Raw genomic sequence first — 144,179 nt, 5'->3', positions numbered from 1 at the left:
TTACAATGCCGTTTGTTCTTTTGTGAATTCTTATAATGAAAAAGGATATGCCTGTGTTTCACAGGAAAGCACAGGGGAGACCGCTTGCGGGATCGCTGGCAATTGAGCGCGCTGATCAGTCAGGTCGCTGGCTCACTACTGGATCAGGCCGGCTGCTGGCTCGCTGCTGTTACGCTGTAGGCTCCACTTCAGTCGGTGAGAAGGCGTAGGCTTTGATGTTGAGAGGATCAGCAAGGTCCAAAGATCGTCGCTGAAGGAGATTATATCTGAATCCATGGCAATTTGAGCTTCTTAGGTGGATTCCCCCTGGAATTTCCCTGGGGATTCCACTGCTCAGTTGGTTCGCGCAGTTACGCCGCTCTGCCGTTGGTTCGTGAAGTTCCCACTGACCAGCCAATAGCGTGCGATTTTTTTTTTTTTCTGTCGAAATGAAATGAAAATTGGGTTTTAGATTTAGCATCATAGCAGGTGTATGATGCATATACTGTATGATATATTACGATGTTATGATTACCTTTGTGAGTTATTCAAGTCGTTTTTAAGGATACTGAGCGGTCAGACTCTGAGATGGCGAACGGGAACATGGTTTGTGTAACATTAGCAACACACTATTAGTTGTTTGATAACATAGTTAAGCAAAAGGCCAATCATATAAATTACTGTTATGTGTCCGATGCAAAAAAAAAAAAAAAAACGATAGGCTACCAGTGTTTACCACAGTGTTACCTCAGTTGGCCTAGTGAATAGGCTTGTTTGAGATTCGCCTTGCCTCGCCTGAAATGTATGCGAGAGTAGGCGGCTGCAGTGAGGGGAGGAGTGAAAAAAGCACAGGCAAGCCGTACAGTTTTCTCTTCTCGTAGTGAATCAGACACCTGCATATCAAAGATGGATATCGCGGGATTCACGCTGGTACACAGAGATGCTAAAAACTGGATGTAATTTAAATTCTGTTGCTTTTATATGAAAATAAATATAATGAAAAAGACACCCAAAGTACTTCTTATTTAATCTCATTTAAAATAATAATTCAATATTTTTTTCCTTTAATATAGACGTGTTTTTATATATATTTTTTTTTATAAAAATTACATCACATATAAGATCACACTGTCAGAGAGTTTGGGAATATTCACACATAATTTATACACATAAAACATGATATCAGAGTTTTAAAATCAAACATTTTAAAAGAGAACAATACATCACGGTCATTTAAACCAATGAGCATTAAGCTGTGTTGTCAGCAAGTCGTTTCCCATCATGTTTTTGATCGGCACAGTCGGTGGAGAGCAAATGCGCGCGACTGCAGAATCTGACAAGTCCGCCTTGCGTTCGCGAGAGTTCTCTTACGAGAGGTCTCTCGTATTGCGTAAGGTTAGCTTACGCATCGGGAAAGTCTTCTTTCTTCGAGATCTGAAGCCAAAAAATTATCCTTAATTTTGTATTCATTGTCAACGCAGTGCAGCAGCCGACAGACCTAGGCAGGCTGTATAAGCGTGCTCATTGGCTGCTCGGTGGCAACTGCTTAAGCCTATCGGTGAGCGCTCTGAACGCGGCAACCAATGAGGTCGCAGCGCCGCTCGCAGCGACCACCAGAGACTGTTGTGACTGAGGAGCTCGCCGGAACCTCTCCCTCGAGCTCTCTCTCGCCCTCTCCCTCCCGGCCGCTCAACCGCCGGCTCTCGCCCGCGCCGCCGCCGCGTCAGGAGATGAGGCGAATGTGATAGATACCCGTACTCTCCCTCTGTTCGAGCCGTGCAACTACGCCGCTCACAAGGGATGGCAGAAGCGGACGGTCTCGGAGCGAGTTTCCTCTCCCTCTGTTCGAGCCGCGCAAACTGAGCCGCTCACAAGGGATGGCAGGAGCGGACGGTCTCGGAGCGAGTTTCCTCTCCCTCTGTTCGAGCCGCGCAAACTGCGCCGCTCACAAGGGATGGCAGGAGCGGACGGTCTTGGAGCTCTCTTTACGTTACAAGAAAGCTACTCCGTCCTCGCGCGTCACTCACCGGTGAAAGGGGAACAGAGTGTTTTCGTCCCGCCGTGGCCTGGACTATAACCTCCATTTCTCACACATTTCTCAGTCCCCTCTTAAGTTCAGGCGACTGGAATTGTTACTATTGCAGTATACGAGCCTGTTATAAATACACGCTCGCCTGCAAGCAAACGCTGTCACAAGACATGATGACGCTAACCGAGTACTAATGTATTCGCCCCTGTGGCTCAGTGGCAGAATCCTAGACTGTCAAGCTAGAGACCCGGGTTCAGTCCCCGCTCTCGCGGCAGATAAAAATTTATGCTGTTCGCTTCTCCGAGCTTGCGGCCAGTTTTTCTTACATACAGAAAGCAAGCCCGCTCTCTCCCTCGTTGGGCCGCGCAGATTGCGCCGTTCAAGGGATGACGAAGCAGACGGTCACAAGCAGCGTTCAGCGTGCGCGCCTCACTCACCGGCAATAAGATAAGAGAGTGTGTTAGTCTCACTACGGCTGGACAACCGCCAATTCTCACACATTTCTCAGTCCCCTCTTAAGTTCAGGCGACTGAAAATATTACTATTGCAGTAAACGAGCCTGTTTTAAACACACGCACGCCTGCAAACAAACGCCGACGCAACACATGAGGTCACTTTTTATATGCTCGCGCTAACCGAAAGCTAATGTGTTTTCCCCTGTGGCTCAGTGGCAGAATCATACGCTTTCGTGCGGGAGATCCGCGTTCGATCCCAGCTCTCGGGGCAGATAAATTTATGCTGCTTGCTTCTCCGAGCTCGCGGCCAGTCTTTCTTACTTACAGAAAGCGAACCCGCCTCTCGCACCACACCTACTCAGGGTGCTCGAGTATTTATGAGCGTCTAAACACGAGAGAAGAAAAGACGGTTAGCCCCGCAGCTCTGCGGCTGGACCACCGTCGAAGCTTCACGCACTGTCAGTCCCCGTTGCCACGGCTACTGCAGCTGTTTACCTCGCAGTCAACGAGCCGGTATATCTACCCGCTCGCCTGCGTGCATCCCAGAGAAATTTCAAAAGAGCAAAATGTCTGGTCGCACAGCTGACGCCGTATGTGTTTCTAGTACAGTGAATGTGCCCACGTTTCTGTGCTCACCCCTGTACACAAGTACTATACATCCCGTGTCTCTCACAGAGCCCACTCTCATGAAGCAGGCAAAAGCCGCTTTAGTGTTAGAAGTAGGTCACGTGTCCACTTCTCCGTGCCCACACCTACTCACTGCCTGCTCTGTCACACGGCCTCGCACGACCGGTCATGTTTTGAATGTAAGTCCTGTGCCCGCCCTCGAGCGCTCACACATACTAACTAACATTTTCGCCCCGACGCCGACATCGCGCGTCGCGCCTCACACTATATGTTTCCCGTCCAAAGCCACCGGGACACTGTGTGTAAAACGGCCAGCTATCGCTGCGTGCGATACGCCTTATCTAAGCACCAAGAGCGCGTGCGCCGCGGCCGCCCCTGAATGTAAGTCCTGTGCCCGCCCTCGAGCGCTCACACATACTAACGAACATTTTCGCCCCCGACGCCGCCATCGCGCGTCGCGCCTCACACTATATGTTCCCCGTCTAAAGCCACCGGGACACTGTGTGTAAAACGGCCAGCTATCGCTGCGTGCGATCCGCCGTATCTAAGCACCAAGAGCGCGCGCGCCGCGCCCGCCCCTTCGTTTCGAGCTCTCGAGCCCGCGATGCGCGGCGATCGGAGCCCGGAGGCCATTCTGCCCCTGGCTGCACACGCAAAAGCGTGGGAAGCTATTCCAGGCGCATCAGAACGGGTGCTAAGCACAGTAAAACAGGGCTATACTCTGCAGTTCGCTCGCCGCCCTCCGCGCTTTCAAGCGTGTATCGAGACCAGAGTGAATGTGGAAGTAGCACATCTACTTCGAGCAGAAATAGCTACACTTCTGTGCAAAAGGGCTATAGAACCGGTTTCCCCTTCCATGAGCGAGTCGGGCTTTTACAGCCGTTATTTCCTCGTTCCCAAGAAGGACGGAGCTCTCAGACCAATTTTGGATCTGAGACGTTTGAACAAGGCTCTTATGAGAAGACCGTTCAAAATGCTCACAACCAGACAAATTCTCGCGCAAGTTCGCCCGAGGGACTGGTTTATATCTATCGATCTAAAAGACGCGTACTTTCAGATCCAGATAATACCCCGTCACAGGCCATTCTTGAGATTCGCCTTCGACGGTCAGGTATATCAGTACACGGCCCGCCTGTCGACACAGCGTGCGCGCTGCATTCGACGCCTGGCCGCGTCCCTCCGGCCGGGCAGCACCGTACCTCTCAAAACATTTCAGAGGTTACTGGGTTGTATGGCCTCAGCCGCAGCAGTGCTTCGGCTGGGTCTTTTACGAATGCGCCCGCTACAACGCTGGCTGAATGCCCGAGTGCCTCACAGAGCATGGGCGGTGTTCACATCAGAGTGTCTCAGAGCTGCGTTTCAGCTCTGAAGCCCTGGTTAGCGGCCGACTGGTACCAGCGGGGAGTGACAATGGGAGCTATCTCACACCGCAAAGTTATCTCGACGGACGCTTCCACCTCAGGCTGGGGCGCTCTGTTCGAGGGCAAACCGGCTTTTGGCCTATGGTCAGACCGGGAAAAATGCCTCCACATAAACTGTTTGGAGATGATGGCGGTCGAGAACGCGCTCAGGCGCTTCCTCCCATTCATACGGGATCACCATGTGCTAGTCCGCTCGGACAACACGTCCGTGGTATCCTATGTGAACCGACAGGGCGGTGTCAGATCCAGGAATCTGTGCAGGCTGACAGAACGCCTTCTCGTGTGGGCTTACCGCTCGCTGCGCTCGCTGAGAGCCGCGCACGTGCCGGGCCACCTGAATGTCGGTCCAGACAGACTGTCCAGGGACAACATTCCCCCGGGAGAATGGTCTCTGAACCCCCAGACAGTCCAGTTTCTCTGGCGCCTATTCGGCATTCACGAGTTCACACTTACAAATAAGTCAGATAGAATAAATGCGTATTTGGCGTGCTGTCCGAGGAGAGGGCTCCGGGCTCGGTATTCGGCCCGAACCCAGAGTACTCCCCCCGTATTCCTGGCTGTGAAAGAACAAGCCAAGAGTGAGGAGTCGGGGTGGTGGAGGGATGCTGAAAACTGTCAAGGAAGTTAGATGAGTTGACAGAGTGAATATATATGCTTCCTCTCATGCTGATAGGGTAGACATGGTAATTGTTTGATGAGTTGATTGATTACTTGATTCTTTGAACGTGCTCCTCCCGAACTTTGTTAATAAAACATCATGAGCGGAAATCGACCTCTTTGCGTCGAAAGACAATGCTCAATGCCCGAAGTTTTATTCGAAGAGCGAGGACGCGCTGTCCCAGACATGGCCCAGCCTCCCGCTGTATGCTTTTCCTCCGATCTCCCTGTTGCCACAGGTCATTTCGAGGATCAGAGAAACGCACCACTCAGTGCTGCTTATAGCCCCGCGATGGGAAAACCAAACTTGGTACCCAGAGCTAGTGAGGCTGTCGCACTCACCCCCATGGCCGATCCCAGTGAGAAAGGATCTCCTCTCCCAAGCCGGTGGATCGATCTGGCATCCCCATCCAGAGCGCTGGTCGCTGCATGCATGGGTGATCAACGGATACCCGTTGACCTGTCAGAAAGGGTCGTGAACACGATCACACAGTCGAGAGCCCCCTCCACGAGACGGCTCTACGCGTCTAAATGGTCGGTGTTTTCTAAATGGTGCGCTACTAAAAACTTGGATCCGCGCGCATGCGGGGTCCCGCGGGTGCTCTCCTTCTTACAAGAGCTGTTGGAAAAGGGCAGATCCCCTTCCACGCTCAAAGTATATGTGGCCGCTATTGCAGCGTTCGCTGAGACGACGCGCGGCCGGGCAATGGGAAGGAATGAGCTCATTATCCGCTTCCTCAGAGGAGCTAGACGGATGAATCCCCCGCGGCCCCCCTCGGTTCCCTCGTGGGATCTGTCCTTGGTCCTAGCGGCCCTAAAGGCTTTTCCCTTTGAACCGCTTGAATCCGCGGATCTAAAGTATCTGTCGCTTAAAAACCGTTTTTCTGATAGCTCTGTCTTCAGTCAAACGAGTGGGTGATTTGCACGCGCTATCTGTTAGCCCTGCATGTCTTGAGTTCGGGCCGAATGACTCGAAAGTCATTCTCAGACCGAGACACAGTTACATCCCCAAAGCGATTGGAACCCCGTTTAGGGCACAAGTCATTTCCCTCTCGGCTCTGCCAGCATCCGATAGTGGGGACAGTGATAACCTCCTATGCCCTGTCCGGGCGCTGAGAGTTTACATCACGCGCTCCGCCGCTTTCAGGCGTTCAGAGCAGCTCTTTGTTTCCTTCGACGGACCCACCAAGGGTCTTGCCGCCTCGAAGCAGAGCTTGTCCAGGTGGATAGTGGACGCGATAGCAGCAGCTTATGCCTCCAGACACCTGCAGTGCCCTCTGGGCATCAGAGCCCACTCCACTAGAGGCATGGCCTCGTCATGGGCCTGGTCCAGCGGAATTTCTATTCACGATATTGGTATGGCGGCGGGCTGGGCCTCCCCGTCAACATTCGTGAGGTTTTATAACCTGGAAGTTCCTGCCCTACAGGCAAAAATACTGTCAGTATAAGTGACATGTATGCTCTGCCCATTTCTCGTGTGCAGACTACGTTCATATGCTGGCGCTATTCTGGTACTATACTCAGGGTGAAGTGTTTGACTCAGACCGGCTGATCCGCTCTGTTTCCTATTTCCCGTTACGCGCTGTTGTCAGTGCTGGCCCGCGCTGCTGGCCGCCCGTATTATTCTCTGTCGTGCGGGAATTTTTTCTCTTCATGTGAGACCGACTATGTCGTTTTTCTCCTACCCTTATGAGTGCTTATGTACTGTATGGGCTCGCTCTGCCGGCCCTACTGTTTGTACTGTTATATGTTTATAGACCGGCCGCGCCGCTCTATTTCATATGCTGCATGAAGTGCCTGTACTGCGCTGGCCCGTCTCTCCGACCAGCCACATTTCTCAGAAGAGTTTTTTCCCCGGTTTCCCTGGGATTCATGGGCTGGATGCTCGGCGCACACGGCGTTGACAAAGGGTTCCCGATGCGTAAGCTAACCTTACGCAATACGAGAGACCTCTCGTAAGAGAACGTATTCGGTTACTAATGTAACCTCGGTTCTCTCTACAAGAGGGAACGAGTATTGCGTAACCTGCCGTGTCGCGCCACGAGCTTTTGCGCTTCAGACTGCGAAAACCAGAATTTTAGCCTGTGAGCGCTGAATATATACACACTGGCCACACCCATTCTGACGGTTAGAAGGGTGTGGAGGGCGCAAAGCGCCCTCATTGGTTGCCGCGTTCAGAGCGCTCACCGATAGGCTTAAGCAGTTGCCACCGAGCAGCCAATGAGCACGCTTATACAGCCTGCCTAGGTCTGTCGGCTGCTGCACTGCGTTGACAATGAATACAAAATTAAGGATAATTTTTTGGCTTCAGATCTCGAAGAAAGAAGACTTTCCCGATGCGTAAGCTAACCTTACGCAATACTCGTTCCCTCTTCTAGAGAGAACCGAGGTTACATTAGTAACCTGCCGTGTCGCGCCACGAGCTTTTGCGCTTCAGACTGCGAAAACCAGAATTTTAGCCTGTGAGCGCTGAATATATACACGCTGGCCACACCCATTCTGACGGTTAGAAGGGTGTGGAGGGCGCAAAGCGCCCTCATTGGTTGCCGCGTTCAGAGCGCTCACCGATAGGCTTAAGCAGTTGCCACCGAGCAGCCAATGAGCACGCTTATACAGCCTGCCTAGGTCTGTCGGCTGCTGCACTGCGTTGACAATGAATACAAAATTAAGGATAATTTTTTGGCTTCAGATCTCAAAGAAAGAAGACTTTCCCGATGCGTAAGCTAACCTTACGCAATACTCGTTCCCTCTTCTAGAGAGAACCGAGGTTACATTAGTAACCGAGTACGTTTTTTGACATACGTCAGCATGACTTCAGAGCAAGGCATACATCTCCCGGTGATCACCGGTGATCGGTTCTGCGCAGATTTTGCTCATCTCAAACAAGCCAACCTACTGTGGTGTAACATACGTCACCTCCATTCATGAGGGCGTCTCCAAATTTAAAGCTGCACATCCAGCAAGGCAGGATCTCAGTCACTGGAACAACATCTACCTTTATGGGTGTTAAAGATTTCGTCTGGAGAATGCGAGGTTTGGCGTTTGAACTGTAAGTTATTTTCATTTTATTACATTATAAATACTTTGAGAGAATACGTGTTTTAACGTGAAATATCTGTTGCTTTTAGAGTATAAGTTGATTTCGCTTAGAATAAGCATCCAACAAATATGAGGGAACATAAAATGTCTGTATCACTACAAAAAATCTTGTCTATTTTGTAAGAGCTTATTTAGGCTTATAAAATAAAATTGAAAACATCAACATACAAAAATAGCACAATTCATATAAACAATTTTGGTTTCACAATTGTAACAAGGGTGTGTTGGTAGATTTTTGCATTAAACCTGTTCAACAGGCTGTGAGGCAGTTCAAAGCTGGAAGAAAGCCATTGGCATTAATCCAGTAGTAAACACACTAATTGCACAGCAGTCTTTAAATTAGTTTTTTAAGGTAATTGTATGCTATAATAATAATAATGGTAAAGGCTACACTTTACAATAAGGTACAATTTGTTAACATTAGTTAATGTATTTACATGAACTAACGATGAGCAATACATTTGTTACAGTATTTAGTAATTTTTGTTAATGTTAGTTAATAAAAATACAGCTGTTCATTGTTCATGTTAGTTTGCATTAACTCGTGTTAACAAATACAACATTTGATTTCGATAATGTATTAGTAAATGTTGAAATTAACATTAACTAAGATGAATAAATGCTGAAAAAGTATTGTTCATTCTTAGTTCATGTTAACTAATAAATTGTAAAGTGTTACCATAATAATATATTTGTGTGTGTGTGTGTGTGTGTGTGTGTGTGTGTGTGTGTGTGTGTGTGTGTGTGTGTGTGTGTGTGTGTGTGTGTGTGTGTGTGTGTGTAAGAGAGAGAGAGAGAGAGAGAGAGAGAGAGAGAGAGAGAGAGAGAGAGACTAAATTTGAATATGCTTGCAGAATATAAACCTATAGCCTATCATTGCTGCATCCAAGTCCATGTCTTTTTTATTCGCTTTGCTTTAATTGCACTACATGGTCCTTGTTTTTCCTCATAATTTATCTCATAATTCATCTGTATTTAGATACATGTTTATATATCAAATTATTTTAATATGGATTTAAAATTAGATATTTTATCGATGTATTTTGAATTACTGCTGTATATAAAATATTTGTCTAGTTAATACTTTTCTAATTAAAACTCTTAATAGTTCGGTAACCCAGTAAGAGTGGATGAGATTTACAGAACCAAGGAGTAAACAGCAATGGATCCTCCACTACAAAGTGTAACTCCTACACTCAAGTAAGCATACAAATTCAAGAAAAACTTTTACATTTGTTAATCATTAGTTTATTCTGAACAGATAATTGTTGTTGTTGTTGTTTTTATTGTTGTAAATTAAGTCAAATTTGCACTGTTACAGGCAAAAAACATCAGACTCACATGTGCCCAGCTGTGTGTCCCTGATGAGTAATGCATCAAAGCAACACGATATGGATTTTAAAGGTGGCCGCACTTCTGAAGACAGGTACATTTATAGATGGGGACGATCATTTTGTGTCACTGATTAAAGTTACACATAAATTTGCACAATCTTTGCAATATTTCTCTCAGAAAATCAAATGGCCTCTGTTTTCCCAAATGCTGTCTCGTTTTCTATCATTTCCTGTCTCTCTATAAACTGTCCTGTCAAATTAATATAAAAAATTTCATTTAACTCAAGTTTTGTGGAGACAAACATATAAATATCTAAAGTAATTAGGACTGTGAATCAATCATTTTTTGTGATTAATCACAATAAACTGTGTTAGATGCAATTGATCACGCATAATAAAATGTATAATAATAAATATATTTATGGTGATGCTCTATACCATTTTATTTTATAAACTCCTTTGCAAATCTTAGAACGCATTCAATCGAAGATTTGAATTGACGTGGTGCGATGTGTAAATCATCTAAATTTGTATTAAGCTTACAATGCAAGTGATGTGTAATTTTACTTACAGTATTTTTACTGTCATTCTTAGCAGACCATTTTTATTATTTACTGTTATAGTATAATCTGCTCTCTGTTACAGGCAGAAGAGATCAGACACAGTCAGTAGTGACACGTCTAAAGATCTGCCATTTTCACATTTTAAAATTGACAGCCAATATAGATAGTCAATGATCAAAATTACACATCATAACATTTGCAAATATTTCTGTCAGAAAATCAAATGGCTGCTATAAGTTATTCTGCAAATGGACATTTTTCTTAAATGTTCCTAAAAGTTGTTGTTGTTGTTGTTGTTGTTGTTGTTGTTGTTGTTGTTGTTGTTGTTGTTGTTTTATTGCATATGAAGTAAAATATGCATTGTTACAGACATAAAATATCACCAGATGACAGCTGTGTGTTAATGAATGGTGGCGCTTCAACGCATGATGGATTCAAAGGTGACAGCACTTCTGAAGACAGGTAAATTTATGGATTGGACAGTCATTTTGTGTCACTCGTCAAAAGAAAACCCTTTTTATTATAATCAATATTATAATCTCTCATTGTCCTATCCAGTCAAAATAAAGGCAAAAATATCCTAAAAACTAGATATATATTTAACGCAAGTTTTGTGGACACACTTGTCCAAATAGATCAAGTAATTAGGGCGGTGTGAATCAATTGATTAACAAATGAATTGTTTTCTGTAATTAATCATATTTTGTATTAGTGTTTATTACACCTAATATTAGAATTTGTAATCATAAAAATGTTTTTTTTATTTTTTTTATGGTGATCATTTATTTATTACTGTTTTTAGACATTAAATTACTTATGTAACTTTATTAAAAGCATCTGAATCTCTATTAAAGGGTTAGTTTTCCCAATTTTTTTTTTTTTACTTTTTGTCATCATTTATTCACCTTCATGTTTGGGGAACATAAGATATTTTGTTACTTTTAATTATCATAAAAATCAACGATAATAGCCAATGATCAAAATCACAAAAACGTTGCCAAATCTATTTTGTATTTCTGTAAGGAATTAAAATCTCTGCTAAGGACTGCACCAGCTGAACCCCCCAATAACCAAAATAGCAAGTACAACCCAATATTATATATATACCAGCCTATACAAATATACAATATTAGTGCCATGGTAATGGAAACATATTTAGAATCAGGCTATTAAAGGGGTCATGACATGAGAAACCAAATTTGCCTTGATCTTTTGGTATATAAGAGGTCTTTGTACCATTAAAACGTCCTGCAAGTTTCAAAGCTTAAGACGTCCTCCCCATTATAAATGAATAATTTATTTAATCAAGCTCTAAATATAGCTCGTCCTGGATCCATGGTATGAAGTGACGTCACGGTACGAAGTGACGTAGCAGTCGTTTGCATATGACCGCCTCCAGCGTAGACAACTACGCTTCAAGCGCAAGATAACTAGCCTCATTTCATCATCGCATCTGTCACGCGCTTCACATGTGTTCAGTCACGTGCAGCGAGTGGATATGTTTACAAAAAGATTGCGATGTCAGACACGCAGATGTGCTGTTCCTGGCTGTGGACAAACAACATGTTTGAATAATATACGCTGCTGAAAGATCCAGACGTCAGGGGAAGATGGATGCAGTTTATTTTTTATTATTCATTTATTATTCACGGCAGTGTTGATGAGTGACAGTTGAGAACAATCGCAGTTTGATGCTGGCTTTGCCAGAAAACTTTTGTATAAGATAAGGCCGTGTGGACTATTCTGGGCTCAACAACGACGACGCAAACCTTAAGTAATGTAGGCTATTTAAAACTTTTTTAAAACGTTAGTTGCAGTTTAATTCATTATGAATAATCACAGTGTTTTTACTTAGTTTAGCCTACTTATTGTTTTAATGACCGTCATGTTCATGCCCCGTAGGTTATTAAAAGATGTAGGCTGTCAAACTGACAAAATAGTTTCACACTTACTTACTATGTGGACGGGCTGATGCATTCTTAGTTGTGTTGATGGTTCATTTCCTCTGATTCCGACTCAAACATCATTGCAATCGCCATCGCCTCGCACGCATCACCCGTTACTATGGTAACGGTAAACACAGCTCCGAAAAATCCGCAAGTTTTGAAAAGGGGGTGTTAACAATTGATGTATAGGCACTGACGTTATCCAATCATAACAGTGGATGTTAACACTGAACTCTTAAAGGGGAAACACCCCCCAAACAGACTGTTTGAATCAGAGGATGAGAAACAGGGTGGGAAAAGGTCATAAATCACTCAATTTTAAACGTTTTTTGTCCAAAAAACTATAGTAATACTATAATTGCACCTAAGGGAACATAATAAAAGAAAAGAAAAAAACATGTCATGACCCCTTTAATGAATATCGAAATGTGTAAGTGGCTATTTTTCATAACAAATGCTATAGATCAGGGGTGCCCAACTCCTTATCTCCAACCCTAATCAAACACACCTGAAGCAACCAATTAGCATCTTCAGGATCGCTTGAAAATTAAAGGCAGGTGTGTTTGATTAGGGTTGGAGATGAACTGTGCAGGACAGTCGATTGGCAGGAGCAGGGTTGGGCACCCCTGCTATAGATCAATAAGAAAAAGAAAAAAAGATTCCTAAACATAGTAACAAGGAGCCATCAATGGTCTTACCTATAAGGTAACAAATGCCTTGTTGTAACAAATGCTTAAACAAATTGTAACAAATGCTTAAACAAATTGTAACAAATGCTTAAATTGTAACAAATGCTTAAACAAATACATGAACTATGTACATTTTTATAAGGCCAAGTACAAGTTAGAATCAAGAGCCATTTGGAAAATGTGTTCTAAGAATGACTGATAGGAAAAACCTGGTCAACTTTGCCACAAAAGACCATTTTTGCACACACAAACAAACACAAAAAAACCCCACTGTCCTGGGACCCCACTAAAACAATTCACACTTCAAACCCATGTTTTAACTTAAACCCCTTTAAGTTGCATTAAAGTAATATCTGAATCTGTTTAAAGCTATGTGAACATTTACCAGTGATATGTGTAACTATTTCTTAATTCTACAGGCTTAAACTTAAAACAAAGCTGCGGAAGAAGTTTCAACATCTGCATGAGGGAATAACAAAGCAGGGAAACCCACAACTATTGAATCAAATCTACACTGAGCTCTACATCACAGAAGGAAGAGAGTTTAATGATGAATATGAGATCAGACAGATTGAAACGGCAGCTAAGAGAGCAGCTACAGCTGACACCCCAATCAACCGCAATGACATCTTCAAACCCTTACCAGGACAAAACCAACCCATCAGAACTGTGCTGACTAAAGGATTTGCTGGCATTGGAAAAACAGTTTCTGTGCAGAAGTTCGTTCTAGACTGGGCTGAAGGGAAAGCGAATCAGGACATCTTCCTCATATTTCCACTTCCTTTCAGAGAGCTCAATTTGACAAAGGACAAACTCAGTCTTTCAGATCTTCTCCATGTTTTTTTCCATGAAACTATGGAAATTGACATTTTCAGTGATAAATATAAAGTGTTGTTTATCTTTGATGGTTTGGATGAGTGCCGTCTGTCTCTGGATTTTCAGAACAATGTGAGGTTGTGTGATGTGACTGAATCAGCTTCAGTGGACGTGCTGCTGACGAACCTCATTTTGAGGAATCTGCTTCCCTCTGCTCTCATCTGGATCACCTCCAGACCAGCAGCATCTGATCTCATCCCCTCTGAGTGTGTTCATCGAGTGACAGAGGTACGAGGCTTCAATGACCCACAGAAGGAGGAATACTTCAGGAAGAGAATCACTGATCAGAGTCTGGCCAATGAAATCATCTCACACCTGAAGTCATCGAGGAGCCTCTATATCATGTGCCACATCCCAGTGTTCTGCTGGATCTCAGCCACTGTTCTGGAGAAGATGCTGAGTGGAGCAGAGAGTGGAGAGATTCCCAAGACTCTCACTCAAATGTACACACACTTCCTGATCCTTCAAACCAACATCAAACACGAGAAGGACTATGAGAAGAAATTGACAGATGAAGACATGATCCTAAAACTGGGGCAACTGGCTTTTCAACAGCTTATAAAACACAATGTGATCTTCTATGAAGAAGATCTGAGAGAGTGTGGCATTGACGTGACAGAAGCATCAGTGTTCTCAGGATTGTGCACTCAGATCTTCAGAGAGGAGTTTGGTCTGTGTCAGAAGAAAGTCTACTGCTTTGTTCACCTCAGCATTCAGGAACATCTTGCTGCGCTGTTTGGCCATCACACCTTCATCACCCGGAACATCAATGTGTTTGTCCAAATGACTGAATCAGCACATAAACAGGGCCCAATATTTGACCTGCATCAGAGAGCTGTCGATGAGACCTTAGAAAGTCAAAATGGACACCTGGGCCTATTTCTTCGCTTCCTTCTGGGCTTTTCCCTTGAGTCCAATCATAAGCTCTTAAAAGTTCTTCTGGCACAGACAGAAAGCAGGAACCACAATTTGCAGGAAACAGTCAAATACATCAAGAAGAAGATAGAGGAACATCCAACTCCAGAGAAATTTATCAATCTGTTCCACTGCCTCAGTGATCTGGGTGACAGTGCACTAGTGGAACAAATCCAGCGCTATCTCAACTGTAGAGCTCTTACCACAGTCAAAATTACCCCCTTACAATGGTCAGCTGTGGTGTTTGTTCTTCTGACTTCAGAGAACTTGGATGTGTTTGAGTTGAAGAAATATAGCTGGAAAACCAACTGTCCACAAATGGAGCAAGTTCTTCAGCATCTTGTAAAGCGTCCAAATCAGTTTCGTATGTTATAATAACAATACATTTAAATTGTCATGTTTCAAATTGTCTTTTTTTTTTAATCAATTAGGATTTATTGTTAAATAAAATCTTCTGTCAATGTTAATACTTTTCACAGGGTTGCTCATTGTGAACTGAAAACAAAGTGCTGCTCTCCTCTGGCCATAGCTCTCGCCTCTGAGTATTCATGTATAAAGGAATTGAATCTGAATGGAAATGAACTACAGGATGCAGGACTGAAACTGCTCTCTGAAGGACTGGGAAGTTCTCATTGCACACTAGAGATACTGAGGTAATGGTTTGTGTTATTACTATGATGCTTATGCCTAAAATATTTGTATAATACTATCTATATAATATATATGTAGGGGTCTCCAACCATGTTCAAGGATAGCTACAATCCTGCAGTTCAGCTCCAAGCCCAATCAAACACACCTGAACCATAAAATCTATTGGAGCAGGGTTGGAAACGAAGTCCACAATAAATAAAGCTCTCCAGGAGCATGGGTTGGAGAGCAGGGCTTGACATTATTTCAACAGTGGCTTGTAATGCATTCACTCATATAGCCACTTGTGGGTGGAAATTTTATATATAATAAATACATATTTCAATTGTAGTCTTTTAAAAAGGCATCTGAAATAATAAACTAAGAGAAATATTGTTAAAAATATAGATTTTTCGATACTGAAATATCTGAAACACTTCCAATACTCATTTTCTGCAGAATAGACACACGATACAAGCTGCACTTTCTCACTCTCATCTCTCCGACAGTGAGTTGACACACAAGCCCACGTCCACTCACTCACTCACTCACTCACTCACTCACTCACTTGTTTCATTTGATCTGGATGAATATTGTTGGTGTTACAGAGCTTGAATTTCGGCATAAGATAATTTTAATTTTAAAATTCATAATTTTATTAATTCCAGCAATTCCCACTTTGGGAATTAAGCCACCTCTCAGGACTAAATTGTTATTTTTCGCTACTTACAATGCTTAAACAGTCAAATACACACAAAATAATGCCAGAATTCTGGTATTGGCGAGAATTCACATTTTAACGCATATGTAACAGTATAATGGATACGTGTGTCAGGTCTTAAAATGACAGATGCCTGCAGCCAAATTATGAGATAATAGAAATTTCTGTATAGTAGTTTTTCCCATTGGTATTAATGTCAAAATTGTGGCTATTGAAAATGCTGAATGGCTAGTAACTTTGGAAAACCACTAGCCACAGAGGCTGGTAAGAACAAAAGTTAATGTCAAGTCCTGTTTGAGATCCCTGCTATATTGTATCTAAAATGATTGTCATCTACATTGTTTACTGGCCTGTTTTTAGGGTAGGGTGAGGTTAAGGACTCAAAAATATCTTTATAATAGTCAGTCTAACTGTACAAATATATTTACAATATGTGACCCTGGATCACAAAACCAGTCACAAGTAGCACGGGTATATTTGTGGCAATAGCCAACAATACATTGTACGGTCAAAATTATCGATTTGTCTTTTATGCCAAAAATCATTAGGATACTAAGTAAAGATCATGTTCCATGAAGATATTTTGTAAATTTCCTACCGAAAATATATCACAAATTTATTTTTGTGAGTGGTAGCAGCAAAATCACGAACACAAATGGACAACTTTAAAGGCGATTTTCTCAATGTTTCAATTTTTTGCACCCTCAGATTCCAGATTTTCAAATAGTTCTCGGCCAAATACTATCCTATCCTAACAAACCACACATCAATGGAAAGCTTATTTATAAATCTCAATTTAAAAAAAATTACCCATGTGACTGGTTTTGTGGTCCAGGCTCACATATAATTATGATATAAACCAATTGTAAATAGTGGTGTCCAGACTGAAATAAGTCGTTTAGACCAAAATCATCATCTAAGTCTTAGCCCCAACCTAATCACAGACAGACCGGCCTTCATGTGTCATTCACATTAAATATATCAAAGCAAATATTTAAATGTAGGTAGGTTGTGATTACCTATTCATGAAGAAGCCTTTGCTCTGGTGTGTTAACCGAGACAGAATTATTCATTGTTCTCTCTACAGGCTGAATGACTGTCGTGTCACAGATGAAGGTTGTGCTTCTCTGGCCTCAGCTCTGAGATCAAGCCCCTCACAACTGAAACATCTGGATTTGTCATTTAATAAACTAGGAGATAGAGGAGTGAAGTGTCTTTCTGATTCTCTCTGTACAATACAGAAACTGAAGTATGCTTTGGTTGTGCATTAGCATGTGGAATACTTAAGTCTATTCTCAATACACCTATATACAAATAAGTGTCATTGTGCTGTCTGCAGGCTGAGGAATTGTGGTATCACAGAAGAAGGTTGTGCTGCTCTGGCTTCAGCTCTGGCATCAAACCCCTCACACCTGAGAGAGCTGGATCTGACTAGAAATAGTGTACGGGATCTGGGAGTGAAGCTTCTGTATGCCACTCTAAAGAATCCTGAGTGTCAGCTGAAGGTTCTGAAGTAGGATCTCATCTTGTCTGCTAAGGTTGTTACTGCTGAACCAATCGGTGTATTGTGAATGAAACGAGTGAAGGATGTGTCATTGTTCTCTCTGTAGGCTGAAGGAGTGTGGTCTCACAGATGAAGGTTGTGCAGCTCTGGTTTCAGCTCTGAGATCAAACCCCTCACACATGAAAGAGCTGGATCTGTCAGAGAATAAACTGGGAGATTCTGGAATTAAGTTTCTTGCTAATGGACCAAATTGTCCTCCTTTCGGACTTGAAGAACTGTGGTAAGAAGACGTTCCTGAGTCATACATTGAATATTTTATTTAATATTGTATTTAATTGTTATATTATTATTAGATGGGAATACAAACAAAAATTAGGTTACATTTTCTTTTAAGGTGTCTATTTTACAATTATACATATTGAGTAATATTAATTAACTACATTTGTGCTTACTATAGGTTTAGAATTAGGATTTGTTTTAGGGTTAGTTACATGTAATTTTGCATAATTTATAGTTATTACTATAGTAACTACATGTAAAGTTTAACAAGGACAGTGTTACCAAAAATGCATATATTAAGTTGGGATTTTAAACCAGGTCCCCATGTACACAAAATGAAAATAAATCATACTACTAAACTTACAGAGGACTGTCACTGGTGCCCCCTCAACAATAGTACATGATGTGTATTTTCTACACTGATTAAGTGTTGTTTTTCTCTGTGCAGGGTGACTGGTTGTGGTATCACTCATGAAGGCTGTGCTGCTTTGGCTTCGGCTCTGACATCAAACCTCTCACAGCTGAAAGAGCTGAATATGTCTAGCAACGTCATAGGAGATTCAGGGGTGAAGCTGCTGTCTACTGCACTGGAGAATCCCCACTGTAAACTACAGACACTAGGGTAGAGTCACAGTGATTAAATTACTTTGCAAGTCAAACTCAGGAATCACAATTCTGTCAATGAATTGTGTATCCTGAACAGAGAATATGTTTCTTTGTTGCCTCTGCAGGTTGAATGATTGTGGTGTCAGAGATGAAGGTTGTGCTGCTCTGATTTCTGCTCTGACGACAAACCCCTCACACTTGAGTAAGCTGCATCTATCTGGGAATGAAATAGGAACGTCAACAAAGAAGCAGCTGTCAGCTCTTCAGGCTCTTCCAAATAATAAACTGAATAAAGTCAAGTGAGTTTCTTTTACTCAACCTCATGTAATTCAAAACATTTTTAGTGGATGGTGAGTCATATTTTCAAGCTCAAAAACATAAAAAAGTACCCTACTAGTCCATACAACCAAGTCTTTTCTTAAGACATAGTACGTTAGCCTCATAGCATAATTGCTTATAAAAAGTTATATTTTAAAAAAAAATGACTTAGGCAATTATGCTATGAGGCTGAAATTAAAGTAGTTATTTGCAAAAAATCTATTGACCTGTACACTCAATATTAATTTTATATATATTGTAGAGATGTAATTTATTTGTCACTTTGTCACACGTCTTTCTTTTCTTTCAGTTTATCCATTGGGAGATCTGTATCTTTCACAGAAAACAATAATGATCCTTACACTTCTCAGGAGCAACAATGATCCTGCTGCACATTTATACAGAAACTAATACTTGTATATCTGACACAAGTTGAGAAAGATTCACATTGGTCAGAAGAATCAGCACTGAGAAGAAACAGCATTCTTCTCTTCATTTTTCAGCATTCATTATTTTCCATTATGAAGTAGCCCTTTTTAAATATTTACATTCATAAAAGAGAGACAAAAGTGACATGATAGATTTGAGCTCCTCTAGCAATACATAATAAATTAAATAGCTTTCAATTAGCACAATTTACAAATGCATATGTTAACGAATGAATATACTGAAGGGCATACGTGAAGATTAATGTATTACAAGGGCAATGTTTTTGAGTTATAGAAATTTGTTTTTTTGTGTTTTTTTTCCTGTGGTTACAGTTACTTGTTTTGGTTTCAACATTTTAATATTGTCCTATAAACTAAAATTCTAATGTCATATTTTGCTGTTACGTATAGTGAATAAATTCACATCTTTATTAATTTAGGTGAAGGCCTAAATGTGCGTTATGCCCTCAACGCAATAAGGGTGAGATTCAAATATAAAGTCAATATGTTTTTATACAGCCCAGGCTCACTGGAAAAACATACCCGTGGCAACATTTTTGCAAAATACGTTGCATCGTGCACGTTTCAAGACAGTTTCAAAGTGAAATGTCCAGTGAGTGGTGCTAAAAAAAGCGTTTGGCTACACATTTATGGCCATTTTACCCACATATTGCATAAACTAAAATGGTACATCAAGTCATTGTTTATATTTGATAACATAGTTGAGAATCATCTTTATAAAATATTTTTTGGTTAAAAAAAAAAAAATCTTCTGAAAAAAAAAGTCCTGAAACCTAAAAATGTATTGATAAATAAAAACCCATTGTTTTGCCTATACTGTACATCATCTTTAACAACTTTTTTTTTTTTTTTTTTTTTAAAGCTGTTATGTGTGAGGCAAGGAATTTTTTTTTTTTTTTTTTAAAGAGCATTGCAACAATAAGGGTTTACGTCACGATAGTTTCTGGCAAAACATGGCAATGCAAAAGTGTTTCTTGGTACCAAATACAAACTTCAATCAAGCCAAAAAAAAAATAATGTATTTGGTGATAAACGGAAAACACCACATATGAACCAAGCACTGAATTGATCTGTAAAAGAACTCTAGTATGAGTTACGCAAAATCAATCTTGTGATGACTGACATTGGCCATAACTGATACAGCGATCACCACTAATGCAGTACTAGTGCACTGCACGGTTCGGCTTCAGGTTTCGGTGGATCGACTGCAGGCTTCGGTGGGGCTTCAGGTTCGACTGTAATAGATACAGATAGTCAGCTTTAGGATTCAATCTCAGATGTACATCTACTCAAATCATGTATAGTAAGTGTTCCTTAGCATAAATTGTAATGCATGTATTTATCATTTTTATTTTATTTTGTAAAGGTATTCTGTGCTTGAAACAGCTATGGGCTGAATTATGGTACTTTTGTCAGAGTATGATTTGATAATTATAAAAGATAAAGTAAAAAAAAAATTAAAAAAAAAAAATTTTTTACCTGTATATGGATCCATACACTGATGTATAGATCCATTGCTGCAGCATTTCTCATTGTTCAAACAGTCACTGTCATAGACACACAACTGGGCACACTCTCCTGCTTCTGGTTGTACACTTGGACACTCTCCTGGCTTTGCTGTTATACAGACATGTCAGTGAAAACATCACTGAATGCTAAAAGGTCTCATTTACCGTTCAAAGAAATGTGTGTCCTGTCAAAATTAGTGTGAACGTTAGTTCATGTCATTAATCAATTGACAGCACATATATAGGCTACAGAAGTTGTCAGATCAGAGTAGGTTTTATAGAAAATAAAGTCAGAGTAGAAAATACTAGTTCAGTCTTTCTACTTAATTTCATGTTTAGTTCTAGGAGTTACTTGGGATTTTTTTTTTTTTTTTTTTTTTTTTTTATTTGTTTAGTTTACTAGCAATTTGAGTGAAAAATTGTTAGGATACACAAAAAAAAAAAAAAAAAAAATTCATTGTTTCCTTTGGAAGACCTCTAGCATACATCATTAATTGAAACTCACTGAAAACAGGCGGCACACACACGTGCCCAAAGGGAAATTGACAGCAAATGTTTCCTCCAGAGCAGTCTCCATCACAAGAACATTCTCGACCGGGCGGCACAACCTTCAGCTTCGCCGGACACTGACCGGACACTACAGAAGAGGATTCAAGAGGATTGTTAGGGGACCCTCAGGCGTGCTGTATTAGTTTGTTTCAGCATTTGTACATCAGGGGTCTTGCAATATGCATCAAAAACTTGAAAATATTCATATTGATCTGCTTCAAATCAAGTAAAATACCATTTATCACTAAACTGCCAATTAGTTTCAAAGCCACTATAGTAGGGCATGTAACAGAGGTAGGCCTACACGCTCATATTAGACAGTTCAAAGGTTTTCCATAAATTTACTAACTAAAGTTAGGCCTACCTAAAACAGAAGTCGTATTTTGAAAGGCATCTTCTTCTGGCTGTATGAAGCCAAAAGATCCAGCGTCTGTTGTGCTCAAACATGCAGACAGACACAATAAAACAGCACTCAACGAGCAGTACACCCGAGCTGTCATCGTCTCAACCTGCGATCTCAATGAACTCGTGAATTAGTGAGTCAGGAAAGAGGAACATCAACAAACACACAAAACTTCACTAAAAACAAGCTACTGAATCCCGCAACATAAATCGCTATAAAGGATATTTGAAAAACGGGTTTTTAAAGATCCAGCGAGGTCTGGGTAAATAACTCCTGATCAAACTCACCTGCCTGTAGCTTTAGCCTAACCTTGAAGACCTTGATTAGCTTGTTCAGGTGTGTTTGATTAAGTTTGGAGGAGCAGAGCGATGCGTTCACGCAGTTGTCGTAATAATTCCCGTAATTAGGAGATGACTTAGCGTAGTTAATCCGCGTGACTTGCCTGTGGATAGAAGAAATTGCAGAATATTCTCAGCATGTGATTTGTTTTTAATTCCTCATGAATCTAAGATGTGAACTTGAAGTAGTGCTCCTTATTGTCTGCTGTATGGCAGAAGTAATGCCAGCAGTGAGATTTTTATGAAAAGGAAAATAGAAATGTGCATTATTCAAAATGATTTAAAATAGAAATATTTACTAACATTATAAGTCTTTAATGTCTTTTTTATTATTATTTAATGGCACATTTTTCACATTTACAATGCAAGACAGGGAGCATAAATATCATATGGCACACCCCACATCCAAAAAAGCAAGACTTCAATGGTAAATATTTTGACATAAGTATAGTCTATAGATTTCCACTTAGTTTTTTAAAGTATTTTAAACTTTGAAATATTCTCACTATATCATAAGGAAATAAAGTAAAGGAGAGTTTCTTCCATAAAATTGACATGGTGTGACAAGCTCACCACAAGCTCAGAAAACTGGAAATTCAATCCATATGGGGACTCAACAGATTTTATTCTAAATCTAAGGGAAACATATTTTTTCACGGAAAGCCATTTAAAACAATAATCACCCAAAATTTAGAGGTAAAATCACAGTAGTAAAAACTTATTTCACTACTTTCTTTTTTTTACAGGAAAGGAAGTACAAACTGTTCGATTTCGAAACTCGACAAAAAAAGCGTCAAGCTTCATCATTCCTCTGTCATTCATCGAGTTGGGAAGAAGACGTGTAAGGAATAAGCCTCGGATTTACCTCAGAAGAAGAAGAACGCGATTGATCCAGCAAAGGTAAGTAATTTATACTTACTTACATTAGTTAAAGGTGCTGTATGAAACTTTTTCACTCTATAAAGCATAAAAATACGTTTGCATATATTGAGGAAACATGCTAAGTTCACACACTCGTTTCTTTGAAAAACACTTCTACAGCCAGTTATTTTTCTTTGAAATGTGCGTTTCCGGGCTGGAATGTTTGTTTTTGTTTTGGTCTGTGATACTGCACATTGCCAATTTGCCAATTTTCATTGTCCATTGCGCTTGTTCCTGTTGCGTGTGCTCAAACTGGCAACCCGTGTGAGCGCTGCCCAGTCTGAGGAGCAGGCGGCGGGAGAAACAACGATCTCTGCTATTTTGAATTGGACTGCAGTACCTATTTCATTCTTACAGACTGCACCTTTAACGTCACGTGTTATTGTTACATAAACTTGTATACATTTTACTAGTTGAACCATTGCCAGACTAAAATGTGTAAAATCGATAGAAACATGTTGAAATATTATGAAATATAGGCAGGTAGGCAACCACGGTGTAAAAAGGACAAGGAAACCGTCATCGTTTGTGGTTTCTCTTACATATACTCTTTGTGGAAAACCCATGCCATGTGGGCTATAAACACACACATGCATGTATGGCCTGTGTGTGTTTATAACTTGGATGTTCCTTGCAACGCATTTTGTCCGTGCAGGAATCAAGCTAACTAATCTATGCTCAGCATTTGTCTTAAGCTGTTGCAGCCACCAAGCTGGCGTGTTCGACTAAGTCATGTAAATGACTGACTACGTGATTGGCACCAGTGTAACAGCTGCCTTCGTGTTTCATCTGCACTGTGTTAACCACGCTTGTATTGTGTTCATGACAACACCGGCATTGCCGTTACAGTGGACATTAGTGCTAGGTGTTGGCACGACCTCAGCCAATGACTGCACAACACAGCCAGGCTTGCCTTCATTTGCAACATAATGCAAGTAATTATGACTGAAAACATCCAGCAACTAGGGAATACACAGTCATGGATATATTTATATATAGGGCCATACAGCCATCTACTGGTTACACCAGAGTATTACAGATGATAAATGGTGCATGACTTAAGAGGTAAATGTTTAGTACTGTAAAATCCCCTTAATAATAATAATAATAATAATAATAATAGTAATAATAAAATGTTATGTAAAATGTTCTTATTAGTCTATGCTGATCTTGGATTAGCATACCAACAGCATATGTGTTACAAGTGAGAATCCCACACCGCCTCCTTCGCACCACCAGAGGGAGCCATCACCCGAATATTGACTGTTTCTCATTTGGACTTCATTTCCCATAGGCCCTCATTCTTGGGACTGATTGCACTCTCACCTGTATTTCATCACACACGGTGCGAAGTCTTGATTTGCCTCGGTGATCTTTTCTGAGCATTTATTCATTGTGGATTGTTATAGGCTACCCTTGTTTGATTTGGACTGTTACTCATATTTGATTCTTTGCCGCCTGCCTTGACCCTTGCCTGCCATTTTGCTACCTGCCCTGAACTCTGCTTGCCTTTGGACTCCATACGTTTGCTGCCTGCCCAGACTACTGCCCTTTTCAGTTTATGCTGTTGTCTCGTCCTCGCTGCTGTCGTTGATGTAGACTGTACCTTTATTGCATAACTCTGGGTTTTCAATAAAACTGCAGATAGATCTTCATCCTGTAGACCTGCCATATGAATGTTAAGGGGATAGTTCACCCAAAAATAAAAAAATCACATAATTTATTCACCCTCATGCTGTCCCAGATGCATATTATTAGGCCTATTTTATTTCTACAAATAAACACAAATTGATTATTTTAGGAAAAGAATCCATCTCTGCCAGGCACGGATTCAGAAAGCAGAGGCCCCTGGGCACAAAATCTTGGAGGCTTCATAGGCTCGTGGCCCAAACTAACACAGCATCTTAATATTTAGAAACAGTAAAAGGAAGCTGTGGGTTTTTCTTTATTTTAAAACCAAACCACTTTCTCCAGCTCCATTTCTTGGAATGTTAACTGTGACAGAAAAGGAGATCTATAAATGCACTGTTCGACATTTTATCGTATTTTTGCAGTAACTTACTGGCAGCACTATTGCCAGTAAGTTACTGTAAGTTCCCCTTTACATTAGCTTACCTGCAAATGTGTTTTACGGTATGATGCCCTTACTGCAATTTAATTGTACAGTATGATGGCCTTACTGCAATTTAATTTTACAGCAAGATGCCCTTACCGCATTTTAATTTTACAGTATGATGCCCTTACTGCAATTTAATTTTACAGTGAGATGCCCATACTGCAATTTCATTTTACAGTATTATGCCCTTACTGCGACTTATTTTTACAGTATAAAACAGTACTATTTTATTATTTATATTTTACATGAATGCTATTGAATTTAATAAATTCCAAAAAAGTGACTTGAGTCCATGTACATCAGCATATTCTTTATTCACTGTCACAATCAATTACATCCATTTAATTTTTTTTATTGTGATGCAACATTAGGCAAGGCAGTTTTATTCATATACTGTAGCACGTCATACACGTTGGCAATTAAAAGTGCTTTACACAGTAAGGAATTAAAATAATCACAAAATAAAAGCCAGGAAAATTAAAGTGTCCCTATTATGGATTTTTGAAAATGACCTTTCATGTAGTGTGTAATAGCTCTAAGGCCTCGTTTACACTGTAAGTGAAATGTAACCCAATTCCGATTTTTTTGCTCATGTGACAGATTCAGTGTTTTATGACAGTATAAACAGGAAAAAAAAGGCAGCAATTCGAATATTTCGAGATCGGTTTCAGGCCTCATTCATATGTGGAAATAAATCAGATATAAATTAGATACGTGCCAATGCGACTGTCATATAAACAGGCAGATCGGATTTTCTGAGGCATTAGGCAACGTCTCGCAGTTTAATGATGAGAGCAACCCCGACGCGCGTCTGCAAAGGGACGGATGGACCTCGTTTACACTGCAGGTCTTGATGCCCAATTCTGATTTGTTGCCTATATCTGAATTTTTGACCCTCCGTTTACATGTTCTTTCAATTGTGACCCATATCCGATTCATGTATTTACACTTGACATACTATCTGAAATGCTGCACATGATTAAAGGGGGTTCTTGTACGGATGGACAAACGCGAAATATGCTCAAGACCTGCAGTATAAATGAGGCCTAAGTGAATGAAAACATTCTGCAAAGTTTTAAATCTGAAAGTGCACAGTATATAGTTATTTTCTTTCATAAGTAAGAGTCGACAATGAAATGAATCGTTTTTCAAACGAGTCATAAGCCATTTCGTTGTGACGTCAAGACGAAACATTAGCATATTGCCAACACCAGGGAAAACTTGAAACCCTTCAAACACTACAGCTGATCCCTGTGGATGCTGGATAGCATCATGTTGAGAAGACGCTGTGCTCTACAATGTGACGGTAAAGCCAGTTTTATTTTCACTGCCCAAGAATGAATTTGTGAAGAATCAGTGTTTAAAGTTCATCTTTACCACAATATCATAGCAGTATAATCCTAAACTGTGTTCCCTTTATTTTACTGACGACTGCTTCTCAAAACTCAAAGTTCAATGCAGGATTCGCAAACCGCTTGCTCTTGGAAGATGGAGTTCAAAATACTTAGTTTTGAGTTTTATTTTGTGTAGGTCTCCTGCTTACTGGCTAACTCACATTATCACTGTCTTACTTAAATACCTAATCAGTTGTGGGCCACTATTACCTATAACTGTGTCTATTAATGCAGATTGTCTGTCTGTCAGCACTTGTTAATGCTGATGATCTCATAATATACCTCAAACTGAGTGTATCACTGAGAAACGTCCTGCTCAAGTCGTCCTTGCGATGGAGGTTCGGGTTGAATAACTAATTTTTCCAGTGTTTCATTATTGGACTCACGTTCGGATTGATGTGGTAAAATCGACGTCATCGTTCGTTTCTGTGTTTAGTTTGTGGTGTAGGAAGCCTCAGGACACAGCCAAAAAACTGATCTGATCATGATACTTTTTTGTGTGCAAATAGATTATTGTTAACACACATACACACAAACACACACACACTCATTAATGCATTTTATTTTAATTTAATAAATAAATAAATAAAAGAAAGAAAAAAAAGAAAAAAGGATGAGGTCACACAGTTAGTGGGGTCTTGGAGGCCCCCTAGAGGTCGGAGGCCCCCGGGCACCGGCCCAATCGGCCCGGTGGTAAATCCGGCCTTGATCTCTGCGAGTCCTAAAGACGCTTTAAAAATCACACACAGCGCATAATAATCCATGCGACCCCAGTGGATGAATCAATGTCTTCATAAGTAAAACATTAGAAAAATACTAATAATAGTACTAATAGCTTAGTTCAAACAGTAGAGCGTTGGCACTTGCAACGCCAAGGTCATGGGTTCTATTCCTTGGGAAATCAAGAACTGATAAGAATGTAAATGTGTATACCTTGACATGCAATGTAAGTCTCTTTGGATAAAAGCGTCTGCCAAATGCATAAACGTAAATGTAATAATTCAAACTTGTTTTAACTATTAACAATCGCTTCCGACCAACTGTCATGGATGGGTTACAGTCCACTTGTATTATGGACTCACAGAGATAAATTATTTTCTTAAAAATCTTTGTTTGTGTTTACATGATTTATACATTCATATTTTGATATGCTGCCAGAAACTGGAGAAGACTATGCTTCAGTGCGGTGAGAAAGCCATGCCTGAATATGGAACGTAGACCATTTTTTCAGACAGTCAAGACAACTTGAAGACGAAACATTGGATGCGTATCACACTAGATTGAGACAGATGGTAACAAAATGTAAGTTCACAAATGTGGACAAAGAAATCAAGTCACAAATAATTGTAAGCTGTAGTTCATCACGTCTATGCAAGATGGGACTACGAGACATTCAGTCTTATACATCTGGGATGGCATGAATGTGAAAATGATGAGAGACTAAAAAAAAATTGTGGCTGGACTATCCCTGTAAAGACAGATATTGCACTCCATTACCACATATTGTACCCACTCACTTTTCTTGCTTGTACTGCAACATGAATTGTTTAAAGAATCATTGCATTTAAAATATATTCATTTTAAACATGTATTCTGTATATGTACTTGTGTATTTTGTATAGAAATGTATATCATTCGAATACTGTGCATCACATGTATTGTATGCAGTTAGTGTTTTGTGGATTCTGGTCTTTCCTGTCACAACATAATTGCATCCAAGAGTTTCACTTTGATACTTGTATATGGTGCTGTAATGACAATAAAGAAAGTAACTTTATTTGAATTCATATTTTCAATTACATTAATTCAACTGGTTTTATAAAAGAAACGGCTGATGAATGTTACAAATATATTTCCAATTTTAAATGTTAGGTGACAATGTTTCTAAATAAAACAGAATCTCACCGCATGAACAAAGGCTTTGGCTCAAAATGGTTCTTTAAAGTGTCCCACAATGTCTTTGCTAGATTTATCCTTTGGCTTCTCTGGTAGTACCAAGTTCCTCAGTAAACCATAGGTAGTTGCTCCCATTACACTCAACAGGGTCACAACCTGTTTCTCCTGTTATGTCGTTTGCCTTGAAGAACTGCTCCAGCCGACCAAGACTTTGCTTTCGGAACAAACTCGCTTATACTTCCAATAAACGCCATAATATGAACAAAACTTTCACCTTGTGTATCCAAAACGGTGTCTTTTAGCCACAAATGCGCAAACGTGCACCCTCAAATATTTCTCAACATTCCCAGCACTATAGCTACGGAATCTCTATCGTCTCAAATTCAAAAATTGTAAGCATTCAATACATCACTGTTTTGAAGCAAAAATTCTAGGCTAAAAGATCCAGTTCTCAAGTATTGTGAACAAATATTCAGAATGGGTTTTATGCAGTGGTGTAGTCTAGTTTCTTTGTAGTGAGTATACTGTGATGTTCTCCTCCCAGCCTCATACTTACCAGTCCCAGAGCGACACCCCATAAGGACCACTATACTCATTAATGCATACAGTATGTGTCTACATGTAATTAAGAAAATTATTGCAACTACAATTAACAATAATGGAAAGCTGAGGCTTATCAGTAGCAGTATTAACAATGAACATTTGTGCAGTACTGTTACCAACACTCATTCATTACAGAATATTATGAACTGAATTATGAGGACACAAAAAGTTGTCTACATCTTCTCAAGCACACTTATCTTCCAAAACAGTTGTCAAACTTAAGCAATGTAATGTGTCAGCTTAAATGCATGAGAAAGCATCCAGGAACTGCTGCAAGACAAATAAGCATCAAATAAGAAAAATATATCTACGTAACTTTCTGTCCCTCCACTCTAACCAAGGATGCCTGTTTTTAAATCCCCTAGCCTGACTTTCAGTTCACAAGGCTGGCCAGGAGTTCTCATCTCTCTCATCATATGAAACAAGGAGATATAAACATTGTATTATGTTTACTACTGTACACACACACACACAGTATCCAAGCTATTTCTCCCTTTCTCCCGCATTCATTGATCGTAAAGTCCATCAACAATATTTACGCATTGTTTCGATGATTACCTTCACTGGCACTCCACTTGTGACTGAGGTTGTAGCGAATTTTGAACTGTTTGTATGACAGTACAAAGCTCGTTGACGCTTCAAGGGTGTGTTTTGGATGCTTGTCGCAATTGTTGCATGTCATGCTTTCAAACATAGTTTTTTTTTTTAAATGTTTCTGCTTGTCTCTGTTCAAAGTTTTCTTGCATTCATCGCTTCTATGCCAGCTGCTTGTTTATCTGCTGTTTCTTGAGCTCTTCCTGCATCTAGAATTTGTTGAAGCGTCCCTGTGTCCCTGTGTCCCAAAGCGTCTCATAGTCCCATCTTGCAGAGACGCGATGAACTACAGCTTAGAATTGTGACTTGATTTCTTTGTCCACATTTGTGAACTCACATTTTGCTGCCATGATACGCATCCAATGTTTCGTCTTCAAGTTGTCTTGTCTGTCTTAATAAATACGTTCCATATTCTGGAATGGCTTTTGGACAGAAATAGGCGTCTAGCTTTCTCACCGCTGAAGAGTAGTCTTCTCCAGTTTCTGGCAAGTGTAGTAAGAGTGCTCTTTTTTGCTTGTCCTGTTGAATGCTCGTAGGAAGATTTTGAATTTTCCATCACGAGCCGAATGAGCTGGGTTTGGAGTGAAAATCGAACATAGAAAATCGAATAAACGTGGGAGAGTCGTCATCTCGTGATCCGTGCGATCCAACCAGCCTTTCTTTCTTTCATTTTTTTCATGGTGGACTCACATGTGTGGTTGTTTTAATCCGTTCATCGCCAAGTTGTAGCAGCTTTCTTGTCAAATTAAAGAAAGATTGCGTAGACAGGAAGAGTTGATCTCAAACGTGTAGTTTAATTTTCATTTTGCACTCACAGTACCACATGACAATCACACACGCTTTTCCTTTCCCGTGTGGTTTACATCACAGTCAGATGTTGCACAGAAAACATAGAACAGGAGTTACATACGAACACTACAGACAGTTTCTCTCATTTTGCTGCTTTTAGAAATTCAGTCATTTAGTGTTTTGATACCCCTACTAAAGTCACTTGGAAACCATTAAAACATCTGAATCTGAAGACTGACCGTTCTAAAGACACAATGGACTCATGTAAATCATGTGAAGGCTGACATACTGTATGTTTAATGAAGACACACACTTATTAAGTAACTGATTTGAGAGTCATCTGAGCAGTTCTAATCAAATCTTCAAATGAGTGGATCATGTTAAAATAGTGATTGTGGCTCATTGTGGAGCTATTCACCTTATTTTTAATTTAAGAGCGGGCGCATCCATTCGAACTTGATTGAGTCAAGGTTACTGGTCTCATCCCCTTCCATTTATTTTAGCTGTACAAAAACTGTCTGTTATGCTGCTTGATATTGCAAACTGTTACTTATTATCATATTTTGATTAATTTTCGTAATCATAAAAAATATTTTACCATTTGCAGCATTTTGCTATTCTTGTTGTTATCTTATACCGGCAAATAATCAGAAGTCTCCGCACATTCACAGAAAACAGCTTCCCTGTTGAAAAATAAGGTGAATAAATAATCTTTTTTTTTTTTTATTACCAGTTGTTGATTACATGTTGTATTTTGCATATTAGTAGGCTACCTTTGTTATGCATATGTTCTTTTGCAATCGACACACCTGACTGTTCTTTGCCCATCGTATAAAATAGCCTACATGGCTCAATAAAACAGCACCAATAAGGGAGCAAAGTTCTTCTGTTCTCTGTAACAAGTTGTGCAACGCACACCATGTCTCAGCTTGCAGTATTAACTGTATATAACTGCAGTTAATGCACTTTTTTAAAGGACTGGAGCTAATATTTACCTGTTAATAAAGAAGTTTGGGAACCGAGAAGAGGAATTTGAGTGTCGTCATGAATCGAAGCAGTTCACGTAGCTCCTCAGGTGAGTGTGATAAATATTGATTATTGCACAGTTTGATCTAACCGTTTTAGTCACATTTAATTAATCAAACTTTAGAAAATATGGTTGTCCGCTTATAATCGATTAGTGCCTTTGATATTGTAATTATGATTAATCATTTTGATTAATTTGTTTAAATACTTTTTTATAGGGTACACATCCAAAACAAGCTGAGAACTGTTTAGTTTATTGCTGTTTTATGTCTCTGCAAATCAAGACAGTGAACGAAGTCAACTTAGCAACAAGAAAAAACTAAACTACAGTATTATTCAAACTGAATTGATTATACAGAAAGCTACCCATTACCCTTCAAATGGCGCAAAATAGAAAATGCGAATTGAAAATACGCCCAATGGAAACATGCCAATTTCGCAAAAACTTGGTATGTTTGGACAGAAAACGAGACAGAGTTCTTTATTAAATTCATAAAAGACAAAAGAATTACAGGAATACTGGATTCTAAGTGCCATCTGAAATTTTCTTAAAAATGATCATTTTTATCAAGCTTGTATATTTAAATTCAGTAATTTCACTTAAATGGCAATGAAAATTACCTATTCATTGTCATTTAAGTGAAATTACTGTACTTAAATATACGAGCTTGATAAAAATGATTTTAGATTTTAGAAAAATGACTTTCATTCTAGAAGAAAATTTCAGATGGCACTTAGAGGCTTTTGCATCTGAACTCTTCATACTGTATATAGCCTACTGTATATATATTTATGAGCAATAGAAGCAGTGCGATAGGCTATGGCTGTATAAACTACGAGTACTGCATCTGATATAGGCTAGCATTCATTCTTCAGGTTGAAGTCCATAATATTATATCCAAAAAAATCAGTTTGAATGTCCGCTGAGGAAAGCAATATGTTTGTCTTTGTCCTTCCCATGACAGCGCTAAAACAACTTCCTTGTTCTGACCCACTCATAAAGACTTTTGTCACCATCTAATGGTGTAATAATGTAACTTTCGTTGAAGTCCATATCACTATCCTTTCTCAATACCAAATACGGTATGTTATATAAAATAATATTTATTGAACAACAACTTTTAAATTAACAACAATAGCCATTATAAAAGACCATAGTAAATAGAGTTCTCAACGGGCCTGAAAATTACAACCCGACCCGACCCGGCCCGTGGCTTTTAAAGCCCGGACCCGATGTAACCCGACACATAAACATGAATTATCTGCCCGAACCCGACCCGCGGCCCGACGGCGCGTCGTTTTTTTTTTTTTTTTCTCTCATACACGTATTATCATGACCAGCAGACGGGAATTCAAATCAACCTTTAATGTTCACGCCTTTTAACAATACAAACAATACACACAACTGAAACAATACACTTTAAATATATAATTAGGCTGTAGTAGCGAGGGTGAATTCACCTGCGGCAAGTTTACTTCTCACCAACTCCATCTTCTTCTCCAGGCTAAAGGCGTGCACGCAGCGGCGTCAAGTCTGCCCCCGCCCCTCTCCATGATGCACGTTACACGCAGCAGCCAGACTTTCTTTATGGTGACCAGCAGCGATGATTAATAAATGTTTTTTTTTTTTTACTGAGCGGAAAAGATTAAGCTCGAGGTCCGACCCGACCCGAGTCATTTGATTATATTTTCGACCCGAACCCGGCCCGAACCCGCGGGTCCCGTCGGGTTTGTCGGGCCGACCCGACCCGTTGAGAACTCTAATAGGAAATAAACAAGCAAACAATTTAGTCAAACGTACAAAGCAGCACTCTAGAACAGGATTTAAGTGAAATGGAACAAGTAAAAGATTAATAAGACTAAAGATTGCCTGTTTGATATACCCCAAATTAATTATATCTTACGTTTAACTACTATCTACTTATGGGAAATTCCCGAAGGACTGGCCGAGATAACGCTGTTCTCTGCAGGTACATGAGTGCTGAATGGCCGCTTCTGAACAGATTGTAAAATAGGCACTATGATTATATATCACTCACATATTTGAGGTCTAAATAACTACATTCTCGCCTAAATAAACTCTTAAAACTATATACACTTCGTGACACAAAAGTAGTATTTTTTTTTATTATTATTTTTTTAAATATGGTGGATTTGCTCGACCACCATGACAAAAGAACTGTTGTGTGTATATATATACATGTTCACATGCTCTGCTCTGATTTTCTCTTAACAGAGCTGAGGATTGTCCTTTTTGGTCCAAAAAATGCTGAGAAATGTTCAGCAGGAAACACTATCCTGGGCAAAAAGGAGTTTGACTTGAAGAAGACTTTGCACAGTATGAAAATATGCAGTGAAATAGCTGGTACAAAGATCACTGTTGTTGATACTCCAGGCTGGTGGGGAAATTTACCCTTTGAAGAAAATCCTGAACTGTACAAACAGGAAATTGTCCTGAGTGTGACTAAATGTCCTCCAGGACCTCATGTCCTGCTCCTGGTCTTAAATGTGGACACAACCTTTAAACAAAATGAAAAAGACATTCTGTGTGATAATATTAAATGTTTTGGTGAGGAAGTATGGAGGCACACAATAGTGTTGTTCACCTGTACAGATCAACCTGGAGGTATAACAACACAACAGTTCATTGAGAATGAAGGTGAAACCCTTCAGTGGCTCATTGAGAAATGTGGGAACAGATATCATGAACTGAATACTGAAAACTGGGGTGATGGATCTCAGGTGACAGAACTGCTTAAGAAAATACAGGAGATGGTGGAAGGAAACAGAGGCGGCCATTATGAAATAGACAGAGAGACTTTGCAACATGTGAAGGAGAAGAGGAGAGAACAGGAAAAGAAAGCAGAGGAAAGAAGGATAAAGAATCAGACAAGACACAAGACAGGAACAAGCGGTGAGCTTTTTCTATGTATATTACTTTTGGGTTTAACCAGAGACAGTTTAACGGGGGAAAGAGCTTGGCCCCTTATATAATGACTGAGCAAGAGTAATTGCAACACTCAAAATGGTACAGTACCTCTAAAAAATAAAGTGCCAATTTACAGTTAAAGGACCAATCAAAACCTCTTTCTGATAAAGTTCACTCTAGAGCACTCAGACACATTAACACATTAAGTTTTTAGCATGATTTGTACTAAAGAAACCATTTGTTTTACCATTGTTCTAGGTATGTGCTCATTTGAAATAGTATTGTTCAAGCAGATAGCAGCTTTACTATTTAGTTAAAGCTGTTATCTGCTTAAACAATAAAATTGTATTTTCTTCAGGCTGCCTGAAAACATGGCAATCTACTGACTTGAAGTCAAGGGACTTTGATCTCTTTAATGTTTGTTTTTTTATAGCCTGCTCAATTTATGACACGATGTTCCTTCTCGACAGAGATGTCTTCATATTAACTGAGGTCATAAAAACTGAGAAACAGATTGCTGACCTACCATAATAAAATATTTGTGTCTGCCAACAGGAAATGAACATCCCCTCTCAGAGCTGAGGATGGTGCTACTGGGTTATAATGGATCTGGGAAGAGTTCATCAGGAAACACCATCCTGGGCAAATCTGTGTTTGATTGCAAAAGATCACTTACATCTGTGATTCGAGAAGGAGATGTTGCAGGAAGACGCATCACTATGGTGGATACTCCAGGTCGAAGAAGAAATTACCACTCTAAATACACCCCTAGACTCTATAAAGATGAGGTTGTGTTGAGTTCATCTCACTGTCCTCCAGGACCTCATGTCTTTCTCCTGGTTATACGAGTGGACGTTTCTTTCACTGAAGTGTACAAAAAGGCAGTAGAGCAACATGTTGCCTATCTTGGTCTAAATGTCTGGGATCACATGATTGTTCTCTTTACCTTTGGCGACTGGTTGAGAGACACAAGCATTGAACTGTTCATTGAGAGTGAAGGAGAAGCTCTTCAGTCGATAATAGACAAATGTGGGAACCGGTATCATGTCTTCAACAACAGGAACACAGATGATGGTAATCAAGTGAATGAGCTGTTTGAAAAGATAGAAGAAATGGTCACAGGAAAAAAAGAATGCTGTTTTGAGATAATAAATCAAAATTTGCAAGAGGTAAAAAACAGAAGGCTAAATGTTGTGGAAAGAGCAAAACAAATGAAGGCTGGAGTGCAAAAAAGAAATGAACAGAGACATTCAGCATCAGGTGAGTAAACATTGGAAAGATGGTTTCAATGGTGAAGTAATTGAGAATATTTATGGTCTGTGCTCTTGTCTTCTCTGTCTTTTTAAGGAGATGCTGAACTTTTTGAAATGAGGTTGGTGTTGCTTGGACCACACTGTTCTGCCAAGAGTTCAACAGGGAACACAATTTTGGGAAGGAAAGCGTTTGACAGAATAATAGAAGAGAATTTAAAAGAAAATGGGGAAGTTGCAGGAAGGAATCTCACTGTGGCTTATACACCAGGTTTTGAGAAAGATTACCTTACTGCAAAGAGACTTGAGGACATTAAACTCAACATCTTGAGAACTGTAGCAGATTGGTCCTCAGGAACACATGCTTTCATTGTAGTCCTATGTGTTGAGTCTTCCTTTGCAGAGGAAGAGAAGAGCGCATTAGAGAAAATCATGGAGCCTCTCGGTGAAAGAGTCTGGAATCACACGCTGGTTGTGTTCGCTGTTGGAGATGAAATAGGAGACACTCCCATAGAGTTATTCATTGCAAGTGAAGGTGACGCTCTCCAGTTGCTCATTGAGCAATGTGGGAACAGGTATCATGTTCTCAATACGAAAACCTGGGGTGATGGATCTCAGGTCACAGAACTGCTGGAGAAGATCGAGGAGATGGTGGCAGGAAACAGAGGGCGTCTTTATGAAATAGACAGAGCGACTTTAGAGAGAGCTGAAAGGACAGTTGCTGTACCCATTAAAAGAGCATCGAGCATGGATGATCCAGTAAATCGTAAGTTGTACTTTATTTATTTGCATGTCGTGCAATATGTAAAGGGATTGTCTGATACATTATTTGTTTTTGTTGCAGTTGCCGAAGGATGCAGTCCTTCCTCTGGGATCAGTTCAGCATATGTGTCCCAGAGATCGTGGGAAGCACCTGAAGAGAGGCATTTCAAGTCAAGTTCAAAAAGGAGCTCTGGAGTGGAGTCTCTTGGCTCTATTCCTGAGTTTGATTAGCTGCTTTTCCACAGTCGAGCCACTGCGAGTCAGGGTCAAATCAAGTTGCGTTTCCACTGTTGGACCAGTAGCCCAGCAGTGCTACCCTACAACCCAATAGATCTCTGAATGTGCAGTGAACATAAGGATGCACACAATTTTAATGATTATTCAGTACTGAAGATAGTGTAATTTCAGTGCATGTACATTTTGTCTGTTTAATTGTAGCATGCTTCTCACCTTCTAAGGAGTTGGCTAATTGCTTGGAAATTTAGTTTTGACACCATGCTGGGGGTTGGGATTTATTTTTATTTTATTTTTTGCATTTTTAAAATGTTTATATGTTATTTGTTTTATATGTTAATATGTACACAATTTTTCAGTAAAATGTCATTTTAAATCTTAAAATTATAAATCTCATTTTTTGAATATCAATTTAATTTGGTATCGGGCATATTGATCCATTTGTGTCTAGGAATCTATTCTATCTAAATCAACACATGGTTTTTGATTGTTGAAAGCTGAATAAATAAGCTTTCCATTGATGTATGGTTTGTTATGATATGACTATATTTGGCCGAGATACAACTTTTTGAAAATCTGGAATCTGAGGGGTGCAAATTAAATCGAAACACTGAGAAAATCACCCAAAAGTCGTCCATCTATGTCGATTGTGCTGCATCTACTCACAAAAATAAATGTTTTATATATTTACAGGAGGACATTTACAAAATATCTTCCTGGAACATGATCTTTACTTAATATCCTAATGATTTTTGGCATAAAAGAAAAAACAATAATTTTGACATTTTACATAGCCTACAATGTATTGTTGGCTATTGCCACAAATATACCAGTGCTACTTATGACTGGTTTTGTGATCCAGGGTCACATATAACAAAGAGTAATACACTCAAAATATAAAAAATATATACATGCTCAACTTTAATGCATAAATATTGTTCTTTTAATTCAGCCAAGAGGTCAGGGCATGATGTATAGAAATTCTACTGGTCACTCGTCTTCATGTGATGTGAATTCGCAGCTCAGAGTTCACCAAACTTGAACTTTGGAACCCAACGAAATGCAAAACTTTTCGCATAGGCATGCGTTTGCAGTTTGAGGCATTCGCATGTGTAGAATGGAAGTCCATGGAAAATGTGTAGTGTGACTGCCCCTTTATAGGCAATGGCTGCTTACGAAATTGCATACTCTCGAGTAGTTACTCATTTTATTTATTAGTTACTCAAAGGTATGTTCTATATAGTGTTTGTAGTAGCCTAATGTAATCTGGACGTACTACTTTGGCCATGTTGTTATTATCATGTGACATACCAGTGTCAATTAAGTTGCTTCACTGCCATTCATAAGTCCTCTACCGTGGGATAGTAAAGTGTCCATCATATGCACACTTCAGAATCTGACCAGAAGAAGTAGGTCATCCGGGTACTTTTTGCCTACTCTTCGAGGTCTGTGAATTTGGTATACTTCTTTTGTCACATACTGTTTTTTGCCTATAGTAGGGAAATAGCCTATGTGACTTCGGATGAAGCCAATGACACTGCTGGCAGCATTTGCGCATGAAGGCACCTCACGATTTCGGAGGCAGTGTAACAGTTTAATGATCCACAGCAAAACCAAAGCTTTGGTGAGAACTAAACAAATATTTCATTACTTCAGTAGAAATTAGGGATGGAGAAATGAAGCCTCTTAAATCTTCAAAGCATCAAGAGTGTCAAAAACAGTGCCGTCTTGTGGCAGGTCAAATTTATAGTGGCTATAAACCGTGGCCGAGAGAGCTCAACGCGCTGCAGCTCAAGAAAACACATGCAAATAGAAAAACACCCGCAAATTATGAAAACATCTTCATCATTTTTACAACACGTGTGCTCCAAATACAACACAACCAAATGCAGAAACGCGCTGCAAAAGTTCACAACACAACCAAACCGGCTGGGACATGCGTTGTGTTGTGAACTTTTGCAGCGCGTTTCTGTATCTGGTTGTGTTGTGAACTTTTGCAGTGCATTTCTGTATTTGGTTGTGTTGTGAGTATTTGTTTGATGCAATTAAATGGTGTTCTAATTATTTGATAGTTTTAATGCTTTTTATGTGGCAGAATATATAATAATTATATATAGGCTTATACATTTTTTTTTTGTAAATGGACTTGAACTTCCATAAACTCTTTTAGAGTAGTGGTCTGGCTTCAAACATTCCAACACCTAAAATTAAGCACAAAATTGAACAATATGCACTCCGGCACGGAGCTTCATGAGTATTTGCAAAGTACATGCTTTGAAGCTTGTAACATCACTAGTAGAAATTTCTGTAGAAATGACATCAGAAGTGTAAAACATAGGTCAAAATGTGCATATACAAACTGACCACCAACCGCAACTTTCAGACCCCATCTTTCTTCGAATGGAACGCATAGGATTGTGGGATATCAAAGGCAGCGAAAGATCTACACTGCCTTCAAAAATGATCAGATGTGAAAATAACATTGGACTCAGATGTGCCTTGCCTCCCTACCTTGAAATGCATCCTCCGAATGCAGCATTTAAGTTTTCAGATGCAACCAAGATAATGTTTATGATTGCATCAGGAAGCTCTTTACAGCCGTCACTTTTGAGCTACAGAACTAGGCAAAGCAAATAAAAATGATTGCACCTCGAAACTAGTGATTTGATTGGAGAAAGAAAGAAAAAATCCACATACAAAGAGGCTTGACATTTGATGGCAGTGTATAGGATACACTAGAGCAGGGGTATTCAATTAAAGTTCCAAAAGGTCCGGTCTCTATATTTCCTTTTCAGTGGAGGTTCGGACAATGCTTTTTTGGAACAGGTATACATTTCCATGTTCTTTATATGCTAAATGTATGAAAAACGTCTAAAGATGCCACACATTAAATTAGCTTGGTATGCAGTAGATGTGGTAAAACAGTAAACCGGTATGCAGTTTTCAACAAAAACAAGTATCACCACTTAGTAGGATATGACAACAATTATAAAAGACAAAAAAACAACAACAACAAAAAAAAGAAAGAAAACCAATCCAAACACTATAACCTATAATAAAAATACCTGTATATGGATCCATACACTGATGTTCACACCCATTGCTGCAGCATTTCTCATTGTTCAGACAGTCACTGTCATGACACACAACTGGGCACACTCTCCTGCTTCTGGTTGTGCATTTGGACACTCTCCTGGCTTTGCTGTTATAAAGACAGTGTGTTCAGAAATGACATCTGGATTGGACTCTCATGAGTCTAATGGAGATGCTCTATTGTCATTGTCAAAATTGTCATTGTCAAAATTGTCATTGTCAAAACTTGGAATTTTTTTTATTCTTTTTTTTTTTTTTTTCAGTCAACACTTCTGAACAATTTTTGCTCTGTGTGATTTCCATTAATTTAATAACCTTAAATGTCTTTAATAAGCTGTTTAGATCTGTACATATAGAACAGAGAGGTAGCTTTGTTTACTCATGTATTCAATAACTTGGGTAAAAAAGTTTGCATATAGATTGCATTTTCTCTTTTTAGTAATAGTTGTATTGCAGGAACAATTTCGAAACAAATATTAACAATAAAATCTTATAATATTCTACAAAAGCTATATCAAAAGCTATAATAAACATGATTGTTTAAGGATTTGTCAAATAGAGACAATGATTTTAATGTTTTGATATTTTATTAAATGTTTCTTTGTTTCTAATTGTTAAAGGTTGTCTAAGCGATCCCGGGAGACGTTTCTTCTTGTTGACATTCGAATTATTGTCAAACAAAACGGAGGCTGGCTAGACCCTCCCTCCTCCTCATCCCGTCTCCTCCCTCCTCCCCTCCCTTCCGGCATAAAGGAAAGTCAAAATAGTCACTACAAAGTTAAGTTTTACTGATACTTCATTCAATGTGTAATGTCGCCAAGTTAGATAAATGCTTTTATATATTGCAGAACAGAATGCAGAAAAAGAGAAAAATGATCTTAAAATCGTTTTGCCACCTGAGGTTTTAAATAGCTCCCATACAAGGACGCAATGATAGCAAGATAACGTTTAGCTTCGCGTTTCCCAGTGAGCATAAACAACGGCGGCGTTGTAAACCAATTTAGTCAAAGTTGTCAATAGCCTATAAATGAACATTCAAATTCACGACAAACCGTGGGTGAAAACAACCCTTAACTTACACAAATTGTCGCCGTACTGTGAATTTGCTTGATCATTTACAATAGAGATTGATCGCTGCTAGAAACATACATGTTGTATTCACCAAAGTTAACGCTGACTGCATAAATCTAGCTAATTACATCCTTGTGTTGGTTTGGCGAACATGACCGTCAGTTTAGAAAGAAAAGTGGATTTACCTGTTCTGCAAAAACAGAGCAACTGAATGTCGGATAGTAGCTGCTAGCTAATCCCTTCTGCCGGCGGAGGTCTCGCCACATTTCAAAGGTTTTTCCGATGTAAATTCGGGACTTCGCGCGTTCCTTATCCTTGTCCCTCTTGCAAGTTGTTCTGTTCATCGGAACGTCGTCTATTTGGTCGTGTGTCGGCCATAATTCAAACTTCCCTCTTCATCTCTCTCCTCCACACACCCACCTCATGTGCACGCGCACTAACCCCGCAAACGCGCAAACCCCACCCTTCAACACTTCTTGTCGGTTATTGGCTGGAGCTCTGTTTGTTATGTTTCGGGGTGCGGGTGAGCACAGTTTGTTTTTGTTGCCGTTTGTGGAGCCTGTGGTGTCTACAGAGACCGCGTTTTTTTACAGTGTGTTCAGGGGACAGGCAGCTAGCGGATAGTGAGGAGATGTTTGCTGTAGGTGACAAAAAATGTTTTGGCCTGACATCGCTTAGACAACCTTTAATATGATAACTTTTACAAGATACTATTTTCTCATTCCATGTGCCCTGTAGCTGCTCGACTGTGTTTATAATATAGTTACTGCACAATTAAGTTGAAATTACAATATGTTATAGTGATTTTTGTTTCTCGTGCCAGCTACTGCTGTACTGATTTGCAGTTTACTGTGTTATTTGTACTGGTTGTGCATTTACCACCATAGATATCTATGTTTACCACACCCTATTTGTACTATTTTAAGCTTGTTGGTCTGTGAATGCTGTTATTATTTATTTTCAAAGTAAGACCTATACTATTTTCCTTTCGGATTCTTTATGTTCTTCTTAACTTAGCAAACCTCACATTATGCGTATTATTGTAACTTTCACTTTGAAGGTTAGCGATAGCCTAGGGCTGGCGAACCGGTGAAGTCATGATTACGTCACTTATCTGCAATCCAGTGCGCAGGTACATTCCCTCAGTCTTGGATTTGGGATAGTGAGAGTCTCGTTGTCTCCCTCATCAATTTTGGATTACTTTTGACGAATGGACATGTTTCCTGATGTTGTTTCACCACAACTAAACATTGTAACCTAACCTGAACTGTAGGCTACTGACGCCGGTGTGCTGGATCGACAAACAACCGAGACGGAGCGAGATCCACCTGACACAGGTGAGTGAGCAACTGTCACGCAACCCCCGCTTGTTGGAGCTTCCCGCGATAGCGCCGATAGATGATGATCATAGACGCGATACGCTGACACGCCGTTAGACAATTCCAAAGATGATGATCATCAGCTATCAACCTTTACAAGAGGATTTTAATTTCCAATTAATAAATTAAATTGTTATGATTACTACTAGGCTACTATTTTTATTATTAAATTAATAATACGATTAATTTATAAATAGACCTAGTTCTCCTCATTTCAAAAACAACTTCCTTAACATTAAATACTTATCTTCTTATTTTTTCACTGCTTATGGGAAACGAGAAATATTAAGAAAATAATTAGACAGTTATAGGCTAAATAGTTATCAGCTCGTTGAAGTAGATCCAGCGTCAGATGTTTACTTTCACTTTCTGCAGTGAATAACTGACATAAGAGCAAAGTTTGTCCACCTCATTCACAACATTTAGGAACAGTGTTGGTTTTAGGTTACAGAAGGTTACCCAGGTGATTGCTTCCCCAACAGAGGTGTATATTACACTGGCAAGGCTCCTATTGTAAAACTTTGAGGAATAATATGGTAGGCCTATGTTGTTGTAACATTTTTTTATTAAAATTTGCCAGTGCCTACTTTGTTACAAGTGCTTGTTTATTTTGCCAGTAGGCTAAGTCTTCCGGTGGTGACTTGTATATTTTTCAATGTAACCTGTAACGCTTCATTAGGTAGGCCTACTACACTCTTTTATTAGATAACCTATAGGCCATAAGTGTTTACTCTAATTGTTACTAGTATATTTCTTATCTCACCAGTTACAACTGCTATTTTTGTTTTTATGTAATGTCAAAATGGCTACTGTAACTGCATCAGTTTACTGCACAGTGGTGCTATTAAAACATGATGTGATTTTAAGTAATTCAATGCAGTTCTGTTTACTAAAAGTGGCACAGATCTATCTACTAATAAATACAAAAAAGCTAAATATATAGTCATACATGGTATGACTTCCTGTAAAGCTGCTTTGAATCAATGTTAAGAGTAACAGTATACAAATAAACTTGTCTTACAATCTTACTACTAACAAATAGACACTTGTTTTTCATTCAAGTAATATTAATTAATAGATGTTAGTTATTTTTGTTCAATCATCATAATATCATTATAGACTAAGTAAGTCTTGAACACAAGTCAATATTAAGATGAAATGTACTTGCAGTATTAACCTTGATATAAAGATTGCCAAGATTAAGTTTGAAAGGAACATTTTACATGCAAAGTGCCTTATTGGTTTGGTTACAGATCAATGGAGCCAAAGAGACCAGGTTCACCAAACCCAAGCTGTGGGTCGCTAAAGAAGTCCCGGTCAAACAAACGTGACACATGCTTTTGCAGGTACAAAAGAAATGCTTTAGAAAATCTGTAAATGTAAAGGCAGATGAGGTCAGTTTTGAGATGGAAGCACTTTTGAACATTGCTTATTTATCTGAATAAAGCAACATTTCATGATAAAATCAGTTCTGAACAAAATGCTCATTCATTTATTTTGTTAAAGTTCAATGCAGGTTGAGAAACCAGACTCACCAGCTCCCAGCTGTCTGTCCATGAAGAGTGACCAGTCAATAGAGCTTCCAGTGTTCTTTAGGGATAGAGACACCTCTGCACACGGGTATGTTTAAAAATGAAGATGTAAAACATTTGAGGCATTTATAAAATGTAAACCCCTGTGTTATAATTACTCATAGTAATGACTGTCGACATGCTGAAGTCTGTAAAGTTCTCCAGTCACATTCGAGAAAACGGTGTCAGAGTTTGGATAGGACAAACCCAACACCACATGAGATCAGTACAGAGTGCAGGTATTTACACATATAAGTATATTGAAGCCACTGTAAAAAAAATAAAAATAATAATAATACTAATAATAAAAAAACAAAACTGATAACTTTTACAACATTTACTCTTATAAAGTAAGTTATATTTGGGCGTGTAAAAATCTGTGCTTGCTAATTTGTGTATTTTCTAATGTGTGTTGTAGCTTTGACTGTCAACATGCTGAAGTCCACAACAAACTCAAATCAGACTTGAGGACAAAGTTTCAGTATGTCTATGAGGGAATAGATAAGCAAGGAACTCCAACAATCCTCAATGAGATTTACACTGAGCTCTACATCACGGAAGGTGGAGGTGGAGAGATCAATAATGAACATGAGATCCGATGGATTGAAAAAGCTTCCAGGAAAGCCACAATGGAGGAAACCCCAATCAACTGCAATGACATCTTCAAACCCTTACATGGACAAAACCAACCCATTAGAGCGGTGCTGACTGAAGGAGTCGCTGGCATTGGAAAAACAGTCTCTGTGCAGAAGTTCATTCTGGACTGGGCTGAAGGGAAAGCGAATCAGGATGTCTACCTCATATTTCCACTTCCTTTCAGAGAGCTCAATTTGCTGAAGGACCAAACATTCAGTCTTAAAGATCTTCTGGGCACAGAACAACTGGAAATCTCTCCAAATGAAGGTAAAATCATGTTCATCTTTGATGGTTTGGATGAGTGCCGTCTGTCTCTGGATTTTCAGAACAACGTGAGGTTGTGTGATGTGACTGAATCAGCTTCAGTGGACGTGCTGCTGACGAACCTCATTTTGGGGAATCTGCTTCCCTCTGCTCTCATCTGGATCACCTCCAGACCAGCAGCATCTGATCTCATCCCCTCTGAGTGTGTTCATCGAGTGACAGAGGTACGAGGCTTCAATGACCCACAGAAGGAGGAATACTTCAGGAAGAGAATCACTGATCAGAGTCTGGCCAATGAAATCATCTCACACCTGAAGTCATCGAGGAGCCTCTACATCATGTGCCACATCCCAGTGTTCTGCTGGATCTCAGCCACTGTTCTGGAGAAGATGTTAAGTGGAGCAGAGAGTGGAGAGATTCCCAAGACTCTCACTCAAATGTACACACACTTCCTGATCCTTCAAACCAACATCAAACATGAGAAGGACTATGAGAAGAAATTGACAGATGAAGACATGATCCTAAAACTGGGGAAACTGGCTTTTCAACAGCTTATGAAACACAATGTGATCTTCTATGAAGAAGATCTGAGAGAGTGTGGCATTGACGTGACAGAAGCATCAGTGTTCTCAGGATTGTGCACTCAGATCTTCAGAGAGGAGTTTGGTCTGTGTCAGAGGAAAGTCTACTGCTTTGTTCATCTCAGCATACAAGAACATCTAGCAGCTTTCTATGTGTTGTTTTCATTCAGTTTGAAAAATGTAGATGTTCTTAGTGAATACCAGGCCTTAAAACACAATGTTCAGTCTCCAGCATGCTGCACAGTATATGAGAGGGCTGTGGAAGAGGCTTTGCAAAGTAAGAATGGCCATCTTGACCTCTTCCTTCGTTTCCTTCTGGGTCTCTCGTTAGAGTCCAATCAAACTCTTTTTAAGTGCCTACTGACAAAAACAGGAGGAATGTCTCACAACACAGAGGAAATTATCCAGTACGTCAAGAAGAAGATTAGAGAGAATCTTTCTCCAGAGAAATCCATCAATCTGTTTCACTGTCTGAATGAACTAGGTGATCATACTCTGGAAAATGAAATCCAAGACTATCTCAACACTGGGATGATAAGAGATGCCAATCTGTCTCAAGCACAGTGGTCAGCACTGGTTTTTGTGTTGCTTACTTCAGAGCAGCTGGAAGTGTTTGAATTAAAGGAATACATTAGGGATGAGTTCAACCAAAAAAACATCACACAGGATCAAGTTCTCCATAATCTTCTGCCTGTGGTTGAAGCATCCAGATCAGCTCAGTAAGTGAACGGCTCTTTCACATTACCATCACAATAATAAAGATAGTCTGAATTTTATGCTAAGAATTGTGAAGTGTGTGTATAGGCTCTGAATCGCATGGATCTGTGTGTCCTGCAGTATGACATGACTATACTTATCTAAAACCATTTTTAATTTTTAAATTATATTTTAAATGTATATTTTAAATATAAATATTCAGATCCTACACACATATCCTTTGTTCTTGCATGTTTGTACTGCTGACTATAATTTATTATTAAAAGCATTAAATTATTTCCCAGTGTCATTAAAGTGCTGATATTTTATTTAAAAGATGCGTATAAAAGCTTGTATAAACTGATTAACACATAAAACATGAATACATAAAGGCGATCTTATTTTATTTCCAGGCTTGGCTGTTGTAGTCTCTCAGAGAATTGCTGTGCTGATCTGGCTTCGGCTCTCGGCTCAGAATCATCATGTTTGAGAGAACTGAACTTAAACTTCAATCATCTGAAGAGTTCAGGGGTGAAGTTACTTTCTGCTGGACTGAGAAGTCCTCACTGCAAATTGGAAACACTGTGGTAGGACTTTTTTAGACTTATTTTAACTCTATTATGAACAATATTTCAACATTGACTTCAGATGTCCTCCATTACTGAACTACGAATGCACACTACACAGTTTAAAATGTGTGTCTGAAGTTTTATAATCATCCATGAAGTTTTATTAGTATTTTATTTTGTATAGTGTATCATGCTCTGTATTCCTGGAACCAAGCAAACAGAACTGTTTGTTATTTGTCCGCAGGTTGTGGAGGTGTGGTATCACAGATGAAGGTTGTGCCGCTCTGGCTTTTGCCCTGAATTCAAACCCTTCACATCTGAGAGATCTGGATCTGTCTGAAAATGACCTAGGAGATCAAGGCATGAAGCTATTCTCTGATGCACTAAAAAATCCTCAGTGTAAACTGGAGACACTGAAGTAAGTTCTTCAAGACCCACAGATAATAAAAAAGTAAATTAAATGGTCTGATGTGTTAAATTGAATTAGTCCAGTTAACAAGCTAGTCATATGTAGATGTTCTAAAGGGGGGTCGCACACCGGACGCGCAGCTCAGCGCCGCGCCGCGCCACGTCTAGGACAACTCTCACCTGAAAATCCGATAACATCAGCAATTTTCTGATTTCTGTAAATAAATATAAAACTAAATGTATATTGCGGCACAGGGTGAAGTCTGTATATACATTAACTACGATTTGAGACACGTAAATGTAAATTTAACCCTCAGACGGTCTTCGTTTCGGAGTCACATCCTGGGCCTTCCTGGTCAGATGTGACCGGAGGCCTAAAAATTAAACTTCCTCCATCCCAGTAAAACCAATGCAATTTATTTTTGTTCTATAATATTTATTCTTTTTAATTTTGTATTTTGAGATCATTTTATTGAATTTATTAATATTTATGCAATATTTATGGTCTATTTTTGCCATTAAAAATTAATAAAAAAAAAATGATATAAATATATGTATTTTTTTTATTTTTTATTTATGCAGTATTTTAGTTTAATATAGAGTCTAGGCCTTCAAAAAAAAATGTTTGAAGCAGATTAGCACCATCTGGTGAGAGTATGGAGAGAAAGCGTAGAACCATGGTGTAACCACTAGATGGCATCTACAGTTCTCTATGGAGAGGCATGTGAATTCCCCAGCTGTTTATGGACACATTTACTTTTCTTTTTTTTTTACAGAATTTGTAACAAAAAGTGCAATTCATTCAATTATAACACTTTATGTAAAATAATATAAAAAAAAAATAATATTTTTTTTTTGTCAATTTCCCATTCATTTCCTATATATGGGGGTCATTTTTGACCGAAGACCACAAGTGTGACTATTTTTTTTACGACCACTTAGCATGCCTGAATCATGACCTAATTTTATTTGTGTGTGCACATACCTAATGCCATAAAAGTCACCAAGTTTCGTAACATTCCGATGAAGCTGTGATTTTTAAAAATTCAAAACAGATTTTTTGTAATCAAAATTTATTGGTGTTTATGTGTATAAAAGTGTGTGTGTGTGTGTATGTGTGTGTGTGTGTGTGTGTGTGTGTGTGTCTTTTTTGTACTCTTGATGTTGTAGAGTGTCACCCCTTTACAGCGGTGTCCTTTTTTTAGGATTGAGGCCGATTTGTAGATTGTACACACAAAAATTCGGAGAATTTAGGGGGTTTTTTTGTCAATTTCCCATTCATTTCCTATGGGTCGGTCTTTTTTGACCGAAAGACCAAAATCGTCACTATTTTTTTTACGACCACTTAGCATGCTCGGATCATGACCTCAATTTTTTTTTTGTATTCACAAAAAACATTCCGAAAAAATTTTTTTTGTATTCACAAAAAACATTTCATAACATTCCGATGAAGCTGTGATTTTTAGAAATTCAAAACAGAAAATGTTTCGGTCAGAAATGACCGAGGACCGTCTGAGGGTTAATATATGTAAATGGCGCTCTGTGGCGCGGCAGGATTTTGAACACGGTCCTGAGCCGTTGCTGGGCGCCGCCGGTGTGTGTACTCTCATAGAGAATAATGTGTTCGAATTTAAAAGACGTGGCGCTGTGCGTTGTGGCGCTGAGCTGTGCGTCCGGTGTGCGACCCCCTTAAGAGTCACCACTGTCTGCTAACAGAGGAATTTAATTCATTGTGATGGTTTACCAGGAAAATTAGCACATTAAAATGATCTATGTTCGTATATATATATACAACTTTTTAAAAATGTAAATAGAACACATCACATCATTCTAAATATATCCTACTGGTGCTTCCCCCTCTCTCCTAAGATATTAGTGGTGTTGTAACATTGTACATGTACTAGTTTCTTAATTAACTAATCAAATGTAAATAATTTAAAGAATGTCCCATTGTTCTCTCTGCAGGTTGAGATTTTGTGACTTGTCAGATGAAGGTTGTGCAGCTCTGACTTCAGCTCTGAGATCAAACCCCTCACACCTGAGAGAGTTGGATCTGTCTGAGAATGAATTGGGAGATGCAGGAGTACAATTTCTCTCTGATGAACTCAGGAATCCTCTATGTAAACTGGAGATATTGTGGTGAGATCATTATTTAGGATTTGTAATCCTACTATGGAAAAAGTATATAATAAAGTCGAGTGCATAATCTGTAGTACTGTAACTGTGTGTTTTGAAATGAGTGTAAATACTGTGTATTTTTTCTTTCTGAAGGCTGAGGGATTGTGATTTCACAGATGAAGGTTGTGCTGCTGTGGCTTCAGCTCTAAGATCAGATTCCTCACAGATGAAAGAGCTGGATGTGACTAAAAATAAACTCTCAGACACGGGCACTGACCTGCTCACTGCTATAAAGTTAAATCCACACTATAAACTGGAGAAATTACAGTAAGTTTGAGATTTTTTTTTAAACTCAATTAATTAACTAAGGGACATGTGGGATACATGTTGCTTTTAACAATAGGAAAATAATATATTCAACATACAGAAGAAATATACTTTTTGATCTGAAATAAATTAAATGTATTGTTTCCTTTTTTAAGCTGCATTTGAAGAGTCCAGCTAAGAACTGACGGATGGGGAGCTTAATGGATTTGTTGCTGCTGTACCAGTGACTGATACACAGTGTTTTAATTCCTCATTCATTTTCACAATTTACATGCCAGTGTACATGATCTGTTAGTTTTGAGTTGAAATCAGCTTGGTTTTGATGGTTCTTTTGATTTAAACTCTGTCCAACACATTGTGATGGTGATGGAACTATTTTCTGAATGTTTCAGATTCTCTCCAGCAGATTGGCCACATGTTCATTATGAAAATGTAAACATGAATGTTCTCTATGAAATTTCCATGTGGGAGGCAGCCTCTATTAAATTACCTGGGGAACGTGATTTCACCAAGTGCAACATGTACCTGTCAACATCTTTGTCAACATTCAAATCAACCAATCAGATTTGATGGACAATTTTACCGTTTAAACAGTGTTAGGTGATTCTACATCAATGTTATTCACATGATGTTTTTTATTAACATAGTTTGGGAGGAGCACGTTCAGATAATTACAGTAACACGAGTGGAGAGCACTCAGCAATCAACGATAAGAGGTGTGTGTGTATATATATATATATATATATTCTGGGTTCAGGCCGAGCTCAGAGCCCCGGACTGTCACGCAAAATACACATTAAACTTTACTCCCTCTAATTGTATGTTAGTGTGAACTCGTGAACTGTCATTTCACTCTGATTTTAAGGATAAGTTATGGGTAGGTTTAGGTTTAGGGGTAGGGATAGGGTTAGGACTATGTTTACGTAAAGGAATGTTATTCCAGGACCAACAAAATATGTTGATCCAGGAACACGTCTTACTTGGCAAAATCATGGTGACCAAATTATCTTTAACATTTAGCATTTAGTTATTTATGCCTCTTTTTTGACATATATTTAGTTGTTTATAATGAATATTTGTTTGTGCTTTTATATTGTAATTATATTGTAAATGTTGCAGCTTGGTATAAAGCTGCAATGTGCGGTTAATCCCAATTGTTGTAATTTTTATCTTAAAAAAGTTGTCTTTTTATTATTATTATTGTTTAAATATTTGTGTATAAACAATACATGTTGAAGGAAAAAAATCCAGCTGTTTTTTTGGCAATTCAAATTATGTGAATTAAAGTTAAGATTTAGCATCATTTTAAATTAATATTAACTTCTCTTTTAAGGACTTTGTTTTGTGTTTAAGGTTTGTTTTGTGTAGCTATGGTTTGTGGTTTATGGTTTGATATGGTTTGTAATAGTGTTGGCTACGCCCACTGAGCTAATATTTGAATGAGAAGTATCTGATAAAGCAATCAGAATAAAAAATAAAAAAAACAATTCGTGCTCATGAAGGAGGTCTAGAAAAGGTAGAATGTGATTAAATAGTGAAAGGAAAGCTCAAACTGAAAACCGCATATAAATTAGTCCTATTATACATATTGTGTAGATAGTAGGCCTATCACCAATAGGCTTAAAACATACTGTAGCGCTTGGAGAAAATGATAGACTCACTTAACAGTTTTAATGCTATTTTATGAACGTGAGCACCTGTGTGGCCGATGCTCTCGCCTCACACAGTCCGAAAACTTCTGGAGAAAAAAACCCTTCTTTTCAACCCCGCCCCGCGTAACTGCGCAGGCTCGTTCTTCAGAAGAACAGCCCACACCTTAAAGCTCCACACAACCAGAACACATAACACATGAAAGAAAATACCGGTACATGCATCTAGATATTGAACATAAACAGCCTTTAGACTTGCTACAATACTGAATGACTAATTTGGCAGCATGTCATTAAGTATTAGCCTACAGCACGATTGATGTACAGGGCGAGTTGCAATAATTTGTTTCAAAATTATTTTTAGCCAATTCGGTTTTTTTATTTATTTATTTTTTTTGTCTTCTTTATTTTTAAATCACAGAAAAAAATGGTTTTGTGTAGTTGCTAAGCAAACAAAAGCTGGCCTGGAATTAACCGAATGAGTTCCAAATAGCCTAATTTCCCACTTGCGCTCAAAGCGATCCGTGACAAGTGAAACCACTCCAGGGGCCGTATTGTATTCACAAAACATTTTATCTTACCACTAGTTCTACTAAGTCGACAAGTTAGGATACTTTTATCCTTAAGATTTTTTTGTGAATATGCCCCCAGGTTTTCAATGTTTCTACCTGAAACTGGTCTGTCCTGTTCGCAGTTCTCCCAGTTGTTGTTTACCTGCATAGCTCTCGGGGATGAGGGTGGGCGGGGCTCTGAAAGCCGTCAGACATTTCTGTGAAGTGAACAGAAATGAAAGTTAGAAATTGCCTGAAAACATCTTGACGGATTTGGTCAAGTTGCCATCTGGGCTGGAGAATATAAAGATTGAAAGATTCAATAAGATACAATAACGATTGAAGTTCTGCTGTTCCTAAAGGTAACGCTCTTTAAAACAATGCCAAAGTGAGTATAAACAAACTTATGAATTGTATAATGTTGTTTAATTCTTCTTACAAGATGTTTTTTTTTATCATTATTATTAGCTTGATATGAAACAATGTTCATCTTTTTATCTGTTGAAATCTTTTGAATATACTTTGTATTTGTTATTTCCTCAAAAAACTACAAAAGCAAAAATATTTCTGCCAGACTAATATAAGTATACATGAATTGAAGATTGTTTAGCCTATATATAGGCCTACTGAAATTAGACATTTATTAAGTCATTTTTGGCTGTTTTTTATTTTACTTTCAGATGTGAATTTGGAATTTGAAAGCAGTCTCATTGTCAGGTGACCTGTCTGAAAGAATTAGGTAAAATACTATGACGTATACACAAGTAGTTTGGTTACATGTTTGTCTTTTACTGTGACAAAAACAACTGTTGTTTTGAGAGATAACTAGATTGGTTAAAGCAAAAAACAATAGGAATGTTTACAAAACGTGACTACTGTCCAGTATTTTTCATTGCATTTTTATAGCCTCTTGTTACTATGACTATTGTTTGCTTTATTTTCAGAGTCATTATAGCTGGAATGAGTTCTGAAAATGTTGTGACTGAATGCTCCACTAATACTGAGGCCAACTAGTATGTGTTTTTATTCAAGTGAAATTTGTTTCTTACTTTGTAAGATTAAAAAAAGTCTTAATTCCGGTAACTTAATATTATGTTACCACCATTTCTATTTCACTGAAGCATAATCCAGCAGGGGAGATCAGATTTAACTAGACCTGGTCATTAGAAGTAATCATTTAGCCTAATGGATCAACTCGAGGCTAAAAAGACTTTGCTTGAACCCAGGTAAATGATCATGATTTAGATATATGCAATAAAATTAAAGCTTCCTTCCTTCACTTTTTAGTTTTTAAATTATATGTTATTTTATATCTTACAATTGCATATTTATTTTAGTAGTATTGACTCTTTCTAAATTGCACCTACTTAATTGTGCTGCACTTAAATCTGAATGACAGGAAGCTTTACTGTATTAATGTTGTAATGTCTCTGTTTCTCTGAAGCTCAGAGCAGATGGGGAGATCTTCTCCATGTCCTAGCCATGAGTCCATGAGAAGTGATCATTCAATGAACAAACCATTGGATTTAAAAGAATCCAGGTACAATATTTATATTACTGTTAAAGGAGAACTCCGGTCAGTTTTAACATTGAGCTCATTTTTTTGTACATTTGGAGTGCTGTCAGTACAGAGAACAACGACAAAAATCGGTGTTGCCTACACCGAGTTATTCTATTTTTAAAATTTGCACCCTATTGACTTCAATGGGGCAAGTAGTAAGCCTGCTTTTAGCCTCTTAACATCCTTTAAGTGTCATTACAAGTGCACAGAAAATGTGAGTGATTCCTTCCGAGTGAACACGGGTGAATCTGACTGCAGTAGATGTTAGAGATATTAATAAAAATGAAGTTAATTCAGCCAGCGCTCATACCTCTGTTTACATCCTGTTTTCGGTGGAAGGCCATAGTAATCGATTGTCGAGTTCACGCGCGTGATCATAGGCACTAAACCTATGCGCGTGAACTCGACAATCGATTACTATGGCCTTCCACCGAAAACAGGATGTAAACAGAGGTATGAGCGCTGGCTGAATTAACTTCATTTTTATTAATATCTCTAACATCTACTGCAGTCAGATTCACCCGTGTTCACTCGGAAGGAATCACTCACATTTTCTGTGCACTTGTAATGACACTTAAAGGATGTTAAGAGGCTAAAAAGCAGGCTTACTACTTGCCCCATTGAAGTCAATAGGGTGCAAATTTTAAAAATAGAATAACTCGGTGTAGGCAACACCGATTTTTGTCGTTGTTCTCTGTATTGACAGCACTCCAAATGTACAAAAAAATGAGCTCAATGTTAAAATTGACCGGAGTTCTCCTTTAATAAAAATTAAGCTTCATTCTCTACCACTTTTCAGCTTTTAGTTTTATGTAACGTCATGTAAAACAACAAGATTCTAAAAAGAGATCTTGTTTTTAAAAAAAAAAGGTATCTTATAATTTGGAATTCATGTCTTGCGCTTGTTTCATAGTTGGGACTATTAAATTGTAACGTCTCTGTTTCTCTGAAACTCAGTGCAGATGGGGAGATCTTCTCCACGTCACAGCCATGAATCCATGAGGAGTGATTTATTTTAACCAGTGAACCAATGAGGTTCATTCTCGTGTTACGCAGCACGTTTGAGCTTCAGCAAGAACCAATGAGGTTTATTCTTGTGTTACGCAGCACGTTTGAGCTTCAGCATGAACCAATGAGGTTCATTCTCATGTTACGCTGCACGTTTGAGCTTCAGCAAGAACCAATGAGGTTCATTCTTGTGTTACGCAGCACGTTTGAGCTTCAGCAAGAACCAATGAGGTTCATTCTCGTGTTACGCAGCACGTTTGAGCTTCAGCAAGAACCAATGAGGTTCATTCTCGTGTTACGCAGCACGTTTGAGCTTCTGCAAGAACCAATGAGGTTAATTCTCGTGTTACACAGCACGTTTGAGCTTCAGCAAGAACCAATGAGGTTCATTCTCGTGTTACGCAGCACGTTTGAGCTTCAGCAAGAACCAATGAGGTTCATTCTCGTGTTACGCAGCACGTTTGAGCTTCAGCAAGAACCAATGAGGTTCATTCTCGTGTTACGCAGCACGTTTGAGCTTCAGCAAGAACCAATGAGGTTCATTCTCGTGTTACACAGCACGTTTGAGCTTCAGCAAGAACCAATGAGGTTCATTCTCGTGTTACACAGCACGTTTAAGCTTCAGCAAGAACCAATGAGGTTCATTCTCGTGTTAAACAGCACGTTTGAGCTTCAGCAAGAACCAATGAGGTTCATTCTCGTGTTACGCAGCACGTTTGAGCTTCAGCAAGAACCAATGAGGTTCATTCTCGTGTTACGCAGCACGTTTGAGCTTCAGCAAGAACCAATGAGGTTCATTCTCGTGTTACGCAGCACGTTTGAGCTTCTGCAAGAACCAATGAGGTTCATTCTCGTGTTACGCAGCACGTTTGAGCTTCTGCAAGAACCAATGAGGTTCATTCTCGTGTTACGCAGCACGTTTGAGCTTCAGCAAGAACCAATGAGGTTCATTCTCGTGTTACGCAGCACGTTTGAGCTTCAGCAAGAACCAATGAGGTTCATTCTCGTGTTACGCAGCACGTTTGAGCTTCAGCAAGAACCAATGAGGTTCATTCTCGTGTTACGCAGCACGTTTGAGCTTCTGCAAGAACCAATGAGGTTCATTCTCGTGTTACGCAGCACGTTTGAGCTTCAGCAAGAACCAATGAGGTTCATTCTCGTGTTACGCAGCACGTTTGAGCTTCAGCAAGAACCAATGAGGTTCATTCTCGTGTTACGCAGCACGTTTGAGCTTCTGCAAGAACCAATGAGGTTCATTCTCGTGTTACGCAGCACGTTTGAGCTTCTGCAAGAACCAATGAGGTTCATTCTCGTGTTACGCAGCACGTTTGAGCTTCAGCAAGAACCAATGAGGTTCATTCTCGTGTTACGCAGCACGTTTGAGCTTCAGCAAGAACCAATGAGGTTCATTCTCGTGTTACGCAGCACGTTTGAGCTTCAGCAAGAACCAATGAGGTTCATTCTCGTGTTACGCAGCACGTTTGAGCTTCAGCAAGAACCAATGAGGTTCATTCTTGTGTTACGCAGCACGTTTGAGCTTCAGCAAGAACCAATGAGGTTCATTCTTGTGTTACGCAGCATGTTTGAGCTTCAGCAAGAACCAATGAGGTTCATTCTCGTGTTATGCAGCACGTTTGAGCTTCAGCAAGAACCAATGAGGTTCATTCTTGTGTTACGCAGCATGTTTGAGCTTCAGCAAGAACCAATGAGGTTCATTCTCGTGTTACGCAGCACGTTTGAGCTTCAGCAAGAACCAATGAGGTTCATTTTTGTGTTACGCAGCACGTTTGAGCTTCAGCAAGAACCAATGAGGTTCATTCTTGTGTTACGCAGCACGTTTGAGCTTCTGCAAGAACCAATAATGTTTATTCTTGTGTTACGCAGCACGTTTGAGCTTCAGCAAGAACCAATGAGGTTCATTCTTGTGTTAGGCAGCATGTTTGAGCTTCTGCAAGAACCAATAAGGTTCATTTTCATGTTACGCAGCATGTTTGAGCTTCTGCAAGAACCAATGAGGGTCATTCTCGTGTGCTACGCAGCACGTTTGAGCTTCAGCAAGAACCAATGAGTTTCATTCTTGTGTTACGCTGCAGTTTTGAGCTTCAGCAAGAACCAATGAGGTTCATTCTTGTGTTACGCAGCACGTTTGAGCTTCAGCAAGAACCAATGAGGTTCATTCTTGTGTTACGCAGCACGTTTGAGCTTCAGCAAGAACCAATAAGGTTAATTTTCGTGTTACGCAGCACGTTTGAGCTTCAGCAAGAGGTTTGTTCTCATGCATCAAGCAGGTTTGGTTGAGCTTCTGTTTATGTTTGCTGATTAATGTTTATATGTGAATAAAAGTCTAAATTCAATCTGTTCATCATATAAAGTGATCATGTCTCTTCAAAAAAATTGGACTAAACAGCTCGATTCATATGGATTAGTTTTACAATCTCTTTATGATCTTTTTGAAGCATTGGTAGTTGCGTAGCTGACAATGGAGGGACTGAAATCTCAGATTTTATTAGAAATATCTTCATTTGTTTTTTGAAGATGAGCAAAAGTCTTACGGGTTTGTAGCGATATAAGGGTAATTGATGACATTTTTTTTTCTTTTTTGAGTGAACCATATAATATTTATTAACAAGACCTGGTCATTAGGAATAATCAATCAATGGATCAACTCAAGCTTAGAAAGACTTTCCTTGAGCCCAGGATCAGGATCAGGATCAAACCTTTTAGTTAGTTTTAAAGAATTTGTTGGTCTTTAGTTTTATGTAATAAAATAAATCGTCCTTTCTGCACTTTTTAGTTTTTAAATTATCATTACTTTATATCTCTCAATTGCACATTTATTTTATTAATATTGACTCTTTGTATTGTATTGTATTGTATTGTATTGTATTGTATGTCTTTATTGTCCACCAAGGTGGAAGTCTTTGGCTCACCAGCACATAAAATAGCTAAACAGACAATGTTAAGAAAAAATAAAAACAAATACAATTCATGCCACTTTCATTTGGTTTGTCAGTCACTTGTGGAGTTGAGAATTTTAATGGTGTTTGGAATGAAAGACCTCTTAAACACACACAACTGCACATTTGCACTCTCACAATTGCACCTACTTAATTGTGCACTTGAATCTGAATGATGGGAAGCTCCACTGAATTAATGTTGTAATGTCTCTGTTTCTCTGAAGCTCAGTGCAGATGGGGAGATCTTCTCCATGTCCAAGCCATGAGTCCATGAGGAGTGATCTGTCAATGAATGAACCATTGGCTTTAAAAGAGTCCAGGTAAAATATTTATATTAATAAAAATTAAGGTTCCTTCTCTATCACTTTTCAGTTTTTAGTTTTATTTAACGTCATGTAAAACAACAAGATTCTAAAGAGATATTGTTTAAAAAAATAATAATAATAACTAAAAAATTAGAATTGTTTGTCCCACGCCTGTGACTGTTTCACAGTTGGGGCTATTAAATTGTAACGTCTCTGTTTCTCTGAAGCTCAGAGCAGATGGGGAGATCTTCTCCATGTCCCAGCCATGAGTCCACGAGGAGTGATCATTCAATGAATAAACCATTGGATTTAAAAGAATCCAGGTAAAAGATCAGCTAGATCACACCGTCCTTTATATATATTTTTATTAATATTTATATATTATTGCACTCTCACAAGTGCACCTACTTAATTGTGCCGCACTTGAATCTGAATGATGGGAAGCTCTACTGATTAAATGTTGTAATGTCGCTGTTTCTCTGAAGCTCAGAGCAGATGGGGAGATCTTCTCCATGTCCAAGCCATGAGTCCATGAGGAGTGATCATTCAATGAACAAACCATTGGATTTAAAAGAATCCAGGTAAAAGATCAGTTAGATTCAGCCTTCCTTTATATATCTTCTCAGTCTTCAGTTCTACCATGGCAGCAGCAGCAGCAAAAAAAAAAAAAAAAGGATTCTCAAAAAATATGATGGTCACAGACATGTTTTCAATTATAGCTTGCTATTTATTTTATCTAGTCCCTTTTAATCTGTTTATTTGACTTTAGTTTACATTTTACGTTTTAAAAGTATCAATTTACAAGTATTACAAATCTCTTTATTAAGTAATTTAATATATATTAAAAGAAGTAAAAGTCTGCTCTGTGAGTAATGGTTTAAATATATTTAAAGAATAACAGGTTCTAATTTTTTTTTCAGTAATGCCTCACTCCTTGAAGTTCGAGATGCATTCAAATTAAATCTGAGGAGCAGGTTTCAGTGTTTGCATGAAGGGATATCAAAAAACAGTGCCCCCATACCTCTCAATGAGATTTACACTGAGCTCTACATCACGGAAGGTGGAGGTGGAAAGATAAATAATAAACATGAGATCAGATGGATTGAAAAAGCTTCCAGGAAAGCCACAATGGAGGACACGCCAATCAACTGCAATGACATCTTCAAACCCTTACATGGACAAAACCAACCAATTAGAACTGTGTTGACTGAAGGAGTCGCTGGCATTGGAAAAACAGTCTCTGTGCAGAAGTTAATTCTGGACTGGGCTGAAGGGAAAGCAAATCAGGACGTCTACCTCATATTTCCACTTCCTTTCAGAGAGCTCAATTTGCTGAAGGACAAAACATTTAGTCTTAAAGGTCTACTAAATTTTTTCATTGGCACAGAACAACTGGAAATCTCTCCACATGATGGTAAAATCATGTTCATCTTTGATGGTTTGGATGAGTGCCGTCTGTCTCTGGATTTTCAGAACAATGTGAGGTTGTGTGATGTGACTGAATCAGCTTCAGTGGACGTGCTGCTGACGAACCTCATTTTGGGGAATCTGCTTCCCTCTGCTCTCATCTGGATCACCTCCAGACCGGCAGCATCTGATCTCATCCCCTCTGAGTGTGTTCATCGAGTGACAGAGGTACGAGGCTTCAATGACCCACAGAAGGAGGAATACTTCAGGAAGAGAATCACTGATCAGAGTCTGGCCAATGAAATCATCTCACACCTGAAGTCATCGAGGAGCCTCTACATCATGTGCCACATCCCAGTGTTCTGCTGGATCTCAGCCACTGTTCTGGAGAAGATGTTAAGTGGAGCAGAGAGTGGAGAGATTCCCAAGACTCTCACTCAAATGTACACACACTTCCTGATCCTTCAGACCAACATCAAACATGAGAAGGACTATGAGAAGAAATTGAAAGCCAAGGACATGGTTCTCAAACTGGGTAAACTAGCTTTTCAGCAGCTGGAGAAAAATAATCTGATCTTCTATGAGGAAGATCTTAGAGAATTTGGCATTGACGTGCAAGAAGCTGCTGTGTACTCAGGATTGTGCACTCAGATCTTCAGAGAAGAATCAGGGCTGTTTCAGGAGAAAGTCTACTGCTTTGTTCATCTGAGCATTCAGGAACATCTAGCAGCTTTATATGTGTACATCTCCTTTGTGAATCAAAACACAAATGAATTAGACCAACCAAGTCTTCTACTCAAAGTTCTGCTTTGTGCTGCACAAGGTTCAATATTTGACCTCTATCAGAGAGCTGTGAAGAAAGCTCTGCAGAGTACCAGTGGACATCTGGACCTTTTCCTTCGCTTCCTTCTGGGCTTCTCACTGGAGTCCAATCAGACTCTCTTAGGAGAGCTACTGACACGGACAGAAGACAGCTCTGACAACAAAGAGCAATTAGTTAGGTTCATAAAGGGGAAGATCAAAGAGAATCCTTCTCCAGAGAAATCGATCAATCTGTTCCACTGCCTGAACGAACTGAATGATCATTCCCTAGTGGAGGAAATCCAGCATTATCTAAAATCAGGGGCAAGAATAAATACCACACTGACAGCCTCGCAGTGGTCAGCAATGGTCTTTGTATTGCTGACCTCAGGGCAAAAACTAGATGTGTTTGATTTAAATGAATATGTTGGGACACATGTCTCGCCAGATGAAAGTCTTCAAAGGCTACAGTCGGTGCTTGAAGCATCCAGAACTGCGATGTAAGTCATAGGAAATAATTAAGTTAATATATATATATATATATATATATATATATATATATATATATATATATATATATATATATATATATATATATATATATATATATATATATATATATATGAAGAGCCTCTAAGTGCCATCTGAAATTTTCTTCTAGAATGATCATTTTTATCAAGCTTGTATATTTAAGTTCAGTAATTTCACTTAAATGACAATTAATAGGTCATTTTCATTGCCATTTAAGTGAAATTACTAAACTTAAATATATGAGCTTGATAAAAATTATCATTCTAGAAGAAAATTTCAGATGGCACTTAGAGGCTTTTTCATCTGAACTCTTCATATTTAGAAGTATTTCGATTATATTAATTAACACAGTGTAATCTAAAAGATTCATGTAATTCCAGAGGTAGTTTACCCAACACTGCACATGCACATGCTAAAATTACTATTAAAAAAAAAAAACACACAGAACAAAACATTTTTTTCTTGCAGACTTTGTGAGCATACACTCACAAGGAAAAGCTATACAACCTTAGGTTCTGTTCTCAGCTCAAAGACTTGCTGTCTGAAAGAGTTAAACCTGACTAGGAGTAATGTAAATGATTCAGGACTGAAGCTACTCTGTGCTGGACTGGAAAATCCTCATTGTCAGTTGGAGAGGCTCAGGTAAGTTTTTTTTCTGTTTTTTCTTTTCTTACATTTGGTTTATTCAGCTGTTTATAGTAAATAAAATGAAATATTGAATTAGTACATGTTAGCCCGGTTTTACAGACAGGGTTTAGACTAAGCCAGGATTAGGCCTTAGTTCAATTAGGACTTTTAAGTAGCTTTTATAAACATGCCCAAGAAAAAATAAAACATTACTGGTGTGCATCTTGAGACAAAACAATGGCACTGATATATTTTAAGATATACAGTGCATATTGCTTTCAGCTAAAACTGTTCAAACATGCATTTTAGTCTGGGACTAGGCTTAAAGGGTAAGTTCGGTATTTTACACTTAAAGCCCTGTTTACAGATCGTTTCTGATGAAATAGAACGGTTAAGATTAAAATTTGGACACATGCTGCTGTCCCGAGAATTTTAGGTTTCTTTTGCTTTCCCCAAAACCTCTAGAATGGGTGTATAGGTGCACTGGAACAATACTTCATAAAACACATTAAACTTTGGTTTACAAAGACCTGAAACTCACCGAGTGGTCAGGGGTGTTCACTGATATGCTCAGACAAAAATCGCTGCAAAAGATGCTTTCCAACAGGTGTTTTACCATTCGTTGTAAAACTGTGGACCTATTTTTCCAAACGTCTAACACCCGTAGATTCTTCCGTTGAGAGCTTGAATAATAGACACTCCAGCCCAGTTGGTGGCGATAATGCACCTTTGCCAATTGCAAGCAAACCACTGGCATTTCATTGAATATACAGACGAAGAAGCGGGGGAGTAATACCGTACCTCACACAGCACATTCAATACAAGTCAATGGAGTTGGACAAAAACTACGATAAAACCTGTTGGAAAGCATCTTTTGCAGCGATTTTTGTGTGAGCATATCAGTGAACACCCCTGACCACTCGGTGAGTTTCAGGTCTTTGTAAACGAAAGTTTAATGCGTTTTAGGAAGGATATGTTCGAGTGCACCTATGCAGCCATTCTGTAGGTAGGGGGGGGAAGAAATAAACCTAAAATTCTCGGGACAGCAGCATATGTCCAAATTTGAGTCTTAACCGTTCTATTTCATCAGAAACGATCTGTAAACAGGGCTTTAAGTGTAAAATACCAAACTTGCCCTTTAAGCCTTGTCTGTGAAACCAGGAGGTAAATTCTTAAACTTCTTTTTCATGCAGACTGGAGTTTTGTGGTGTTTCTGATAAAGGTTGCTCTTTTTTGGCTTTGGCTCTGAGATCAAACCCCTCACATTTGAAAGAGCTGAATCTGTCCGGAAATAAACTCAGTAACCCTGGATTGAAGAATCTTTCTGCTGAATTGCAGAATCCTCATTGTAAACTAGAGAAACTGTGGTGAGATAACTTCTTGAATTATCCTCACAAAAACATACATTTTGACATTACCAACTACTATACTATATTATAATTAAAATTATTTATTTATTTCTGGAATTGTGTGTCCTTTAACATATTTTTGCTGCCATTTTCTCTGTAGGATGAGACTTTGTGGTGTTACACATGAAGGTTGTGCCGCTCTGGCTTTGGTTCTGAAATCAAACCCCTCACACCTGAGAGAGCTGAATCTGACCGGGAATAAACTGAAAGATTTAGGAATGAAGGTCCTCGCTGATGGACTAGAGACTCCTCACTGTAAACTGGAGATACTGAGGTAAGGTTATGTCACAGAGAGTAATAAATGTCAAAGTCAATAAAGAGTCTATAACATTGTTTTGTTTTATTTTGTTATTTGTTGTTGGTTTTTTCTGCAGGTTGGTAGACTGTGATATCACAGATGAAGGTTGTTCAGCTCTGGCCTCAGCTCTAAGATCAAACCCCTCACATCTGAGAGATCTGGATTTGTCTGGTAACAAACTTGGAAACCTTGGTGTAGTGAGGCTCTCTGTTGAACTGGGACATTCTGACTGTAATCTTCAGATACTCAGGCAAGATCAGCACTCACCACTTTTGTCAAATAAGTTTTGTGTGCCAAAGCTAGGGAGAGATATGAGTGTGTCATTCTCTCAGCAGGTTAAAGAATTGTGGCATCACTATTGAGGGCTGTGCTGCTCTGGCCAAAGCTTTGAAATCAAATCCTTTAAGCCTGAGAGAGCTGGATCTTGGTTGGAATAAACTGGGTGACTCTGGTGTGCAGCAACTTTTTGCTGCATTGGAAAATCCAAACTGTAAATTAGAAGTTCTGCGGTAAGCAAAATGAAAATACTGATTTCAATACGAGTCATCATATTAACAAAAAGTCAGAATATATTCTGAGTTTTCAGAATAGATACTGGTATCTTTCACATTCATTTCCTATTATTCTGCAGTATTGCTTCTATAATGTATATTCAATATATTCAGATGCATTTATTTGTATTACAACTGAGGACAATTCATGGGAAATGTGACCTTTTGTACGATTTTCACAAATGTTCTTATTTGTTACTTTGAATTCTTTTATAATCTTAACTTTATTTCCAGGTAAAAAAAAAAACCTTATTAGGATTTATTTTTTTTCTTACAGACTGAGAGATTGCAACATTGCAGAGAAAGGTTGTGCCGCTCTGGCTTCAACATTGAACTCAAACCCGTCACACCTGAGAGAGATGGATCTGTCTCAAAATAAGCCGAGAACCTTAGGGGTGAAAATGCTCTGTACCGCTATGGAAAAGACAGACTGTAAACTTGAGATACTGCGGTAAGATTTGAAAAAAATATATTTTTGATGGTCCCTTCAACACATTTTGTTGACTATAAGTAACCTTGCACCTACATGTCTAATAACTCTCATTAGATATTAGACATCAGTTGACACATACAGTAGTTGCAAAGTTATTTATAGCCAGAATGATCTATAACAGAATGTTCAAATGGGACCATCAAAAAAAAAAAAAGTGTTATTTTTGTTCTGCACCTTCTCTGATAGGGTGCCTCATTAACTACAATCAAATCTGAGGCTTCTTTTCTAATATATATATTTTTTTTTTTTTGTCTTTGCAGTTTGGAATATTGTGGTCTCACAGATGAAGCTTGTGCTGTACTGGCATCAGCTCTAAGATTGAACCCCTCACACCTGAGAGAGCTGGATCTGTACATGAACAATCTAGGAGATTCAACAAGGCAGCTGTTGTCTGCTATGAAGGAGGACTCAAACTTTAAACTGCAAAAACTACAACTGCAAATGCAAACACTACAATATTAATCACATCATTATTCTTCAGTTATATCCAGTTTTAAATAAATCAGCTTTTGTTATTCTTCTGTAGGTCTACTGAAATGATCCTTGCATGTCTTAAAATGTAAAGAGATAGATTATGAGTCTTTGCACTGAGTTTAATTTTGATAAGTAGATAAGTTGTCTCCACTCTGATCATTTACTTTGGTGGAAATCAGATTTCCACATTCTTCTTGCTACAAGGCTGCAGACAAAGTCTTCACAATGGGAAGGATGAATCAAGAAAAGACTAGCTAGCTAAATAATATTGCACTTTTTTTACGTTTTACGTTTCTTTTTCATACCTTTTTTTATGTTTCTGGTGCAGTATTGCTATTTTTATTGGAAATGCAAGCTTCATTGCAAACTGTTAATTTGTCTATGTAAGAGCTAAGCAGATATGTGTGTAATGGTGTTTACATTAAAAATCACGTATACAAAGCCTTTTGTCAACAGACAAAAATTATGTTTATGCAAAAGAAGAGAATGTTTTCCTGGCAGAAGTTGGCAATGGCAAGCGTAGTTAAAGTATTGCTTTATGGAATCGACGAGTGTCAATTTCAACACTACCCAAAATTATACCTGTTACTAGACATCCCACCTCTCCTGGACGTTCCTTGAGTCTCCCACATATTGGCCCACAAATTATATACAATATCCTGGAAATCGAGCGAGTGTGAGAGAACAATAGGTTACTTGCGTAACCCTGGTTCCCTTTCGTGGTCACTACGAGTTACGTTGTGACGACGAATGGGGTTTCGCTTTGAAAGCCTCTCATCTTCGATTAATAAAACGAGCCAATGGCAAAGAAATGCCATGGGTCTCCAGCATTTGCTTTGCGTAACTCCGACTTACCTCATGGGTATATAAGAAAGTACGCTGGCAACATGCAACATGTTTTCGCTTGGAGCCAAGAGTTATCTTCACTCCCCCAAGCCATTCTGAATTATCTTACTCTACGAGATGAGCGGCTCTTCAGTGTGTTGGTGCTGGATATGGGCACGTGATCCATCTGCCTAACGGTCACAAGCGCTGTTTGGCATGTTGGGCTTAATCACGCTTGGCAGCGCTCGTGGATGAGTCGTATTTTCATTGCGGGAACATGACCATTGCGATGTTTATAGATCGAGACTCAATGATCTCCATGTGAGTAGAGTCCCCTCTGCCACACCCCAATTTGTCTCCTTGAGAGGGGATACTTTGGCTGGTTGCCAGGGTGATCTGAGGGTTATGGTGTGGCATATAACCAACGAGTCATTTATTGGGCCATGCCCCCCTCCACATCGTAAACCGTGGGGCTTCCGTGTGTGGCTGGTTCCTCTCGAGGACCCAGTTTTTCATTCGGGGCTCCGGCAGCTGATGTCATGTCACTCACAGCATCACAAGGTGGGCTTGATTCCTCTGGAAATGAGGATTCGACTGCGTTGCCTCCCTCAGGAGTGCCAGCGTTAGTCGAGTCAGATCCAGAGCTGACGGCCATGCTTTCCCGGGCAGCGAGTGGCGCCACCCTTCCTCGAGCGCTGTAAGCTGGACGATTGGTTCTTGGGCGCGGCGCGTGCTGCATTACCATTACTTGACTCCAGTGTCTTTCTTACCGGACGTGTATCAGGATGCCTCCGGGTTGCGAGAGTTCCCATGACTTATTATGGCCCTTATCGCCTTCACTGCACTCGTTGCCGCGGCGATCATGGTCTGTATGTTCTCTGCCACTATTGTGGCACAGGCATGCAGTGCTGTGTGTTGTCTTCGCCTTCGAGGCAGTGCTGATCCGGGAGTTCTGTCAGACCAGGAACGCTGGTCCTTCCCTGGCCAACACTGACAGAACGCGGAAACTCGACAAAAGGTAGGCAAAATAAAAAGTGAATCCCCAGAAACAGTCCACGGACTGCAAACCCCATCTCTGCAATAATAATTAATAAAGGCTGGTTTCTAAAGTACTTCTTCCTGCCTCTATGTATTAATGCTCATGGGTAGCCTAAACGGGTTCCATTCAGACCTTAACATTAAGTATTTTACTGTTATGTGTCAACAAGATTCAACAAGACATTTTCATGTGGCTATAACCAATGTTTATATCTGTTGTGGTATTTATGCAAATTAGCACATACGTAATTAGATTATGCTCCGTTTGTCCATGTTAACAAACAATTTAAAAAAACTTGTAATACTTTTTTTGTTTGTCTTGATGTAAGTAATCAACTCTGTAATTTTCATGGTGATATCTAAAGGTTAACTTTTTTTACCCTATTCACGTAAGAAAAATAATGAATAGGCTATATTTGGGTCTTTTTCAAAACTTTCCCCTAATGGGATTCTCCAGGCTTTTTTTTTTTTTTGCCTTACTCGGGACATATTGAGGATACAAAATCAGTTGAGTTTGCTTCAGTTGCAATTTGTTCAACCTTTTTTCATAAAATGACTGGACTATAAGGGCACCCGCTTCGCATCGGGGTCCCGATCAGCCTGTCGAGGTTGTATTCGCTATAACAACCGCCTCGCTCTACATTACCCCTTACTTAGTCCATATATGGAACACATGAAGAAGTGCCAGAATCATGTGACATTCCAGGAAGTCCCTGACACAAACAAAGCTAACAGAAATCGCTGTAACATGCAGATAGACGTTTTGAAGACAATAAACATGATTGCAATGATATTTGATTTACCTGTTCTTCAAGCCATGTCAATTTTGATAATAATAGATTATATTTATAATGTAATGCTAATCGATATAGACTTTATCATTGTGCAGAATACTATAAAATAATATATTTTCTGTCTGTTCTAAAATAGGAATGCTTACTAAAATGTTTGTTGTTTTAAGAAGGGCATTTGATACAGTTCAAATGTGAAGTGAGAACTTTGATAAAAGAAATGAGGGATTGAGACAGTGTGAACAGCCAGTCATTAGTAATTATAATGCAGACAAAAGAAAACATATTTAGAGCCATAACCAGGCTGGAGAGGTGTGAATGTGTGCAGGAGAGATTCTGAATGGGGCTTGTTTGCACCACAAAACAATAGAGACAATAGACTGAATATATGCTTAAAAGATGACAATAAACATAAACATTTTAGAGTCTAATCAAAATAAAGTCATATGACGTGATCTTGAAAAACATTTAACTAAATAGACTTCATCTTCAGATTTTAAATATAACATGGTCAGACATGTGGCTTTAGCTGCAGTGCATTTCTAGATTGCTACAGTGCCAACTTCAATTTTATTTTCATTAAGATGTTGCATAAAAATACATTCTAATAACTTTACAAAACTTTGAAGCTATATATAACTTTTTTTTTTCATTATGACAATAATTAATTCTACATTTACAATAAACTGCCAGGTGTCAGCTTTCAAATGAGGTCATAATTGTGCTTTTAGTACAAAGGGTTCATGAACTGTATCTGTTTCAGTTTGGGCATGCCATTTCTGGGGATTTTTCAAAAGTGAGGTTGCAGCTTAACAGGTTAAAAACCTTAAGAGGTTTATGAATGTCGTAATGATGTTGTGTCGCTCCTCTTATAGTGAGATGGGAGAAGCCACTCTCAGATACAACGCCATGTAACTTTCTGTGCAGCTCCGCTTCTGATGATGCACAACTTCGAGGTGAATCTGGCCGAGCATTTAAGGCTCACCACACCGGCACTCAGTTTAAGCGTCTAAATTAGTTGCTTACATTTGCAAAATGAGCCTACAATAGCAGAAATAATTCCTTTTAATGAAAAAATAAAGGTCCGTGTTTGATAAAAATGTTCACGAAATTAAAAATGTTTTGTGAAATTAGAAAATATTTAAAATATCGTTGTTTAATTTAGTTGTCATTTACATGTTCTCATATTCATATATTTTGTTCTAATATCACAACAGTAATAATCTAAAGGTTTACTGGGTTTTACACGATTCTGTTGTAGTGTGGTTTTGGTGAAGTGTACTAAAACAAACATCACGTGTGAACCTTATTTCTCACTGCTGACTCCTGATGGTTTAGAGTAGACTAGAGGACAATTACTCAGAGTCGCCCCCTGTCGTTTCAAAATATAATACAACAACGATTGCATCAAGTATAAATGCCTTATCCATTTGGGGAGGTGCGCGCGCAGTCAGCGGAGGTATAAGTCCAGGCGAAAGTATAAATCAGGCTAAATTGTGTGCACACCGCCACGCAAAATGAGGTCATGCATTTTCCGCTGCAATGACATCATTTTGCCACACGCACCCAAGCGAACTTGTGAACTCGTCAGCTGTGTCCCAATTCAAAGGCTGCATCCTTCGAAGGACTCAGACTCAGGCGATGTTAGGGACTGATCGGTGTTAAAAGGGACAGTCTTGCCTTATGGAGGATTGTTCTTGTCACCTAGCAACTGTGACCGTAATAAATGACAGTAACATTTGTACTAGACTTTTCTGAAAGTTATATTAAACTATTTGAAAACAAAACAGGGATCACAACTGTCTATGTTTACTATTGTCCATTTCTGTATATTATTAAGATTATAAACTATACTCACATCTTGGTAAGATATGTCAACATATGAAAGAAGTTTCTTCTGCTCATCGAGCCTGCATTTATTTGATCAAAAATACAGAAAAAAGTAATATTGTGATATATTATTACAAATTAAAATAATTGTTTTTTCTATTTTAATGCTATTTCTATTTTAAAAATAGAAATCTTTTGTAACAACAATATACACTACTGGTCAGTAATTTGGGGTCAGTCATTTTTTTTCTTTCTTTTTTTGAAATAAATCAATACTTTTATTCAGCAAGGATGTGTTAAATTGATAAAAAGTGATAGTAAAGAAGATTTATATTATTAGAAAATATTTTTTTATTTTGAATAAATGCAGTTCTTTTTAACCTTTTATTCATCAAATATATTAGGCAGCAGAACTGTTTCCAACACTCATAATAAATCAGAATATTAGAATGATTTCTAAAGGATCATGTGATTGACTGGATGTCACATGTGACACTGAAGACTGGAGTAATGATGCTGAAAATTCAGCTTTGCATCACAGGAATAAATTATTTTTTAAAGTATATTCAAATAGAAAACTATTATTTTAAGTTGTAGCCTAATAATATTTCACAATATTACTGTTTTTTTCTGTATTTTTGATCAAATAAACGCAGCCTTGATAAGCATTAGAGACTTCTTTCAAAAATATAAAAAAAGTAATGTTTCCAAACTTTTGACCTGTGCTGTATATATTATTTAAACATTTTTTATTAGATATTTGAGTAAGTTGAAACCCCAAACTGCAATTTCTCTCCAAAAAATCCTGTTGTCACTGGCACACAATGAATTCTGGGGTAGGCACGACTGTGAAGGATCCATATGTTGTATCCTTCATTTCATGGGAAATGAAGGATGCATTTAAAGGAGCCTTCAAATTGGGACAGCTTTTGCTACGTTGTACCGCGGTGACGCAATTATAATGTTTCCCTTCGGAATGGTTGGTGATTCAGTTGATCCAGTAAAAAGTACCACAAAGCCACAGGGCTGATTCAATTTTAGCGTACTTGTCTCATATTAATAAATGTAATTATATTATTTTGTATATTAATTTGTTATTATTTTAATTTAATTCATATTATATTATTTTTTTTAATGTATTAATATTTAATGTATTATTATTAATACATTTTCTGTGTTATACATTATGATGATTATAGTGCTATGAATTGCAAAGGCAGTAAAAGCAATGTGACTGCATATGAGAGCACTGTTGATGAACAGTTGATGGCATAATGTGATGTGGTACATGGTCAGCAGTAAAATATGAGCTAACTTTTTTTCTTTCTAGCACTCATTAATTTCATTGGCAGAATTTGAAGCAATTACATATAATTCCACTAGAGGGAGATGTTTATCAAACTGTAAGAGTTGTAAAGCTTAACTTCTATTTTACATAAGAGGAACCTCACTCTAACTTGACCATGAGCTTTAAAAAGACAACAGCTCTGTACAATTAGCGATCACTTATTTGTGATGCTAATATTTGTAAATAAGATCTCAGTATATCATGGATTCATTTGAACTTAGGTGTAACATAGACATTACTGAGGATGACACAATCAGTGATGTTTAATGGGGCAAAGGATCAGGATGATAAACTGTGTAAAAAGGGCATTATGAGCAAATATAATGGATGCATGTGTGTTGTGTATGACAGGTGTAAGCATGTGTGAGTTAAAGGGATAGTTCACTTTGAAATAAAATTTTGGTATGTTTTAGCTTACCTCAAGGGCATCCAAGATGTAGGTGTCTTTTTTTCCGCAGTAGTTTCAATTTTGATATTTTTAGGTCAAACCGTTCTTGTCTGACAGTCATATAATGCAGGTCTATGGTCACCCCCTCAAAGAGCATGCACAGAGTCCAAATTAAAACAATTCCCCATCGTCCAAATTAAACAATTCCCCATCGTAAGTACACAATGATGGCCTAAGACACGAAACGAGCAGTTTGTGTAAGAAAACGAACAGTATTTATATCATTCATACCTCTTGTAACACAGCCACGTCCAAGTGATCTGAGGGCGCGGGCGCTTCCTGCTGTGTGACGTGTGCGCAGACTGGTGCATAGATATATATATATACACTAGATGTCGCCTTAAAGACATTCGTTCCAATGAACTGCCATAGCCAAGGCGACATCTAGTATATATATCTATGCACCAGTCTGCGTACACGTCACACACCAGGATGCGCGCGCGCCCTCAGATCACTTGGACATGGCTGTGTTACAAGAGGTATAAACGATATAAATACTGTTCGTTTTCTCACACAAACCGCTCGTTTTGTCTCTTAGGCCATCAATGTGTACTTACGATGGGGAATAGTTTAATTTGGACGATGGGGAATTGTTTTAATTTGGACTCTGTGCATGCTCTTTGAGACAGTGACCATAGACCTGCATTATACGACTGAAAGACAAGAATGACATGACCTAAAAATATCAAAAATATCAAGAATGACATGACCTAAAAATATCAAAATTGAAACTACTGCGGAAAAAAGTGTGTACTGTGGATGCATACTGTGGATGCCCTTGAGGTAAGCTAAAACATACCAAAATTTTATTTCAAAATGAACTATCCCTTTAAGGAATGTAAAGGTCAAAGGTCATATTTATATTAGGGTCTCTAGTATCTGCTCATTCCAGTGTAATGTGTAAGATGTTTGTGTAAAACGCAAGTGATAATAAGCAGATAAGAGGGATATAGGGTGCTTGAAACCATGCTTCTCCATAGTTTATATATATATATATATATATATGAATAAGATTAGAATTAAGCATGTTAAGTTCAGTGTAGTGCAAAAGTCCTCTGTAAATTAGTACTGTTTTTTTCATTACAATTGTCATTATATTATAATTTGAATGAAAAGTTTGATTAAAAACTGTACACGTCTCAATGCCACTAATTTGAGTATTATATTGAAATATATACATATAAATACATATAAAATATTTCTTATTCAAATTCTCAGAACATTTCTTTGTATTACATTTTTCAAAACCCAAAAACTCTGTTTTTGTGATCTTAAATCCCAGATTGTCAGTGTACAGACATTTCTTGGCAAAACAAAAAGTGCAATAAGATATATTTGTATGGGCATTGATCTGGTTAGCTTGGGAAGGTTCACAAAACACACACACATACTCAGATCAATGCATGTCTTATCGTTGCTCAGTAAAATGATTATTCAAAATGCCTTTTTTCCTGAGGCTCTTGGTTTGCATCTGTTTCCTCTCCTCCACTTCCTCTCTGTCAATCAGAACCTATAAATGTTTATTGAAGCATTGAATGTGTGTGTGTGTGTATATGTGCGTGCATTTAATGACTTGCTTGTGCCTACGCAAATGCCAACAGCTTTGTCCCATCATGATCTCTGTAACATTTGGGACATGGGACTCTCAGTACAGATTTATGAGCGTGTCCTTTAGGTACAGTAAAATTTGCCGGCTGAATGAACAGCACTGACTCATCTAAACTATTAGCAGAACACTGAAGATGATAACATCCAGGATTTATAAAACAACTGAATGTCAGTGAGACGTATCTGTGTTTCCTCAACAGTCACTGTATGTCACAGATAAGTTTGTTATCTAAAGCTCACATTAAAACAGTTTTGGAAACATTTTACTATGCAGTAATTTATTTCTGCTATTTTTTACATTTCTGGTATATAGGCCTATAGACTGATCTCATGAAATGGCGTATGTATGACACGCCAATTCGTATTTCCATTTTTGGCGTGTTATCAACACGCCTAATCGCTTTTCAGCGTGTTTATCAACGCCGTTGATTTACGTTACATTACTGTATATAAATAGCCTATATATGACCATTTATGAGTGTTCCCCTACCATCCTAGGAAAAAAAATATTGCTCCCCAGATGTAGATATACATTTTCCTCCGTTTCGCTCGGACATTTAACGGCGTACACATACACGCGGAATCACTCGGACGTTTGACGGCGTACACATATACGCGCGTGGACATACACGCGGAAAGCTCAAAATGCGTATAAATAACACGCCACTTGACTTGAAAGTGGCGTGTATGTTTACGCAAAGTCATGATGTCATGTTGTGAATCGCCAGACCCAAACTTTTCATCTTAAAATATACAAATTTCAAATTTTAACAACAAATAGTGATATAAACACAAACCATTTCAAAATTTATTGTGTTAAAAAATATTAACATATATTTTTATACAATCGTTACTGGCAAAGTGTCATGTTTGTATCAACATTTGTATCAATAACGTTTTTTTTTTTTTTTTTTTTTTTTCAAAAGTTCTTAGTAACCAGTGAATGCTTCATTCATCACAAAAGTGTGAAAAATAACTACAAAAAACTTTGTAGTTGTTTAATTCTCTGTATTCTGGACAAAATAAATGCCAGCTGTGAAATTAGCATTAGCAAACCAAAGGGATCAGTCATTTTATTTATAAAAAAAAAAAAAATTAAATGTCATTTCAACTACAAAATGAAAAGTGATTTGAAATGTGGTGGAAATTACATTTGTTCATAACAGCTTAATTCCCCTGTGCCTGAATGTGTAAATCCACTGTTGGACATTGTTTATAGTCAGATTAAGTAAACTAGCATGTCTTCATATTGTTTTAAGGGACTTGCAGGGTCAAAGGTGCCTTTGGTTTTTGTCTATAAATATATGTCGTAAGTGTATGTGGTCTGTGTGGAGTTTGCTTTAGGTTGATAGTTGATATTATAAGCTGCCATTATTGTGCAATAGACTCTCTGTGGCAGTTAAGGATGAACAATATGATTGACAGCTGAATGGTTAAGGATTGATGATCAAGGCTGCAAATGTCTTTCTGCAACAGCCATTCATTGACTACAGTGATTAAGGCCTCAGTTGCACAACGCCACTTTCTTGCTTTTTTATGTAATATATTTTTTATCCATGCAATTGCAGTGGTTCTAGGAATATAAATGTTTGTATTTGTGAATATGTGTTAATTTGAGTATGATAGGCTGTAAGCTCTCCAGCAGTGTGAGGGGTCGAGTAATGTGGTCACGTCACATTCCAGACACACTTGCCACGCGACAGCAGCAACACAATCCTCCGAGCGGAACACTACATACACCCACCAACACACACAATAGTTTAACTGTTCTCTGTCACGCTTTCTCTGCGCGTTTCATTATATTACAGCTACACCTCTCTTCTGTTTTGTGTTGTCAGCTAAACGCCTCCATCCTCCACCAACGTTGTGTCTTTCTTTCTCACTTCCTCGTCGGCCTCGGCCTCTCTGAATCAAAGCGCTGTTTTATTCTGTAGTAGTTACTTGCTCAAGATTGCCTTGTTTCAGAGTTTTGCTGGTAGTTTTGCTGTGTGGAACTGTGTCCAGTAGGTGGAGCTGTGAGCCGGACACTCAATTTGTTGTGCTCAGACTGCCATATTATTATATTACTGTATTTCTGATGCATATTAGTATATAGTATGTATTTAAATAGCATTTGTTGTTTATCATTACAACAAATGAGGCAAAACAAGATACAAAGTACAATGACATTTTAAATAATGCATGAAAATGTGAAATGTTAAATATGTACAATCATGTAACATACATATACACATACACATTTCAATGTATCAAACAAAAGAAAAATCAAAATAAATATAAAAAAATTATACTAACAAAATAAAAAATAAAATAACAAATAAACAAACATGTTCAAAAAATAGGTATTAGAATGCAACAGTCGGTTTCCGGAGTAAAAACTACATTCATTTTCCCTATAGGGAAATTGATTTTGAACGATGACTTGTAAACCTTCTGTGAGCTATGAGGTTGTTAATCCATGGTATTTGTTTCTGCTGATGCCGTCAACATGCATTATTTCATTTAATTTTTAAAATAATCGTGTTTAACAGTGAAATATGCTCTGGTTTAGTGTTGCTTTCGTCAACGAAAATTATGACGAAATATTGTCGTCAACGAACCGTTATCACCTGACGAAAACGAGACGAGACTAGACGTAAATGCATGGTCATGTGACGATGACTAAAATACATGTATAATGCAATATCGTTGACGAATAAAAACGAGACTAAATGTGGTTTAAAAAAATATAAACTATGCTAAAATGTCTCTTCATTTTCGTTGACCAAAACGAGACGAGACGAAATGTAACGTCACGACGAATGAGAGAGTTGTGCGTGAACCCATAGCTTTGTCGGCTTTAAATTCTGGATTGCGATCTGGTCACCCGATTATCAGCGAATTTAACAATATATTACTCCATTAGTTATTCTATTAAAATGTCTCATTGATATATTTGACACATTCATAATCATTACTTTTGCCGGTTCTTTGTGACAGCTGCATGTTATTGGCAGCGTCTCTGGTTACATGAACACGTCACCGCATCAGCACCAGAACATGGAGATTTTATTTTAGAGAATAATCGCACAATCTATTCGATATCCTATAATTAAATAAACTAATCGAATATCCAAAAATCGTGACTCATCCCTGCATGGAATCTCTTGTTTATTTTCCCAAATCTTCACTCACGTCTCACCCATTTTCTAAAGGTAGGCCTATTATAAACGTTTCTTGGTTCGCTTTTAATTAGGCCTATTATATTCGTATTCTTTACTGTGGTAAAGTAGAAAAACGCTGTAGGACAGATAGCCTACATTTGTACTTGCATGTCAAATTCTTTTTAACACAGTTTGTGCTTGTTATATTAGACATAGGGCGCGTCAAGTTTAGTTGTAAAGCGCGTTTCACGCGCGCGGGTGATTTTTAGTTTCACTTTCTCTGGCAGCGCAATCTCAAACATAGCCTAAATATTTCGCCCTTGTGGAGGATAAAATTCGCTCTTCAAACCAATTTACATAAAGTAGAAAACACAAAGATATAAAGAGATCGATATCTTCGTGTTTTCCTGCCTGTGTCCAACATCCCTCTCAAAGCGTGTATATCACGCGTCTTTGTGTGGAAATATAAAACGAGTTTTTTTTTTAAATAAACCCCCAACCACCGCCGGTAATTTGTCCATTACCGCGGTGGTAAAAAAACTGCCACCGTCACAGCCCTAAATATAGGCCTACTAAATAGCTTATAATAAGATAGCCTTGTTTGAAATTCTATATTGACTGGGTTAAATAGAATCACATTACTAAAAAGAGACTAAAATACAATTTTCATTGACTAAAACTAGACTAAAATGTCATCAGTTTTCGTCAACTAAAACTAGACTAAAATGTCATCAGTTTTCGTCGACTAAAACTAGACTAAAATGTCATCAGTTTTCGTCGACTAAAACTTGACTAGACTAAAAAGAGTATGAATGTGACTAAAACTAATAAAAACTAAAATGGCAGCCTGACACAAAGACTAGACTAAAACTAAAATTAAAACAGGCTGCCAAAAACAACACTACTCTGGTTACTAACATAACCTCGGTTCCCTAAGATAACACGAACAAGCATTGCGTCAATGTTTCTGATGCATATGGTGGAAAATCCGTTTTCTCTGATTGGTTCAAATCTGTGAACCTGCACAGACAAATAGCTTTTCAGCCCACCAAAACGGGAAGGGCCGACTGCCTGTTTAAGTCGCGCTAAAAGCCATTTCGAGATTTTTTTCCGACTGAGTAGCAGTAGCGTTAGCGTCGACTCGCCCATATGCACTGTAGCATGGAAAGCTACGCAATGCTCATTCCCGTTATCTCAGGTAACCGAGGTTATGGGAATAACCGGAGCATTCCATTTCGATACGGTTAATTCGCATTACGTCAATGTTTTTGATGCATATGGGAAACGCACTGCAAAACGCAGTGCTATCAGTGCAGGACGGTTTGAGGCCATAGCCTGGGGGAGCTTGATGACAAGGGGCCCCAGGCAGGCTACTAGAGTTGGGGACCTAGAAAGTGTCCAATAAGTCAGGCTCGGGTTCAGGACCAGAGCTTGTGGGTATAATGTCTCCTAGAGAAAACCTGTGAGGTTGGAGACCGACTAGGCAGAAAGGATCTGTGCCGGAAGGGCAAGGACGTCTAGGTTATAGAACCTGGCAAAGGTGGATGGCAAGGACCAACTGGCCGTCGCACAGATATCAGCGATATATATTCCACTAGACCAAGCCCAAGAGGAGGACATTCTCCTGGTGGAATGGGACCTTACCTCAATAGAGCACTGCAAGTCCAAGGACTTTTAAGCTAGTGTTATCGCGTCCACTTTCCAGTGGGACAGTCTCTGCTTAGTAACTGGCAGCCCTTTAGATCAGCCTCGAAACATACGAACAGCTGCTCTGTTTGCCTGAAATGGTCATCTGAAGGGCCCGAACTGGGGCAAAGTGGGTGTGGTGTTTGCTCACCTACGGTAGAGGGGAGAGCAGAGAGCAGATGACTTGTCCTCTAAAGGGCGTGGAAAGCACCTTGGGCACACAGCCTCGTCTAGGTTTAAGGGCTACTTTGCTGCCATTGGGCCTAAACTCGAGGCAGGAAGCATCCACTGAAAGAGCCTGCAGGTCACCAATTAGCTTGAATCGAATTGACCGATCACTTGACCGATGTCAGAGCCAGCAGAAGGGAGGTCTTTAGCGAGAGAAGTGCTCTCAAGACAATGGACAGGTCCAAGGAAGGGACCGTGTTGAGGCGAGGCGGATTTAGACTCCTGCCCCCTCTGAGAAATCTGACCTCCAGGTTGTGTTTCCCAACGGACTGGCCAGCTATAGGAGTATGGTACGCCACCGTTTTTTTGTCCATAAAGTCACCATGTTCATGATCTCCCTGGAGATACGTGAAGACTCCCGTCGAGCGGCCATTGATGGGGGCTCCACAACTCGGGTTGGGGATGCAAGATTGACCCCTCTGCCTGGGAAAGGAGGTCCCTCCTCAGCGGGATTGGCCATGGTGCTGCTGACAGCAGCTGAACTATTCCCGGGAACCACGGCTGGTTCTGCCAGAGTGGTGCCACGAATAAGACTGAGCATCTGTCCTCCCTGATTCAGCTGATGACCTGAGGGAGCAGTGCTACCGGAGGGAAGGCATAAATGTGCAGAGAGTGCAACCTGTGGGCTAATGTATCCTTTTCCTTCGAAAAGAATATCGGGCAGTGGGTGTTCTCTTTCGATGCAAAGAGGTCCAATTCTGCCTTGCCGAAAACAGAAGACAGAATATCTGCTCCCGTGTTCATGGAGCCCAACACATGTATCGCTCTCACTGAGCGGAGATTGTCCTGTGCCCACAGGAGGAGGCGGCGCGCCAGTCTGTTCAGAAGAAGGGACTTGAGACCCCCTGGGGATTTAGACGGCTACCACTGTCACATTGTCCGACATGTCCAGGACATAGTGCCCTCTGAGTTCTGACTGGAGCTCTCTGATGGCCAGAAGTACTACCATCATTTCCAGACAGTTGATGTGCCAACCCAACATTGGCTCTAACCAAGAGCCAAAGGCTGGTCTGCCGTTGTAGAGGGCGCCCTTACCAGTCTTGGAAGCGTATGTCAGGACTACTTTCCTTCTGGAAACTGAGCCCAGCTCCACATTTATTTTATACAGATGGGGAGATTTCCAGGGGACCTGGAGAAAACTGAGAAACTCACCCTGAGAAAACTGCGGCCCTTGCGCCACGCTCAAGGTGGGATGCAGACCTTCAACCGCATGTGTAATAGGCCAAAGGGAACTACTGAGGAGGCTACTCCATTTTCGTGCACCTCAGGGAAGAACGGGGCTGGTCGCTGACAGGGGGCCTGCTTTCGGCACCTCGGCTGCAAGAATAATTCATCGAGGTGGCTGCAGCAGGGCTCTTCTGGAGCCGACCAGTCTAAACCCAACACACTCACTGTCTTGGTAAGGATGCGGATGAGCTCTGAGTCTTGCCAAGGCCTGACTGAGTCGGTCTCTCTAGGTGGTGGGTGGGGGGAGTCATTGCCGCAGTTCACCCAGTTCTCTGCATCAGATGCCGCCATAGACTAATATTTAAAAGTATAGCCTACAGTATGCAAATGTTGCATTTGCCAAAGTGTGCAGTATTCAGAGAACACTGAGTGGAATACTGTGTCCCATAATGCACTGGACTTAACTGGATGTCTACTGTTTCACTTACTTTTCTAAAACTAAAGAAGTCAATATACAGTGTATTCTGCACAGTATTCAGTATGTACTGTAGTAAAACATAGCCTAAACATAGCCAAGATCCTAATCCCTCATGCAGGAACACATAAATCTGAGCATTTCTGGTGTGCGTGTGTGAGCCAAGCCTGTGTCAACTGAGGAAATTTTGATATGTATCCAATGAGACCTTAATGAGAGAAAATAAATATTTGAAGAGATTTTACAGCTGCAGTTTACAGTGTACAGTTACTCAAGCTTCACAGTCATAGATACACATTAACCATCACACCGGGCAGAGCAGCATTCCGGCATACTCTCTCTACCTTATACATCATGTATTACTGCAGACCTATTAGAGATCAAGATAACAGGGCTTCCTTAATTAGAGAGGCACACACGGCCTGTTTAAACATTAACTTTATCTCTGTCGAGTATTCGCCTAATGTCTAACGCCTACATCTACTTTAACATTGTATAGGTACAGTTATGATTTATTTATTATGCTCAAATATATAAGCATAGCTGTTCCTTCTGAATTAGTTTGCCTCACAACAGCTAAGTGATTCTAGGAGTTGTAGAACAGTTTAGTTATATTATGTCAGCCAAACGGAAACTTAGTTTGACAGCATAATCTGAAGTAGAATTATTGAGTACTTTTTGTTTTATGGCTTCTGAAGATTAAATGGTGTTCTTGGTTATAATAGAAGTGGTGCAAGGAACAGCCGGGAGCCTACATATAATGAATAACCATCGATAGCCACCGTGTGTGTGGTTGACCTCGCTATAATTTTGGGCTATTTGAATTGTCCCCAGAAGTTAGCTACATATAAAAAACAAATATGTCATAAAATAATGTTTTATGTTATTCAGATATGTGAAGAAGTTTTCTTTTAGGTATAGGGTTTGGGCAAGTCTTGGTGTGTTTTATTTGAACGCCTTTTCTTCAGTATTTTTGTGTAAATTTTATGGAGGCCTGCTGTTAATGTTACACTTCTCTGTCTACCTAGTTAACCAGAGGCTGTCTTTAGGAAATGTGTTTGTTTGTTTGTTTGTTTTGTTTTTTAAAACCTTAAAACTACTCATAATGATATACGTTTTATTTCTATTTTCTTCTTGTTATTTGGGCAGGTTGAGTTGATAGTCTTGTAATGAAATGGTCCCACATAACCAAATTCAAAAACAGGCAATCTTTCCCAACTCGAATGTTTGAATGATTGTTTCAAACTGCAAACACACCTTTATCCACCCCGTCTTTGCAAATAAACTTGGGAGTTACCAAGACCCTAGACCATCAGTACCAGTTGGCTTGTAGTGTTTTTCACATCTGTTGTATAGAGTACTGCAGTGATGCTTATTTTTGTAGGCCGGAAGCAACCTGGAAGTTAGCATCACACTGGTTTCTTCGACAAAAAACCCAACAGGATTTTTCCAGTGGCTTTTGGATTATTGCAGTAATTAAGCTCTGTGACCAACAAAAGTGTATGATTCTTACACTTTTTGTTCATCATAATTATCTTCTCAAATAAACATTTAGAAGGAAGAAGAAAAAGCTAAATGTAAGTTATAAATTAACTACACAATGATCGCATGACTTCAAGCTATTAAGCTAAAAGTTTGTATTTCACTAAGAGCTTGAGTTTGCAAGAGCGTGAATATAAGCAAAACGAGGCTGTAAAAGTGGACTAGTGAGCAGATGAGTTTAGCTTTTCAACTGATGTTTAATAACTCCGACAACTTATGTAGTTCCACTTAGCCACTTGCTAGCAACCTCATTTTACAAGACAAGTAAAATCTTTTAAAAATAACAAGAGGGTATTACTGATGTATTTTATGTCACAGAATAAAACATGAAAATATCTTGAACTTGTGCTCAACACAGACCTTATTTCAGGCATTTAACCAAAAACCCATTCAAAAAAACAACTGACTTCGAGAGGATGGAAACAGAAGTACTAAAATGTTTACTCGTTTATGGGTTTTGGCCTATAAAAATACATCATCTCTGCAATGCTATACTTTCCATTGAGCTTCACAGAATTGAGTGTTCAGGTTGAAAGGGAGGCTATTGTTTAATCTGAGACCAAATATAAGATCTAAAATTGAATATATAATATTGAATTGCAGACAAATCTCTGAGCTCAATGTTATTCTTTAAACCACAACCTGTTGATTGTTTAACACATCCTGCCAAATTCCCTTTCGGTCACCCCCATCCATGTATCATCTCCTTTTCCTTGTTCTTTCACCTGTACCTCTCAAGGTGCTCTTTCCTGTCAACCCCTCAATCTGGAGGCCATCTGCAGGGGGCTTAACCGTGTCATTAGATATAGACCACTCACCCTGGCTTCTCCATGGCTAACTCAAGGCCCAAACTTTCCCTGCCGTCCCCAGCTCCCTGAGGGCAGAGCAGAGAGTGAGAGGCTGGGCAGAGGGGAGGGATAGAGAGGTGTAAGTATCCCATGTTGGACCCCCATGGGGGTCTCAGACCTGCGGGGCGGGTCGGGGAGGAAGTCTCCCTCGAGACCAGCCGGCCCTCTCTTTTGTCTCACAGTGGCGGGAGAATGGAGAAGACGTACCGGAGAGAAACACAGGGAGGGAAGGTGATAGGGGAAGGGAAGCGGGACAGCTGTGGGAATGACAGGTTAGGGCTAACGGTGTAGCACGAGAAAATTTGGGACTCACAACATTGATACTTAAACTGCGTCAGTTCACAATTAAAGAGACTAGTGGTAAGCTAGTACTTTCAATGTAAGACATATGCAAACTGTATTTGATCCAGGTGTCTTAGAGCTAGTGACATATGTGTGTTTGTGAATTAGTTAGCATTGTAACATCAAGGTGGGTGGTGACAATCTTAATTTAAGGGCCAAATCTTGATGTTTTCTTGTACAATTTGAAAGTAACAAACATTTAAAACATTTTATTATGACTTTTTTGTGTGTGATTTTAATGAATTCAGTCATGATCCTGCATCTAAAATCGAAGGCAAAGTCTTTCAATCACAATGAATAAAAACATTATATACAAATTCATAAATGACATAAACAATACCACAAAGCTGTACAATGATTATATATATAAACATAACCCGTAAAATTGAAGAGTTGTTGCAATTATGGGGCGTATTGCGTTCTTAGTCCTCAAAAATGGCTAAAATGTCTGTTGTTCTCCCACAGTTCTCAAATATATCTCTAGGAACATTGTTTAGGCACCCAGGTGAAGTTCCACCCCCCTTGTGCATCTCTGCGTGTGAAAGCTTGTCCTTGAGAGAAACTGTGCGTCTTCACGCTGTTTTGTGGACTTAGTGACATGCTAAAAGCTACATCTGTCCTGTTACGTGACATACGAGGTGTGGAGAAAAGTTGACCGTCGCCCCCTGATGGACTGGAGGAACCACAGCCTGGTGTGTTGTAGTATGATCCAGGGCTTATGTCTTGGGGCCGATATGGAGTGGAGGCAGCTCGTGGTGGTGTGAAGTGTTGAGCGGTAGTCATCGCTGGTGGAGAGCTGACTAGTGACCCGGTAGATGTGATGGTGTACAGAGCTGAGGGGTCAAGAGTTGAATAATTTGAACCCAAGCTCTGGGAGGTGCTGTAGCCACTGGAGGTGTCCAGACTGCAGTTGCTGGATGAGTCTATGATGCTGCTGTAATCGCAGCGTGCCTCTGCATTAGGGCTGAAGCCAATGTCAACATTTGCCATGCTGTAAGGATCTTCTGTAGGAAGTGGACAGCTGAAAGAAGGGGTGTTGAAACTGCGGGCAGGGTCGACGGTGTTCTCGTCTTGCAGACCGAGAGTCTCTAGAATCCATGAGTCTAGAGGTGGGGTGGCCGCCAGCTCTTCTGGAGAGCAAAACTCCAAAGAGAGATTGCGGCAGGTCTGCTTCCCCTCGCCGCTGTGAAGCAACTGGCTCAGGTTCTGGAAATCACCGTGTGTTCTTTTCCGGTGTCTTGACCCATCTGGGACCTTGCGGCTAGAAAGAAGTTTCTGCAATTTGAAGAAGGGAGAAAGCGGTAAAACGAATGTGAGCGAAGTTGATTGTACATATATTTTGAGGAAAGATCTGACATGAGCGACAGTAAAGGGCCATTCACACCAAGAACCATAACTATAAAGATAACTAGAACTATTTTAGCATCCGCACCAAAGCATATTATAAACAAGCATTACAGTTGTACACATTATTTGTCGCTTTAAATGCTTGAGCTTTATTTATATAGTTTACCTTATATAGCGCATTTCCATAGCTTAAGGACACTTTATAATTGAGATAGAAATAAATCAAATATAGAGATTAATTTATAATTAATATATGTATACATAGTTTTATAGATTACCCTTCTCTGTTTCATTTGGATAAGGAGAAAGTATTTCAATATGGGAAAAAAAAAATAAAAAATCACACGCATCACCTTAGTGTAAAGATCCATCTGTGACAGTGCAGAATTGGGCTACTTTTACGCTGTTGTACTGGGTTGTTTTTTTAGTCCCTAGGTTGAAGCAATTGTTACCCCCGGAACATAATTGTGCTAGTTTTGCCAGTGATTGGGATAGTTTTGATTAGCAATTGTGCGGGTTTTGTTGTACAGACCTGGCAACCCTGAACTGTGTTAAAGGATTAGTTCACTTCAGAATTAAAATTTCCTGATAATTTACTCACCCCCCTGTCATCCAAGATATTCATGTCTTTCTTCAGTCGAAAAGAAATTAAAGTGTTTGAGGAAAACATTCCAGGATTTTCCTCTATTATAGTGGACTTCAATGGGAACCAATGGTTTGAAGGTCCTAATTGCAGTTTCAATGCAGCTTCAAAGTGCTACACAATCCCAGCCGAGGAATAAGAGTCTTATCTAGCCAAACAATCGTCCATTTTCTAAAAAAATAAACATTCATATTCATTCGTTTTAACCACAAATGCTCGTCCTGCACTAGCTGTGATGCGCCACACATTCCGTAATCACGTTGTGAAAGGTCACGCGTGATGTAGGTGGAAGTACCGACCTAGTGTTTACAAAGCTAAAGTGCAAAGAAGTCAAACGCCCTTTACAAAAAAAGTAAATAAATAAAAGGTAAAACAACGGTATTGCACGATTTTGAAGTAGGAGGAGAAAATGAGATTGAGTTTTTTCACTCTACCCTACATTTTCCACCTACATCAGGTTACCGCCTGACCTTTCCAACGTGATTACCGTAATGCGTGAAGTCGTGGACGTGCAAGACGAGCATTTGTGGTTAATAAGCATATATATATATTAGGGCTGTCAAAAGATTAATTGCGATTAATCGCATCCAAAATAAAAGTTTGTGTTTACATAATATATGTGTGTGTGTGCTGTGTATAATTATTTTGTATATATAAATACACACACATGCATGTATACATTTAAAAAATATTTGCATACATATACTGTATATATTTATATATAATTTATATTATATAAAACGTACTGGTTACTTTCGTAACCTCGGTTCCCTTAGAGATAAGGGAACGAGTACTGCGTTGCAAACGCTATGGGAAAACTCCTTTTCTCGAGAATATTGAAGCCTTTATTTTAAAACGCATTTGCTACAGCACAGGCGAGAGCATCAGACCCACGTGAGTGAGCTGATAGGCTGTGCTGTGGGCAACTGCACGAACCAATGGCGGATAGACAGAAGCGCGCGAGCCAATCAGGGCGCTTGGCGCTCTGTCACTGTCAAGCGCGCGAAACTACACGTGACCATAACATATAAATACAGATAGAATCCGCCATTTGACAGGTATAATCGACTGAAGCGACAAACCTGCCATAAGAAAAATAGCACGGCAAGGCAACGCAGTACTCGTTCCCTTATCTCTAAGGGAACCGAGGTTACGAAAGTAACCAGTACGTTCCCTTACGAGAACGTTCTCTCGTACTGCGTTGCAAACGCTATGGGAACGTTTCCATTTAAAACGCCGTGCTATTAATCTTTTGGCCGCTCTGACTCACCAGAGTTCCGGGAAGTACAGAATAGCCAGGATAAAAAGAGACCGAACATCGGGCCCATCAATTATCCGTAATAAAGACTGGCCAAAGCCAGTCACTTAGTCCACAAGGTGATAACCGTGTGTTAAACATCGAACTAGTCTGGGTCAGCAGAGCCAGAGTCTAGACTGAAAAGACTGTAACTGCAAAGCAGGGACATTAAAGTTATAATTCATCGGATCTGGCCAGAGCCAGTCACTTAGCCCACAAAGTGAAAACCGTGTGTTCAATATCAACTAGACTGGGTCACAGAGCCAGTGTCTAGACAGAAGAACTGTAGCTACAAGCAAGGGCATTAAAGCTATAATTCAACAATGTGGACGGAGCGGATATCCGGCCGCCGCACATATGCTATAGATGGGAATACCCAAGTGACCATGGTTCAAAACTAGTCTGGATCCACAGAGCCAGAGTCTAGACAGAAAGAACGCATGTCTGCAGAGCAGGGACATCCAGATTATAGAATCTCACAAATGTGGACGGAGCGGACCAGCCGGCCGCCGCACAAATGTCTTCAATGGGAATACCACTTGACCAAGCCCACGAAGAGGCAACACCTCTCGTGGAATGAGCTCTAACACCTATGGGACAAGAGAGGCCCAGTGAGGTGTAAGCCAGGGCAATGGCGTCAACTATCCATCTGGACAGTGTGGTTTTAGTGACCGGGAGGCCCTTGGATCGGCCCCCGAAACACACAAAGAGATGTTCAGACTGTCTGAAAGAGGCCGAACGCTCCAGATAAATTCTCAAAGCTCTGACTGGGCAAAGCATGAGAGAATCGCTATCCTCCTCGGAGGAGGGGAGAGCTGACAGAGAAATAACCTGGGCTCTGAACGGAGTTGAGAGCACCTTAGGAACATATCCATGTCTTGGCCTAAGAATGACCTTGGAGTCATTAGGACCAAACTCCAGACAGGAAGCGCTGGTAGACAGCGCCTGTAAATCCCCTATTCTCTTTACTGACGCCAGTGCTAGAAGCAGGGCGGTTTTCAGAGAGAGAGACTTAGGATCAGCTGACTGAAGTGGTTCAAAGGGAGGTCCCTTAAGAGCCCGCAGGACCAAGGAGAGGTCCCAGGCCGGAACAGACGGTGGCCGAGGCGGGTTAAGCCTCCTGGCGCCCCTGAGGAAGCGAACCATAAGGTCGCTTTTTCCTAAGGAGGCCCCGGCTTCCAATACGTGAAAAGCAGCAATGGCTGCCACGTACACTTTGAGAGTGGAGGGGGAGCGACCCGCGTCCAACATCTCCTGTAGAAAAGACAGTACTCTTGGTACTTCACAAGTGTATGGGTCGAGGTCTCGAGCTAAACACCAGCTGGAAAACACTGACCATTTACTGAGATAGAGGCGTCTGGTAGACGGAGCTCTAGCTTCCTTTATAGTATTCAGGACGCCCTCTGGGAGGTTCTGGGGTACCCGTTGAGTGGCCATACATGTAGGGCCCATAAGTCGGGACGGGGATGCCAGATTGTCCTGTTGGCCTGAGTCAGGAGGTCGCGCCTCACTGGGATTGGCCACGGGTCTGCTACAGACAGCTGCATCAACTCTGGGAACCAAACCTGGGTCCGCCAGAGAGGAGCTACTAATAGCACTGCGCTCTTCGTGTTCCTGATCCGTTCGATGACCTGAGGGAGCATCGAGACCGGGGGGAACGCATAGAGAGGAAGGTTGGGCCAGTCGTGGGCCAACGCATCCCTGCTCTTTGAGAAAAAGATTGGGCATTGACAGTTGTCTTTTGAGGCGAAAAGATCTACTTCTGCCTTCCCGAAGACCTCCCAGAGTAGGAGAACTGTCTGAGGGTGGAGAGACCATTCCCCTGGGGGAACTCTGCCCCGAGAGAGCATGTCTGCTCCTGTATTCAACGTGCCTGGCACGTGAGCTGCCCTGAGCGAGCGCAGATTGGTGTGAGCCCATAGCAAGAGCTGTGAGGCTATGGCAAACAGGTTGCGGGACCTGAGGCCGCCCTGGCAATTTATGTAAGAGACCACCGACATGTTGTCCGTCCGTACCAACACGTGGTGTCCCGCCAGGTATGGGAGGAATGTTTTTAGGGCTAGAAAAACTGCTCTCATTTCGAGGCAGTTTATGTGTAGGCGTTTCTCCGAGCTCGACCAGAGGCCGGAGGCAGGCCTGCCCTCGTACAGAGCTCCCCAACCGGAGTTGGAGGCGTCTGTTGAAATCATCCTCCTCTCTGAAACTACCCCCATGCTTACGCCCTGCTGGTACCAGCTGGCGTTTTTCCAAGGGGCCAGGGCTTGAACACAGCGCTGGTCCACCTTGATAATCAAGTGGCCTGAATGCCAGGCGTGGGGTGGCACCAGAGGAGCCAGCCACAGCTGAAGAGGACGCATACGCAGTAGGCCTAGTTGGAGTACTGATGATGCAGAGGCCATCAGGCCAAGGATCCTCTGAAACGTTCTGAGGGGTACAAGAGAGCCCTCTATGAACGATGCCGTGAGCTGCTGAATCGTTAGAGCACGGGCCGGTGTGGGCCATGCTCTCATAAGTACGGAGTCGAGAACTGTTCCCAGGAACGTGATACGTTGGCTGGGCAACAGAACACTCTTTGCAACATTGACCCTGAGCCCTAGACATTCTAGATGGCTGAGGAGCCAGGCTTTGTGAGTATGTGACTCCGCCTCTGACTGGGTCAGTATGAGCCAGTCGTCGAGGTAGTTTAGGATGCGCATTCCCCGCTGTCTCAGGGGGGAGAGAGCTGCATCCATGCACTTCGTGAATGTACGAGGCGCTAGTGCCAGTCCAAATGGAAGAACTGTGTACTGGTATGTCTGCCCCTCGAAGGCGAATCTCAAGAATGGCCTGTGGTGGGGGTTCACTTGAATGTGAAAGTAAGCGTCTTTCAGATCTACTGAGAAAAACCAGTCGCCTGGGCGAATCTGCGCCAGGATATGTCTGGTCGTGAGCATTCTGAACGGCCGTGACATGAGAGCCTTGTTCAGATGTCTGAGATCTAAAATGGGTCTCAGGCCGCCGTCTTTCTTTGGAACAAGAAAGTATCGGCTGTAAAAACCTGACTCGCTCAGAGAAGGGGGGATCTTCTCGATGGCCCCTTTCGCCAGCAGACTTAACACTTCGGTGCGGAGGACATGACTCAATGTGCCCCTTACCGTGGTTTGTATAACCGCGCGAAAACGCGGTGGTCTGCGGGCGAACTGAAGCGAGTAACCATGCTTTATGATGTTCATCACCCATACTGAAACTCCGGGGATAGCTTGCCAAGCTAGAGCCCGCAGAGCTAGAGGCATTATCATATCTGGAACACCCAGAGTGGGGGGCTCGGACTGACATGTATGCATGTGAGAAATTATGCTCGATTTGTGCTTTGTGTGGGTCGCTGTTAAAACAGCGTTTGTTTGCAGGGGTGCGTGACATGTGACGGGCCCATGAACTGCATTTAGAACTGCTGCAGCCGCCTGAACTGAAGAGGGAGCCGTGAGCAGTAGTCGAGCGATTTTTGGGGCTGGTCCGGCCGCAGCGGGACAGTGACCCCTCTTTGTGCCGGTTAGGACGGCTTCTTGGGCTCGTGATCGAGCGTCAGCTTCGGCCGCGGGCCCTGGCGCTTAGGGAACGGGAACCGTTTCGCTGGCTTCATGTGCTTACTGGTCTCAGCCGCTGGGCGGGGCTGGAGGACCTGGGACACCACTTTCTCAGGTCGCGGCGTGCTCTTGGGGCGCCGTTGGACTGAGCTGGAGCGCTTTGGTAGAAAGTGTCTCATGGCGCTGGAAGCCTTCTGAGCTTCAGTGAAGCGATCGGCGAAGCCGCTGACAGATGGGCCGAAGAGACCTGAGGCTGTGACGGGTGAGTCGAGGAAGGCAGATTTATCCGCGTCCCTGATCTCGGTTAAGTTTAGCCAGAGGTGGCGCTCCATTACCACTAGGCTGGCCATATTGCGGCCCAGGGCTTGAGCGGTGGTCTTCGTGGCCCTCAGTGCCAGATCCGTGGCACTCCTGAGGTCTTTAAATGTGTCTGGGTCCGGGCCTGACTCATCCATGGAACGGAGAAGTTTGGCCTGGAAGGCTTGAAGCGTCGCCATGGCGTGAAGTGCAGAGGCGGCTTGACCGGCGGCAGCGTATGCGCGGCTGGCAATGGCCGAAGTAGTTCTGCACGGCTTAGAAGGGTGCACCGTCTTAGACCTCCAACTACCTGCAGTGGGGGGGCATAAGTGTGCAGCGACCGCTTCCTCCAGTGGGGGGAGAGACACATATCCTTTCTCTTCAGCGCCGTCAACAGTGGAGAGCGTAGAAGAGGCAGATGAGCGCGTTCGCGCTGAAAAGGGCGCGCACCAGCATTTTGTGTGGTTTGCTCTTTTAGATAAATATGCAATGAAAAGGATATAATTTTTCGTCGGATGCCACAGGGAAACGCTCAGCTGGCGAGATGCCGGGATGCGAAGCTGTTCCGCTGGACGGCTTTTCCACGACGAGGGCTTCTTACGACCGGAGAAAATCAGCGACGAGGTGAGTCGAGCTGAAGGAGATTAAATCTGTCAAATGGCGGATTCTATCTGTATTTATATGTTATGGTCACGTGTAGTTTCGCGCGCTTGACAGTGACAGAGCGCCAAGCGCCCTGATTGGCTCGCGCGCTTCTGTCTATCCGCCATTGGTTCGTGCAGTTGCCCACAGCACAGCCTATCAGCTCACTCACGTGGGTCTGATGCTCTCGCCTGTGCTGTAGCAAATGCGTTTTAAAATAAAGGCTTCAATATTCTCGAGAAAAGGAGTTTTTCCATAGCGTTTGCAACGCAGTACGAGAGAACGTTCTCGTAAGGGAACTATAATTTTTTTATATATAAATTACTCATTCTTAAATATATACAAGCATGTGTGTGTATTTATATATTCAAATTTAATTATACACAGTACACACACATATATTATTTAAACACAAACTTTTATTTTGGATGCGATTAATCGCGATTAATCTTTTGACAGCCCTAATATATATATATATGCTTATTAACCACAAATGCTCGTCTTGCACGTCCACGACTTCACGCATTACGGTAATCACGTTGGAAAGGTCAGGCGGTAACCTGATGTAGGTGGAAAATGTAGGGTAGAGTGAAAAAACTCAATCTCATTTTCTCCTCCTACTTCAAAATGTCCAGTGGGTTAATGTATAATTGCTCAACTGATAGTTTAGAAGCATGATGAATTAATTTAACCAAACGAGCAAAGGGACATTTTTTTTTTTAAATGACCAATCGTTTCGCTAGATAAGACTCCTATTCTTCTATGGGATCGTGTAGAGCCCTTTGAAGCTGCATTGAAACTTCAATTTGGGCTTTCAACCCGTTGGTTCCCGTTGAAGTCCACTATATGGAGAAAACCTTCATTTATTTTCGATTGAAGAAAGAAAGACATGAACATCTTGGATGCCATGGGGGTGAGTAAATGATCAGTAAATTTTATTTCTGAAGTGAACTACTTTAAGATGTGAGATTTCTTACCTTAGTTTTTTCCTCCAAAGACTTCACATATGATGAGTTTAAAAACTCTTTGAGTTTGTTGTTCTCTTCTTGCAGTCTGGCCAGCTCTTCTTCTCTTTGCATTAGGGTGTCTTGGAGCTTTATGGGACAAATGATTTCACAATCATTAACAATATGCCAGCAGCTTCGGCAAAGTAATTAGGATATGATCATCTTTTTAAGTACCTGCTTGTTTCGTTGAAGTTGAGGTGACAGCTGATCTGGCCAGGTGGGTTGATGTCCCATATGCTCAGACACAGGCAGTGAATCTAAAACAAATGGAACATTTGAAATAAAGGTCATCATCCTGATTAGTAATGGTCTAGGGATAATTGCAAGCTGAAAAGTGAAAAGAAAAGAAAAACATCAATGAAATAAATAGGCTACTTTGAAAACAAAAGAAAGAGCCCAAAAGAACTAACAATTTGAAGGTGGCCAGACACTCCACAGTCCATTGCTACTCTAACAAAACACGGGGAAAAAAAAGGAGAAAGAAAAAAAAAGTACAAGATGGAAAAATTCCAGTTTGCCAAGGCGGGAAGCCTCTCGCGCCGCTGATCCCGGCATATTGCAGGACTTACCCCGCCGCGGCGGCTCGTGCTGGCGGGCAGCGTTGTCCAGGGGACCGGCGTCCCAGAGGGAGACGAGCGTCGCTGTGGAAACGTCAACACTACCATCAGCTGACGTCGAGGCGGGGTACTCGTAGCGCTGGCCTCCTGCAAAGCTCAGATCTTGGCAGGACAGCATGGTGCTCTAAAAAAATCCATCATAACAGTGTGAGGCGACAATTATTTAATTATTTAATCTCATTATTATTTTGAATGAGAAATAATTGCATATTTAATCATGTCGCGTCTACTTTACAAATAGACAGGGTAGCTAATGAATATGATAATTCAGCTATTCAGCATCCCCTTGTATAAAATCTTATATAAAATGTGTCCCAAGTGATAAACAGTGACAGTATTTTTCTTTTGTAATGTGTTCCATACGGTTCCTAACGGAAAGCGCTCGAGTTATGCTTACTCAGTCCAACGTAACTTCTGTTTTGTTGCGCTCTGTAACTTGTAATCTAACTTTTACTAAAATAGTGTTTGAGACAGGCTATATATAGGTTAAATGCATAATATAGATTACTTGTTTTTGCACTATACCTTTCAGCCTGCTAAGTGGTGCAAAATTTACAACCTGCAGTTCCATGCGCAAATATAGGCAATAGCCTATATTCTGTCAAGAAAATACGTGCAACTTTTCTGCAAAAATGAGGCAAAAACCCCAACTAACATGGAACAATACTCTCCATCTTCTGCGTCATCATTCAATTATTTATTGAAATTGGCAATCATTCTGTGTTATGCCCTCACAGTAGCCTACCCACGTGTTGCGCTCACTGCAACAAACTAAGCTACTCTCCTTCTATTGCTTCATCGTTGGCGTTGGCTTTGCTTTTGTGTGCATGTTTAATAACTGTCAATGTATCAATCACATCTAAACATCCAGATATATGCACATGGCACTCGGAGACCTGATAAAACACCAACTGACAGGTGCGCGTAAAGCCAGCTCGCCATGAGGATTCTCGAGTAATAAAATGTTTTAAAATAACAGGTGATAGAAACATTTAGATACCTAATAATCAGAACATTTAGAGAAACACTTACCAATTCTTGGAGTAGGGTGACACGGGTAAGTGCGAGCTCTCCAAAGACCTAGAGAAGCAAGAGCGCTAAACTTCATTCAAATTGCTTTGACGCTCGCTCAAGCGCGGCTCTCCAGAGCGCAGCAGCAAACCTGATTCGGTGCGAAGCTGTCAGATTAGTGACGTGACACTTTTACTGTTGGATCGCAGATGCGCAATGAGCGAGTGCTCGAGCAGAAGGCAATGCGCGTGATTTGTTCACCTTAAGAGGAGATTGTAGTATTTAATGCAACACCCACAAGGTTTTATTGCTTTAGGATGGAGAGGTAGATGGTTCCTCTGCGCATCTGGGTGCTGTGCGCTGTCCAGTGGGTTAATGTATAATTGCTCAACTGATAGTTTAGAAGCATGATGAATTAATTTAACCAAACGAGCAAAGGGACATGCTCATGACCCCCTCTCAGAGTTAAATGAAAGGTGCATACCACAGAGTGACACATTAACATGCTTTTGTGCATTTCTGTCAGTCTGCTTTTTTTTTTTCTCCAAAGAACTGAAAGATTATAATTTTAATACTCACTTGGCTTTTTGTACTTTGCACTTCATTTGGAAGACATGAACAAATACAGCTATGTCTAGAATGGTGTCTGATGATACTCTGAGATAAGCCTAATCAAATGGAAATAAATAGCCCAAATATTAACTTTATACATGTCAGATGTCAGAAATTAACTTAATTAATGGGTGATGTTTGCATCCTGGAATTGATTTTTCAAGTGCATTTTTACATGTTATGTTATATATCACAGTATGTCAGAATGCAGATATCAAATGTCTTTTTCAAGGCATTAGTAATAATGATGAGCAGAACATTATGACATGTTGACAAAACATTTTGAACTTAAAAGTGATTAGTGCACGTGTTCATTTTAATGGCAAATATTTCTCCTAAAATGTTAACATTTTGTTTAATAAGATGGAAAAACTCATTTAAAGGGATAGTTCACCCAAAAATGAAAATTCTGTCATCATTTACTCTCCCTCAAGTTTTTCCAAACCTGTATGACTTTCTTTCTTCTGCTGAACACAAAAGAAGATATTTTGAAGAAAGTCGGTAACCAAACGACTGATGGACCCCATTGACTTCCATAGTAGGAAAAATACTATGGATGTCAATGGGGACCAGCAACTGTTTAATAACCAACCTTCTTTAAAATATCTTCTTTTGTGTTCAGCAGAAGAAAGGAAATCATACAGGTTTGGAACAACTTGAGGGAGAGTAAATGATGACAGAATTTTCATTTTTGGGTGAACTATCCCTTTAACATAACAGTAACAATGAGTCAATTTCAGTTGTCTTTGTAATCGATTGCATCTTTGATAGTGAAAAGCATTCTTCTTTGTTATATTTTGACTGATTTCAATTACACAGATTGACTTTAGGGTGAAACCTTATCTTGCTAGACCCACTAAATGTACAGAGGGCATTAACCAACATCAATAATCCCCTTCTGTCATTTTGACCAGATTTCTCCAGCAGTGAACACTGTGCTGTAAATCTGAGGTCTTCTTTCAGTTATAAATTATAGTAATCGGGTTGCAAAATGTCTTTGAATGCAGTGTTTATTTGGGTAATTGCATTTTTTAAAAACACATTTAACTATTGATAAGGACTTTTACAGGTGTAATGTGGTGGGGATGGATATGGGGCATGCTGCTATGTGTGAAAGTAGATATAATTTGGATACAAAATAGTCTAAATGTGCAAAATCTGACAAAACTTCCTTTTGGGACATCCAGGGACGTGCATAATAAATAAAAATGTATATATATATTTCATACGACATAATGTACATACAAATGTAAGTATTGCTATAGCAATTACAATAACTGGGTAATAACTAGGTACTAACCCTGAACCTACAGTACACCTAAACTTAACCTTAACCCATGCAGTTACCTTATATTACCCATGTACTCTCTTGGTTAAGGACACTGTAAGTGTGCGTACTGTAAAATAAAGAGTAACCTGTTTTCTTTTAGGAGTAGTGCTTTGGGTTAGGTTTATTCTCTATAGTCTTTATGAAGTCTATGGTATGCCATTTGGATGTATGAGGCCTCTTGGCACTAATTGCAGGGTTTTAGAATGACTTTGTATAGGTTTCGGAGGCCGCTTTGCTTGCCTGTAGAAAGGAGTTGAGAGGCGGAGGTATAGGAGAGGACGGATATGGTGATAGTGTTTAATCCAGGACACTATAACTGCCAATTAAACAGGTCATTTCACCTGAAACCTCTGTCCAGGCTCACTCACACTCTCTGTCTTTCTTTCCTAGTCCTCTCACCTGATACCAGAGATATAGAAACCCAGTAACAGTTGGGGTGAACTTAAATGAAGTAAATAGTTCTCCAGAACTGTGCATTCATTTTATATGTGAGTAACAGGGTATGTAATTGTAAAATAGCATGCTCTGATCACAAATATTGATGTTAGAACTTTTAGAATTTTTTTAAACAAAGTCTGTCATAACCTGTAAACATATTGAGCAATCAACTTCTGTTTTTTTTTTTTTTTTTTTTAAAGATGACTTTTTTTCAGCAAGGACACGCTGAATTGATCAAAAGGGACAGTAAACACTTTTAGAATGTCACAAAAGATTTATATTTCAAGTGAATACAGTTCTTTGAATTTTCCTATTCATTAAAAAATCCTGAAAAAGAATGTATCAAGGTTTCCACAAAAATATTAAGCAACTGCTTATAATAATAAATGTTTCTTGAGCAGCAAATTGGCATATTAGAATGATTTCTGAAGGATCATGTGACACTGAAGACTGGAGTAATGATGCTGAAAATTCAGCTTTGACATCACAGGAATAAATTACATTTTAAAATATTTTCAAATAAAAATCAAGTATTTTAAATTGAAATTATATTTCACAATATTACTTTATTTTTAATCAAATAAATTCAGATCTGAGCATAAGAGTCTTTCAAAAACATTAAAAATCTTACTGACCCCAAACTTTAGAATGCTAGTGTAAGTACAGTGAACCTTCATGATGGATGATCATTTTGATAATCTGCACTTTGAGGTTATAAAACATCCTATAAAGGGATAAGGTCCCATCCATGAACACACTGTGATGTATTAAATGAACCCATGACTCATCAATACATATAAAGAACACAAACCATAGAATATATTAATTTAAGTGTGTGTGGTATAATATGCGGGAATCTATTGAAGAAAGCCCGCTCTTGAAGAGTGTGAAATGGGTGTGTGTGTTCATGCACCCCTCTATGTGCTAACTAAACTCAGAGGTGGCAGCTTGGGTAATTAAGAGCGGAGCTGTTGTCAGGTGCCTCATTATGACATGAATGGCAGTTTGTCATTCTCCTCCTACCTCTATTAAACAGCCTCTGTCCTTTGCTGTCAGCTGCTTTGACTGTTTATCAATCTGTCTGCTGGCAGAGCTGACTTCTTTCGCAGGTCTAACGGTCTGTCTGTTGACAGGTCTGATTTTACAGCTCTCTTTCTGTAGATGAATGAGCACTGAATCATTAGCATGAATTATGTCTGATGAGCTAAATATCAATTATGCCAAAGCATTGAATGAAAGAGAAATGCTTTTGTTTTGTTAGTGAGTGAATCAGGCTTATGAAAAGCATATGAAGCATTCAATAAGACAAATGATTACTATATTACTATAAAAAAAAATTAGTATAAGACAAATTATTATTATATATTATAAAAAAAACCATTTTCTGATAATCAAAATATTGCGATAAAAATTTCGCAATAAAAAATTACAACTCACAAACTAGCTTCTGAATCATTCTTAAAACTTATTTTTTTACATTCACTTCTTTATTTTAAATGGTCCTGTGGTGAACAATCTGTCAACTAATATGGTTTAATTAAAGGGTAAGTTCGGTATTTTACACTTAAAAACCTGTTTACAGATCGTTTCTGATGAAATAGAACGGTTAAGATTAAAATTTGGACACATGCTGCTGTCCCGAGAATTTTAGGTTTCTTTCCTTTTCCCCAAAACCTCTAGAATGGGTGTATAGGTGCACTGGAACAATACTTCATAAAACGCATTAAACTTTGGTTTACAAAGACCTGAAACTCACCGAGTGGTCAGGGGTGTTCACTGATATGCTCACACAAAAATCGCTGCAAAAGATGCTTTCCAACAGGTGTTTTACCATTCGTTGTAAAACTGTGGACCTATTTTTCCAAACGTCTCACACCCGTAGATTCTTCCGTTGAGAGCTTGAATAATAGACACTCCAGCCCAGTTGGTGGCGATAATGCACCTTTGCCAATTGCAAGCAAACCACTGGCATTTCATTGAATATACAGACGAAGAAGCAGAAGAAGAAGCGGCGGAGTAATACCGTACCTCACACAACACATTCAATACAAGTCAATGGAGTTGGACAAAAACTACGATAAAACCTGTTGGAAAGCATCTTTTGCAGCGATTTTTGTGTGAGCATATCAGTGAACACCCCTGACCACTCGGTGAGTTTCACGTCTTTGTAAACGAAAGTTTAATGCGTTTTATGAAGTATTGTTCCAGTGCACCTATACACCCATTCTAGAGGTTTTGGGGAAAGCGAAAGAAACCTAAAATTCTCGGGACAGCAGCATGTGTCCAAATTTTAATCTTAACCATTCTATTTCATCAGAAACGATCTGTAAACAGGGCTTTAAGTGTAAAATACCGAACTTGTCCTTTAAAAACATGCATATCAATTGTACTTACAAAAGCAAAATGATGTTTAAAATAGTCAGCACTTTTTAAAGCAATGATGGAAGTTTGTATTGATTCCATGATGGTTGTTTCATTTCCATATCATTTTGGATAAAAGTATCAGCCAAATTAATGTCAATGTATAAGAGGAGCATGTATAGGAGCAAAAAGTGTGTGTGGGTGTGTATGACCCCTACTGACACAGCGCAGACAGTGGGAGTGAAGAGGAGGGTCAGGGGGCTTAAGAAATCAAAAGACTTTCGCACAACACACACAACCTGTTCTGGCTCATTCAGACACATCCCAAGTCCCTTAAATTTATACAGAACTGATATGCATTGATATGCACTTCTCTAAACACTCAAATATAATAATTCATCCTCTTTCCATTCACACACACACACACCATCTGACCCCCCACTACCATAGACACCACTCTCTCCCTCCCTCTTTCAGCAGTTGGAGAATTAATTGCCTTCTCTCAGGGCCGGTGATGATGGTACAGGTGGAGATACCTGGGCGTCTAACCCCTCTGCCCCCGGCCCAGCTGTCTCTGAGTCCCGGCCCTTTTTTCTTGTGCAGCTCCCCACCGAGGGCTCTAATAACCAGCCACTGCTGCTCAGGATTTGTTGGCCAACAAACTGGACTCATGGGGGCTTGCAACCTGTTAGATATGTTAAGTGGTTGCTAAACTTGTTAAAGGCTAAATGTTTGTGTGTGTGTGTGCATTTGTTTGTGAGTGTTGGTACCCACATACATGAAGGCAAAGTCTTGAAACTCACCAAGATAAATGATAAAAAGCTCATAAAAGCAGTTTGAAGTGTGCAAGGGAAGATGATATCCAGAGATATAAATATTTACAAAAAAATATGCTATTGCAATGTTTTTTGTACATGTACCATAGTCTTTGAAGTACATACCATGGTATAAAACTTTCTATGCTAGGCATCAATATATCATCCCAAAGGAAAAGTTTAATGGTCAGGTTTTGGTCTTTCATGGAGGAGGAGATGTTTTTCCTAAAACTGGATGAAATCCATAAGAAACATTTGAATTCATAATGAGATCTATTACTTTTGATTGGAGACTTCGGTATATTTGCTAATCTGAGCACATTTTGATGCATTATTCATGTATTTTCAAAATGTATACACTAACATTTAAAAGTTTGGGGTCAGAAATATTTTTTTATGTTTTTGAAAGAAGTCTCTTATGCCTACCAAGATGGTATTTAATTGTTTAAAAATATTATTACAATAACTGTTAGATATGTTTTATATTTTAATACATAAAACAGACTTTAATAAATCCAAAAGGAACACGTTTGAGAAAATCAGATTATGGGTTAATAACAAAAGACAATCATCTAATACTAATACGACACGTAACAATCAACAGAAGAAACTGAGGGCTTAATTTTACAAAGATAATAAGGTAACTAAATGAACAACAGGAAAAGGTAATCAGTAACTAAGGGAAGTAGCAAAGAGAACTCAGTCTGATCGTGACAGAGTCCACAATGAAAACAAAACCAAATGCAATGAAACTAAACAGACTAAGATTGTTACAGTAGCTCCCCCTCCCAAAAGGCACGTCCTTGCACCAATAAGAGTCCAACTAAGAGGGGTGGGGGGGCACCAGGTAGGGTACAATAGTAGATGATGGCGGGCGAAACCAAGGCAGCAATGATGGTGGGAGGAGCCAGGGAGGTGACGAGAGCAGGAAGAGCCAGGTTGGAACTTCTAACCCAGAGCACAGCTAGGGCGAAGACCCATGGCAGAGTCGAGGGAGGGAGCAGCTATGGTAGAGATTTGGCAGGCGGACCCAAGGTGGAGACCCAGATGGAGCCGAAGAGCTGATGAGACTGGACAACACCGCTGGACCTGGAGCAGCAGCGATGAGTGTCCGAGGAGGTGCCAGAGGACCAAGGCAGAGATGGAGGGAAAGCGGAGTTTAATGGAGCCGAAGGATTGAAGGGATGAAGCACAGTTTAAGGCCCAGAAGTCCATGGCACAGGCAGAGCGGCAACTGACCATGGTGGAGTCAAAGGGAGGGAGGAGCCAAGGTGGAGCCGACTGGTTGACGAGTCGAGGTGGAGTGACGGGCTCGGCGGCTGGAAGCGGGGGCAGGGGATCCATGTGCCTAGGCAGAGCTAGAGACCGAAATACCTGAGGCGGATCTGCGCAGCAAAGTGAAGTAAACAGAGGAGGCGCTGAGTAACTGAAGGGAACCAGCGGACGTGGGGCCTACAGGGATAATCCTCTTTCAAATCCTCATTAAAAATTACAGATGCCGGCTCACGCATCTAGTCAGACTTTTCACTGAGTGCGGGCTCCGGGGCGATCATACTCTTAGGTAACCGCTCTTGCACTGGTGTGTGACTGGCTCTGGATTTTTGTCCGCGGTGGGCTCTGGCAAAGAGTCCATGCAGTGTGTGGAAGGCAGCTGTGCTGGGCTCTGGATCCAGAGTGGAGCTGGTAATATGCTCCACATCAGGGCAGATGGTAAACGCTGATCCGTTGTTCACCAGCACCCACTCCACAAACATTGTGAAATCCCCCCGAGGCATGCCTTGGACTGCCAGATCTAAAAAGTCCCTTGTGTGGTCCTCAAGTGAGCGATCTCCATGCTCCAAACAGCTGGTAAGTCCATTGTGGGGGAAAAAAGAAAAGCAAAGAAATCATAATAAATATACAGAGAGAATAAGGTAACTAAATGAACAACAGGTGAAGGTAATCAGTAACTAAGGGAACTAAGTTGCAAAGAGAACTGTCTGATTGGGACAGGGAACACAATGAAAACGAAACCAAAACACAATGCAACTAAACAGACTAAGATCGTTACACTCATTTGGTGCTCATGAAATATTTCTTAACAATGTTGAAAACAGTTGTGCTGCTTAATATTTTTGTGGAAAATGTTATACTTAAACTGAGTAAAAAAATATCTTACTGATGCCAAAATTTTGAAAGGTAGTGTATATCTTAGCCATTGTTTTGAGAATCTAATTATTTATGTATTATGTTTTAAAGTTGTTGTTGTTGTTGTTGTTTTAATATACATAGCTCTTTTAATAATCTTTTCTTAGAGAAGTCATTGTGTAATAATTTTTTTCTATTTTCTAATTTGTTCTTTCTTGTGTTTATGACAAAATTGAGAACTCTTGATAAGATATATCTGCGATTACTTTTACGTTTTCAGAAGAAAAACTAAGAAACAAGAAGCATCTAAACAGTCTCCATTTGCTCTCCATTTAATCTCATTGCTATCTAGAAGAAACAATTGAGACATTTAAGAGGTCTCATTTGTGATTTTTATTTTCAATGGGAAGGAAATCAATTAGTTTGTAAAGTACTGTTGTAATATAAAACTCGCTGTACAGTAAGTAAGTGCCTTGTTTCCTCTGATCTAAGAGTCTTCCTCGGGCCTCTGGAAAACTGATGGGCCAATTAACTGAGAATCACATGTCGATGTAAAGTCAAAACAAAGTCAACAGAGCCATTGACTTCTTCACGGGGGTCCTCAATGCCTTCCCTGCTTTACCCTATCTCATTATTACCAGCCCCCTCCATCGAGAAAATTGCCCCCCTTCCAACGAGATTAAGCTCCATACACGTGTCAAAGCAGACTCTATGCGCTGTTAACGTGCTGCGATGCTAAGCCTCTTTTACCTGAACAATGGTCTCCAGCCAAGCACACGCTGCCAATTAAGCCCAGGGCTCTCTCCTGCATCCCCGCCCGCCGTGGCTGCCCATGTTCCGGCCCGATCTCGAACGCCCCTTCCCTTACTACAGGCACATGTAGGACAGCCCTAAGCAGGGGTCCTTTTGTGTGGTGTGAGCAAAGCCAAATTGGTTTCGGCAGGATATATACAGACCCCCTCACAGGCCAAACCTGACGCCGCGTGTAGATGAAAGTACCGCCGACGGTGTGTGTGCCACAGCGTCCCTTTACCCCGCTAACATCCGTTTAATGGTCAACCCTCTTTTCCCACTGCTAGGCCAAATTTCATTTGTGTTTCCAGTCACCTGCACCTCCTTCCATTTTTAAGTGCCTTTAGATTTGTGCCGAAGTTGGTGCCAGTTTAATTGTTTTAACCGATCCAGAAGACGAGCAGAACTCCCATTTATAAAAGCTCCAACGTAGCCTCCATGCAGTCAAAAAGTTGCTAAAGTACCATAGAAACAAGAAAAGTAATGTTACTTTTTTAATTTAAACCACAATACCCGAGTTACTTGTTGTTACAGTGTTAGTTTTGCTATTTATTCCATGCATTTAAAAGATTTCGTAGAGTAAATCTGTCAATCAGACATTTTATTGCTAAAGTCTCTAATGCAGTGATCTCAAACTCAATTCCTGGAGGGCCACAGCTCTGCACAGTTTTCTTGTCATTTTTATGTAAAAAATAAAAATTTTCTTACTATTATGAAAAAATAAGACCGTAAAAATGCATGGCCTCTTAAGGCTTCCGTAGTAATGCAATATGTAGCACATTACATTTGAAAGTAACATTCTCAAGCACTTCTCATGCTCTGCATTTTCACATTGTCTCTTAAAATGATAGCTTATAAATGAAAAATTCTGGTATATGTCATTTCTAGGGGTATGTTAGACTGAATCCTCTTGCGAAACCTTGTCACGTGTGCATAACTGTCTTTTGGGTTAAGATCTGAATTAAAAATATTCATAAATTGGAATCTAAGACTTCATTCTAACTGAGTAACCAATCCATTTCAGCAGACAAACTTGTTTTGCTGGTGCTTAGTAATATATCGACTTGTACAATGCATTTACAAAAGGTTAAACACATTATACAGACAATAAGGTTAAAGCATGCCAATTAAACAAGCCTTAAAGTGTCAAATTACTAATCTCAAACAAGATATATTAGGTTTTTTTTTTTCAGAATTTATTTTAAATTGTAATAATATTTCACAATATTACTGTTTTTGCTGTATTTTGGATCTTTTAGATTTAAATCTTTCCCAAACTTTTGAACGGTACTGTATAAAATGCAGTGTACAATCAGAAGGTTTTTTTTTCTGTCTCTGGTAGACTTGTATACAAAAATTATTTCTAACCCACTTTTAACTACTCACGTCACCTTTCTTTCATTACACAATTTCTCTTAGCTTCCGGCAGGTATAGATGTGTGTAGAGGGTTGTTTAAGTGCGGTATGTGAGCATTACTGAAACGCAACCTGCCCCTGTGTACTGCCTCTGATTATGTGCTTGTGTTTCATTTCTTCTCTTTATTCTAATGAAACTATTATATGATCAATGAAAAGACAGATTACGGTGGAATTCCTAATACCTTCCCCCAGTCTGGCACCTACAACATAAACTTCACAGAGAACACACCTGATCTCAGGTGACACCCAGTGTCCGACAACACCTCCGCTCGCCCACTTGGTTCCCCTCAAACACAATGGGCCTGCCGCCTAACCATAACCTAATCCCCTCCTCGGCCTCTGATTGGCTGCCGGGTAGATCATGTGATGTAGTAAAGAGAGGAAAGTTGCAGGTTAAAATTTTTGCTAGACAAAGTGTTCTACAGGAGCAGCGAAGCGTAAGGAATAGAAAAGTTCCTGGAGGACTTGAAAGGCAGCAGAGCACGACCGGAGTGATGTCTTTGTCTTTAATACACTGCTGAGTGTGTGTCAGAGTGTGTGTGTGTTTAGGTTACGGTGTTCCTCTGCTAGGGTCAAACAATTGCGCATTTAGTAAAAAAAATATGTGGATGTAGGTCAGCCAAAGATAAAATAAAAAAAAAAAAAAAAAATGAAGGGGCATAATGTTCTGACTGTTCAAAAACACCAGAGGAAACCTGGCTGGCAGGTCAGTATGAAATATGAGCGATATCACACTTCATATCACTTCATCTACAAACACACTGCAGTTTATTAGGTGCTGAAGGCCTCAGTTGCACTGGCATGTTAAATGATTTGTTGTGTTATCTTATCAGGCACCAGGTTGACGTGTGCTTTGAGAAGGAAATAACCAATGCATTTGGCAAAAGTTTGTTTGTGGCATCAGAGGGTGTGTTCACACTTGTAGTTCGGTTCCCTTGGTTCTTTTGATCAGGTCCAAAAAGAAAATGATACATTTAGTCTTAATTCGATTAACGTTTACACTGTCGTTTTCAACGTCAAACCTAAAGATACATAAAAAAAAAAGAAGAAAAAAAAAGTATTTTTAAAGCTTACTGAAAATCCAAAACAATGCTATGTGCTGGGCACTTGTTGTACAATGTGCATAAATATGATGGTATTTTTTACCAGAGTTCACTTTATAAGAACTCATAAAGTGCTTATAAAGGGTGTAAGGAAGTCAAAACAGCGCCGGGAAAAAAGGAGGTTCTCTGCGTTTCTGCAATCCACAACAATTCGGTGCAACCAAGGCAGGACAAAACAAAGCAGGAATTCCTTTGCAAGGAGAATGCATTTCCAACACCTGTACCAAAGTGTAATTGGCAACAAAGCTCCTATGATGTGAAGAACCGAGTACCATTGAGCATTCTGTCCTTTTTAGGGTTGTATCTTGTGACATAACACCCTGTTTTTGGTTGTTTAAATGTCTTTGGTCCGTGTTGCATTCATATTTTGGTTGAACTGCACAAGATTTAGATTGGAAGTGGATCTAGACCCACCTTTCAGAGGCCTTGGTCCGCTTGTTTGTTGCGCACCAGGGTTCGGATGGCAGCATTCATACTTATTCAAATGAGCCGCACTGATAGAGCAATCGCACCAGAGTTTGTTGAAATCTAAACAAACCTGCCAAGTGTGAAGTTTTACATTTAAAAAAAAAAAAAAAAAAAAACAGAAGAGATGGTGGTTATTAGCTAGAATAAGCTAGAATGATGACCAGACTTAATGTTTGACGAGACTATATTTTGCATGACCAGAAAGTGCATACAGCTGAATTCAATGCAATCCTAAGGATAGTTTAAATGTATGACGTACAGCATGCATTTGTATGGCAGACCATGTAATTCAGTTTTTACTGCCATATCTCTGTTGTTCTGATTCTCTGTAGGGCTTCATAACAACCATGCCACTCTAATCCCAAAAAGAATCTAAAAAACTTTCAAATCTACCCACAAATCTCTTTTTATTTAGTGGTCTTAAGATATTTTGTAAACCTGAGTTGACTTAGTGATTTACTAATCCATGAAAGTCAAATGATCAAACACAACTGGCTGTATTTTGAGATGTTCTAGGTTGAAGTGGTAGTTCTGTCTGGATTTTATAAGAAAGTTAACCGCAAATACATCACAATACCACTGAGCTCTTCGACATACACTACCTTTCAAAAGTCAGTACAATTCTGAAAGAAATTAATATTAATAAAATTAATCAGAAGTGAAGGTAAAGACATTTACTGACTGTAGTGTTGAGCATAAATAGTGATGCTGAACAAGACAATGAGCTTGTCGTTACAACTGCCAACAGGTCAGGCCATGAACTAGCCGTTAGATCACAATGCCAACAAAGACACGTGTAGGCAGAAGCTTGTGATTATTTGAACAAATGTACCAATAACTCAAACAAGTTTCCAACAGAGCTGGAGACAATGGCCACACACACACCATACAATTTCAAGTGTAACAGCCGCATTTAAAGGGAGTGAATCCCCTAAGTTATCGCTCCATGTATATGTACAGAACACGACTGTGATGACTGTGATGATTGACACCCTAATCATAGCAATGTTCTGGCGTCTCGCATGTTTGTTCTCCACTATTTGTTATCTAGTTACTTATTAGAAAATATGTTTTCAAAAATAAGCATAACTGCTTCAAAATACCTGTTCGGTAGAGATGTGTGCAGTTTACGTTTGTAGAGCGAAACGTTTCTCTTGGTTTGATATTTTGTTGATATATCTAGTGTAATTTTAATTGTAACTTAAGTGTATGACCTCAGAATGCAGTTATAATGATGATAAATATTTATCTACTCAACGTTGAATGTACTTAATGGCAAATTCTGTTTTTGAAAACTGCCATGGTGCTGTCTTTGAGTGTGATTTTTATTTATTGTTTTAGTCGGTATATGTGTCTGTGGCTTGAATAAAAATTACACTGAGATTCAGGATCCGATTTTCTTGATTATTATTTTTATTTTTTTATCTTCCATGTCGTGATCAATGAACTGTCTGAACTTAAAAGAATAACCTTTGCACCCCAATGGGGAGGACTTGCACTGCTTCTGAGGTTTGTTTTATTGCGGTTAACCTTTTAACAACCCTTGCCATTTGAGCAACTTGTTGAAGAGTCTGTTTTTCCTGAATGGTCATACACACAGTCTTGGGACGTGAGCACTTGAGATGCACTTGATCTCCTGACATTTATCTGATCTCCGGGAGTGTTTTCGAGACCTAATGACAGAGAAATCCTTCAATCAGATAATCTGACATAACAAAAGATTTCAGACTGCATGTATGGAAAGTCTTGGAGAAAACATGATCACATAATTGATAGCTTGTAAATCCCACACGCTTTACACTGAACATTAAAGCAAAGCAAATGATGCAGAATGTGTCTTGACAGGGGGAGGATGAAGGTTTAACTGTCTCATCTTTCTAATCTTCCATCAGCATCCCTCTTGGCTCACCCTCTCTCTCTCTCTCTCGTCTCCATCCTCTTCTAAAGTCGGAACCCTCTGAATGTTTGTCTTGAGCGTAAATGCTATGTTGTAGAACTGGAACTGACGTTTGAAACGTGGCGTCCACAGTTAAACGGCACACGCTTTCGAACAACGACAACTCTATGATTATGTAAGGACTCCACCCTGATGTTTGAAATATAAAGCTAATTCTCCGGTGTTGGTTTACACCTTTTATGGATCATATGTTTCAATGATTTGTTGACATAACAGAATAATGTTTTGAGATGCAAAGGGTTTGGAACAAAGCACAGGATTAATATTGTTTCACAAGTTATCTAAATGAAGTTCTAAATGGTTCAACTTGAGTTTCAACTAGTTTTGCTCAAACAGATGTCATATCAGACTAATTATTGAGAATTTAGATGACTTATGTGTAATGAATAGTGGCCTCTTTTATTGAGAGAGAAAGAGAACATACATGTGGCAGGTGCGATATTGCAGAAACTTAACCCTCTTTTCTAACCATTTAATATTTGCTCTTTTTTTACATGTACAATTCAACAGACAAAGAATATGATGTTTTTGGAAATTATTCCATATAACAACTCTGCAAAATACTCCAACACTTAAAAAAAGCATGAATTAAATCAAATGAACTCCTATTATGTAATTTATTCCTGCATGTCAAAGCTGTATTTTCAGCATCATTACTCCAGTATTAAGTGTCATATGATCCTTCAGAAATTCATTCACGATTGTTATGTGTGTTAGTAGTGGACAAAAAGCTGTGTTGGGTGTGGATGGATCATTTCTGGTCTACTGCCCTCAGATGACCTACCTTTTTAGTTCAATAGGTGTATGTATTTGTACAGAATAAAATTATTATGTCTATGGAATGTCCCCATAAAACATGACAACCCAACATGTGTGTGTGTGTGTGTGTGTGTTGGGAAGTAGAAAGGGAGGGGGATAGGAGACGAGAAAGTTGAGAGAGTTCAATCTTTTGGGGGTCTTTTGAGGGGGTATACCCCCTTTTATACCCCTTCTCTGAACACATACAAACAGAATTTGTGTAGTTGTAATTATTGTTTTCCCTAAAACGTTCTTATTTCTGTTTATATTTCTACCTATATTATCTGTGTGTGTGTGTGTGTGTGTGTGTGTGTGTGTGTGTGTGTGTGTGTGTGTGTGTGTGTGTGTGTGTGTGTGTGTGTGTGTGTGTGTGTGTGTGTGTGTGTGTGTGTGTGTGTGTGTGTGTGTGTGTGGACATGTTTTTCTACACCGGTGGGGACTTAAACCTGAAAGCACACAGACTCATGGGGACTCGTGTCACCGTGGGGACCTAAATTGAGGTCCCCATGGGTACAAAAGCTTATAAATCATACAGAATTAGTTTTTTTGAAAATGTAAAAATGCAGAATGTCTCCTGTGATGGGTAGGTTTAGGGATAGGGGCAGTGTAAGGGGATAGAATATACAGTTTGTACAGTATAAAAACCATTACGTCTATGGAGAGTCCTCACAAAGATAGTGCACCAGACGTGTGTGTGTGTGTGTGTGTGTGTGTGTGTGTGTGTGTGTGTGTGTGTGTGTGTGTGTGTGTGTGTGTGTGTGTGTGTGTGTGTGTGTGTGTGTGTGTGTGTGTGTGTGTGTGTGTGTGTAAATTTATCTCCTAAAGAATCGGTATTCCTCCTACATACTGATATCCAGTATGTAAATGTGCAGTTAAATAAATCTAGTTTCTGATTGAAAGAAAGAAAGAAAGAAAGAAAGAAAGAAAGAAAGAAAGAAAGAAAGAAAGAAAGAAAGAAAGAAAGAAAGAAAGAAAGAACGAAAGAAAGAAAGAAAGAAAGAAAGAAAGAAAGAAAGAAAGAAAGGCACATAGAGACACAAGGAGTTTGTGTGTGGCTCTTTGCCGGCTGTAAGCGTTGCTCGGATGATGACCCTATATTGTCCAATCAGAACTCCTGATTGTTGTGCACTTCTTTGCTTTGAGGGGGCCCTGGCATGGACCTCAGCTGCACCCCTATTACCCCAGAAAATAACCCGCTCTCCAGTCCATAATGAGACCCAAAACCAGTCCAAATCTCAACTATCCCTCCTCCAAATGAAGACTAGAGCTTCACGCTGTTGGGCTTCCTCAATCTGCCATGAAGAGCCCTAGTCCGCAACATCTTCAAACACGAAACAATCAGCCCTAAAATGGCAACAATGACATCTTAAATAACTAATTATTTAAGGAAGACTAGTTTAACAGTCATGCATAGCATAGTTTTCAGACTATAGTTAGTTCAATTATAGTGGCTCACTCTGCTTTATTGTTTCAATTTGTTTAAAAGTCAAAAATATACACTATAATGGTAGTTTCAGATGTGCAAGTGACAAAGACTGCGTCTGTGTTGTGTACCCTAACCTGTGTATATACTGTATGATATGTACTTCTAGAATTTGAACCTTACATGGCTTAGAGTCAGACCCTAACCTTTTTTTTTTTGGTATTTCTCTCTGTCTCTGTCTGTCTGTCTGTCTGTTTGTGTCTGTGTCTGTGTGTGTGGGGGGTGGTGGTGGGGGGGGGGGGGGGGGGGGGGTTGGCTTGGGCACAAAGTGTGCCTGTTTTAAAAGGGTTAGATCTGGACAAGGGCCAAGCCTGAAGGGGTGACATGATAAAGAGAAGGACAAAAAAAGATTCAAAGGAAAAAGGAACCAATCCAAAAATTACAAGCCTTTTACAAACCTTATTGGAAACGTTCCTGACACATGCACGCGTACACACTCACTCACCTAACATGAATGAAATGCCATTAATATGAGGTATGGCGCCATCTGCTAGCGCAAAAAAGTTCTGCAGCCAGATCCCTGACAAAATAAGAGAATGCAGTACCTTCAGAATTGTCTTTTGCAATTTAGCAGACATTATAACAAGCAATATATTATATCAAAAGATTGTGCCAACTTAGCATGAACGAAAATAGGCTACTTTCCTAATTCTGTTGCCACATTTCCTCGAATTCTGGGAGGGTTGTGGTATCTGAACTCCCAGCTTAAGTTTAAACCTTCATATATAGGTTACAACTATGTATGTTTCGGAAGAAAGAAAATAGGCTAACTAGAAAGAGCGCACACCTGAGTACCAGTAGGCTACAAGACTTCTAGAGCGCTTTGGTTGGCCTCTATCGTAGGCCCACATCATCAACCTAAGTAAAGTAGACTACTATTCATCACTTTATTGTACACCAACATGTGGGAAGAATATTTTTTAAAAAGTGATTTGTTTAAAAAGTTGTAGACAGTCAATGTTTGCCACAAAAATTCACACATTCGACAAATTTCAATCCCCTGAATATCTAAACTGTGTTATATGTGTAACCATTAGGGGGCGCCAAAAGCCATTTTCTAAACTAAGCGATGAATTGCAGTTTAATTCAGGGGTGTTCAGTCCTGCTAGTGGAGGACAACAGTCCTGCAGAGTTAGCTCAAAATTAAAGTTTTTTGGCTTTTAGTATAACCTTAAGGTTATCTATAAGCTAGTGTGCTCCAAAACAATGACAAAATTCACATTTAGAAGATATAAGCATTCAAAACATACAGTCTCTCACTTCCGTCCAATATGGATCAACTATTTAGATGACATCACCCTGCACTTCTCATCAGATTTTCTTTCAAATCAAATGCTCTCTAGAAATTACGCTGAAGCTGCGGCTGAAATCAGTCACATGTTCACACAATTACCATTTTCTATAGGTGAGTGGCACATAGTGCACTATATAGCTGATAGGAAACGATTCAGACCGTGTAAATTAGGGTGACCATACGTCCTCTTTAACCAGGACATGTCTGGCCCGGATTTCGAGATCGCCCAAAATGTCCGGGATTCGGATTTTGCTTTCTACAGTCACCATTCATTATGTTTACATTATTACATTATTTGACGCTGACACGTACGTGCCAGCTTTGCAGGTCATGCATTCTGCTTCACACGGACCCCGACCAAGACGAAAACACAGGAATTTTCTTAGCAATGCTAAAACGCACATCAACCGATCACTTGTTTAGCGTTCATGTAAACACTACATTCAGATTCACCAATCGGAATTTATTCAGTCCTATTGAATCAAAAGGTGTGCATGTAAACAAAATGAATGGCGACGATAGAAAGCAAAAGCCGAATCCCGGATATTTTGGGCGATCTCGAAATCCTGGCCGGACATGTCCTGGAAAAAGAGGACGTATGGTCAACCTAGTGTAAATATACTTTCCATTGGGGTGAATGAAGTCTGATTTCTTGGTCGTGCAAACTGCTGTGCAGTGCGCACACAGTCTGCTCCGGTCCAGAGACACGATGGCTCACAGCGGATCATTATCCTATATACTATATTATAGCGAGTCGACGCAGACCACAAAACACACTAGACCCGTTTGAATTCTACACAGAATGCTATAGTTTAAAACGATATGGAGGAGAAACGGTTTGACAGACTCGGCATTAGAAACAGCACATATGAGTAGAAGAGAAAACATAACTTACACACTTTTCAAACGTCACATCCTCAGCATGATTATGTTCACTGTTTTGCTTTAGTAACAGTTTCATATTAAAGCTGCAGTTTGAGTTTTTCCTCTTTGTCGCCATCTCTGTTCGAAATCTGCAATTGCAGTTATTCGCGGAATTATCAACTTTACGTGGGTTGTGCCTCGGCACAGCACAGCGCGGATGAATCCAGTGTTTTGAGGAGAATGTGCGGCTGTCAGTCACCACGTTGGTGTGGATACTGTCATTCAGAATCATAGATTCTACTTTTTGGAAGTAAGACCAACATAAGAATTTTCACTGGAAAATGTCATCTGAACAAGTAAGTAACATCCACTTTTGTTCGGAACTTAGGGGGAAAAAGCATTGCAGTAAATCGCTCTGATTAAATCTAACAGCTCTTTACAACAGGTGAATCTCCAGTTGTCACTGGTGATTGATTGTGTTTGAACCTTTCTGGATCTGCCATCAAATTGATAAGTTTAATTCTATCAAGTGCTGTGAGAAAAGGCTATAAATCTCCACCTCCAACATCCTCAAACGCAACATAGCCAACTAGCCGGGACCCCTTCTTTATGTGTACACGTGTGACATAATGACATAACCCGTGGAAATCCACCAGTTCCACTGGAATTAAAAACATTATTACAGGCTTACCATTTTGAATCGAGCTAAGGCAAACAGATAGTTTTGAACACTGGCTCAAAAACGTACTTGCTCCAAAAATTATTTTGGATAATTTTTAACACAAAAAAGTTACGGACTGCAGCTTTAAATCTAAAAAGGAGACACTATTAGACTCTGGCTGTCCTAACTGTCAAACGCGACTTTGCCGAGCTGTGATACAGTATAAACAAAACGCTATTGGCCATTTTAAAAAGGGGAGGAGCTGCTCGATATGTCCCACCATATGTTGTTTCAGTGGAAATTCAACAAATAGAATTACACTGCATGATTCAAGGCACTTCAGTAGGCCTGTAAACACACATGAAACAGCTAATCAATACTAGGCATACTAAAAACTTCCAGGCAGGTGTGTTGAGGCAAGCTGGAGCTAAACTAAGCAGGACAGTGGCCCTCCGGGAGCAGGATATTGGACACCCCTGGTTTAGCTTATACTTTACAAACCTAATTGTTTCATTGTGATTTGTAATTAACAAATATACCACTTTAGGACAGGCAGGACATTGCTTTTGACTCACAGCATAACCCTCTGGATTATTTTTCTTTTGTAATAATTTTCTTTCTTTCTCATTATTTTAATCTTCTTTTCCTTGCTAAAATATGAATTTACCTCATCATCTTAAGAATTTGCTACTTAAAATAGGTCTCTAAACTTACGGCAATATGTATTGTATTTGGACATGTATTTTAGTGTGTCTTCTAAGTATGTGTGCATGTGAGCGAGACTCAGAGAGAATGATTGGCAGTGCTGTGAGGGCTTTAACACACTTCATAAATTATAACATGTGTCAGTAAAGCTGTTTACAGCTGATTGTGGCTGTGATTCAGAGAACTGCCCTGCAGCCTCTCACTGTTTGCAATGCAAATCAGTCCCAGTGAAAAGCCAACAGGAAGGTGATGCATGGACCATCTAAAGCTGATGCGCATGTTGATTTAAGACCCATGCTAATGAACACACAAACACACACACACACACACACACACACAGTCCTGTCTGGCCACTTATATCACATTCACAAAGCTAATTTTTTACCTTTGCTAAAGAAAATGCCCACAATGCTAGGATGTAATATGTGGTTCCCAGAGTATTGATGTGTAGCTGCTAAGGTGTTTAAGCACATTTATATACAATTTGGGCATTTTAGGCGAATGCAAGTTTGTTGTTAGGATGTTTGGGATGGTGGTTATCTGGCTAAAGTTAAAAGATCCCCCAGCTGTTTATGATATATATTTTAAATAGCTCAAGTCCGTCTATCAGTGTCACTGTAAGTTCAATATTTCTTTTTTTTTTAAATCAAATTTACTATTTTAATATATAGCATATCTAAATATTTATGATTATTTTTAACTATAACAATACTGTTATCTTTTTAACCCTCTGTTCTTTATCCTAATCATACTGTTAAAATCTGTTTTAATCTTAATAATATCAAATGCAATCATAATCTGTCTGCATTATCACCTCTGCTCTCATCTACTAGTCATTGGTTTCACCTCTAGTGGGAAACTTTTTTTCTTTTTCTTACGGGCCCACCGTCGATCATGTGCACATCTTAATCCTGAAATTCTACTCTAAATTCCCCTCACACATTGTGAGATATCTGATTGGCTCTGTAGCCACACGCTGCGGTCCGTCAGTGTTTTTGAGGAGCCCTAGTGGGTTTCTGGGAAAGAGGAAGCATTACTGTTTTACTTGTCAGCCGATGTTTACTCAACAATGAGCGCAATCACACGCCTCAACGAACCTCAGGACCTTGACTGTACCTTTAGCACCCTCTTTCTCTTTCACTCTTTCAATTATAAAAAGTGTGCCTTCTCAAGGTAATGAGCTTTGAAAGAATTTAAACATTCTGTCAGAGAAGTAACAAATTGCATTTTGCCATCTCAAGCTAAAGTAATGCTTTTTAATAGGGACATAATTATGCCTGACATCAAAAGACATTTATAATGTTACAAAATATTTCTGTTTCAAATAAACGCTGTTCTTATGAACTTTCTATTCATCAAAGAATCCAGAAAACAAAATGAACATGGTTTCCACAAAAAATATTGTGCATCCACTGTTAAGAAATGTTCCTCCAGCATATTAGAATGATTTCTGAAGGATCATGTGAGATTAAAGACTGGAGATGAAAATTCAGTTTTGTCATCACTGGAATAAAATTACATTTTAAAATATATTCGACTCGCTCGGCTTAACTTACTTTGGCTCTGTTTGCTTTTCCACTGCAGTTTAGGACTGCTTCAAAGTGGGTGGGATTATAGACTGATCGTTATACTGTAATTGCGCCGTCACCTCGTCTACTGACCACGATAAAGCCATTTATTTTTTAAAGTTGCGTGCGACGGTCATTTAAAGCAAGTCGTTTAAAAAAGTTTAAATCTAGCGAGTTTGGTGTCTCGTGCCGCAAATCCAATGACGCTGGTAGTGACGATTCTCTCTGACCAATCAGTGATCTGCGGTGTTTACACGTTACATTTTAGTATCGGTACGGCTCACTTGGAACCATAACCGAGGTGGTACTAAAAAAAGTACCAGGTACTAGGTACTGTACAGAGTGGAAAACCCCCCAAAAGTGAGCCGTACCATGCAGTGGAAAAGCTCCAATAGAAAACAGTTATTTTAAATAGTAATATTATTTCACAATATTGGTGTTTTACTTTATTTTTGGTCAAATACATTCAGCCTTGGTCAGCATATTGATTTCTTTCAAAAACATTAAAAACATACCAACCCAAAAGTTTTGAATGACCGTGTATATATATTTAGGGTCCGTTTATACAACACCATTAAAAAAAAAAAATGGAAATGCACTTTTTATGCATTTTGGCCATTCATTTACACGACAACGGCATTTTGGGGGCCTGAAAACGCTTTTGAAATCCGGTTTCAAAGTGCAAGTTTTTGAAAACAATACCTTATCCTCTTCGTGTAAACTACAAAAACAGTGAAAACAGTGATGTCATGAGCATGTATTACGTGTTCAGTCTATAGGCGTGTAGTTTTTCTTTAGAAAGTGACATCGCCAACTACAGGTCTGAAATGAGTAATACAGTTTTTAGTAGTTTTCGCAGATCATTATGAACGGGGATTGTTTTGACAACTTTGTCATCTGTAAGTGAAAAAAGCAGAGGAAAAACCTTTCCGTTTTTAGTACATCATTGTCATGTAAACATACCCTTCATTTCCAGATTTTGCTTTCATTAAAATTGGGAAGTTCACTGATCTATATAATGACTGGATAGCTCATGATGTTCTAAACTGCCAGCAGGCAGTGAAGCCACCGGAAGTGTTCGAGCGGCCATCTTATGATTCCCTACCAGCAGAGGCTCCAACGGCCATTATACAGAGATTGGTAGCTCCGACGGCACTTTTAAGATGACCCGCTGTGCAGCATACAAGTATAAAACGATGCCCACAGGTTGTAATTCAAGACCTACAAGAAGTAATTTATATGCACAACTGTCGCTATTCCCGTGTTGTTTTCTTCGAGGCAAGAGTAGGCCTAATGCTTCTAGAAAAAAAAAAAGAAAAAAAAAACGATAGTCACCAGTAGCCTATAAGAAACCTCAGAGCAGCAATAATCACAATGAAGTGTCCAACAGCGACACCATTTGACAGCTTCAAAAGAGCTTCTTGCAGAGTCCGTTTACCGTTACTTACATTAACCCATACAATTTGTATTATGCATTTCCTGAACATGTACTTGCTAACTAATCAAACACTTTATTTGAACAAACTACTGATCTATAAAACACAATCAGTCTTCCGACCTTTTACTATCGTGTCAATTCATTTTGATATGCGCGAGGGAGAGAGAGCAATAGGTCCTCACTGCAGAACACGAAATCCAGGGGGAGGAGTTGGATCCAGACCTAAGGGGTGGAGATTGGTAGGTTTAGGGGTGGGTTTAGGGATCAGGGGGTGGAGATGGGTGTGTTTAGGTTTATGTAAGGTAGGAGGAGTTGGATCTGGATCCAACTCCTCCCCCTGGATTTCGTGTTCTGCATTGAGGACCTATTGCTCTCTCTCCCTCGCGCATATCAAAATGAATTGACACGATAGTAAAAGATCTAGTGTACTGCAGTGAGGTGCTACTGGAGCAATACAGCGCTCGTGTTGTTTGACGGTGAGAGTGCGCGCGCGCGGCCGGGTCTCTCTCTCTCTCTGCTCGTTCTTATATGCGCCCTTTCCGCTGATCTAAATAATTCGCTGTTACGACGACTTATTTGCTCCCTCGTTTTAATAAATCGTGGACACGTTTAACTAATTCCATCCCTCATTTTGATTTAACGAATTACAACGTGGCCACAATATAGTAAAACGAGAGAACAAATTAGTAAAACGTGCTGAGGTATTATTAATTCGTGGTCACGAAACAATATTCACCTGAATATTCACCATCACAAAAATATTGGTCTTTAGCATTCACTATTTAATTAATAGTATCAAACTGTTTTTCTTACAGTGAAGTTAGCTCTTCAGAAGGCCGACTAGTGTTCTCGTACAGCTTTTTATTCCTTTTGCAAAGAAATTGCCATTTTTTAATAAGCAGGAAAAATGTCCGTCTTTAAACAAATAGGCCTACCCATTTAAATGCTTAGGATGTTTGCGTTGTAAGAATGTACAGAGAGACTTTAGATTTAAAAACCGTGTCTCATTAGGCAATGTTTTCTCAGTCAAATCGTAAAATTTCCTATTGATTCAATAGAATGCGTGAGCTCGTATACGTATACCAATATGGTGGCGCGTGGCTTCACAGTTTATGACGTCATGAGCGATCCAGTCATTCTATATCAGATCATTGGGGAAGTTCTTGAATTGAACACCATCTTTCAAGAGCAAGCGGTTTGCGAATCCTACATTGAATTCCGAGATTTGAGAAGCAGCCGTCGGTAAAATAAAGGGAACACAGCAAAAGTTTAGGATTATATGGATTCATGGTAAAGATGAATTTTAACCACTGATTCTTCACAATCTCGTCCTTGGGCAGTGAAAAATAAACTGGCTTTACCTTCACATTGTAGAGCACAGCTTCTTCTCAACATTATGCTATCTAGTAGTAGGCTATCCACAGGAATCAGCTGCAGGTTTGAGGTTCAAGTTTTCCCTGGTGTCTGCGACATAAGTTGTAGGGCAATATGCTAATGTTTCATCTTGACATCACAACGAAACGGCTTATGATTCGTTTGAAAAATGATTAATTTCATTGACTCTTACTTTTGAAAGACAATAACTTTATATAGCCTATGGTGCACTTTCAGATTTAAAACTTTGCAGGATGTTTTCATTCACCTAGAGCTATGTTACACACTACATGGAAAGTCATTTTCAAAAATCCGTAGTAGGGGCATTTTAATGTATTTTCATTTAGTAATGTCTGTATGAATACATTGTTAAGCTAATTCAATTTAAAATCATTACCCATATTTATACGAAGGACACAAATGGCACACGTTTTATTAAACAACCCTCACATTTTTTCATCCTCTTTCTCTCCCTTCTTCACCCTTTGACTCCCTTCACTCCATCCTTACCTCTCTCTGTGTGTCTTTCTCTCGGTCTGTGCCGTAACCCGAGGCAATGTTCTGGCTTTGCTTCCCCTCAGAATAAATGTGGGGAAACTTTAGATTTGGCCCTCTGGTGAGAGCGTAACCCCAATTTCCTCCCAGAGAAGCATAGAGATGGAGCTGGAAGGTGGGTGGACGGGAAATTTACCTTAAACTGGGGTAACCACTGCCCGTTTCCAGGGTGACGAGCCTCATCATCATTTCTCTCGCTTTCTCGTACTGTTTCTCTCTCTGTGTGAGGTGGACTCAGTCCCCAGTGGTTTGGAGCAAGTGATTATGAGTTCAGATTGGGAAAAAGTGTGTCACGCTAATCGCTTGCTTCTTTTTCCCTTTCTAGCAATGTCAAATGGCTTTAAAAACTCCACTCTGTCTATCCATCTGAAATGGTATCACAAACATATTCTTCTGCTTTCTGCCTTATTGTTGACACTGTCAGGACTGTCTCTTTTTCTGTCCTTTATAATAGTAACAATATATGCATCATTATCAGTATTGATCCTAAGTATGTGCAATAAATAATGCTAAATGATTTTCAAATTATAGATTTAAAATGTAAAACTTTGCTCCTAAAGCAAAACCAGTTAGTGTAGAGATCAATATGCTTAAATGATTTGTGCTAATGTCATTTATAATTTATTTTTCAACCTTGATCTACACACTAACACAAATTAGATTCCAATGTAGATTTTCACACTGGAAGCCAAGTAGCAACCCAATATAGTGTTAGTCATAAAGCAAACCAAAATGTTTTTAAAATCAATAATTGTTGTTTATTAATATTGAGCTGTAAGTCAAATAATATGCAAAAAGAAAATAAATTTTTCTTTCCTATATCTACACTATACCGTTTAAAGGTTTGTGGTCACCAAGGCCGTATTTGTTTGGTCAGAAATACTATAAAAACTGTAATATTGTGAAATATTATTAGCATTTAAAATGTATATCTTTTATACTTTATTATAATGTAAAGTAAAATGCATTTATTTATTATTGCAAAATTTTCAGCATCATTACTCCAGTCTTCAGTGTCACATGATCCTTCAGAAATCATTTTAATGCTGATTTGCTGCTCAAGAAACATTTCTTATTATCATCGATGTTGAAAACAGTTGCGCTGCTTAATATTGTGACAGTAAAGATATCTATAATATTACAAAAGATCCTGAAAAAAAGTAGCCTGTCACATATCAGTTTAATGCATCCTTGTTATGAGGAAATGTTATTTCTTTAAAAAACAAATCGTAATGACCCCAAACTTTTGAATATTATATCTTAACACATTAAACATTGGCATAGATTTTTTGTTATATGCGAAATGAATAGGAAACTAGTTGTTTTTCTTTCAATTTGGCATTGTTGTTTGCTTTCTAAATGTTCCTTGAATTCTAATGTTTTTTGCTCTTGTCTATTTGGTGACATTTAGAAAAGCAGAAAATACATGTCTGTCAGTACGAACTGTTTAACTTCACTACAAGTGAAGCCATATTTAATCTGGGTTGTAATTTCTTTAATCTTGTAGTTTTGCTTGAGGTTTTCGAGGAGGAGTACAAGCCACACAGCCTGTCCATATTGGCAAATGCTTAATTTGAGCTTTTACTTAGTGGCAGAAGAGTTTGAATGGACGCAAAACCTTTAATGTCAACAGAAAAAGACACGGTAAGTGTTTTATGTTTAGTTGAACATTGTTTGTATTCTTCTGTCCATGACCCTTTCAGAAGAGACATGTGTGCCACCAGTTGCGAACCATTGCTCTACACGTGACGTTTTCTTGTATCTTAAGCCTCGGACAGGTGCACAGAATCCTGCAGCCGGCCAAATGACAAGTCCCGTCATACAAAGGTATTAAGTAGAGAGTGGGAATTTCTCTGCTTCTCAGGGTCTTCTCACACAAAAATGGAAAAACACACACATGGTTTTTCTCTCAGTGGCTAAAACAACAGCCTGAGAAAACTATCTCACTGTATCTGCGGACTGAAAAAAGAGCCTTCTTTCTCTCATTTTCGGCACCCTTACACCCTGTTTCGTCTTCTGTCCGGACTTCTCATCCGATCAGGTTTCCCTCCCAGAGTCGCTCCGCACAGCTGCACACTTCTTTTAATCCACCTCTCGCTCTGTCTCTTTCGCACACACACCTCTATCATCAGTATTTTTATACGATCGCCAGGAAAACACGGCAAATTTTTAAGAGAGATTTAGGATTGAAAAAAAAAAAACACCAATTGAAATTAAGGGAAAAAATATCTGTGATTGTAAACACATGGGCGGAATTACCATAGAAACCAGCTAGTTGCATTAGCACCATAACATCCTGTCAGTTGCAACAATTACAGAGTGAACTTTGAAAGAAATTCGCCCCGAAAGTGACTCAAATATACCACTGAGGCCTTTCTTACAAGGTTGCTGAAGAGTGCATCCAAGTGACGGGCTCTTAATAGTTTTTAAAGCTGAGGTTATGTCAGAATGAGTGTGTCCGGCTAGGCTATCAAGCATAGCACATAAAACATAATGGCCCGCCTGCAGGAAACTAAATATAGATGGTGTTTTGATTACGTGAAAATTGACATTTCAAAGGAGATTAGGATCCGGCCACTAAACTATCTACTAAAACAACACAGCGAAGAGCCGGGAGGCAGAAGCTGAGAGAGAAAGGTACCTTTACACGCTTAGCAACACAGGGGCACATGCTCACTTTTTCCAGATCGGGCTACCGTCAGTGTGTTTGTGTGCGGGAACGTCACTCCGGCGACTAGCTTGGCTACTCTTAGCCTTCCTTTCACGCGATCGCTAAGTGGTTGACCCCGTGACCCCGGTCTCCTTGGAGAGCACAGAAGTGCTTCCTTCGCTACGGCAGGTTGGACAGATGACATCACCAGCGGAGAGGGTCCCATTAATGACGAGCAGGGGGATTGGCTGTTTTTTCCGACATTATTCTGACATTACTACCACATTATTGTTGTATTAGTAGTGTCATTATTAGGCCAGGTGTGTTTTTACAGTGAGCAAACCCTCTGTCGCTCTGAATAGACACTATGTGAGCCAAGATTGAGATGGGACAGGGCGCCGGATAGCCGACACGAGAGGCTTCTCACACGCACACGTGCCATGAACCTACAAAAGTCAAATTGAGTTCATGAACGCAACATTTAAGATACGCCAACACAAAATGTGCATTTATGCATGTATGCCAGTCTTTGTGTTTAGACAGAAATATCCTATAGTAAACTTGATGATCAGCAAAGTTAAACCAAATTTTAAACGTACACTGTAAAAAAGAGAGCTGCTTTAAATTTTTAAGTACTATCAACTGGGATGTTTAAGTTATTTCAACTTAAATTGAATTAAATTGACTTGAAAAATTAGTTGAATATTATATAACATAAAAAAGTTGAAAATTGCTAAACATATTTTGATGAAAACATGTTGTTATAACTTATTGATCTATATAAAATATTTTTTACACTGCATTAGCATGTAATGTTGATAGAGAATAATATGAAACTTAGATTATTCTTTTTTTCTCAACAGTGTTTTCATTAAAAAATTCTTTCTCTTCTTCATTATGACACATAATGTGCATAGTGTTTTTTATGAAAATCTCCTTTATATTTAGTCGTTCTTTATATATAGTCAATGTCATGTCATATTCATTAATTGTTAGTCAAATTTAGTTGATGAAAAAGTGCAAAATTAAACCAAATATTAAAACTTTTTGGTAACACTTTATTTTACAGTGTCATTGTTACACGTTACATGTAGTAATCACTATAAATCATGGATAATTACATGCAACTAACCATAAACCACACCCTAATCCTAACCCTAAAGTAAGCAATGTTGTTCATTATTATTACTCAGTACTTAATTGTATTAAGGACATCTTAAAATAGTGTAACGAACTTCTAAACGTATATCAAGATATAACAAAATCCTGACTTTACTATCTATCCATTTACTATTTACTATCATTGGATTATATGAAACAATCCTATTATTTTTAGATGTTTCGTCTTCAAAAGACATTGTTAGTGCATTGTAAAGATCTTCTAGTGTTATTTTTTTAATATTTTCGTCAACAGATGTGTTTTCATTATGGTCATGATGCACATTTTCAGTCTCATCTTTGGTAGCAAACATTTTGTTAGAAACATAATTGACGAAATGAACGTTTGTGTACATTTGTGCACCCAATAATTATCTTTCAAAACTCCCCAAACTACTTGCACTCTCATGCGACGCCTGGATCACTGTGAAAGCTATCATGTTCAAGAGAGCATAGGGATCCTGAGAGCTCGGGCCAGACATGACGGTCTTCCTCTTTTAAAAGAGCATCGTCATGGAGACGCTTCCGACACCACACAACGATAAATGGCAGAGCCGCAAGAGATATTCGGTTGCACGCACACACGCAACACACAAATGCATGCAATTAAAGAGATGTTCTTCATTTCACATCCACCTGGATGTAAGAGTCTCGGCGAGAAGCTTGCCAATCGAAGGACTTACAGATAAGCGATCAAAAACACAAGATACGATCTCGCGCACACACACATCTTCATGTCTGATTATAGTTAAATGGGGTTGTGTTGAGTCTGGTCGCTATACACACAGATCTGGACTCACCCTAAGGATTTTGGGTAACGGAACACTGCAGATCCACATCTCAATAAGTGTAGAAACAGGTTTCCTCTCTCTCGTTCTCTCATTTCATCCTGTTTCTTTCTTTCAATCTCTCGCTTTTCTCATGCCATAATGCATTTTGCTCTTAATCTTGTTCATTTTCTGTATCATGCCTATTAGAGACAAAAATATATATATAATTACATCTTAATGGAACAGTTCACAGATAATGAAAATATTGTCATCTTTTACTCACCGTCATGTTATTCCAAAAAAGCATTCCAATACTTTTTTACTTCTGCGAAACACAAAAAGAAAGATTTTGAATGTGTTGTTTGCTCTTTTAATTGCAATTGGAGACAGGAGCTTTCAAAAAGCACTATCAAATTATCATAAAAATAATGTGTGCGGTATTTTAAGTCTAAAGATGATATAGCTTTGTGGTGTTGACATACCAAAATTGAAGTTGTTACTACCTGATATCTTCACCTCCAGTGAGCTGTTACACCCTGAAACCAGATCATTGAGTCAGTGAGTTTGAAAATCAGTTTAGTTTGTTTGGTGAATGAATCATTCAGGTTTTGCAAACTGGATCAAGTGATTCATTGAAAAGCTCAGATTTTAAAGAATGATTCATTGGGAATGCTATTAGATGAAGATCAAATGGACACCATTTGCCTAAAGTCAACATGAAATGGAAAATACTTACTTTTCTATTGTAAAAGGATTCATTTACCGTAATTTTCAGTCAAAGTGTCCGGATCTTCAAGGGAAAATGACAGACTTCTCTCTGGTGATGTATGCTGGATTTCTGCAATCATTTAGTACCCTAAAACCTCAGGCCTTTCTTACAGTCAACTGCAAGCTCATATTCAGATCTGCCTCAGTCCAAGTATTTTATTTTCGATAATCCATTTGGGATGTATGGCAAAATACGGAATAAAAGATTTGTCGCTACTTCCCTTACATTGCAACATTAAGTCTCAGATTTTTCTTCTGAGAAAAGACCCCAGTAATCTCACAAGTATCAAAGTATACTATAGATTTCAGTGTCAGCTCAAGCTTTTTTCATCAAATTATTCCACTTTCATTTCAGCCCTGTACTCTTATTGTATGTTGTCAAATGACATTTGTTGTATATTGTCTAATAAACACTTTTGACATCTCCTGAGGAATTGTTGGAGAAACATGATTACTGATTGAGTCTCAAAGAGAAATACAATTGTTCTATGGTACAGGCAGAGGCATTCTGATTCTATCTGTACACACACACACACACACACACACACACACACATGCACGTCTCCTGGCTTTCCCTCTTTGGTGTCCTGATTTTCCAAAACATCTTAGTGAGGGAGAGAGAGAGACAGAGAGGGATCGTCGTAGGGTCTCTGTGGAAATTTTGGTGTGGTAGACAGGCCTGCCCGGTCTGCTCTTTATTTAACAGTGGGAGTAAAGAGAGATGAGCTCTGTGTGTGCAGATAAATATAGTGTGAGAACAGGCAGTCTGCTGGGGAACTCTTCATAAACTAACGCCACCTAACATTCTCGGACAGAGAGAGATCTGAGCACTTTTCCCCGGTTAAGACTCAATGAGTGAATTACAAGATGCAGGTCATGAACGGCCATCAACACACACACTCATGTGGCCAGATACAGTATAGTTTATACACAAGAGATTGGATTACGCCAGAGAGAGATAAACCACCTACACATACTGAACTCCAACACATACACACTTTCAAACCTGTGGAAACGCAGCAGGTTGTCAGTTACAAGCTGACCTTCAAGGCACTTTTGGCCATCGTATGTGCGTGTAAGCCAAGAAAGAAGGACAGAAAGAGAGAAGTGACACGTACACGCACATTCAAATGTGTTCAGCTGCTCCCTTGGGTTGCTATTAGTTTGTAATCGTAATGAGGATGAGAGAGTTGGGGAGAGCAGCTTCAGGGCGAGCCACAGTGGAAAACCTGCAGAAATGATGTCAGAGCAATCGCGACCACCGATTGGAGTGGAGATTCCCGACGAGAGCCTATAAAACCGGGAAAGACAACAGCAGGAACCAGCAAAGGCAGAGAACGTGAGAAATTCCAGGAACTGCACGGTGTCCATCTGTCCGTCCCCGTGTGACTGAAACCAAATCTGATTAAGGGTAAGGAGCCTTGGAGAAAGAAAGACCAACCTTTATGTTCCTACAGGGCTGTGTGTGTTTGGGTGGAAAGGTGAGCAGACAGGTGTTGAAGATGTATTTAAAGACATTTGTTAGGGGTTGTTGTAGAATAACTCTGGTTAGTTGGTAGAGAATCTGCTGTTTGATAAGCAACTGCGAATTTGTTTGAGCTCCAGGGTTACAGATGAACCTGTATCGGAAACCTCCTGTTGATTTTGCATTGCTGCCATAGTGACACAGAGGTGTGAAATCATGTCTGATATCAGAGAACGGTTGAGAGTGTCTTTGAGAGAGCAAGTGTGTGCGCATGCAGGGTGTCCAGTGAAGAGTGTGTGGGCAATGGGAGATGGCTGGAGTTGTTTATTTTTGGGGACGGAAAATGCTAAAGTTAGCCCATGTTGCTGGACAATGCACTTCCCCAGTCGTGGGGCAGGAGAGGGTCCGCATCTGTTCCGGTGCTCAGAGGACGGGACACTCTGGGTCAAATAAATAAGTGCATTATGCATTAATGGCGCATTTCGGAAAAGATACTATACAATCCTGCCAAAGAGTTTTGAATCATTTCTAGGAGAAATACTGTGGCAGGTGTTAATATTTGGTGAGAAATTTTGTTATAGTTCTTTAAAAATTACAGCTGACAATTAATAAAAGGGCAAAATAAAATTCAAGGTCAGAATTTCACAAATATAACATTTAGTTTTGTTTATATTTTTTATAATTTTTTTATATCCTATCTATCTATCTATCTATCTATCTATCTATCTATCTATCTATCAGTAACTTATTATTAGTTGTGGTAGAAGTTTTTTTATCAGTCATTAAAATTTGCATTTATTTCATTTATATATATTTTAAAGTACTTTAAAATAAATTATGTTTAGAAGAAAATTACACAAATTTCACAAAGATGAATGCCATTTTTAATGGTACTGGTGCATTGCAATTCAACACAACTGCCAGCAAACAGCAGTCAAAATGTAGGATTTAGTGCATTATCATAATCTGAATAAGGTGGTTTTAGAAAAAAAAAAAAAAAAAAAAAAACCTTGAAAGAGCTAAGATAATGGTGTTCTCTTAAATATAATATTTACTGTAATTTTATCAGCACTATAAAACATTTGCTCAAGTGATGCGAAACAACTCAGTCCCGCCATGAGGAAGTTTTTTTTTTTTTTTTTTTTTTTTTTGCGAGTTTGGTTAAGAGTGTGTTTTGGGGACACACAGGTAGGGGTGCAGGTCAGAGTGTGTGTTTGGGCTGAGTTCATGTGTTTGTGTAGAGGGTGTGTGTTAGAAGCATTCTCACACTCTCGCGGCTGCCGGACCGCCCAGTCAGAGTGTATTTTCACAGATGGAGTCTGGATGAATGTAAACATCGCCCTGTATCACAGTAATTCAACACGGTGCTGAAGCTGGAGTGTGTGTGTGAACTCTCAATTGACAATGCACTGACACAGAGACATAAAAACTTGAATCACTGTAATTATGTTGCTAGATAGATAGATAGATAGATAGATAGATAGATAGATAGATAGATAGATAGATAGATAGATAGATAGATAGATAGATAGATAGATAGATAGATAGATAGATAGATAGATAGATAGATAGATAGACAGATAGATCATATTATATATATATATATACACACACCATTGTGCAAAAGTTTGGAGTCAGTCAGATTTTTTTTTAAATAAACTCTTAATCAGCAAATATGTATTAAATTGATCATAAGTAATAGTAAACACATTTATAATGTTACAAAATGTTTATATTTCAAATAAATGCAGATCTTTTGAATTTTCTATTAATCAAAGAATCCTGAAAATAAATGTATCTTGGTTTCCACATAAATATTAGGCACTGAAATGTCATCGATAATAATAATGAATGTTTCTTGAGCATCAAATCATCATATTAGAATGATTTCTGAAGGATCATGTGACACTGAAGACTGGAGTAATGATGCTGAAAATTCAGCTTTTCCATCACAGGAATAAATTACATTTTAAAATAGAAAATATATTTTTAAACGTAATACTATTTCATCAGTGCTTTACTGTATTTTTGATCAAATAAATGCAACTTAACAGACTTTTTTCAGAAACATTAAAAAATCTGGCCGACCCCATACATTTTAATGGTAGTATACATGTACATGATTGTTAGAAATCACATGTTAATATTGTATTGTAGATGCTGGGCTGTGGATGTGTGCTGCTCTCTGGTCTGTTGACACTGACCTTGTTCCACTGCAGTGTGGAAAGTCTTCACATACCCCAAGAAAGACCAGAGGTAGGTCCAGTTCTCGCTGATATACAAATATATATATATAAAGAGAGAGAGAGAGAATAAGGTTATAGATTACATTTTGTGTTTTGTAAGGGAACTTCACTCTGCCTGTCTTCAGACAACACAAACAGATTTCATGTATGGAGATTAACTGGTACAAGTGACAGATGATAAGCTGTCATCGGTCTCAGTGCTCTATAAATACAGTGGGGTTTCCCCTAGAGAGCCACCACAGGAGGTTACCATGGCCGTCCCCTTTTGAACATGAGCTACCTGTCTGCCCGTCTGAGAAGAACTGACCCACTGGTCACTCATTCTCATTCTGCCTGTTTCTCAATATGACATAGAAGGAACCAGCTGTAGTATTGCATCTGGTCTTTAAGGTGTACAAGCTGTATTGTTTCTATTCCAAGACGGTTTAACAGCTCTAACCAGCTTGACAAAGGTCAAAACCATGTCCAGCTAGAAAACATGTAAAACCAGTTTACCACCTTAAAATTGTGTTAAATGAATTGTCCATCAGGGAAAATATTGTTGTTTTTTTATTGACAATTTTGAAAACTGAATATTACCATGCATTTCCTCATTTCGATCTAGTATGTGGAATCATCTGTCGTGGAGGGCCGCAGTGTCCAGCAAGGCCAAACCGAGCAGAAGACCCCAGGAGCCGTGAACGCTAAACACCTCCTGCACGACCAGCTGGTCCGACTGGAGAACGACGTCATCGAGACCAAGAGGAAGCGGAGTTTCCCCGGATCCAACACGCCTCTTGATCGCCTGTCAATCAGCAACATGGATCCCAAAAGCAACAAGCAAAGGTAGAGGACTATACAGGAAACATAAAGGAACAAATAAAGGAAACACTTTTCTTTTAGGTCGGGAAAAGAAGTGAAAAGCAATAAATAATCAAATATCATGATTAAAACATTTCACATTAATATAATTTTAATAACAGTTTAAACGTTTTGAATAGATTTTTAAATTGACCCCTTAATTCTTTATTGGTGTTCTGTAACAATAGTTGTTTGTTTTTTTTATATTATCATCATATCACACTGAAAATTGTCATTTGCACTGTGAATTTTAAGTCTGGAAAACATACAAAAGACACGTCACTTCTGATTTGCTGTGAACCCGAACAGATGATGAACCATAATTAGCTTTGATTGGCCGTGGCTCAAACACATACAGTTTTTATTGGCTGAAGTCAGTCATGCACAGCTTGATAGTTTTGTGTGTTTTTACAGTTCACTAAGAGCAATTATTGTTTTGTCTGTAGCCCACAGTTAAAGTTACTAATATATCTTGGGTGGAGTCACAGCAGTGTGAATTGAGGTTTTGTATGACATAGTAAGTGTCTGATACTGACTTACGGGAACGGACAGTCCAACTGTGCTGATGACTGTAGCATCGGACTTCCAGTCAATGATCAAAACTGTTTTATCTCTGTGAATGATTTGATCTTCCTGCCGAACGGAACACGCAGTGTAACTCAGCATGGCCTGAGGCTCTGACAAGGCTCTATCTGAATGATCTTCAGCACTTGATCAGATCAGGACATAAGCCAAGAACAGCAGTGAAAACACCACACCATGCATTATCAAATCTCAACACAATCATGAGCCTGATCAACACATGATGAAAGCTCACGAAACTCCACCATAATGTGACTTGTTCCATGGATCCTCAGTAAAGATATTCATCTCGAAAGCAAATGTTGGATTCTATTACTAGACTTTTACATTTTCTAAAGAAAGTGTGAGATCACACAGTGTAGGGGTGTAACGGTACAAAGAAATCACGGTTCGGTGCTACCTCAATTTTGGGGTCACAGATCAATACGAGTTCAGTACATTTCATTGTCATATAGCCTAGGCCTAATTCTCAATTTAGCAAATTTAATGTAGTAGGCTAGGTCAGGTACAGAACAGAACATTTTTTAAATGTACAATGTATACATTCTATACCACAGACACAGAATATTGACACATGACTTTCTATTTTGTATGGAAGCCCATTTCCGTCACTTAGTCACTAAGTCACTATGACTTAATAGGGAGAATGTGATTTCACTAAGACTAACAGTTTCACTAACAGCTTTCCAATCAGCCAATCAGATATAAGGGACACGTTTACAGTTTATGTCAAGTTTAGGTATTAGGTTTACAATCAGGGTTAGGTGCTTCTACATCAGTGTTATTCACCTGTCATTTCACTCTGATTTAATAGGGATAAATTATGGGTAGGGTTAGATTTAAGAATAGGGATAGGGTTAGGACTATGTTTTCAGACAGGAATGTATGTTGATCCCTACTTGGCAAAATCACAGAGACCGACTTGCTAGCCTATGACTTTGTATGTCATAATTTCGATTTTTATCTCTTAATTAGCGGCCTGGTTTCACAGACAGGGCTTAGATTAAGCCAGGATTAATCTAAATTCAATTAGGGCATTTAAGTAGCTTTTAAAAACGTGCCTTACACATTACCGTGTGCAGCCATCTTGAGATAAAACAATGGCAATGGCATGTTGTAAGATGCAAGTTGCTTTCATTCAAACCTAGGCTTAAGCCTTGTCTGTGGAACCAGGGGAGTATGTCATAATTATGATTTACCACAGCATGTTTTTTTTTTTCTCTCTCATTTTGCGAAAATGGGTTTCTATAATTTTGAACATCCTTTCTACTTACTTAGCTTCATTTCTGAAGGTATGTGAAATGTTAAATAAAACGGCAATCCACGATTGTGAGAGGGTGACTAGGCAGTAATCTGAAGGAAATGTCTGGTATCTTTTCGTTAATGTCTGCAGGAAGGCTGAGTTGCCGCGGCGACGAGTCAGCGTGCCGATAGACCGGATCGGCGTGGGTCGTCTTCCCAATCCCAACAGCCGAGGATAAGACTCCTTCGACCACTCCCCGACAAACAGGTATCAACTATATACCATTGTCTCATTTAATCTCGTTAAATATATTGTAGAATGAAAATATCATGTTTGTTCTTGTCTCCACAGAGGGGAATGTCGCAGGTAGATGAAATGCATGATAAGCACACCAGCCGACACAACTCATTAACCACTGAATGATCAGCACACTTTTAATAATCGCTTTTCCAGAGCTGTTCTTTCTCGTTGATTACTGACGAAAACTTTCAACGTCCGATCAAACGGTTTATTTCCTGTTCGGATCCCTTATCATTTAAATTAAACATCTAAACTGTATTCCTTTCAGAAAATGAGTTCCGTTTATGATGTCAGAGGCATTAGCCAATCAGAGAGGAATCTGCTCATAGCTTCCATCGCACATCTCAATATTTACTCCCTCACGACGTCTCGCTTGCTGTTATGTACTGTACACAACTATTGTCATTTTCTCAATTTGACTGAAGGCTGTTCAGCCTTGACAATAAAACAAATTCAATTCTACAACCGTCTCTCTTATTTCAACTATTTATACGAGCTGAGCTACTAAGAAAATTGTCCTGAACATGTGCTACGTATGAATGTTAAATATTATAATTGTTGATACCTGGTTGGTGTTGATCCCTTGTAAGTTTTGTAGAATATAAGAGGACTATGCAGTCCATATACTTGTCTGTGGTAACAAGTTGGAAAAGACATATTAATGAAGCTTACACACTAAACATTAGATAAATATAGCAAGCAACAAGTTTCTTGAAACATTTATTTCACCAACATGTGCAAATACAACAATAAAATAAGTGCACTTATTACAGAAAAATAATGGCTTTTAAATAGGAGTGTTTATAAAAGTATAACATTTGAAAGGTGTTGTTAGATAGGTCTATGAAACTATGCATTTCATCAGGTGTAAATGATTTATGTTGATATAGATATAAAGGTGTATATTTTATCGTTGCGTATGTATTATAAACTGCCATTCAAACGTTTGTGGTAGGTAAGATTTAAAAATAATAATAAGTGTTTGAAAGAAGTCCTTTATGCTTACCAACAAGGCTGCATTTATTTGATAAAAATAGTCAAAACTATTTTAATAGATTTTAAAAAGTAATTTTTTCCTGTGATGTCAAAGCTGTATTTTTCAGCATCATTACTCCAGTCTTCAGTGTCACATGATCCTTCAGAAATCATTCTGATTTGCTGCTCAAGAAACATTTCTCATTATTATCAGTGTTGAAAAGAGTCTTGCTGCTTCATATTTTATTGGAAACCGTAATACTTTTTTCAGGATTCTTTGTTCAAAAGAAAAGTACTTATTTGAAATAGAAATCTCATGTAAAATTATAAATGTCTCAACTGTCACATTTTGATCAATTGAATGCATCCTTGCTGAATAAAAGTATTAATTTGTTTAGAAAATAAAAAAAATCGTACTGACCTCAAACTTTTGAACAGTAGTGTAATATAAAATGCTGTTTTGCTAGGCTAAAGACCCTAACCAGTACTGAAGGACAATACACTTTTTGTAGAGTGTTTTAAACAACAGCAGACAATATGGTTCTGACTGGTTGATTCAAGCGTCCGGCGCAAGTTCATACCATCCCATTTATGAATTCACAGACTGTGAACTTGAACTTGAATGAAATATAAAAAGTCCATAACTCAGGAGTGAATGTGACCAAATGAAAGAATTATCACTATTGGGTGTAACTCTTGTTCACATTAAAAAGCAGAGAAAAGTTATTTTGTTATAAATGGTAATAAATGGCCATTTCCGCTGCTGTTTCCGACACCCTCACCACCAGCGCTCCACATCCATGTGCCCGTGTAGCCAGTGGACGTAGTTTGCCACCCGGGTGTACACCCCATACACCCTCTGACTGCCACACTCCTCTGGCCCACCCCAGGACACCAATCCTTGTGCCACCCATCTGCCACTGCGGGAGTCCTGGGTGACAAAGGCTCCCCCACTGTCCCCCAAACAAGTGTCCTGTCCACCCTCGTAAAAGCCAGCACAGAACATATTGCTGGTGATATTGTAGTTGACGGAGCGTGACGCATAGCTGGCTTTGCATTCGTCCTGCGGCACAACCGGAAGCTTCACATACTGGAGCAGCTCGGAAACGACGGAGGAATCGGAGCTCAAGCCGCTGGTGGAGGCAGAAGCGTTGGCCGTGTTGATGCCCCAACCGGCCACGATACCCAATGTGTTGGGAAGAGGCATCAGGACATGACCTTTTACACCAGGCTTTGGTAGACAGACGGGTTGTAGTAACGCAGACAGCACCACCTCCTGGCTGAGTTTAACCAGAGCAATGTCGTTGTTATAGTTTTGAGGATCAAACTGAGGATGGAGGATGACTCTCTCTACGGACCGATTGGTTGCCATGTGCTTTTCCCGTACATCCGTGAGGCCCAAGTGCACTTTGATGTGTTCAGAAGCGACAGGGATGACGGAAAGATCACGGCGATGAGATCTGAGCACGTGAGCGGCCGTGACAACCCAGGTTGAGGAGAGGAGAGCGCCGCTGCCAAACCAGCGATCCTCTGGGACACGGGACACATCCTCCACTGAGAGCAAAACCTGCCAGGGGAACAGACCGGGAGATGCTGTTCTTCCACCAACGATTCGCTTCTGCTGGGCTGGGAAGAGCTGTGACGGCTCACCGCATGCTTAAATGAAAACAGGTGCAAGTTAACATAGATATGCATAAAGCAACATTTATGCACTTCTTAGACACAAATACAAGCAACTACGCACAGAGACACCCAAAAGAGGACTCTAGAGCCCAGACTAAAAAATGACAAGGGTGCCATTGGCTCCTAAACTTTAACATTTAGTACACAAATTAATTTTTTGGTTGACAAATTATAAATGCTTAATAATGTAAATAGTTGTTTTGCTATGCTTTGATAAAGGGAAATTAATTATTAATATTAATATTAATATAAAATTATAAAATAATATAAAATTGCCTGTCAATAAAAGTAAATAGATAATATATAAAACCAATAATATATATATATATATATATATATTTATAAATATGTTATATTATTTAATATTTTGAGGTGCATATTTTTTTTTTATATTTTTTAAAGAAGTCTCTTATGCTCACCAAGGCAACATTTGATAAAAATACATACAAAACTGTAATATTGTGTAATATTATTACAATTTAAAATAACAATTTTCTGTATTAATAATATATAGTTTATTTATTCCTGGAATAACAAAGCTGAATTTTCAGCAGTCAGTGTCAAATGATCACTCAGAAATCATTCTAACATCAATGTTGAAAACGGTCTGGCTGCTTAATATATTTGTGGAAACTGTGATAAAAACTTCTGGATTCTTTGATGAATAGAAAGTTCATTTGAAATACATTTTTTTGTCACAAGTAAAAGTATTTAGAGTACCTTTTGATCAATTTAATGAATCCTTGCTAAATAAAAATCTTTAAAAAAAAATCTTACAGACTCAAAACTTTATAGAAGCTAATATAACGTATATTTAATACAAATATTTTTTAGTTTATGTAAAACAATGATGTGAATATGTATCATTGGTTGTCATATGATCAATCATTATCTAAAAAGAATGGTGTCTCATGATACATCACAATGTTGGTTCCCGGTTCATTTCGAACTGGACAGAAAAATGATTCAGGGTTTATTGTGTATCGGCTTTGAATGATTCCCTGACTGAGATTCAAACCACAAACTCCCATGCCTGCTTGAGACTGTTTCATGAATATTCATAACTGACTCATTGGTTCAAAAGAGTTATAATACAGTATGTTTTTGAATCGGACATTACGCCCTGCACTGTGTCCGTTCATTGTTGCAAGCAGAAAATGCTGGCGTGCTCTCTGAAGAACTTAACGCCAATGAGTAGATTCTAAATTATTCTCGCTGAGGATTTTTCTTTTTTGGTCGCAATTACAGATATTTTCATCACAGTCTGGTGCCCTGAAAAATTCTTTAACAATTCCAAAGCATTACATTTGAAGTTTGAGTCTTACCAAGAGGAGTGCTTGCTAGTGGAGTAGGATGCTGAGATTCAGGATTGGTACTTAAGTTTCTTTCAAAATCTCCTACCATAAATACACAAACAACAATAACTTAAAGGCCTATTCTAGTCATGTACAGTAGGTTAGTACACAGTTACCATGCTTAAATTGTTAAGAAGTCCTGGTTATAATAAAATAATTCAACCAAACAGAATAGGCATAATGTGATTTTAATATAAGTGACTCTCTGTAACACACCTTACCTGGTAGACAGGTGGGCAGTGGCGTCCCGTCCTCACTCACCCATTCCCCACTCTGATGACAAGTGTAAGTGTCTGTAAGGCCAGTCAGAGTCAAATCCACAGTGACATTTAATATGATTTGACTTTAATGCATCAATGAGTGACAGTGAAATACTCACTGTTGACCTTGACAGAGTCTCTACAGCTGTACTGGATTCTGGATCCAAACGCAGTGCTGTTTCCAGAACTCTCAAAAACAACCTCACCCAAAACTACATCTACTGGACCACAGTCAACCACTAAAGGGGAGATAAGAGGAGAGAAAACAAGTTAGAGTAATAATAATAGCCATATTTGGATTCCATGGATGAAGATTTTGGGTTCATACAAAACTTTTCATTTTTATTATTAAAGAGATTCTTCAGAAATCTTCAAAAGTACACTATCAGAATATTTATTTATTATATAATTATTATTATTACATTTTACTCAAATTTAAAGGTATGACAGGATACAAGTGTTGCATTATTTGTTTGATGGATTAGATGGGAGGAATTATTTAAGCAGGAGTTGAAAATTGCATGACTTACAGAATGTTAAGAAGGAATCTTAAATTATAGAATGACAGGAATTGTCAAATACGATTGGTGGATTTTGTAGAAGGAGATACCATGCTTATTGTGAGAGGACTCTTGATGGAAGGGATTTAAAGGGTTAGTTCACCCTAAAATTAAAGGATTGTCATCATTTTCTCACCCTCCAAACCTGTAAGACTTTCGTTCATCTTCGAAACACGAATGAAGATTTTGTGATGAAATCTGAGAGCTTTCTGTCCCTCCTTTGACAGTCCACGCAACTACCACTGTCACTTCAAAAAATTCATAAAGAGATTGTAAAACAAATCCTTATGAATCGAGAATCTGAATCTGAAGAGACATGATCGCTATATATGTCAAGAACAGATTGAATTTAGGCTTTTTTAACATAAACATTGATCAGAGAAACATAAACAGAAGCTCAAATGTACTTGCTTGATGAGAATGAACCTCAGTGGTTTTTGCTGAAGCTCAAGCGTGCTGCGTAACACACAAGAATTAACCTCACTGGTTCTCATATGTCAAGCAAGTGTGCTTGAGCTTCTGTTTACAACTGATGTGTCAGGTGATGAATGTTTATATGTGAATAAAAGCCTAAATTCAATCTGTTCATCATATAAAGCGATCGAAAGAAATGTGGACTAAACCACTCAATTCATATGGATTAGTTTTATCTTTTTATGAACTTTTTGAAGCTTCAGAGTGGTGTGTCAATGGAGGGACAGAAATCTCTCAGATTTCATTCAAATATCTTCATTTGTGAAGACCACTTTGTCTTACGGGTTTGAAACTAAATGAGGGTGAGCAATTAATTCAGAATTTTCATATTTGGGTGGACTAACCCTTTAATTTGGTGAAGAAAAAAATTGAAGATCACACTCATACCAAACATTAAGTCTTCACTCTTCCACATGAGTTGTCCGTTCCCAACAGATGAGGCAGCTTTGCAGTCAGTCCTGTCTGAAAGTCTAAGTGCATTTATGTGTATGTACTTCTGTCTCAAAATGAGCCTAATAGTAAAAGTAATGTGTACTATTGAATAAGAGATGTAAAAATATGTATAAAAAGTACAAGTACATGCTCACTGGTTTAATTCAGCACTAGTTATGAAACAACATTTATGACCAGTAGATGGAGACATTCTATGATACTTAAACTCAGTGTGCCCTTCCCAACCACACCACTTTCATTGTCAGGACAACAAAACAAGGCTTGAGCATGGAGGTTGATAATGTAATAATGATAAAAGTTTGGAACAGACAGTTTGTATTAACTGGTAACAAAATTATTATCCAATTATTATTTTTATCAAGTGCTGTTAATTTATCCGAATTTGCTCATAACCTAATTTTTTTATCTTACATACATAGTCAACTGAAGTGAATCAAAACATTGAATTTATTCAATTCAAATCTTTTTTATATGCATTTTTTTCATACACAAGTTAAGGTTAGGCCTGAACTAACCCACAAAATTCCCATTTAGTCCAGGACTAGGCTTAAATTGGGAACTGGGAAACCTATAACAAATGCAGAGATTTAAGAATGTATTTTTGTCATGAGATAGGCTTCTTTCGTATTTTACCTTTTGTATTTTAATATATTTTCAGCATCATTACTTCAGTCGTCAGTGTCAATTGATCCTTCAGAAATCATTGTTATATGCTGATTTGATGCATTCTTATTATTATCAATGTTTAAAATTTTAGATTTTTGTGGAAATCATGATTTTTCAGAATTCTTTGATGAATAGAAACTATTCAAAAGAACAGCATTTATTTGAAATGGAAATATTTTGCAACATTATAAACAACTTTACTGCCACATTCAATCAATTTAATGCATCCTTGCTGGACCAAAAAAAAAAAAAAAAAAAAACCTTGATATATATGTATAGTGTTTATATCAAGCTCTATATCCACAATGTACTATGGGGGTTGTAGTTCATAGTGGACAGTGATTGGCTACCAGCCAGTCTCTTAAAGTTTTAACTCGGTATCTGATTGGTTAAAATGCTTGGTAGGGAACGACGCCTCCTTTGAGATTCCTTCTCTGGTGGCAGCAAGTAGAAGAAGAAGAAGAAGAAAAGAGAGAAAGGGCAAGTGAGAAAAAAAAAGACAGGAGGAAAACAGAATTACAGAGTCTCTGTTAAAAAACTTACTTTTACACAGTGGGAAGTCACTGCTCCATTTCCCATCCCTCTGACACTCAATCTGATAATGCTCTAATTCATTATCGCCCTGTAAGAGAGAATGTGAATGTGATGTAAAACAGTACGGATTTGTCTCAATTAGCTTGCAACAGTCACTGCCTTTATCAGCACAAGTGAAATGTGTCCTTTGCCTGACCTGTGTCAGTGAGTATCCAGGGTCACAGGTCAAAGTAATGTGATCTTTGAAGATGTAATTAGACTGCAGAGGCTCCAGGTGTCCATTCAGGGGTGCCACTGGAGGAGAGCATTCAGAACCTGAAGATGCCACAACATACACAAACAATAATGAATACGGATGAAATTAATTCTAGCAATAATATGCATCGGTCAGTCTCTGACCTGTGGAGGTGTAAGTGAGTTTCCAGCCGAGATTCTCTCCGGAGTTGTCACTGTGAAACAGGATGTTGACCATGTTGCTTCCTGTCTGGATCTTCCCTGGTGACTTCTCACCACAAACTGGTTCAAACTCCTTGTCTCCTGCATGAATCTGTAGATAAACCATCACTGACATCATGAATTTGATCAATATTTATCAATAATTATAATTAGTGATACACTGAACTGAATGGTTTACCAAAGCATTGAAACCGAAATGCTTCGTTTAGCCAAAAACGATACTGAAAATAAAGTTTATTTAATAATCTATTATTTAATTGTATATATATTTATAACATTTACACAGTGGCTGTTATAAAAACTTTTTCAAGACAGATTTATTCAAACATACATTAAATAATAAAGACAGCAGGTTAAGTAATACTATAATAAATTATAAATTATATTACAAGCTATCTATAATACTTCATTCTAATTGGGCAAATACAACATTCTGCAGTCAAATATTTGTGTATAATGATGGCTAAATGAAAGGGGTCATGACATCCATTTTTTATTTTTATATTAAAGGGATAGTTTGCCCAAAAATAAAAGTTTTACTCACCCTCATGTTGTTCCAAACCTGTATGAATTTCTTTCTTCTGCTGAACACAAAAGATATTTTGAAGAATGTTGGTAACCAGACAGTTGACGGTAGCCATTAACTTCCAGTAGTAAAAAATACTATGGAAGTCAATTCTTTAAAATATCTTCGTTTGCGTTCAACAGAAGAAAGAAACTCATGCAGGTTTGAAACAACATGAGGGTGAGTAAATTATGACAACAATTTGCTTGAGCTTGAATAAATAAATGCTTTGTTTATAATGAGGAGGACATTTTAAGCTAAGAAACTTGCAGGGTGTGTTAATGGTACAAAGAAATGACATGTTCTCACTCTATTCTCACTTTAATAAAGTCGTAGGGACAGGTGACTTCAGGGTGGTCTTCAATGTCAAAGGTGTCATCAAACTCCAGAGTGATCTGAAAACCCTCCTCCAGCTCAATGCGATACGTGCAGTCAGAGCTTTTGGGGTACGGTTTAGGGAAATCAGGACTGGCGATCTCGCCGGACCGCTCCGTATACACACTGTCATTACACTCCACTGCAATGATTACAAACACACACACACGCGTTTATATTTCAATATCATTCAGCGTTCAAAATACAGCAACTAAAAGAGGAATGCACACACATAAACGACTAAATCTTCTTCCTACTCTAAATCTTCATCTTTTTTGCATTGAAACACATGGAAGCTGTAATGCTTGCACCCTTTCTAATCGGGTTTTTGAAGTTCACAAGTTAATCCACATCTCACTGACCACCACAATGTAAATATTTAGCTGTTGGTGCTTAGCTACAATCAGCTGAGGAGGGGGCAAAGGTTAGACATAAAACAGACTCACTTTAACACACACATTAAATACCACCACAACACATTATTTACAGCAACATAAATCATGATAAAATTGCAAAATTGTATCCAAGCCAACGTTATATAAATAAGACTGTACATTTGTAATTAGTTGACTTACACGATGCAGTCTCAAATTAACCTGCTATTAGGTTTTTCTTAAAGCACTGCTTTATAATTAGGAGGAATTCCAGAAACTAATCCTGGATAATCCAACGGTACAAGATTTATTACAGAAATCTATGCAATTTAGAGCAAATGTTTGACTAGAGCCCACCTACACAGCACTTGGTTTTCATTCTTGTAATCATGCATAAATAAAAAAGTATGTGTTTGAACTGATGTTAAAACTAAGTACATTCTTGAGGGAAAAAAGGTTCAGTGGAGTTCTATATGTGACCATGGACCACAAAACCAGTCACATGGGTCAGTTTTTGGAAATTGAGATTTATACATCATCTGAGAACTGAATAAATAAACTTTCCATTGATGTGTGGTTTGTTAAGATAGGACAATATTTGGTCGAGATACAACTATTTGAAAATCTGGAATCTGAGGGTGCAAAAAAATCGAAACATTGAGAAAATCACCTTTAAAGTTGTTCATTTATGTTCACGATTGTGCTGCATTCACTCACAAAAATAAATGTTTTATATATTTACGGTAGGCAATTTACAAAATATCTTCACAGAACATGATCTTTACTTAATATCCTAATGATTTTTGGCATAAAAGAAAAATCGATAATTTTGACCCATAAAATGTATTGTTGGCTATTGCCACAAATATACCCGTACGACTTATGACTGGTTTTGTGATCCAGGGTCACATATAGGGTTCTTGACTCAACTATAATGAACGCTTTATGCCAAAAAGGCTCTATATAAGGAGAAATGTCTTTAATTATTGCATAATATTTTAATGTTGAATAGGTTATTTAATTTTTTCTGGTGATAAAGTATGATTACGTGATGTGTAATTAATAAAAATGAAAACCAAATTAATTAAATAAAACTAAATATAAACTAATCCCATAATGGGAACCCCTAAAAAAGGTTGTATATATGAAGCCCCAGACAGAATTCCTTTAAAGGAATAGTTCACTTGAAAATGAAAATTTTGTCATCATTTACTCACCCTCAAGGTGTTTCACACCTGTATGAATTTCTTCCTTTTGCTGAACACAAAAGAAGATATTTTGATGAATGTTGGTAACCAAACAGTAGATGGACCCCAATGTCTTCCATAGTTTTTTTTTTTTTTAAGTCCTACTATGGAAGTCAATGGGGTCCATCAATTGTCTGGTTACCGAAATTCTTCAAAATATCTTCCAAAATATTCTTCCAGCAGAAGAAAGAAATTCATACAGGTTTGAAACAACTTGAGGGTGAGTATATGATGACAGAATTTTGATTTTTAAGTGAACTATTCATTTAAGGTTCTATATAGAGTCTTTAAGTCTATAACAATTGTGCATTGAAAGGGAATGATCTTTCTAGTTGTGACTTGAACTTAACTGATGTATCAACATTTTCAGGGGTATTAGCAGACTTAAAGCTCCAATATGTAGGGATTTTGTAATAAAATTTCCAAAAATAACTTGCACAGTGTGATATATTTCCTCCAGTTATGTACTTACAATATCTCAAAAGTCTCCAAAGATTTTTTATTTCAGAGAAATTCCGATTTTAAATAACTGGCCGTCCCGGAAAAGAAATGTCGCGCCTCAGTGACGCAATGTCCGCTCTCTCTATCCTTCTTTCCGGTGTGGACCATGTGATAGGATATTCCACCACACCGGATTTTTTTTTTTTTTTTTTTTTTTTTACAACTTTATTGAGGTTTTTTTCTTATCACAATAAACAATAAAGACATCTGACAAAGAATAAAAAAAGGAATAAAATAAAAAATATGACCCACATCACCGGAATATCGCATGGTAAAATGCGGAAGTGGTGGTTAAAGCGTTATAGCCATAGACTGTATGGTTATAGCTGTTATGGATCACGAACTCTTTGGCGAGTATTGAAGTGCCAACAAAACGAAAGCGTCCATATTCGGATACACGCGGAGTCACGGACTGTGTGACAAACGGAGGAATAAAACCCGGATAAATATCGGCAGGCGTTTTCGAGATGGAGAGAGCTGCGCGTCTGGACTTGTCAGAGACTCTCTCGCGAGTGTATTGAGACAGGTAAGACATGCAACTGTCAATAATAGCACTTATAAACAAAGTTATATTGCTCTTTGTACTTTGGTAAGGCTTTTTATCACGTGTGGTGACCGAGATTATGGCAGTACAATTACAATCGGAGATGATGTTAAAAAAAATATTTAGTCATTACTTGCAAATGTTCGTTCAAATTTACTTTTAGATATTGGTTTGAACACGTTAAACAACACGGCATTAACCATAAAAAACGTAAAACTGTACAACATTAACCAAACAAATCATTTGACAAATAGCTGTATGTTGTAACGGGATAGCCTAATATAGCATAACATTTCACGTCCCTTGCAGTTCATTAATTATGATGACATAAAATAATACGATAAGACATACAGGTAATACAAAAACGAATAAATTACCTCATCCGTGATCATGATTCATTAATTCCATTTAGATACATCGCTAGATGGTGAAAACGCATTATAAACCACATCTCCCATCGTCACCTCCTTCATAGCGTCATCAAGCTTCGCCTTTGTTATTGTTGGAAACTGCGCCCTCTTGTGGTCAAATACCAAAGTCACATACTGGAGCTTTAAAGGATTTTCCTCATCAAGCCACACATGAATAATGTTTAAACTCTGCCACCTTTTGGCACCAAAAAGAAATGGGTCAAACTTCTGTTCTTGTGAAGAGATGTAAAGATAGCAATGTCATTTGTTTATGTTATGGAGCAACAGGTTGACGTGTATTACAATGTATTGAACATGCAAGTTTGTTATATTGTAGGAAAACCCAACTGTATTGAAACAATGAACAAATATAGAAAATGCAGCTATTTTTTAGGTCATTACAGTGATACTAAAAGGCTACCTTTGCAAGTTCTGTTGTCAGAATGAAGCAAGAACCCATAACGACAGGAACAGTAGAAGCCACCGATGTAGTTATGACAGAAATGATCACAGACAAGATCTTCGTCATTTCTGTCTCTGCATTCATCTACATCTGCAGAAAGAAGAAGAGAGCACAGGATAAAGCGATTGAAATAATGTGCATGATTTTGCTACTCTAAACACTCACCAACCGCACTAAAGTGAGCCTCAAAGCCAGAGTAGCGTTCCTCATTGGAAAAGTCTGAACGGAATGCCACGCTGAGCGCGCTCCCATGGGACATGATGACATCAGAAGCAGGGACCTGTTCTGTGTCTGTGTTCTCTCTCCCACAAAACACTGCCAGCTCCTCTGTGTCTGAATATACCTGTGTGAACAAACACAATAAAAACAACAATCATATTCTGTCTATACACTACCATTCATAAGTTTGGGGTCAGCAAGACTGGAGTCACAACTGTTTTCAACATTGATAATAATAATAAATGTTTCTTGAGCACAAATCAGCATATTAGAATGATTTCTGAAGGATCATGTGACACTGAAGACTGGAGTAATGATGCTGAAAACACAGCTTTGATCAAAGGAAACATATTAACATCTATATATTCACATTCATCATATATTAAGTTATTTTGAATTGTAATAATATTTCACAATGTTACTGTTTTTACTATATTTTTGTCAAATGAATGCAGCCTTTGTGAGCATAAGAAACTTTTTTCAAAAACATAAAAAATCTTACCGACCTCAAACTTTTGAATGGTGTATACACACACACACGCACAATAATACAGTTTTTACTCTGTACTTAACTCTGCACTTAAAGTGATAGATCATCCACAAATGAAAAGTATCTCATTTTTCTCTTTCTCATTTCTATTACACACAAAAGCATATATTATACATAATGTTAATGCAGCATTTTTCAAAACATTTCCCATTTTATTTTCCACAGAAGAAAGTAAGTCAATCAGATGTAGAACAACATGAGGGTGAGTAAATGACACAACCAGACATAATCAGAGGACTGAAAACATTCCAATTTCTAAATATACCTGCATGAACATATAAAAAGCCACACAATTCAAACACTCCCAGCTTCTCATGCCATTGATGTACCCACAAATTACACTAAAGAATGCTGCCAAACCCTCAATTTATGAAATATCTGCACAAACACAAAAACTGGCATCCACATGAACACAATTACACTCAGCAGACAGCCAACCTGTCAATCAAACCAGGGTCATGCAAACACTGCAGACCGAGACCACAGCCAAGTCTTCATTGTGCTCCTACACAAACACACACACATGCACAAAAACAGCCCTAAACAGGTCTCTTATCTAGCTCCCAGCTTGAGTGTTTACTTTACCCGTGTCAGTGAACGGAGGGTAACCTACGGCTACCAAAGATGTGTGTGTGTGTGTGTGTGTGTGTGTGTGTGTGTGTGTGTGTGTGTGTGTGTGTGTGTGTGTGTGTGTGTGTGTGTGTGTGTGTGTGTGTGTGTGTGTGTGTGTGAGAGAGAGAGACATGCTTATGGCAATGAAAGAATCCTAATTGCACAACTATTTCACCAGACACACCTCAAGCAAAATGGTTGCACAAACAGGTAGGTTATAAAAAGGACAAGTGTGTGACAAACTGCATTTCGCAGCAATTCAAATGCAATGTTACACAGAACGCATGGAAAACCCTATACATTAGATTTCCATATGCATTTATACGTGTACATGTGCAGCAGTCGTTATGTGTGTCTATGTTTTCTGTGCCCTTTTTGTCCGGCACTTTTTGGTCGGTTGCCTTGGCTTGTTACCATAGCAGGTTGCTGTGGGACCCACTGGGGGTATTTGAATATGAATATGCCCCCCTGCAGTGTGGGCAGCACATTGGCTTGTGTGAAATAAATGCTGTTAACTCCATCCGCCCAGGGTACCAGGGCATCTGCCACAGACCTGTCCGTCAAACACTCTTACAGGCCATTCTTACCCATTTAAACAAAAAGTTCCTGAGACTGGAAATGAGATGCTTATAATCGAAACTACAAAAGGCCTGCAAGTGCGTCTAGACAGATCGAGCTGCTCTTTAACTGTCGGAAAGGAAGAGCTTTTGACACCAAGAAAAGGGGTCATTTATACTTTTGAAACACATGGTTGACAATCACATAATGCAATTCCCAATTAGTGGCAAACAAATACCATAATAATCATCCCGTACCTTGGTTTTACCATCTAATACCATTGTTACAGAATTATGCTACTTGCATCTGCTAACCTGACAAGGTTAATGTTCTTGTGTTCATTCAAATAAACAAGAGGTAGTAGGGATGAGAGGAGATTGAAACATTTGTAAATATTCACTTAATCACTTACCTTCAAGTAGTCGTACTCACATAAGTATGATGGCTCTATGTCGAAGTGCATAAAATAGAGTCTGATTTGATATCCGTCTGGTACACTTATATTCCACTGCAGTTCTGTCTCTTTCGGATAGGATTCAGGAAAGTTTGGAGACTTGATGGTCCCATACATGTCCGTAAGGTGAATTAACGTTACTTGAGTCCACACAGGCCATACGCACTGGGCCAAAATCACAATGACACTGTGTAAAGAGGCATTTTATTTAAACCATAACATCAAATTCATCACTTTAAATATTAAACATGAAAAAGACCTTATTCACAGCAGCGCCATCTATTATTGTTTTTTGTTTTTGTTTTACCGGAATGAAAGCGAGGCTTAATCACTCGCGAACAGAAGATGCGTTTGCGTTAAGTGGTAACCACAGCAACAGTACATCGAAAAAAGATAAGGAGGCTAGGCTAATGTCATTATTTATCACATTTTTATAGGCTCTCGCATTATAGACCATTAAAAACGTATTGCTTATTAGTGCAAAAACAATTCAGTTCCGCGAGTCTGCGCCGTTAAATATAAGGACAAAAATTCAGAAGTGTCGACCCCTCTGAAAGAAATAATTTTCACGCGGACTAAATGGATCATTTCAAACAGGTTATAATCAGCTGTTGAAGATGATCGGAACAGATCGATATTGTTTTGACAGCATTCGTCTATCTTTGGGCTATGTTACTGAAGAAGAAAAGTTGAAGTGAAAGAAAGTTCTCACCGTGCAAGCTCCATGACTTCATTTATTTCTCAGTCAGTTGGAAAGGTGCTGCATTCCCGTCTGAACTCGTTTTTTCTACACTCGTCCCATTGCAACAGTTTACAATAAGTGCTCGATCTCCCCCACAGACTGTGTATGTCGGGGCGGGGTGGACGTTGTGTTTTCTCACGCAGATAGTAAGGCTACTTGCACAAAAGAGAAGTTACATTTCAATATAAACAACAATGCAAGTATTGCATTAAGAGAAATACACCAGGGCAGGATATATGATATGCATTTAAACAAAAATGTAGGCCTATCTCTCTTAATAGCTAGCTATATGATTTAGTTTTGTTGACAAAATAATATGAATGTGAACAGCAAGTTTTTAGGTTAAAAAAATCAGTCTGTCTGCCTATCTAAGACAATGTTGCTGACTGAAACTTTCTAATTAAGACCAAAGCAGGAGTTTCTCAGGAGCCTTTAGAACCTCAAACCAAGACCCGTGACGATGATGGTCCTTGTGAGACCATGATAATCTGCCCCTAAAACCCAGGTTCTGAGCTCCTTTTCTGCCTACTCGACAGACCATGTGATTTGTCCACAATGTATTTGGGTCTTCACTACACTTTTAAATCACAGAGGTGATCCTAGTTTGACATGACATTATAATCATAGATTTCATATAATTTCAAGATGGTTATGCTTCGTCAGCCAAAATTACAGTATAACAGCAAAAAGAACATAAACTATTAAAATTCACGCGTGTGTGCGTGCGTGCGTGCTGGTTTGATGACCACTAACACCAGCCTGTCCTTGTTTGAGGTCACCTCTGTATACAGCAGATGGTTGATGGGTTATCACTGTTGGTGATTAGAGCTGATTAATGTATTTGAAACCAGAAGTTCTTTAATTCCAGAAAGATCCATTTCCCACTGTTTTCTCTCTCAGTATGAGATAGCAAGAGAGAGGTAGTTGGACAGTTAGAACAAGTGTTTAGTCGACAGGTGGGTAATGAGCTGTGTGTTAGAAAGCCAAGAGTGTGTGAGAGACAGAAAAAAAAGAAATTAAAAAAAGAGTAATGTCCATTATGAGAGAGGACCCTGTATAGTAACACCTTTGTGAACTTTGTAAAATTAGATCACTGGGTTGTCTGTTGCCTAATGGGTGAAGGTTCAGTCCCAGATCATGGTTGAGTATAGCTCAAAATCCAGCATTATTACTATTGTGCCCTTAAGTAAGGTACTTAACCCCAGGTGCTTTAGGAGGACAGAATTACTGCACTATCACTCCGGTTAAAGAATGTCTTCTCCAAATGACAGTTGCCACTATAAGATTGCCTTGGGTAAATGAAGTGGACGGGTGACAATGAAGTGGAGTCAATAGAATTGAGTGAAGTGCTATTAGCCTTTCGACCTCTAGAGGGAGGTGTTGACCACCTCTGCAGTGCTTCTGCATTAAGCTCGTGCTCGCTCTTTGCCAGATGATGACATGCTGACTGCTTGCCTCATGAATTTTAATTGGTTTACATG

At 39.1% G+C, this 144,179-nt stretch overlaps 6 protein-coding genes and 1 pseudogene across 8 annotated transcripts; 4 read left to right on the top strand and 3 right to left on the bottom strand.

Annotated features, from left to right (window-relative positions):
* Positions 1-8,092: 8,092 nt before the first annotated feature.
* Positions 8,093-19,028, top strand: LOC308693768 (NACHT, LRR and PYD domains-containing protein 12-like; annotated as a pseudogene). Its single transcript has 9 exons — positions 8,093-8,217; positions 13,219-14,954; positions 15,070-15,243; positions 17,026-17,187; positions 17,278-17,451; positions 17,549-17,722; positions 18,170-18,343; positions 18,453-18,626; positions 18,956-19,028. The product of its transcript is annotated as an NACHT, LRR and PYD domains-containing protein 12-like (transcript).
* A 1,063-nt stretch (positions 19,029-20,091) lies between these two features.
* LOC308693767 (uncharacterized protein) lies at positions 20,092-24,207 on the bottom strand (the record flags this gene model as incomplete). The annotated part of the gene is made up of 6 exons (XM_081370864.1): positions 20,092-20,329; positions 20,574-20,711; positions 21,108-21,239; positions 21,516-21,581; positions 21,842-21,996; positions 24,140-24,207. 6 exons carry the CDS (start codon positions 24,205-24,207, stop codon positions 20,247-20,249), a joined length of 642 nt encoding a protein of 213 aa, XP_081226990.1. The 3' UTR covers positions 20,092-20,246.
* A 7,042-nt stretch (positions 24,208-31,249) lies between these two features.
* LOC308693766 (GTPase IMAP family member 8) lies at positions 31,250-36,403 on the top strand (the record flags this gene model as incomplete). The annotated part of the gene is given in 5 exon segments (XM_081370863.1): positions 31,250-31,280; positions 33,468-34,159; positions 34,718-35,420; positions 35,508-36,176; positions 36,255-36,403. Coding segments are annotated over 5 exon segments (2,244 nt in total).
* A 7,056-nt stretch (positions 36,404-43,459) lies between these two features.
* LOC308693765 (uncharacterized protein) lies at positions 43,460-67,310 on the top strand (the record flags this gene model as incomplete). Its single annotated transcript, XM_081370862.1, has 20 exons — positions 43,460-43,569; positions 43,939-45,720; positions 46,111-46,284; positions 46,511-46,684; positions 48,640-48,813; positions 48,946-49,119; positions 52,764-52,859; positions 57,070-57,165; positions 57,378-57,473; positions 57,636-57,731; positions 58,071-59,858; positions 60,358-60,531; positions 61,710-61,883; positions 62,026-62,199; positions 62,300-62,473; positions 62,559-62,732; positions 63,052-63,225; positions 63,528-63,704; positions 65,465-65,584; positions 67,271-67,310. 20 exons carry the CDS (start codon positions 43,460-43,462, stop codon positions 67,308-67,310), a joined length of 6,141 nt encoding a protein of 2,046 aa, XP_081226988.1.
* A 14,230-nt stretch (positions 67,311-81,540) lies between these two features.
* On the bottom strand, positions 81,541-90,591 carry gmnc (geminin coiled-coil domain containing; the record flags this gene model as incomplete). Its single annotated transcript, XM_081371628.1, has 4 exons — positions 81,541-82,335; positions 89,827-89,943; positions 90,031-90,113; positions 90,426-90,591. The coding sequence occupies 4 exons, from the start codon at positions 90,589-90,591 to the stop codon at positions 81,541-81,543; spliced, it is 1,161 nt and encodes a 386-aa protein (XP_081227754.1).
* A 31,397-nt stretch (positions 90,592-121,988) lies between these two features.
* ostn (osteocrin) lies at positions 121,989-128,129 on the top strand. The gene is made up of 5 exons (XM_081371618.1): positions 121,989-122,403; positions 124,615-124,713; positions 125,308-125,528; positions 127,519-127,635; positions 127,720-128,129. The coding sequence occupies exons 2-4, from the start codon at positions 124,615-124,617 to the stop codon at positions 127,604-127,606; spliced, it is 408 nt and encodes a 135-aa protein (XP_081227744.1). The 5' UTR covers positions 121,989-122,403; the 3' UTR covers positions 127,607-127,635; positions 127,720-128,129.
* Positions 128,130-128,381: 252 nt separating this feature from the next.
* masp1 (MBL associated serine protease 1) lies at positions 128,382-142,794 on the bottom strand. 2 transcript variants are annotated; one of them, XM_081371613.1, is made up of 12 exons: positions 142,669-142,747; positions 141,915-142,143; positions 139,729-139,906; positions 139,522-139,653; positions 135,970-136,166; positions 135,028-135,175; positions 134,825-134,943; positions 134,638-134,716; positions 132,061-132,180; positions 131,903-131,974; positions 131,652-131,723; positions 128,382-130,299 (listed from the first exon to the last, which is right to left on the bottom strand). In XM_081371613.1, the coding sequence occupies exons 1-12, from the start codon at positions 142,680-142,682 to the stop codon at positions 129,422-129,424; spliced, it is 2,238 nt and encodes a 745-aa protein (XP_081227739.1). In that variant the 5' UTR covers positions 142,683-142,747; the 3' UTR covers positions 128,382-129,421. The 2 variants fall into 2 exon arrangements, with proteins under 2 accessions (XP_081227739.1, XP_081227740.1); XM_081371614.1 differs by lacking the exons at positions 128,382-130,299; positions 131,652-131,723; positions 131,903-131,974; positions 132,061-132,180 and adding an exon at positions 134,221-134,528 and having other exon boundaries at positions 142,669-142,794.
* Between the last annotated feature and the right edge of the window lie 1,385 nt (positions 142,795-144,179).

The sequence above is a fragment of the Scardinius erythrophthalmus genome (genome assembly GCF_964197995.2).
Source record: "Scardinius erythrophthalmus genome assembly, chromosome: 7".
Classification (NCBI taxonomy): domain Eukaryota; kingdom Metazoa; phylum Chordata; class Actinopteri; order Cypriniformes; family Leuciscidae; genus Scardinius; species Scardinius erythrophthalmus.
The sequence above is the reverse complement of the archived record's forward strand: the minus strand, read 5'-3'. Positions and strand labels throughout refer to the sequence as shown.

What these genes read in the sequence shown, in the direction of transcription:
- ostn (XM_081371618.1), top strand. Translation starts at nt 124,615, where the DNA reads ATGCTGGGCTGTGGATGTGTGCTGCTCTCTGGTCTGTTGACACTGACC. An exon ending in TACCCCAAGAAAGACCAGAG is followed by an intron (nt 124,714 to 125,307) that starts GTAGGTCCAGTT and finishes ATTTCGATCTAG; the next exon opens with TATGTGGAATCATCTGTCGT. An exon ending in CCCAAAAGCAACAAGCAAAG is followed by an intron (nt 125,529 to 127,518) that starts GTAGAGGACTAT and finishes TAATGTCTGCAG; the next exon opens with GAAGGCTGAGTTGCCGCGGC.
- masp1 (XM_081371613.1), bottom strand. An exon ending in GTGAGTACGACTACTTGAAG is followed by an intron (nt 139,907 to 141,914) that starts GTAAGTGATTAA and finishes TTGTTCACACAG; the next exon opens with GTATATTCAGACACAGAGGA. An exon ending in GTCCCTACGACTTTATTAAA is followed by an intron (nt 135,176 to 135,969) that starts GTGAGAATAGAG and finishes GTTTATCTACAG; the next exon opens with ATTCATGCAGGAGACAAGGA.